Source organism: Acomys russatus, chromosome 25, assembly GCF_903995435.1.
Source record: "Acomys russatus chromosome 25, mAcoRus1.1, whole genome shotgun sequence".
Lineage (NCBI taxonomy): Eukaryota > Metazoa > Chordata > Mammalia > Rodentia > Muridae > Acomys > Acomys russatus.
Window position 1 is genome coordinate 25,453,761 of NC_067161.1, and position 143,253 is coordinate 25,597,013.

At 46.7% G+C, this 143,253-nt stretch overlaps 3 protein-coding genes and 1 non-coding gene across 4 annotated transcripts; 3 read left to right on the forward strand and 1 right to left on the reverse strand.

Annotated features, from left to right (window-relative positions):
- The first annotated feature begins 24,062 nt into the window (after positions 1-24,062).
- Positions 24,063-30,551, forward strand: C1qtnf2 (C1q and TNF related 2). Its single transcript, XM_051167511.1, has 2 exons — positions 24,063-24,337; positions 29,810-30,551. The coding sequence occupies exons 1-2, from the start codon at positions 24,094-24,096 to the stop codon at positions 30,421-30,423; spliced, it is 858 nt and encodes a 285-aa protein (XP_051023468.1). The 5' UTR covers positions 24,063-24,093; the 3' UTR covers positions 30,424-30,551.
- An 18,877-nt stretch (positions 30,552-49,428) lies between these two features.
- On the forward strand, positions 49,429-49,506 carry Trnak-cuu (transfer RNA lysine (anticodon CUU)). Its single transcript has one exon. It is a non-coding gene; the product is annotated as a tRNA-Lys (tRNA).
- A 13,300-nt stretch (positions 49,507-62,806) lies between these two features.
- Positions 62,807-118,542, forward strand: Ccnjl (cyclin J like). Its single transcript, XM_051167513.1, has 6 exons — positions 62,807-62,946; positions 63,327-63,431; positions 89,760-89,973; positions 113,133-113,435; positions 115,199-115,358; positions 117,646-118,542. Exons 2-6 carry the CDS (start codon positions 63,369-63,371, stop codon positions 118,070-118,072), a joined length of 1,167 nt encoding a protein of 388 aa, XP_051023470.1. The 5' UTR covers positions 62,807-62,946; positions 63,327-63,368; the 3' UTR covers positions 118,073-118,542.
- Positions 118,543-126,599: 8,057 nt separating this feature from the next.
- Positions 126,600-131,645, reverse strand: Fabp6 (fatty acid binding protein 6). Its single transcript, XM_051168132.1, has 4 exons — positions 131,579-131,645; positions 129,179-129,354; positions 127,931-128,020; positions 126,600-126,708 (listed from the first exon to the last, which is right to left on the reverse strand). The coding sequence occupies exons 1-4, from the start codon at positions 131,643-131,645 to the stop codon at positions 126,655-126,657; spliced, it is 387 nt and encodes a 128-aa protein (XP_051024089.1). The 3' UTR covers positions 126,600-126,654.
- Positions 131,646-143,253: the final 11,608 nt, after the last annotated feature.

The window sequence follows — 143,253 nt, forward strand, 5'->3', positions numbered from 1 at the left end:
CTGCAGCCCCGTCTAAGGGGCTGGGGTTGAGTTGGACTGTCATGCTGTCTTGACTTAATTTGAGCAGACATGTCACCAGATGTTTCTTGATGTGTACAGGATAGCTTGCAGTTACAGAGTAGCTTATAATGTGACTTCGTTTTAACTCGGGCTTATATTTTACTCCAAGGCACAATTCTGCGGTGTCTCTGGAACATTCCCTGAGAATTTTTGGGTGCCATGTCAAAGAAATGCAAATGGGATGATAACTGTTCCTCGTTGGTTCACCTGTACAATGGAGGTAGGTGGCACTAGGTGTCCACAGTGTGTGCTGTGCAACAATGACCTCCAGCCATCAGGCTGTTTCAACAGACAGCATGGTAGGGTTGCCAGGCATGAACTCAATAGCCCAAAGCCTATACTAGCACCATCTGGTCAGTTGAAAACAGATTCATGAGAGTACCTCACTGCAAGCACCATATCAGTTTCCATATTTATGTGCCAAGGAGAAGAATCCTCACACGCCATAGCTGAAAAAGTAGTCAAACCTTGTGCCCTCGAAATAGCACAAATGATTTTGGGCCCAGATACCCAGAAGAAGCTTCAGCAGACACCTTTGTGAGGCAGTGTGATCCATTCTAGAACTGATGAAATGAGCCAGGACATCTTATAGTAACTTCTAGAAGATCTCAAAGCCAGTCCTCTTATTTAGCTTGCTGAGGTGACTGATATGGATGGCTGCAGTCAGCTAATGGCATTTGTGGGATATTTAAATGGGAGAATAACCACAGAGGAGTTCCTGTTCTGCTAACGCTGGTGGTTATCTGTGAAAGAAATAAATAGTATAAAAATAAATAAATTACTTTAAAACAAAAAAACAAAATAAAAACAAACACCAGAACACTAGATAGGGTATGATAGGCTAGGAACTGAGCCAAGAAGAAAGGATCTCCCATCCTTAAGGACAAACTGACAACGACCTCTGTCTTCTCTATGGAGGTTCTTATTGGGAAGTTAATCAATTCCCAATAGCATCGTTGATTATGAAGCAATACAATAGAAGGAGGGATGCTGTACACAACACCTCCTTCTGGTTTTCCTCTTTGGAGTTAGTCTCTGTCTATTCCCTTCTCTCCCATCCTGTAAATACGACCAATATACTATATATACTGATAAATATCCTACACATTAGTCAGCCTGTGTTTTTATTTTTTTAATATTTATTTATTTATGTATTTATGTATTTATTTATATGTACAGTGATCTGCCTCATGTACCCCTGCAGGCCAACAGAGGACACCAGATCTCATCATAGATGGCTGTGAGCCACCATATGGTTGCTGGGAATTGAACTCAGGACCTTTGGAAGATCAGTCAGTGCTCTTAACCTCTGAGCCGTCTCTCCAGCCCCAGCCCGTGTTTTTAATCACTTCAGTGCTCCAAGTCAGCAAGCCTGCGGAGGTGAGGCACCTCACCATAGAAATTCTGATGACAGTTCTGTGGTGTCAGGCAGCTGTTACTGAAGAGTGCGCACTGACCCTGACCGCTTTCCCTGCAATTATTTCCTCACGTTGCTCCTTCCCTTACGTGTGTTTTTCTAAGACAGCTCGACTGCTTTAAGTGTCCAGAGTATAAATTATAAATAAGATGGCCTACATACATGTGACATTCACACATGCACGAAACACATACAAATGAAAGACAAACATTAAAAATCAATAACAGGGGCTGGAGAGATGGCTCAGTGGTTAAGAACACTGCCTGCTCTTCCAAAGGACCCGGGTTCAATTCCCAGCACCCACATGGCAGTTCACAACTGTCTGTAACTCCAAGATCTGACACCCTCACACCAATGCACATAAATAAAAATAAAAATAAATAAAAATCAGTGACAATGAGTTCAAGGTCAGTCTGGTCTACAAACTGAGTCCAGGATAGCCAAAACTACAAGAGAAACCCTGTCTTGAAGAAAAATAACAGCCGGGCATGGTGGTGCATGCCTTTAATCTCAGCACTCCGGAGGCAGAGGCAGGCGGATCGCTGTGAGTTCGAGGCCAGCCTGGTCTACAAAGTGAGTCCAGGATGGCCAAGGCTACACAGAGAAACCCTGTCTCGAAAAACCAAAAAAAAAAAAAAAGAAAAAAAAAAAAATAAGTGTCCCATAATAATATGCATGCTGGCACAGATCAATCTTATTATGTTTTCTTTTCTGATTGTTTTCCTTACACAAGTACTTCCGGCAGATGATGACAGTTTCTAACCAATAGGTGTCACTCTCTACAGGTCTGGGTGGAAGCAAATTTGTGCTAAGATACCAGGTATGTGACACTAAACATTTATAAAAAAGGCGTTAGGGGCTAAAGACGTGGCTCAGCACTTAAAGTGTGTATTGCTCTTATAGAGGACCCAAGTTCTGTTTCCAGCACCTGTAACTCCAGTTGCAGAGGAGCAAAGGTCTCCGACGTCTCTACTCAGGCACCTGGTCCTTATGTGTGTACACGCGTGCACACACCTACACAATTTAAAACCAATCATTTAAGAAAACAAAAAAACAAACAAACAAACTAATCATTTTTTTAAAAACAGAGGAATGTATTAACTCAAATTTATAATGCTCACCCTGGACTTATGATGTTTCAAAACTGCCAGGCAGAACTCTGGTGGAGCCAGATAGCTCTAGACCATGTAACCACTCAAGCAAAAGCCGGTGGGAATCAAAACCAGACATATAGTTCTAAAGTATAAACGTCATGATAATTGAAGTTAATTCAGTTAAGAGCACAGATTCTGGACACTTATACCATAGACTTGCTCACTAAGTTGTAGAAAAATAGCGTTAGGCTTGACTTTAACGCTTAGAAAGCAATTGGGAAGGTGAATTTGAAGCCTCCAACATCCATCTGAATATGAAGGCCGAAATAAAGCTGTCGTGTAACTCGCTGTTGTTTGTACTTTACTTTCTAATAGTAAAGATACCTAAGCCTACTTTCCTTTGTTCTACAGATCTTATTCTGATACAGAAAATGGACTCAATTCTTGGCTTAGTGGCTCACTTGCTGTATAAACATGTTAACAAAAAAAAAAAAAAAGAGAGAGAGGCTGAGGGGTGGAAGAGGGCAGGGGGATGGCTCAACAGGTCAAGGCCCTTGCTGTCATGCCCAAAGACCTGAGCTTGATCCCTAGGCTCTACAGGATGGAAGGAGAGACCTGAGTCCTGAAAACTGTCCCCTGACCTCTACATGCACACTGTAGCACATGTGTGTTCCCCAACTAAATAAATCAATTTAATTTTTAAAAAGATGCCTGGTGCTGGGTGGTGGCGGCACACACCTTTAATCCCAGCACTCAGGAGGCAGAGGCAGGCAGATCTCTGAGTTCGATAAATAAAGATGACTAGCCAATTGATGGTCTCATTTTGACCTGTTCAACATTCATTGGTTCACTTGCTGCTTTTCACATAGCACCCTTATTTTCCTTGAGACACTAGTCCTTCCTGCTTGTCAGTCCTTGTGGCCTGCTCTTGGCTAACTAGACCCAACCCCTGTGCTTTCCCCCAGAACAAGTGTGGAAGATGCTGTGCGTGCTAAATTTACCAGGATGTGTCTAAATCTTCCATTAATCCATTTTGCTACCTTAGGCAGAGAAGGGGCCAAGAAATGCAGCAGCCAACAGGCAAAGGAAAAGGATTTCCATTCCACTGCTGCAGCTGCTAAATGCAGCCATATGCTTTTTCCTCACTCCAGTGATTGAGGCCACACAGTCTCTGTGCTGGAGACTACTTCCCATCATGAACCGTGTGGAACACACTTCCTCCGTTGGCTTCCAGTATGATGAGTGAGTAATGGGAAAGTTTCAATTCCTGATTTGTTACGTGGTTTTGGGCAACTCTTCGTTGGTCTGGGCCTTAATTTACTCCTCTATAAAATCAAACACTTGGAAAGGTTTTCGCTACAGAACCTTTTCATTTCCCTCTGAAGGAAGTCATGTTTTATTTGCTTAATTGTGATGTTTTTGTGGCACTAGCAGTAGAAATACATTTTCCCAGCTATAATCAGAACTAGGCTTGTGGTACTTGAAGATTTTTTCTTTTCTGAGACAGGATTTCTCTGTGTCATCCTGGCTGTCCTGGAACTTATTCCATAGACCAAGCTGGCCTTGAGCTTAGAGACCCACCTGCCTTCTCCTGGCTGTCCTGGAACTCATCCCATAGACCAGGCTGCCTTTGAACTTAGAGATCAGCCTGTCTCGGTCTCCTGAGCACTAAGATCAAAGGCGTGCACCACTACCACCCTGCTTTCTGAGGATTCTTCGATAGAGCATAGGCCTGATTAGAACAATAACAAATCCATTTATTATGTCATTCTAGCAAAAGTCCTATCTGCATTTTCAGAACTTGATCTCCCACATTTTATTTTATATCTTTAAGCATCATTCGCTGTGGTGGTTTAAACAGGTCTAGCCCTCATAGACTCATGTGTTTGTGTGCTTGGCCCATGGGGAGTGACACTATCAGGAGGAGTAGGTATGGCCTTGTTGGAGGAAGTGTGTCGCTGTGGGGGTGGACTTTGAGGTCACCTATGTTCAAGCCAGCCCCACTGTGGCACACAGTCTCTCCCTGCTGCCTGTGGATCCATCTGTAGAACTCTCGGCTCCTTCTCTGGCATTGTCTGTCCACATGCTTCCATGCTTCCTGCCACGGTGATAATGGATTACACCTCGAAAACTGTATGCCAGCCCTGATGAAATGTTTTCCTTTGTAAGAGTTGCCATGGTCATGGTGTCTCTTCACAGCCTTAAAATCATACCTAAGACACTTGTTTACTGTTACTGTGTGCATATGTGATGTGTGAGTTTGTGCATACATATGTGGCATGGCACGTGTGTGGAGTCAGTTCCAACTTTAGTTGACTTCCTGGGATTGAACTCAGGTGGTAAGGCTTGCACAGCCAGTGGTTATACCTGCTGAGTCACCTCAACCCCCCGAGTGTTTTATTGTTAAAGACTTCAAATATATATACATACATATTTAATAAATACATTTGTTACATAATTATACAGTATACTGGATAATTATAAATAATTATATGCTCATTAAAATATACAAACATATCACATGTATTTTTGAAATCTTTAATAATAAAACACTAGGGATTAATGCTAAAATTTACATATACATATATGTATATGTATGGAATATGGAATATGGAAAACACTCACATCACTGTTTCCAGACTCAAAAATCATTAACATTTACCATAACTATCTCTGTTTAAATGCATAGATATCCATCAAGATCCAGTCAGGAAGCAGACACCTCACCTGTCTTTAAACAAGTAGAATCTAATGTGAGGAACCGGTAGCCAGCTAGTAGGGAACTGAGGAGAGCAAAGGGGATAATGAGGTGTTATGGAGACAGCAAATACAGGATGCAGCCAGCAAGCCAAGGGCTGGCTGCGTGAATAGGAGAGCTTGGATCACTGACTCATAGAGGAGGGAGTCCATTGGAATGAGACTCCTTGCCTTAAGAAGGATGCCCTCCTTGGCTGATGTTGATGACCTAGGAACTCAGAAGTCTGTAGAGCAGTTGCCAGCCTGCATGTGCTGCAGGCTCTGAGCACACGAAGGTGATACGGGGAGCATGAAAGACCTAGAAAGAAATCAGCTACCACTTGGAAGAAACTTGTTTTCAATGTGAAGACTCTGTAGCAATCAAAAGAGAAGGGAGCAAGTGTCCTGACCTTCCTCTAGATTTCTCCTACATCATGCACCTCTTACTTATAAAATAAAAGGTAAGGTGGGTGGTAAATAGATGCATTTTGCGGGGGCTCTAGCCCCTGCATCACAGAGTATAAAGTGAGCAAAGGGTAATTGATGCAGGATATTTGGTCACACTGTGAACCTGGAGATTGTGTACTGGAAAAACCTGTTTCTAGTCATGATATGGCTCAGCCAAAGCACACGCCTTTAATCCAAGAGCTTTCTGTAATCAGGATTAAATAAAGTCAACCGTAGGTCAAGAGGCAGAACAAGCACTCAGTTGACACAGAATGAACATAGGATAAAACCATAGAGAGTGAGAGGAAGGCCAGAGGACAGATAGACAGAAGCACAGGAAGTAGAAAGGAGGGGCACTGAGTTTGAGGGGGTTTTATTTTTTAATTTTTTATTATTAATTTATTCTTGTTACATCTCAATGGTTATCCCATCCCTTGTGTCCTCCCATTCTTCCCTCCCTCCCCTTTTCCCCTTATTCCCCTCCCCTATGACTGTTCCTGGGGGGGATTACCTCCCCCGGTATATGCTCATAGGGTATCAAGTCTCTTCTCGGTAACCTGCTGTCCTTCCTCTGAGTGCCACCAGGTCTCCCCTTCCAGGGGACGTGGTCAAATGTGAGGCACCAGAGTTGAGGGGGTTTTAAGACAGCATGGAAGGCCGGGCATGGTAGCATACAACTTCAATGCCAGCACTTGGAGGCAAAGGCAGCTGGATTGCTGTAAGTTCGAAGCCAGCCTGGTCTACAAAGTGAGTCCAGAACAGCCAAGGCTACACAGAGAGACCCTGTCTCAAAAAAACCAACAAAACAAAACAAACAAAAAGAAAACCCAAACCAAACCAAACCAACCAACCAAACCAAAAAAACAAAAAACAAAAACCAACAACAACAACAACAAAAAAAAAAAACAGCTTGGAGAAGGAGAAGAGTTTTTATTTTTTTCTCCTTCATCAGCAGAGTAGGAAGATCAGCTGGGTGCTTTCTCTATATCTCAGAGCTAGTAGGCTTTTACCCTAGCATTTGGTTCCTGATTGAATGTTAGGGATTTTATTTTAAAAACAACAACAACAACAACAACAGATAATTCTGCAAAGCATTACATTAATAGCTAGCACACTCTACTCCTTTGGATAGTCAACATTCATACCTTTTTACTCATATTGAAATTTCTACTCAGGGGCTGGAGAGATGGGTAATTACCACTAGGTACACAGCTTTGTGTTTTCTTAAGCTATAATTGCCCTTTCTATAAAGGTCATTTCTTCCCAGAATAAGAATGCAATAGGTCTCAATCCTCAAATTCACTAGCAGTAGCATTAACTATTTTCCCTAAACACTACATTCTTACATTAATCTTTACATTGATATAAAATAGTCAACCACTCCCAAAAGACTAATATGTCATAGTGTTGAGGGCACCTAGCCCCTCTAAAATCAGGATAGTTGGCAGAGCAAGTAACAGCCTAAGTCCAGGGTGTTGGGAGAGCTGCAGCTTCCCCCTGAGAAGAAAAGAAGAAGGAAGAAGAGGGGGTAGGAAGACAAAGAGAGTGGTGGAGAGAGGGGGGGGAAGGGGAGGGGGAGAGGGGTGGGGAGAAGAGGAGGAGGAGAGAGTGTCAGAGAAGTTGAACTGTTTATTATATAACACAAGTAAATCCATGCAGGCCATATCTTCATTCCTGTCTCCTCTGTCCCATTCCCTCTAATCCAATTTATGACCTAGAGACTCAAATAGCATCCAGTGTCATTGTAAAGGGCTCAGTTGTCACAAGACTTGGCAGCAGACCATGAGCTATTACTTCTCAGAGTGTGGACTTTCTCAAAAGCCCTGGAGGTCTTAATTCTTTTATTGGCATTTGCCACAGGCTTACCCCAGACTCTCAGCAATCCTTCTACCTCAGCTTGGAGGTGATGGGATTTCATGCTTGAGTCACCATGCCCAGGTTGTTGGTTTCTGAGCCATGGGTTTGAAAAGCCTTCTCAAGAGTTTTCTCTCCTCTCCTCTCCTCTCCTCTCCTCTTCTCTCATCTGCCATCCTCTCCTCTCCCATCCCCTCCCTTCCCCTCCCTTCCCCTCCCTCTCTCTCTCTTTCATTTTTTCATCTGATTCTAAAAATGAAGTTTCTCCAGCCATGGCCCTGTAAGTTACATCTGGGATCTGCTGGCCACTTTCTGTTGAAGAGACACAGTGTCTATTTTTGTCTAATTTCATTTCTGTCAGAGATCCAGCCCTTTTAGTTTCCTGAAACCATTCTGCTGGTGGAAACTCCCTCTGTTTCTTCTTTCTTTTCCTATGGAAACTACTCTATTTACACTCTGATAGAGGAATTTGTGGCCAGGACCAAAGGTTGAGTCACCTCAGCTCTCCTCTCACTAATGTAACCTTGGGGAAAGCCCCATCACCGTGCTCCACACCTTTTTTGTGGAAAGAACCACCTTTCATTTTCACTCTTTCCCTAAAGAAGGTGTGTCACTGTAGGGAGTTCACCATTAATTTTCTGAAGTCTCTGCCACATTCACAGATCCATCCCATCCATAATAGCAAAGGAAGACCCTCCAAGAACTGCCACACAATATTGTATTGTTTCTTCTTTATCAGAAAGCGGGGTGCTGATTTAGGAAAAAACACACCCCCATGGCTATCAAACACACATCATTCCAAGACACACAGTGGAAAATAAATGTGACTCTCTAGTTTTCCAGCTTCTCTCTCTAGGGAATACACTTCACTTCATGAGTTATTATTTTCTTAAATAGCATTTCACTTGGTAGCCCAGGCTGGGCTCAAAATCATATTCCTCCTGTTTCAACCTCCTGAATGCTGAAGCGAAGGCGCGCTCCACCACACTGAGATGAGATAGTTTGTGCCCCTTCTGGGTGTTACTTTTGTGATCTGTTGTTTTTATACAAGTATCTAATGATTTATTTAACCTGCTCCCTCGTTGTTTAAAGTTCTTTCTTTGTTGAAACAGACTGAAATATATAAGGCACACTTCCAGAGCAAATACCGGGAAACAGTACTGCTATGTCCAAAACAACACCAAAACAAAATTAATACGTAGGATAAGTCTACATACTTTCTTTTGGCCTGAATGACTGACTGTCTTGTTTCATCCTAAGTGACATAGTAGCCAGCGTCTGCTTCAACCTCATGGCTTTTCAACTTGATTCTTTCCGGCAGATGACATTACAACAGTGGGTACAATTCCCCAGGCCCACCATCTCAGAAGTCCACAGAATGGCAGCATGCCCACCTGACCAACAGCTGTCTCCCCAACCTTGCCTCATTACTGACACCCCATCTAGAGTGACCTCATCCTGGAGAACTTCACCAACACTAGGTCCTACACTGAAAATAAACATCTGAGTTCTTGGGTCTTGGCCACTAGCTTTTTGGAGTGATTCAATAATAATTTGTGGACACTTTTGTGCCAAGAGTGGAATAAGAGAAGGGTTCAAAAGGGCAGAGAGTAATCCATATTTTAGGCATGGGTGCAAGCCAGAAGATCTTGGGTTTCATTTTGGATCCACAATTGTCAAGCCACTAACAGTCTCTGGGCCTCCTGTCATTGTGCATGAAATGTGAACCTTGGGCAGGGCATGGTGGCCCAGGCCTTTAATCCCAGCACTCGGGAGGCAGAGGCAGGTGGATCGCTGTGAGTTCAAAACCAGCCTGGTCTACAAAATGAGTCCAGGACAGCCAAGGCTAACACAGCCTCTGTCTCAAAAAAAAAAAAAAGAAAAGAAAAAAGAAAAAGAAAGAAAGAAAGAAAGGGGGACCTTGTACATGAAACAGATTCTTTTGCAGGACCTTCCCTCCTCAGTGAGTGTAAAGGCTCAGATGCAGCCCAGACCAGGCAAATGCTTGCCTACCCAGTGTAAGCAAGAGGTACACAAATCAGGACATGGCTCTAGCCGGTGGGTGGGTGGAACAACTGAGAAGGGCTTTAGACAATCATGTTCCAGGCAAGCAGGCTGAGGGGCGGTTCATACTGTTTGCTGATTTCTATGGTGTGACTACTACCAACACAGACAGCAACAGCATTAGAGTTCAGGGGGGAAAAAAAAAAAGCACAGAGATGTTGTGGAGACCAGAATATCACCAGTTAAAAATTCAAAGAAAGCATTTTATTCACATCATTCCATGTTGAAGGAACATCATACAAAAGGAGAGGTTTGAACCAGGCATGGGAGGGCACCGCGGTGGGTCACCTTCTACAGTAATGGACAGGAGCTCATTGGCGCTAGTTTAAAGAGAGAGAAAGAATAAGAGAATAGGACTTTCATCACAACGATTACAAGTATCAGAACAAAGGCTTTAATAAAGTAGCCGCGGCACTCAGTATCTTCCAGTTCTTCTTATGTGGGGATGTCGCTCTCTCTTGTCATAAGCAGGCTTTTTTCCAAGTGTCAGGAAGCTATGGCTCAAGGCCAACTAGAACTATGTCTCTGAAGTTAAAACTTCAGAAGAAAATCGGTATCCTTTCATAAGATCATATGGGAGGGCGAACTGGTTCAACTGGACTCCTGCCTACCATCTAGGCATGGCCAATCTCTCTCTCTCTCTCTCTCTCTCTCTCTCTCACACACACACACACACACACGCATGCACACATAAAGAAATAAGTGTAATTTAATGTTTTCATTTGTTGAGTAAACATTGAGCCCACTAACATATCTTTGTATCATTACTTATTTTGCATTATATATTATCAATATCGAGTCTCTGATAGCTTTCTAAATGCCTTATGGGTGAGTGTCACAGGTAAAGGAAGAAAGACAGGAGCAGGTAAGGTCATTCTTCTTCTTCTCGCATCTTAGAAAGTGGGATACTGTCTGTACACTTCACTGACTTGTCTAGGGTGATGGAAGCAGCCATCAACTTTGAAGGCATTTCTGCATTAAAACCCTGACTGTAAAGTTCGCCTCTTATGACAGCTGTTAGCCAGATGCTCCTGCTGCCCAGTGGAATACTAGGAGCAGAAGAAGGAATGGAAAGAAGCTAACAATAGGCTTCCGGGTTTTCTTCGTCTAGTATCTGCTTGTTGCCTAACCAGGGTCTCTCTGCCTGTGTTGGGGACTGAGATCATGCAGTGGGTCCCATCTCTCTCTGGCTGAGTTGAGGAAGGCCTGAGAGTCAGTGGGATGAGGAAAGAACCTGTGTCTGCAGAGGAGAGGAGAAAGATGAGGACTGGGACACAGTCATCTGCTCCCATGTGTGTGGACACTGATATCCAGAGAAAACCCACACAAACATGTGTGCGTGCATGCGTACGTGCATGCGTGTGTGTGTGTGTGTGTGTGTGTGTGTGTGTGTGTGTGTGTACAGAAAAGGAGCCACTGAACACTCATCAATGCCACCTCACACAGATACCTAGCCACTAGCGGACACACCCAATTTCTAGTGCACACTCCAGTTACACACTCACCTCAGCCTTCACCATGTACCTGCACATGTGCATGCTGGGTTGTGACACATGTTTGGATGCATGACCTACATCACACACATACACACACACATACACACACACACTTCTAAACATGCATGTATAACTTGTGATCACCCCCTCGTACATACACATTCAGTGTGAATAACACTGTTCTCTCCTGACAGCCTCAGATGCACAAAGATACACATGGCCACGTGTACACTCAGATGGCTCTGCAGACCCTGGCAAATACACCAATAACAATGACTCGTGTACTAAATCTTCAAACGCTCTGACAACTTCTACACACATAAACGCATCGACACACCCAAGTTGCCCCTGCCGCTGCAAGTCTCTCTGAAATCCGAAGGGAAAAAGAGCGCCAGCTGCTGGCCAGCGCACGTGACCGGGAAGGAAGGCGCTCCCGCCCATGACGGGATGGGAAAACTATGCCTGGGGCCCGCATCTCTCCTTGCTGCAGGCAGGACCGAGCGCCGTCAGAGCAGCACAGCTGTCGGATGCCCCTAGACGTGGCTCCCGGCACAGAGGGTGAGTGTCGGGCCCCTCAGGGCAGAGAGTGGGGCGGACCGGGAGGAACCTTGGATGCTGTACGCGCCGCGAGAAGTAGTAGAGAGTTCGCCTTGGGATGGGGATGGGCAGCTCTCAACCCTTGCCTTGGGCATTACAGCCAGAACTCAAACATTTCCAAAGAACGTGTCATATGCCAGGCTCTGACCGGTGGCTCACGGGTTAAGAAGGAAAAGAGCCCTGTGGTTTAGTGAGTACCTATTTGGTGCCAAGCCCTCAGGCCCTGAACTTGTGTGCTTTCGTTTCCATGACAACGAGTTATCTATCTCTATCTTCAAAGAAGGAGTTGACTCAGTCACTTTAAGGACAGGCTCAGGGTTGTACAGATGGCAAAGGTACTTAACGCTTTATGTTAAATATCTTTGCATCCAAATCGGATATTTGGGTTCACAGAGCTAACATCTACTGAGCCCATTGTCACATGTTCTCTTCACATTTCTTTAAATACATTAAAATGGGTCTGTGTGTGTGGCGGGTGTGTGTGTGTGTGTGTGTGTGTGTGTGTGTGTGTGTGTGTGTGTGTGTGTGAACAGACTGCACTCAGAAAGATATAGTAAATGACAGTCAGAAATTATATCAAGTTATTCACAACTCCCTTCACTCCCCCTCCTTAAACTACTCATCCCTAAGCCTTGTCTTTTGTTTTTGTTAGAGACAGGACCTCCTGTAGCCCTCTCTAGCCTCAAACTCACAATGTAGCTGAGAATGATCTTTGGTCCCTGTTCCTCCTGCCTCTGCCTCCTGAACGCTGAGAGCGCAGCTGTGTGCCACGGCATCAGATTTAGTCAGTGCTGAGCATCAGAGCCAGGGTTTGGTGCATGCTGAGCCAGCGCTCTCCCAGCAGAGCCATTATCCCCAGCACCCACACCTTGTTTGTATGTATATATTGGCTCATGTTGTCTATTCCCACTGCTCTTTGCCCTTCACCAGGGACCTCAACACTCAACCAAACTATCACCGTGGGTGGGTGGCTGGTCGTGGTCTCTAGCCCAGTCCCTCCTGCAACACAAGAAGGCCTTTGTACATCTCAGTGTGCTGCTCCTCCGCTCTGACTGTAAAACTGGTTTTGCAACGTTTCAGAGGTCCTTCCCCGTAACCGAGCGTCTGCCAGAGACTGTCTATGCTAGACAAGCACCATTAATAATGATGATGGCATTTAGCATTATGAAAAAAAAACTTCTCTTCCTGCTGTTTTATTCTTCCTCTCCCATCTGCCTGGGATTATTTGTTATCTGGTTGCTACACGCACTACTCAGCTTTCCAGCAGCAGCACATCTCAGCCCCTCCGCGCATGTCTCTCTAGACATGACCTCTGCCCTTCTTTCTAATTCAACTAGTGTACCACACTCAAACGTGTGATGCCTTCCAGATCCTAGCACACGCATCACATTTGTTCCAGGAGTTTATCACTGCATGGGTGAGTTGGAGTTCTTTACAGAAGTTCAGAGCCATCTTTGAGGCTACTCTGTCTCCGTGAAGCAACCAAAAAGATTCCTCAAGAAATGTGTGTGTGTGTGTGTGTGTGTGTGTGTGTGTGTGTGTGTGTGTGTGTATTGGTGAGGACACACACAATTGAGTAATGTAGAGGTCAGAGGCCAATCTCAGGTGTTGTTCGTTAGGAGCTGTCCATGCCTACCCATTCCCAGTAAGGGTCTCTCATAGGCAAGGCTGGCTTGCCAGAGAGTCCCAGAAATCTGCCCTTCTCTGCTTCTCCAAGGATGAAATTATAACCACATTTACCATGTCAGGGTCTTTTTTATTTTTTTAATGTGGGCATCAAACTCAGGTCCCTGTACTTTGAGTATTTGTTCCCCAGCCCAGGAAGTCAGTTTTGTCTCTGCACTCTTTCCTGGCTAGCCCTGGCCCTGCAGACTGGGTATTTTCCAGCATAATCTGGTACTGATGCTTCCTGTCCCATCCCCCAGTGCTCACTAAGGGTGGTAGGCTGATACCTATGTTTCCTCAGCTTTTTCCCTGCCAGCCAGAGCCCTGCAGACGGCACTTGCCTCCATGAAGAGGAAGTCTGCACAAACCAAACTGCTCAGTTAAAGTCCTTCTATTCCAGGTCCAGTTTTGAAAGCAACTCTATGCCAAACCCTTTCTAAAGCCAACTATTCTCCCCGGATTTGTCCTCTTCAACTGGCTTACTTCTCTGCACATGCCCAGTCACGCTGGCATCGCTAACCCTAACCTCCCAGAGACTCTCTTGCTAGTAAGAGGGTTAAGATGAAGGGCCAAGAACTCCATACCTGGCATGAGCAAGCCTTCTTTCCCTGATATGCTTGACATGGGGAAATTATTTTCCATTTTTCTGGGCTCTGTTCTGTCTTCTGCAAAATAGAATTGCCAATATCAGCCTCTTGGGACTGTGAGGAGAAATATAAGACCTGCAGGATGCTAGGTCCCTCAGAAAAAAAAAAATGGTCCTTCCTCTCTTCCTTTCTCTCTGCGTGCTCATGTGTCTGAGTGTGGGCATGCCCATACGACAGTGTGCATGCAGAGGGCACAGAACAATTTCTGGCATTGGGCTTCACCTTGACTTTATTTGAGGCTTCTAGCTGTCCTGTGAATTTCCAAGGAGATCTGTGTCTCCACTTTCCATCCTCCTATAGGAGCACTGGAAGTACAGACACACATTCTTTTTTTTTTTTTTTTTTTTTTTCTGGTTTTCCCGAGACAGGGTCTCTCTGTGTCAGCCTTGGCCATCCCTGACTCACTTTGTAGACCAGGCTGGCCTCGAACTCACAGTGATCCCCCTGCCTCTGGGATTAAAGGCGTGCACCACCACGCCCAGCTCAGACTCACATTCTTGTCTCTGGCTCTACATGCGTTCTGGGGATTTGGACCCATGCCTTCTTCATCCATTCGTAGCAAGAGCTTCACACACTGAGTCATCTCCCCAGCCCTAGACATTTTTATTTGAACATAGAGATTACCTTAACATTAGAAAAAAATAAATAAATAAAAGTACAGTGCAAAGCCAACTCCTGTAATCCCTGCACTTGGGAGACAGAGGCTGAAACATCAGAAGTTCAAAACTTTTCCAGATATAGAGCGAGGTCTAGGCCAGCCAAAGATGCAGGAGACACACTGTCAAAAAATAAAAGTAGAGACGTGGGAGCTGGGCATGCCGGGAAGCAGATGTGGGAGGATTGCCAACAAGCTCCACGCCAGCCTGCTCTATCCACGGAGTCACTTCAGACCATCAGGGTTACACACACGGAGAACCTGTCTCAAAAAAAAAAAAAAAAAAAAAAAAAAAAAAAAAAAAAAGAAAGGAAAAGAGTGCAGTGCAGTCTGAGGTCCACATAAGGCAACTGATTAGCAAGCAGCAAGCTGATCCTTTTTGTATGTGTTTGTGTGGTATGTGTGTATGTGGTATATTTACATGTATGTGTGTCTATACACATTGGAAGGCAGAAGTCAACATTGAGTATCTGCCTCTATTGTGCCTGCTTTTTTGGGGGGGCAGGCGGAGGGGGACACAGACTCTTACTGACCCTGAAATTGACCTTTCAGCTAGACTGTCAGGCCATCAAGCTTCAAGTGTCAGGGAAACACCTGTCCCCACTCCTCCGCCCTCCAGCCCTCGGGTAACAGGTGCACACCATCACACCTGCCTTTACAATGCTGGGGATCCATCCTCTGGTATTCACGCGTGTGCAGTAAAGCAGTTTGCCCACCAAGCCCTGTCTCCTGAGCCTCTTTTGCTGAGGTGGAATTTCCTCAGGGACAGAGTTGATTTCCGTGACTTTTAAGCCTCTGTCATCCAGTTCTTACATGCTGTACTCTTAAAGGCATTATTATTATTATTATTATTATTATTATTATTATTATTATTATTATTATTATTATTATTATTATTATTATTATTATTATTATTATTTAGGACCTTTTTTAGTCTCTGGGTTTGTTCTGTTTGCCTGAATGTATTTATGTGCACCATTTGCATGCTGTGCCCATAGAGGCCAGAAGAGGGCGTTAGAGCCACTGAAATGGTAGCTGCAGAGGGCTGCTATGTCGGTGCTGCCAACCTGAGTTCAATTCTCAAAACCTTCATGGGAAAAGAAAAGAACATACTCCTGCAAGTTGTCCGCTAAACTCCACATGTCCTCTGTGATATGTGTGAAAACACACAGAGATACACAGACATATGCACAGGCAGTCAATCAGTCAATGTACATTGATAAATAATATTAAAAGTTGAGGTGCAACTGTGAAAAGTCTAATAAGGTTTCAAAGTTAGTATTACTTAGATATTGTAAAATGTGGGACTGGAGAGATGGCTCAGCAGTTCAGAGCATTGACTGCTCTTCCAGAGGACTCAGGTTCAATTCCCAGCACATACACTGGGGATCACACTTTCTGTATTCCGGTTCCAGTGTATCCATCTTCCTCTTCTGACATCCATAGGAACCAGACACACATGAGGTGCAAAGACATATATGCAAGCAAAACACCCATATGCATAAGATAAAAATAAATCTTAAAAGCATTTTTAAAAGACTGTAAAATGTCACACTAATGATTTTTATTTTGAGGATTACATGTTCAGATGAGATGATAACATTGACCTACATAGCACTGAAATTAGCTTACCTGCTTCTTCTTACTTTTTAACATGACTGTGAGATCATTTTAAATGACATATATGGCTCGTGTCCCCCACCATACCTATTGGTCTGCCATGCCAAGGCTGACCCTCTGGAGACATGGAGACAGGAGAACACCCTCGTGACTCTTCCCAAGCTCTTCACATCCCCTTCAGCAACCACAGCCTTCTCTTCACTGTGTTCCTTGGCCCTCCACACGGTGCAATAGCCACAGGCAGCGTGGATGGCCTCCCATTGCAATTGCCAGAAGCCTGGCCCCACCTGCTTGACACCTGTAGCCAGTTCTTTAGTGGAGGCTCAGACCTGGAGCAGCCTGGTCCAGAGGGCTAGCCTGCTCTGCCCACTATGTTGAATGTTATGCTTGTTGGCTTTGAATGAACTAGGGTATATACAGCAAAAACTCGAATCCTTTCATATTAATCCCAAGACTAACTTCCTGTGTGCCTTCAGAAATGCCTGCTGAGACAAGCCCAACCAGGCCCTAACTCCTGAGACCTCTCATCGGGTCTTACTTTGTCCTTAGACCTCTATTTCTAAGGCAGAGCCAAGAATACAGGAGGCAGAAAAATGAAGAAAAATTAAGTATTTCTCAGCAAGAGGACCCCATGCTTTTCAACTCTCTGTGTTTACCTTTTAATCCTGTCTCTTTCCTATGTGTACTGTAGAGTTTCCAAATGGGCCTCAGCTTGTGATTCCAGAAAGAAAGGATGCCTTGAAAGCTCTCTTGCTAGAGCCAGCCCCTCTCCTCAGGGCCACCTCAGCATTTAGAGAAACTGGGGAGGACTGCTTCTAATTTGCTTCCTGGAACTAGGGGATGGCAGAGTGTTTTCCATTAGAGCATTCACCCATCAAAGCAGAGTTTTCAGCTGTCTTCCTCCATCTGCAAGCAAGCTCTCTCCAGCCACCAGCCTTGTCCCTTTTCAATCTACACACAGGAAGAACTGCCCACTTAGATGCCATCTGGAGGTTCTCTTCAGTTGAGAATGATGCAACGCATCAACCCAGGGTCTCCTGGTGGAGGCGGGGACTGTAAGTCTCAACTGAGTAGCAGCTTGAGCCCTTGGGGCCCTCTACATCCTCAGCAGCCAAATGTGGCTTTGTCAACCCCACCAATGTATCAAACCCCTGTTGTTATTATTCATGGATTATGAGTGACCATTGCATCCAAGGTCACTTAATTTGTGTTGAGCATGTACTGTATGTGCCACTGTGGTAGGCTCTAGTATTACAGAGAGGGACAGGCAGGGCCCCCACCTCCCCAGAGAGACAGGGGTGAGTCTCGATCACATTTGGGTCATGTGCATTGACAGAAAGGACAGTATGAGCCAGGTACTGTGGGCAGTGTTCCCCAAGGAGATAAGACTAGACCTGAGGGTTCAAGGATGACGTGGGCAGCTGAGAGGGATTCTAGGGAGCAAGTTAGGATTGGGGGCAGGTGACCAACTGCAGTGTCTGGTGTGTCAGCCCCTGGCTAGGTGTTTGAAGGTATAATCTCATTCTTGACACAGACTCTGTGGGTTAAAAAATGCCATTGCATCCATGAAATAGTTAAGCAAATGAGTGACTGCATCCCCCAGAGCTCATAACCACTGAAAAAAGAATTGTTTATTTGGGATCTTTAGATCTTCGAGGGGAGATTGGGCAGCACCTGGGCCTCAAAGCCTCACTCAAGGCCCAGACAAGAGGTCCTGGCCTGGCGTTTGTACTTGCGGACCACATTCCAGAGAAATACAAGAAAGGCGAGTGTCCCCACCTCTGCCCCTTCCTGTGGCACAGACTTGGCAGAAAAAAAGCCAGCAGCTATGGCCTGTGAAGGGTGGAGGGAGAAAGCCCTTGCCCCATAGTGGACTCCAGGCTGCAGCCATGGGCTCACAGGGCTTTCTGGGACATGAATGTTCATGAGGCACTGGCTACTCTCCTGAGAGGCTAGAAGCCCAGGACTAGGCAGATTAAAACCAGACTTCAGAAGGCATCCAAGTTTAACACCTCAGGATTCCATTTCTGGGATTTAACTATCATTATTTTTCCCTTTAGCAAGAAGACTTGATGAAGTCTTTCTTCCCAACCCATACCCAGAAAGAACAATTTAGATGACAGTTTTGAAAAAGGTAAGGGAGTGGGGGGTGGGGGAGTGATGGTTAATTTTTTTTACCTGACCAATTAAACTTCTCTTTGTGGAAATTTGCTGTATGTGAGGTACTCTGCAAGCACAGCCCCAGGGGCAGGGGCAGAAAGCCAAAGAAAAGTTCTGTCTGGGCCAGGTAAGAAAAACTGAAGGAAGAGAGAGAAGTTGCTTGAATTAGTGGTTTCCATACCCTTCAGCATTTAGACCCCCCTTTCCCCTACAGACTTTCTGAGTCTAATTAGGCAGCTATTTCTCTTTTTTAAAGATTTGTGTGTATGCGCGCATGCACACACATGCATATGTGCACCCCTGCACAACATGTACATAAGCTAGCTTATAGTACACTCGTTGTATATGAAGATACCCTTGGATGTCAGATTCCCCGCAGTTACAGGTAGTTGTGAGCTGATATGCATATATATGCATATATATACATACATACATACATACATACATACATACATACATACATACATATATATATATATATATATATATATATATATATATATATATGCTGGGAATTGAACACAGGTCCTTTAGAAGCACAGAAATACTCTTAACCACTGAGCCATCTCTCCAGTCCCAAAGCAGCTAGTTCTTAAATGATCTTCTCTGCTTGAAAGTTCGTAAATAGGTGGCCAGCTGTAGTTCTTTGCTCATGGGATTTAGGAATGAAAGGGATGGTAAAGTAAACAAGAAAGAGTGGCCGCAAGAGCCAGGGACAGAGAGCTGCTCGAAGGAGGGGGTCAGGGAATTCTGGAAGGTTGAAAGCTAAGCCTGAGAGCACTGTGCTAAGTTAAAAGCAGAGGGGCTGGATCTTTGTCTGTAGCTGGCTTGCAAGCAAAAGAAGGGAGAAGGGAGAAGCGGAGGCCGGGGAGAGGCTGAGGCCAGTTCCTTTAGGGTCTTGTGGGCCCTGTTAGGGGTTCCTGTGTTTGTGGCCTACAGTAGCCAGAGGCTACGGCGGGACCAGCTTGAGGAGTGAGGGGGCTGATGGAAAGCTTGAAACTTTGCCTGGGGCATGTGAAGGAGGTTGGGAGTCTTGGAACAAGGACAGGAAGGGAGGGTGTTGGAAGTCCAGGCGAGGAATGAATGATGGGATGTAGTAGGCTTTGCAAATCTGGACCATGGTCTCATGGTTAGGACCCTAGCTGCTGAACCCTACTGCATGGACACTCTAGTGGGGTTTGTAGTGGGTAGTCAGGGCCCTGGAGGCTCCTGACTATTGAAGCAGAGACTTTTCAAAGAACAGGAAATAGTTGCTCTGTTCTCCTCTCTCTCTCTCTCTCTCTCTCTCTCTCTCTCTCTCTCTCTCTCTCTCTCTCTCTCTCTCTCTCGTCTCTAATGTGTGTGTGTGTGTGTGTGTGTGTGTGTGTGTGTGTGTGTGTGTGTGTGTGTGTGTGTGTGTGTGTATTCTGCCTGCATGGTATGTCTGTGTGAGGGTGTCAGATCCCCTGGAACTGGAGTTATAAATAGTTGTGAGCTGCCATGTGGGTGCTGGAAATTGAAATCGGGTCCTCTGGGAAAGCAGCCAGTGCTCTTAAATGCTGCTCCACCATTTTGTGTGTGTGTGTGTGTGTGTGTATGTGTGTGTGTGTGTGTGTGTGTGTGTGTGTGTGTTTGAGATGGGGTCCCTTGTAGCCAAGGCTGGTTTTGAACTTGCTATCTAGCTGAGGATTACTTTGAACTCCTGATTCTTCTGCGTCCACCTGAGTGCCGACATTACAGGTGTGCACCTGCACACCCCAGAGGACAAGTGTGTTTTCTCAAGTATCTGATTATCAAAGTATCCTGAGAAAGCATAACTATCACTTTCAAAGTCATGTAGATCACATGTGTATAAAGCTGTTAAAATAAAATACAACATCTCAAAGAATGCTGTGTGTGGCTTTGGCACAGGCTTCAAGGTCTCTTCTATAATCTGGGATGCTTGGAAGGAAAAACATCTAAGCAATGCTGACAACATGGAAAGCATTTGTACATCAGGGGCAGCCAACACCAAGTTCAAATATAACTTCTGCCACAACTAACTGTGTAAACACGAGCAAGTTGCCTCTCAGGGTGTGTGAGAGGAAGGCGCAGAAGGGAGAGGGTATTGTGGGGCAAGCGCAGTCACTCGCGTAGTTGGCCATGGGTAAACCCTACTCTTTTGATGGTGTGACAGTTGGTACACCACTTGGCCTCTTCAGAGCTTTGGTTTCTTTTTTGAAGACTTCCTTTTGCCTTTGTAGGGTTTATCGCACCTTTACAATAACAAAGTGCACTTAGAGAACTCCATGCAGACCATGCATCATTGAGGGTGCTTAATAATGTCCTTTTCTCTCAGCCTCAGCTGTCCTCCATGGAGTTGGATTTGACACCCTCCCTAGGTTGGCTCTATGTTATGTAAAAGCCTGTGGGAGATTTATCCCTTCTAGAAGGCTTGGGGGGTGGGGGTCTTGCTCCCATCTAAGCATGCTTGCCTCCTCTGCAGTTTCCTCACCATGGGTGGTGGTGTGAGTGTGCAGCTCGGTGGGGGGAGGGGGCTGCAGAGCTCCTCTGGAGTCTTGTTTTTCTTGGAGGTGCCTGGGAAGTAAGGAAACTCTCCTCTGCCTTGAGCTCTGGAAGCAAATCTAGTCGGCTGCCTTTCTTTCCAAAGCTGTTCCTGGCTCCAGCTGCAGGAATGCCTCTGGGGCTGTGAGGACCTTCAGGCTTCAGCTCCAGAAAATAAAAATAAAAATAAAAATAAATTATCTTCCTGTGTGTCCCGGAACAACCCGGACGTTAGGCCCTGGCGCCTGCTCCAGCCAGCTGGCACTGAGAGGCCACTGACCACCTCTCTGTCCAGAGACAATTGGGCTGGAAAGAACAAGGGTTCTCCCTCTGAGGGGTCTTGTGGCTGTACTTTGGAGTAGAATAGAGGGGACGATGTGACGAATATGCCCCTGTGCCCACATCCCTGTCTAGCTGTTTCTTTGCTCTGACTTTAGCTGCTCTCTGGGTTTATGTCTACTTGTTAAAGCCACTCCACCTTTTTCCTCCTTCCCTCCTTCTTCCCCTCTCTCCCTCCCTCCCATCCTCCCTTCTTCCCTCCCTCCCTCTCTTGCTAATCAGAAATGTTTATAGATCACCAATTCCCAGATCAGTTCAAAACTGCTTGGAAAATTAACTTGGATTCTATAGGATCCCCAGGTGTGCTTTAGTGCTTAAATGACATGGGGGTGGGAGGTGCTCTTCTTGAGACCTTCACTCCCTCCCCGACACCCTCTTTGCTTCCCACCTGTCTTTGGTCTTGATGCCAACAACTGCCCAGGCTTTGGGGGCTGCCTTTAGCTGTTCCTATGGGAACAAGCTGAGCCCTCCTCCTCAGCTGCTGGTCCATTTCAGGTCAGGACATCTCTTTTCAGACTAGAGGGTGAATCCAGGGCCTCACCATACCAGACAAGTGCTGGACCACCAAGCTGCATCCCCAGCTCTCTTCTTTCTTTTTCTTCTGAGACAGAGAAGGGGCTTACTGAGCTTCTCAGGCTAGCCTTGAGCTCTCTTCACTGCCTGATGTTTGTCTCTGAAGAAACAGGGGGATGCAAACATAGATGACCATCCTTTGTATTTCTTGTGTCATGCTTGCTCAGTGTAATCGATGCATATCAGTATTGCACCAATGACAGATGCTTCTGGAAAACTGGCCCAGACCCTCTGCAGGTCCCTTTCTCTTTCCTCTTGCTGCTCAATGAGATGAGAGTTGTGGGAGTACTTACACCATGTAGATAAAAAATACTGGGGCTCTAGCAATGTGCTCAGAGGCTGTGTGAGAGCCAGGAAGCCAGCCACTCCTCAAGTCCATAACAAGAAGGAAGACCAGAGATGGAAAGGCTCAGTGCTGGAACTGGATGGGTATCAAACTGAGACTCAGATGACCATCAGCCCAGCCACCCTTAGAGATTCACCATGACTTACCCACCCCACCCGAGCTACACATGCATAAATTTAGGGGTTGAGGCTCATCCATCTGCATGTTAACAATCCCCCCAAGCCCCAATCTGAGTGACAGACTCTCAGATTGAAAACTACTCTTCTCTTCTAGCCCTTTGCGGTTCGGGTAGGAAAACTGGGAGTCAAGCCTAAGGTCACAAAGCAAGGTACCACTAAAAGCCATCCCTAGGGCAGGAAGTCATGGCCGCCATGTTTGTTCTCCCTCCTAGCTTCCTCCTGGGGAGATAGCCTGTTGATGACCATGCACCAGAGATAGTTTGTCAACAGGCCCTTAAGCAAGACCCTGACCTCTGGTCTAAGCACCAGGTTGTGTATCTGCACCGTGTGGGTGGGGGAAGAGAGGATCTCCCAGTGTGCCCCACACTGGCACTTAGTGGGCTTATCCTATTGCTGCCACCAGCCTTAAGGACAGTCCAGGCTAGAGCAGGAAGGGGCAATCTTTGGAGCTGTGTGGGCTGGATCAAGTGTCAGCCTACCACCTGCTTGTTACATGCCTCAGCCAGTCCCATCACCTAGCATTTCTGAGCCTCTTCCCCCCCCCCCCCACTTGTGTCTATTATGTGAGACTGTCGTATTGTGAGATGGAGTGTGTCTTGACAGCTCTGAGCCCTGAGATTGGGCCTGGGCACCAGAAGCATTTAGAGAAGAGTTCTTTCCATGATCTTCCAGCACCGAGGCAGCCACCCTCAGTCACGGACTCTTCAGAGCCTCACACTTGCAACCCCAAGTCCCTGTGAGGAAGTAGCCTAGCTGCAAATCACTGCCTACAATCAAAGTGTGCCCACTCTGGTAACTTTTAATTTGCATATCTGACTGATGCCACTGGTGATTTCTCTCATCCACAGTTCCTCTCACTCATCAGTGAGTAGTCCTGTGGGGGTTGGGGTGTAAATTTGTCCCGCATTTCAGCCACTTGGGTCAATGACAGCCTAATGGTGAGTGGCTTGCTCTCAAGAACCCTGCAAAATGTATCTGAGCATAGGATCCAGCTATCCAAGTATGCCCTTAAGATATGGCGGCACTGTCTTCATCAGCGGTTCTCAACTTTCCTCATGCTGTGACCCTTTACTACTATTCCTCGTATTCTGGTGACCCTCCAACCATACAATTATCCTCACTTCTACTTCATAACTGTAATTTTGCTACTATTATGAATCATAACCTAAGTACTTGTGTTTTCCGATGGTCTTACGTGACCTCCATGAAAGGGTCATTCAAGTCCTAAAGGGGTCGCATCCCGTAGGTTGAGAACCACTGGTCAGATGGATGTCTGTGATAAAGGAATGAAAACCAGACTGAAGGAGGCTGGAGAGATGGCTCAGAGGTTAAGAGCACTGACTGCTCTTCCAGAGGTCCTGATTTCAATTCCCAGAAACCACATGGTGGCTCACAACTTGCAGCTTGTACATGCAAATAAAGCACTGTATACATAATAAATAAATCTTTTAAAAAAAAAGAAGAAGAAGAAGAAGAAAGAAAGAAAAAAGAAAACGAGACAGAAATGCAGCTACATCTGTGCCGCCTCCTCCCTCTGATGCCTTTGGACTGACCAGTAGTATGTCAGCACCATGTCCACTCTCACCTGCCACAGCTCTTTTGTCACCCCCAGGTGACCACCATGATCTCCTGGGTGTTCTTGGCCTGTGCCCTTCCATGTGCTGCTGACCCGATGCTTGGAGCCTTTGCTCGCAGAGACTTCCAGAAGGGTGGCCCTCAACTAGTCTGCAGCCTGCCTGGTCCCCAAGGCCCACCTGGCCCCCCAGGAGCACCAGGATCTTCAGGAATGGTGGGAAGAATGGGTTTTCCTGGCAAAGATGGCCAAGATGGCCAGGATGGAGACCGGGGGGACAATGGGGAAGAAGGTAAGAGACCTACACCTGCCCTCTTGTCATGGAAGATGCTTCAGAATTCCGAAAACTAGCACCCATCACCCCTTCTGTCCTATGTTCCTGCCTCTGCTAAGCATTTGAATGGTTAAGGGGTAAGTTGAGGTAAGGCTGTGAGCTGCTATTCAAAGCACTTGGTTTGCAAGTGACATCAACTCTGTTAATAGGCGCAACTGAGATTACTTATCTCATGAGACTGAAGACCAAGAGCTGCGCTTTGGAAATGGCTTGTCCCAGGGGTTTATTTCTTTTTGTCGGGGCTCTGCTTCTCCCTGTGTGTTGGTTTCATCCCCCTAAAAGCTGCATGTTCTGAAATGGCAGCTGAAGCATTCGGGTCTCCATTCCTACAGCTTCACACATACCCATTTTTTTCAGGGAGACGTAGTACCACCATTTGCCAAGGTTGGAGCATGTGCCACCCTTGAATGTTTCTGAGTGGTTAGCGGTAGCAGTTGCTGATTGCAGTCGACCATCCCACAGGGACCCACCAAGAATGGGGAAAGGTTGTTTTCCAAGTAGGAACTTGGATACTGTCTTTAGGTTCTTTCCACCTTGGCATTCCTTCTATCTATAACCTTTCACCCTTGCTCTTTATAATAACAGCATCCACAAAATGTACATCTGAAACAGGGAAATTATAGTAGTTTTCTGTTCTTCGTACCAGGGGCTAAACCTAGGACCTTGTGCAGGTTACATACATTCTCCACGCTGCCAACCCCAGGATAGCTTTTACTCACGTAGCGTTTTAATACTGACAAGGCATTTTGAGTAAGTCATTCATTGGCTCATCAATGCCCTTATTATTGCAAGTTTCAAGTGAAGAGATTAGGAGCCAAGGTGACAGGGTTAAGATGAGCAGCATAGCTGCAAGAACTTAAACTCTAAGAACAACCTTGGATATTAATTTTGACAAGTGTCTTCACCTTCCCTAACCTCGGCGTCCTCCTATCTACAACCATGATACCAACAGCGTATCACAATATCTTACCTGAGTATGTGAGGACAAACTGTGGGAAATGCTAGCCTTGATGCCAGCATTACAGTGTTATTCACCCCTAACCTGATTTGCTGAACTAAGACTCCAAACCCATGGTCTTTCCTATCACACAAAACCAACTCTTCCAAATGCACTTCTCACTAGCAGGGCTCTGACAATAATGGAAATGCTTGGATCCAAGAAGGTCCTCCAGGGGGGCCAGTCACTGGTTGTCACTACCCCCACATTCTTTGACCCAATGACGTATTCAGGTTAAGCAGAGCCTGCCCAAGCCTTCCTGAAGATTTTCCTTGGATTCTGTAGAAAGCAACCTCTCTCCTTCATCAGGAGCAAGGAGGGAGCAGGTCTGGGATTCTTTGAGTTGGCTCTCTTGACAGAGGCCAAGTGACGGCTAAAGAAGGCAGTGCTGAGAGGTAGAAATGGACCAGCCAGATTTGTGTAAGCCAACCATATCCGAGTCATCTTGGGACCAAAGCGGGATAACATCTAGCCACACCCCCAACCAACAAACATAAACCCATCTCTAGAAAGGTCTCACAGGCAGGGGTGGGCATCCCTGCCACGCTTCTCTGACCATGTTGCTGGGAAAGAATGCTGAGCCAAAGTGGTCGCTTCACTCTTCCCTTTCCCTCAGCCCCTTCTAGCTTTCGCTCATCTTCAGGTTTTTAAATTTCATTATTTCTCTCTCTCTCTCTCTCTCTCTCTCTCTCTCTCTCTCTCTCTCTCTCTCTCTCCCCGTGTGTGTGTTCATATGCATGTTAGTCCTCAAGGAGGCCAGATAAGGACACTGAAGCACTTTGTTACAGTTTTTTGTTTGTTTTTATATAAAACAGTGTTTCTCTTAGTTTATTTCTTAACCTGGCTATCGTGCAAGTAATTGAGACTCTTTTATATTTGTCTATAAGGCTTTACAACACAACCTTGAGCAATTTAAGTGTGTTCTTAACCCTCTATGCTACCCTGACTCCATCTTTGCCAAAAGCCTAAGTCAGTTGCTTTTTAATTCTTTCGTTGCTCCAGCTGAATCTTCTTCATCTCTCCTGCACCTTTGCCCGTGGCTGAATCCTCTACTTCCTCTTCCAGCTACTCCTCCCCTGGCAGGAAGTCCAGCCCTATTCTCTTCCCTGCTCGGCGACTGGCTATAAGCTGCTTTATTGGCATATCATTGGGACAGCTGGGGAGAAGAGTTTATACAACATTGAGACAGGAGAGTCTCAGAATAAGGACTGAAATTCAGATGAGGGGGGGCACTACAAAATCAGCATTGGAATTACACAATAACCTTAACGCTACATCATGTGGTACTGGAGGTACAGGAAGTCGTTAAGTTGGCCAGTGTAGGTACTAGGTACTGAACTCTGGTCCTCTGCAAGTGCTCTTGATGGCTAAACCATCTCTACAGTCCTTGAATTCCATCTTTATTAAGGACTTGCCTAGTTCTGTTTTCCTCCATTTTTTGTCATTTATCCCCTTTGGTGCTCAGCATGTGCTCTACCATTGACCTAAATATCCCACCCTCATTTTATTAATCAATTGTGTAAGTAAATACCTTTGTATGTTAATTATATAAGTAAATGCACCTTGTGGTTTTTGATACCTAGGGAAAAGTCAGGACAGCATGTACACCTGATTGATGTGATGAAAATGTGAGAGAAAAACAAAGAGTCATTAAGGAGGACTCCACATATATTTGTGCCTTGTCACCAGGACATTGTGTCTGTGTACTGCTTCTACACTTTAAAAATGGCTCCTGGCTAAAGACATGTCTCCGTGCTTAAGAACACTGGTTACGGGCTGGAGAGATGGCTCAGAGGTTAAGAGCACTAGCTGCTCTTCCAGAGTTCAATTCCCAGCAACCACATGGTGGCTCACAATCATCTGTAATGTGATCTGATGCCCTCTTCTGGCCTGCAGGTGTACATGTAGGCAGAGCACTGTGTACATAATAAATAAATATTAAAAAAAAAAAAAAAAAAAAAGAACACTGGTTGCTCTTCCAGAGGATTTGGGTTTAATTCCCAGCAACTATCTGTACCTCTAGTTCCAGGAGATTCAGTGCTCTTTTCTAGCCTTAGGGACCACATGGCCAACAGGCATACAGGTGATACGCAGGCATACATACAGAAAAACCACTCATAAACATAAAATAAAATTGTTTGAAAATGGCTCCTGAAAGCTGAGCATGGTGGCACATGCCTTTAATCCCAACACTCGGGAGGCAGAGGTAGGCGAGTTCAGGACAGCCAAGTAAGTCTACACAGAGAAACCCTGTCTCAGAAAAGAAAGAAAGAAAGAAAGAAAGAAGAAAGAAAATGGCTCCTGAAAATTGGATTTTCAATTAAAAATGCTATTTTAAAATCATTTTCCTGTTATTTAAAGTAGTAAATGTTTAAATAGATGACATTAAACTCAAGGCTAAAAATACACTGTGTGTTAAGACGCTCTAGGGGAACAGAACCAATAGTATGAGCATTTATTACTCTTAGTCACTGTTCTATAGATGTGAGGAGACACCATGACCAAATATGCTGGATGGTTTTATGTCTACATAACACAAGCTAAAGTCATCTAAGAGGAGGGAAACTCAAATAACAAAATGCCTCCATAAGATCAGGCTGCAGGCAAGCCTTTAGATCATTTTCTTGATAAGTGATTTATGGTGGAGGGCCAAATCCATTGTGGATGATGCCATCCCTGGGCTGGAGGTCCTGGGGTCTATCAGAAAGCAGGCTCAGCAAGCCTCAGGGAGCAAGCCAGTAAGCAGCACCCCTCCATGGCTTCTGCCTCAGCTCCTGCCTCCAGGTTCCTGCCCTGACTTCCTTCACAATGAACAGCACTTTGGAGATGTAAGCCAAACAAACTTTTTCCTCCCCGAGTTACCTTTATCATGGTGTTGTCACAGCAATAGAAACCCTAACTAAGGCACCAAGGCAAGAAAAGAAAACATTTAACCGGGGCCTTGCTTGCAGTGTTAGAGGTTTAGTCCATTATCAGCATGGCAGAGAGCATGGTGGCAGGCAGGTAGGGAGGATTATCTGAGAGCTCTGTATCCTGGTCTACAAGTGAAGACAGGGAGAGACAGAGACAGAGACAGAGAGGGAGACAGAGACAGAGACAGAGAGGGAGACAGAGACAGAGAGAGACTGTGTCTGGAATGGGCTGTTGAAACCTCAAAGCCCATCCCTAATGACACACCTCCTCCAACAAGGCCACGCCTCCTCCAACAAGGCCACGCTTCCTAATCCTTCCGGAGACTAAATATGAAAATACAAGAGTCTATGGGGGCCATTCTTATTCAAACCACCACATTCCACTCTCTGGCCCCCATAGGCTTGTAGCTGTATCATCATGCAAAAATGCATTTGGTCCAACTTCAAAAGTCCCCATAGTCTACCAGTCTTAAGACTGCTTGGAAGTCCCAAGTCTCTTGTGAGACTCAAGGCCGTCTCTTCATTGTAACCCCTGTGAAATCAAAATCACAAAGCGGCCCACATTCTTCCAATGTACAGGGACACACAGGGTATACATTACTGTTCCAAAAGGGAGGATAGTGAGGGAACACTGGACCAAAATTCTGCATCTCCATGTCTGATGTCAAAGCATTCTTCAGAACCCTGACTCCTTCCAGCATGGTTGCCTGCAACAATTACAAACGGGGTCTTTTAGACAGGCTTACATGATATGGGTTGGGTAGTCCAAAATGACCATTTACATGGTGGGAAGGGCCACAAGACTGTTGTGTTAAATGATCACAAATACAAATGTTTCCTATGTAATCATTAGCACAAAAATGCTATGTGTAGGGAAATGTATATTTTATGAAATATCAGTATTAAAAAAAAAAAAAAACAAGCAGTGTTCTGAGAGCAAACATCTAAGGATGCTTTGCAGGATTTATCAACTGATGTTGTAAATTTAGATGGTGTTTGCCAGGTACTGTCCGCTGCGTTCAGAAAACACAGGGATCAGTAGAGTTGTTGTTTTCCTGTCACCTGGATGTTTCTGCCACCTGCTGCTGCTTCCCCCTCAGTGGATTTCATGGATTTCTTTATGCAGCCTGTAAATCCACCTTCTTTTTGTTTTCCTGAGACAGTCTCACTTAGCCCAGACTGGCCTCAAATTCGCTATGTAGCCAAGGTGATTTTGAACCTCTGATACTCCCACACAGGATTGCATCGCCATATCCAGTTTTATGCAGTGTTGGAGCATTAATAACTAAGCAGTCCCTCTACCAACTGAGCCATATCCCCAGCCCAGTGAACTATTCTTCTACCCTGACTTCCAGTGTTTCTGGAAGGCATCACAACCCTGGTTTTCCCCAAACCAGCCAAGAGAAGTATCCCTCGGCCATCAGCCTTTGTCCCCTCCTGTGTGCCCCACAGCCATCTCATTCTCTGCAGCCTTGGGCTCTGCAGGAGTCTCTTATAAAACCAGCTACTCTTGTCTTTCAGGTCTACCTGGCCGGACAGGCAACCGTGGGAAACAAGGACCAAAGGGCAAAGCTGGGGCCATTGGGCGAGCTGGCCCTCGAGGACCCAAGGGCGTTAGCGGTCCCCCCGGCAAGCATGGGACACCGGGCAAGAAGGGACCTAAGGGCAAGAAAGGGGAACCTGGCCTCCCAGGGCCCTGCAACTGCGGCAGTAGCCGTGCCAAGTCAGCCTTTTCCGTGGCGGTGACCAAGAGCTACCCGCGGGAGCGACTGCCCATCAAGTTTGACAAGATTCTGATGAATGAGGGTGGCCACTACAATGCCTCCAGCGGCAAGTTCATCTGCAGCGTGCCGGGGATCTACTACTTCACCTACGACATTACGCTGGCCAACAAACACCTGGCCATCGGCCTGGTGCACAACGGCCAGTACCGCATTCGGACTTTTGATGCCAACACCGGCAACCATGACGTGGCCTCGGGCTCCACCATCCTGGCTCTCAAAGAGGGTGACGAAGTCTGGCTTCAGATCTTCTACTCAGAGCAGAACGGACTCTTCTACGACCCTTACTGGACTGACAGCCTCTTCACGGGTTTCCTCATCTACGCTGACCAAGGAGACCCCAATGAGGTATAGACAAGCTGCAGTTGCCTCCAGGCAGGGACTGAGATTCTGGGCGGGTGCTGGTGGACAATGACCCCTGGCATTCGGCTGGGGGCTGGCAGTCTCAGGAGCTTTTATTCCCAGGCAAGCCTCCTCTATTGCTACTTAAAAATAAATAAATAAATCATTAAATCCAAGCTTTTGATTCATCTTTATCTGCCCAGTCACTAATTATCTTAGTATCTGTTGAGTAGCAGGCACTGGCCTGTACTCTGGGAGTTACATACACCAGTGGCAAGACCAAGTGTGTATCCTCGTGGGAAATACAATTCACAAACAGGAAATAATATAATTATTCTGCCACAAGGAAACATGTTGATGAATATTAATAATTAATATCATCCATATTATCAATAAAGTTTAGTTACTCCTTAATCTACCATTTCCCCCAAATAACCACACATAAAGACTATGATTTAATCAAAAGCTAAGTACAGAACTGAGCATAAAATCTAATCTACTACCCTGCTATCAATTTCTCTTCCACCCATCCAAAGACCCCAAGACTCGCAGTTAATATCTTCTCTGGAATCCGTCCTTTCTCCTCCCTCCTGCATTTCTCTCCTCATGGTCTCTCCCTCGACAACAACACCCCCCAAAAAAAAAACAAACCACACCTTCACTCCTCCTCTCTCTCCCTGTTCAGCCCAGAGTCAGCAATTTTATTACCCAATCAGGGATGGCTTGGGAGGCAAGAGTTACAAACATCCTTTGGGGTACATGAGTGTCTGCTTGTAAAAGACAGCAAGCAGACCTCAGAGAGCAAAATAATTACCATTAGAATACATAGCACTAGACCAGAGACTACATAGGAAAACCCTGCCTCTGAGGTGTGGGGGCAGGGGAAGTATACATAGGACCAGACCAATCCCAACAGAAACAGGCTTAGGGAAGTGGCTGGAATATTTATTTTTATTTAGAGTTCAACTCGTAGGTCTACTTACACACAGGCATGCATTTTATAGGTCAAGAACAGTTACCACTCCCCTCTACCCCCACCCTCACCCCCCCCCCCCCCCCCGCCAGGTCACCAGGTCCCATAGCTCTCTGGGACTGGGACTCCTTCAAGCCGGAACAGCTGCTCTTCTGCTCCCCATTTGGGTTATGGTAAGACTGAAATGTTGCTTACTTAGAGATCCATTCAACAGTGAGCTTCAGGGCCTGGCCACACAGCACATGGAAGAGTAGTCGTTCAGCCTGATGGGTTGCCCTCTGCAGTCCTTTAGCCTGATGGGTTGCCCACTGGCCCGGCCCAGCTTTGCAAAGCCAATGTCCTACATATGGACAGTGAGAGGAAAGATCCAAATGTGAGTTAGTTTTGCACCACCATAAATTCGAAATGTCACCACAGGTCAGAGTATTGTAAACCAGAAACTGTGTGCGTGAGAGAGAGAGAGAGAGAGAGAGAGAGAGAGAGAGAGAGAGAGAGAGAGAGGGAGGAGAGAGAGAGAGAGAGAGAGAGAGAGAGAGAGAGAGAGAGAGAGAGAGCGCATTTTTAGTGGATAAAATGACCTGCTTTCAGGTACAACGCCCCCCCCCCACTCCACCCAGGATGGTAGCTTATGCCTGTAACTCCAGCATGCAGTTGGCCAAGGCAGGAGGATTGCACTGAGTTCAAAGCCAGTCTAGGCTAAGGGTGGAACTATCTAAACAAACAAAAATTATGACTGGGCATGGTGGCACATGTCTTTAGTCACTGCACTGAGGAGGCAGAGGCAGGCGGATTGCTGTGAGTTCAAGCCCAGCCTGGTCTGCAAAGGGAGTCTAGGACAGCCAAGACTACACAGAGAAACCCTGTCTCAAAAAAAAAAAATTACCATTGTGTGGAGGGAGTGTGACATGGAGCTAATCTTGAACCTTCTCAAAGCATGTGCACAGTCCATCGAGGACCCAGGCCAGTGGTGTGGAGCAGGATGTCCCTGGGTGCCTGAGGCCAGGAATGGATAGCACTGAGGTAAGTCTACCCCACTTCAGGTGTTTTCAGAGCACAGGACTAAAATAAGCCTGCCACACAAGAGGCTGGTGCTGTGAGCCCAAGACCAATTCCAAGAGAAATTCCTGATAGTCACAACTCTCAAGCAGCTTGTGCTCACTGCCCCCTGGTGGACACACACGGGATAGCAAGCAATGCATGGGCTGGTCCTGGAAACAGTGAGGTTTATTTAGTCGTCCTCACTGAGTCACAAATGGAATGGGATAGGGAGGGTGTCTAGAAACAGGACAGGACTCTGTAAGCCGAACAGATAAATATGTGGGCAGGGGTCCTGTCCAGGGCCCTCGTAGAAAGGCCAGCCTCTGAAATGGAGTGGTACTTCCATTTGTAAACAGCTTTTTTCCTTTCCTTTCTTAAAACAACAAATAAATACATAAATGCATAAATAAATAAAATTGTTTTTACCAGACATGATGGTGAGCACTTTTAATCCCAGCAGTATGAGGCAGAATCAGGTGGATCTCTGTGTGTTAGGGGCCAGCCTGATCAACATAACAAATTCCAGGCTAGCCAGAGCTACATGGTGAGACTGTAGTCCCTCATCCTGTCTCTGGCTGCTTCTTGAGGGCCTTGGGCACCTGGGCCTATCTTTGGGTCCTCCCATTATGTAGGCACTGAAGAAAACACAGAACCTGGTGTACCGTTAGTCCAAAGGTCTTCTCTCATTCAGTACACTCTTTAAAGGCAGCTGCCCGCTTCTCAAGAAGCTTGGAGATCAGTTCTGCTCACTAGAGTGCAAACAGCTTCCAGCCCATACTGCGAGACAAACCTTAGGTCTCTCCTGAGGAGCGCATGTTGTACTCAGTGTACCTAGGTGCTCTTTCTCTGCAGGCTTATGATCAAAATTACAGCAGGAGAGAATGAGATATTCACCTCATACACAAAATGTAAAAGACTCAATATTCAATACAGATAATAGTTTAATACAGAATGTTAATAAAGCAAAATTCAAATTTCAAATTTCAGTAAAGATGGGATCTGATGGGGGAGCGAGGGAGGGAGGGAGGGAGGGAGGGAGGGAGGGAGAGAGAGAGAGAGAGAGAGAGAGAGAGAGAGAGAGAGAGAGAGAGAGAGAGAGAGAGAGAGAGAGAGAGAGAGAGAGAGAGAGAGAGAGAGAGAGAGAGCTACAAATATAGACTGCATCAGAGCTGCATTGGAGCCTTGACAGCCCAGCCCAGCCCCCAATCCCACCCCACCCTCCACCCCCACCATAATAGGAAGAAGCCTATTCTGTGTTGCATGCCATGCTCACTTACGCCACTAGGAGGAGTACATCCACCACACAAATATCCCATAAGCCACAGGCAGCTAGAAAAAGCAGCAGGCAGTGCGGCAGGCAGTTTCTTAGACTCAGTGGCCAAGACAAAAGGTGGAGTCTCAAGCCAGGGTTCTAGGGTGGCCATCATCTTGTCCTGGAAAAAAGAAAAGAAAAAGAAAGAAGAGATAAAATCAGCCCTACCTTTTCCTAACATTCGCAGTCGGGGCAGAGTTTCAAGCATCCCATATAAGGCAGAGATAGCCTGAAACAATGAAGGAACATCAGTTGTTGGGAAGCAAGGATGAGGCCCAGTACTGGGTGTCTTTGCGTCCCTTGTGTGGTGTGGGTCACTAACATTGGTGGCTTCAGCAAAATGAAGGGTTGGACCAGATGATCTTGAACCAATTTGGGCATCAAATGTTAATTTCTCTCTCCAAAGCAGAGTTGGGAAAGGAGATTCCTAAAACACACAGGAGCACTGCTGCAGGAATCAGGCGGCATGTTGAATCTCTACACTGGGGCTTCAGCTTCCACTGAAGACTTCCGTGTGTGTGTGTGTGTGTGTGTGTGTGTGTGTGTGTGTGTGTGTGTGTAACATGCGCATAACATGCGTGCCCTGAAGCCAGAGAAGGATGTCTCTCACTGAACTTGGATCTAGGCCGATGGCTAGCAAGCCCTAGCAATTCTCTGATCTATGTCCCCAATAGTGCTGGGGTGACAGACTTGTGCTCAAATATGCTGGGCTAATATGTGTGTTCATGGGGGGGGGGGAATCTGTATTTAAGTCCTTGTGCTTTTCTGGCCAGTTCTCTTGCTCCCTGAATCATCTTCCCACCCCTCAGTGTAGGCTTTTATTAAACAATCATTGTCAAGTTTCCTGAGCTACAACATAACTGGGGAAAACATTCACTGAAGTATACAGCCCTTGGTGTGTGTGGCCTCCTCCACAGCTCACACTGTTGTGAGCAGGTTCCAAGAACACCAGTCTCGCTTTTCAGACACAGTGAAGCGGCAGGGACCACAGCTGGTGGGCCTTAGCAGTGACCCCCTTTCTATTTTATGCTTCCCCGACACAGGCCTCCTGTGTCTACTTCACATGGCATGTTCCAGCTGAGGCTGACAACACTCCAACATGGTTTCCTAGTGTGCTCCATTTAATATACAAGCATAACTACACACAGAGGTCTCAGGGGTCAAAGGCTATCTAAGGCATTCACCCCAGATGGCGGGTCATCTTCCCAGCTGCCCCACCATCCCTTGACTCAGCTGTATGGGCAAATGGCTTTCACAGCTCCCTGCACTGTCCAATGCTGAGTCCTGTTTAACCTGAACCCATCCAGGGACTCAAGAAAAGCTTGTCTGTCATAAGAAAGAAAAACCAGAGTCCTGTGAATGTCCTGAACCCACACCAGGGTGGTCTTAGGGTAGAAGGCAACAGTTGCTCTGAGGGGCTCCAGAGCTTAGCTCCTAAGCAGCTGCTAGATCTTGCCAAGTCTGTGTATTCAACAGCTACTTATTGAATTGCAACTATGTGTCCAAGCTTTACCTTAGGTACTAGGGACCTGGTGACAAGCTTAGGATCTAACACAGGTGACAGACATTGGCTAAATGTCCACACAGATAAAAGCTAACTGTCCGCTAGAACGACAAGGTGTAGGGTAGTGCTTTATTGGTAGAATGGCAACAGAGCTGAAGGGAAAGTGGGGGTTAGGCAGGGGAGCCAGGTTGGGGATTAGGGTGTTTGCATGCACAAGCCCTGAGGGAGACAGAGTGCGCCAGGTGGAAGGAATCAAAGGGGACTCCCTCTCTCATGGGGGTGGAGCAAGATGAGAAGCAGGAGGCAGCTGAGCTCAGACTTCAAAGGCTGGGGTGGCATAAACCTTGACTCTGAGAACAGAAAAAAAAAAAAAAAATGACCTTAAGTGGTCAGATCGTGTATGCCAAGGTGGGTTTTGAGGTCACTCCTGCAGCTCTGAGAACACCACAACCTAACCTTAGGTAGGGCTGTTACTGGAAAGAGCCATAACAATTAAAGCCGATCCTTATTGGAGTTCTCCATAGCTCGGTGTTGCCCGTGAGCTCTCAGAGATGAAAACACTTGACCTTGGAATGACATATAAGGTAGGTGCATTCCCATGATGTGCTTTTGGCAGATGAAGACACAGAGGTTCAGGGAGTTGGTAGAGGTCATCCTGTAGGGAAGCCACAGAACAGCAGGGCTGGTCCAAGTTGGTCTAACCCCACAGGCCTGGTGAGTCATGAATGCAGAGCCCTTGTCAGGGAGCTGTGGAAGCCTTAGCCCTGGTCCTCACAATGCAACTTTGGCTTTGGGAATTCCTGGTGACCCCCAAGGAGAGTCTAGGAACACCCTCAGCTTTCTACCCACCCCAGCATATAGCACAGCATAGGAGTGACAAAGCCACCTCCAAAGCTGGACCTAAATGACGCCATGTTTATATCCAGCTCAGATATTCTGTGATTTTTGTGGTTCACCAGTTCTGTTCCCACAAACAACTCCTGCAAGGGGACTGGATTTCTAGAACGGATAAGGACAAGGGGACCTCAGTGGCACGCTGTCAGGTCAAATGCCAGGACAGGTGGAACCAAGGCTTAAAGGCTGCGTCTCTGAGCCCAAACCAGTGTTTTCCTTCTGTCCCAGCATCTGGCACAGTCTAGCTGAGTGAGAGAGGAGCATGATGGGGCAGGCACAGAGCTTGAGCAGCCATTGCCACAGATGGGGGCTGCTGCTGGCTGTTCTTTGAGAAGGCTGGGACTGAGGAGGTGGAGGCCATCTTCAGGGTGACCTCAAGGGGACTATGTCTAATGGGTGTACAGTGAAAAGGCAGACGAGCATTACTGACATACCACTTATGGTTCTGTGGCTGCTGTCACTGCTTTTTTTTTTTTTAAACACATTATTTGCTTTGAAGGAGAGGGGCATGTTCATCGCACCACACATGTGGAAGTCGAAGAACAACTTTCAGGACAAGTGTGGGTTCCCTGGGATGTCAGGCTTGACAGTGGTCACCTTTATCAACTGAGCTGTCTCTGGCACAAGGCTCTGTGGCTTCTTGAAGTTTCTGCTGCTGCGGACATTGCTCCTCCCCCTCTCCCTTTTCCCCATCACCAGTCTGCCAAGTCTGCCACTGAACACTGCGTGCTCCTACCTCTTCTAGGCTACAGTGTCAGCCAGTTCCTTGCCTTGCAATGCTATTTGCTTGCTTCCTTCCCTTCCTTCCGCCTCTCCCAGGTCCTACTCCAAGGCCACTTCCTCAAGCAACCTTCTCTGGCCTCCTGGGCCCAGCTTTGCTTGCCTCACTCCTGAGCACATAGCCCATATAACCGGTTCACTTTACACATAGCCTGTTTTACTTGCTTTTACATTTTTTTTACACGTGTGTGTGTGTGTGAGACGGGGCGGGGGGGGGGGAGGGAGAGAGAGACAGAGAGAGAGACTCTATCTCAAAACTAACTTAGGAGTCATGGGTTTAAATGCAGGCTCCATACATATGCACTGTAGGATATGAGCTAACTTACCCAAATGCTCAGTTTTATAATTTTCCAACTGGTAAAATGGAAGCAGAAGAGATACCCATGATAGAGCAAACTCACATACACTCACAAACACACACACACACACACTCACACACACATACAGACTCACACATATACCACACATACATACAATACATACACTCACACGTACACACACACATAGTCACACATACACTCATACACACATACACACACCACACACACACACATACATACACACATATATATACACACACTCCAATTAACCACCTCATGCTTTTTTTACTCATAGCAGACAAAAAAAAGTGTCTATTTTTAGTTTTACTTGTCATCATGACAATTTCCAATAACAATAATAACAGTTCTAGAAAATAGATAAACAAAAGCCACCAGAAATAAATCCACCTCCATTTCCTGGCTCCAAGAAAAATCAGCAAGAGGCATTCTCTCTCTCCCTCCCTCTCTCTCTCTCTCTCTCTCTCTCTCTCTCTCTCTCTCTCTCTCTCCCTCCCTACGTCTCTCTCTTTCATGAGTGCACGCGTGTGTGTGTGTGTGTGTGTGTGAGTGTGTGAGTGTGTGTGAGTGTGTGTGTGTGTGTGAGTGTGTGTGTGAGTGTGTGTGTGTGTGTGTGTGTGTGTGTGTGTGTGTGTGTGTGTGTGTGCATGTTTCCTTTTTTTATTCTTCCTGTAAACCAGCTTGAGTCAGCTCCTGGCTGTTGAACACAGCCATTATTAAAAATCACCTTTGTTTTTGTTCTGGATTTCTTTGTTTGTTTTTTGCTTGCTTGCTTGCTTGCTTGTTTGTTCATTCGGTCCTACGGATAAACTCAGGGCCTCACACGTTGTAGAGAAAGCGCCCCACCACTGAGCTACACCCAGCTCTGGGCTGTCTTTTCAAACGTGCTCCTGTAGTATTTGTCTCCAGAAAAGAGCAGGCTTCCTTATTATACAGAATAATAAAAATAGGGGTGGCAGATGGCTCAGTGGGGAGGACAAGAATTTAGATCTGCTGCAGTCACACAAAAGCCAGGCGGGCATGGCCGCTGTCTGTAATCCCAGCACTCTGAGAGACAGAGAGCGATCCCCAAGCAAACTGGCTCTATGTTATAACAAACACAATGAGCTCTGAGGTCAGAGTCCTAGCTTCAGTAAAATAGAGTGGACAGTGACCAAGGAAAACACACCGTTATCAACCTCTGGCCACATGCACAATATACACATATATGGCACATATCTACCTCTGTAGAAGTATTAAAAAGGCAACTTACAGGCCTGCAGAGATATTTCATTGGTGAAGAAAGCTCATGCTTGTCCAGAGGACCTGAGCTCAATTCCCCACACTCACATCAGGTGGTTCAAATCTGCCTGTAACACCAGCTCCAGGGCATCCAATGCCTTCTTCCAACTTTAAGGACATACACACACATATGAAAATAAGTCTTAAGAAATGTAACTTCCTATAAAAGATTCAGGTCCCTAAACTCTGGCCTCTCCTCTACATTCTCTCACTGTGTGGGCACATATCATCTTTGAATGTGTGCACATCTTCCTTCAAGTCTGTATCCACTGCTGTCATGTTAGTAAAACCAGCTTATGGCAGTTGTACTTACACTTGCAGTTATATTTATAGAGTAGAAATGTGTCCCTGTCCCCAAGAAGTGGGTTACTTTTTACCATTTTGCTACTGTTCAATCATAAGTCCCTCCCAGTACTTTTCATACCCTGATACCCTCAAAGGGTTTGTCAAAATAAAGGTTTCAAATTAGATGTCCATAAGCAGAAACGTTTTTAGCTTAACCTCACACCTTGTTAAAAAAACGACCTCAGAATGGATCACAGATGTAACTATCATCCACTAAGCTAGAAAACAGTGTAACAAGTCTAAGACCTGCCTAGGCAAAGACTTCTGGACCCCAAAGCACAGCCAATCAAAGGAAAATTGGTAAATTGGAGTTCATTAAAATTTATAAAAACATTTACTTTGTGAATGCCCCTTAAAAGGAGGAGAAGAGGCACTGGGGTGCAGATCAATGGTTAAGCACCAGTCTAGCATGTGCCAGGCCTCGAGTTCAGTGCCCAATACCACACACATATACATACACAGGGAGGGGGAAATCTCATCTGGTAAGGACTCCTTCCAAGAGAGAGAACATATTTCCAAACCATAAATATGACAAAGGACTAGTCGTAAGAAAACAAACAGTCCAATGAGACTATGAAGAAAAGACACAGAGACGTGGCACTGATTGTCTTAGTCACTGTTCCATCACTGTAAAGAGACACCATGACCAAGGCAGCTCTTATAAAAGAGATCATTTAACTGAGGCCTTGCTTACAGTTTTAGAAGGTTAGCCTGGGGTCATTTCACCGGGAAGCAGGGGGACATGGCACTGAAGCAGGAGCAGAGCTTTCCACAGGCAGCAGGCAGGGAGATGGAGAGAGAGAGCGGGGAGGGGATCTGGGCCTGGGGTGGCCTTTTGAAACTTCAAAGCCCACCCCAAGTGACACACTTCATCCAATAAGGACACACTTCATAATCCTTCTCAAAACAGTCAGCCTGCAAATATACCAGCCTATGGGGGGGGGGCATTCTCACTCAAGCCATGTCACTGAAGAACATACACAGAAGAAGAAATACTATAAATACATGCATTAAAAATTGTCCATGATCCTTCATATCAGAGGGATGAAAAATAGAAGCTCAACATTACTGAGTACCCAACAAAATATCTTAAATTTTTAAAACAGGTGTTGAAGAGATGCCTCAGCAGATGAGACCTCTTGGCTGTTCTTGCAGCTCTCTAGGAGAGCTGGCACCCATGTCTCGCCTCAATGAACACCAGGAACACACAGAGTGTAAACATCTAACTAGGCAAAACATACCTACACATACATTTTTATTTTATTTTATTTTATTTATTATTATGGGGGGTGTGGGCAGAGTGTCAAGATAGGGTTTCTTTGTGTAGTCTTAGCTGTCCTGGAGCTAGTTCTGTAGACCAGGTTGGCCTCAAATTCACAGAGATCTGCCTGCCTCCTAAATCTTTTTTTTTTTTTTTTTTTTTTAGTAACAACAAAATCTGGTGAGATAGCTCAGTAGGTTAAAGGTGCCTGCTGCCAAGCCTGATGTACTGAGTTCCATCTGGGAACCTTCGTGGTGGAAGAAGAAGAAAACAAACAAACCAATCAAAACCAAAACAACAACAACAACAGCAAAGCCTCATGCAAGCCATCCCTTGACTTTGGCTGGCAAGGGTGTAAAACAAACCGGCACATTTATGCACTGCTGGTGAAGGTGCAAAAATGCCACATCCTCTGGTAAACACTTTGATTTCTGGTGAAACATAGCTACTGGTCAACCAACAATTACTCACTTGAATTTCTGTCTTGTAGAAAGAAGAGTGTGCTCACCCCAGTGACGGCCAGTAACAGCTTTATTCCTGGTCTTAGTCACTCCAAACCGGAAATGGCCTGTCAGATGGGTCTCAGTGAGCAGATCACGTAGGGAGCCACCCGTCTAACACTCACCTTGGGAATGTTTTGACCTAGGGCTTTAAATAACTAACTCGGAATAAACAGAAAATAAGCAATAGCTCCAGACCCCCTTGCAGAGATGCCAATTGGAGGGACCAGAATTATGACCTTGCACTGAAATGGGTTTCATTAAGGACTAAGAAAAAAGGAAATGGGCAGGAAACAGCTCAATGGACAGGCACACCACTGAACCTGGTTTCAACAAACTGTAGATAAGAGGTAATCCCAAAAGCCAGGCTGGCGGTGTGGCTCCTTTATCAGCTGTGCTCTGATAGGTGGCAAGGGACTCTCAGCGGCTTGTGCTGGCAGTGGGACAGCCTGAAGCAGCAGCTCTGCCCACCTCCGCACCTCGCCACAGGGTCAGTCTCTCTCCCAAATGCTTTTCAAGCAACATCTCATCTTGCAGTGACTTTGCTTTTCTGGCAGGGTCTCTTGCAGCCCCTGTTGGCCTCAAACTGAATGTGGAGTAAAGACGACCTTGAACTTCTGATCCTCCTAAGCGCTGGGATAGCAGTCCAGTTTTATGTGGTGCTGGGGACTAACCCCAGGGCTCTGGGCATGTCAGACAAGCACTCTGCCCTCTGAGTCACATCACCAGCCTTCAGACAACCTCTTGTTTAAATAAATACAATCCATACAACAGTCATAGGATCTAGGCCCTAGCTATTTGGTTACAATAAGTCAATTCCATATATAAAAGACACCTTCAACTTTAGAATTTTTCCCTTTAAAAGATAATCTGTACCTCTTCAAGCAGATTAAATTTCCACACACGTTCTCATGAGCAGAAATGTCAAAAATGAATGATAGAGCTGAGGAAATACAGAGTGACCACATCTATTTCCTGGATAATGCAGTCCAGGCTCCTATGATTAGAAGCAAACAATGAGAGTTAGAGAGCTGCCTTAGCAGTGCATGCTGCTTTTGCAGAAGACCTACCCTTGGTTCCAAGCACCCACATCAGGTAGCTCACAAATACCTATAAACTCCAGCTTTGAGGGATCCCACACTTTCTTCTGCCTTCCAGGAATACTTGCACTTACATACCCCCCCCCATACACACAAGCACATACACATAATTTAAAATAAAAAATTTAACAAAGAAGAAGCAACGAGAAAAGGACTTGAACCCATCACCATTTCTGCCAGCAGCTACCTCCATTTAGTGACTCATGGCTCCATCCATGCAGAGCTCGGTGCAGAAACACAGCAACCATCCTCTCTACCACAGAGGGTTTGTCTCAATCCTGTATCAGCGTGACCTGCGACCAGCAGGTGGAAGCATCTCTCTGTTGACCCCTTTCTCGATCGCTCTGCTCCTGAATCTTGATGCTACATTTCACTCTTTAGAACCAATGAGATTGTGACATTCTACACACTCACGTCTCTGCAGCATAAGCAACGACAGAATGCTTTCCTCAGCCAAATCTGTGAATAATACTGAATCGTGAGGAAGCTGGGCCATGGCCTTGCATGTGGAACACAATGATAAAGCCCTCTATTTTGTCTTGTGTTTCCAATTAGCTGGCCGCAGCTTGGGACTTGGCAGCTGCGGGTCACAGATGAGGAAGGCTATCTGCATAAATGTGTGTCTGAAGCCAAGTCAGGGGAGATTTGCAAAGTGAGGTACACATTTCTGAGAAAACCACAACATGATCAGGCTGCAATGTTCCAAAGAGATGTCTTTACGTACTGAAATCAAACACCACATTACTGATAAATTCTTGATCCGAAAAGCAATCGTGACTTTTTTTTTCTTGGTGGTGGTGGAGGTCCAAATTACAAGTTTTCGTTATTTCCACCTAAAGTATGCAAATACTTCTTCAATGGTTTCCTCATTGTGGAAATATATTTCTTTAGCTTCAAAGCCATCTCTCCATCCTAGAGACGGGGGTGTAACTAAAGGTGCTAGGCCAGAGTGTAGTACTGAAGATAATTTAGTTAAGTACTCTGCCCAGACACAGAATGGATGCTTGTGGTTATAGCAGCTCATGTTCCTTATATCTTTATAATATGCCAGGCCCTGTGTTAAGTGTTTGCTGTGTGTTGTCTAACTTAAATGTCCTCCTTCGCTGCTGCAGTCTCCTGGTCCAACATTCATAAACATCCCCTCTACACAAAAGGCTTTGATGTCCTTGCTCCTCCAAGCTCATCATTCTCGCTCAGAAAAATATTAGTGTGGCTAAGCGAACCTTCCTTTTCTCCAAATCACACATTCTCAACAGTATGGAAAGAGAACCCAAAACTGTTTTTGACAAGTCTCACTTTAAATTCCCAACAGCCAAGCACTCACTCCCAATAGCCTGAGTATACACTCAGGAGACCGGAGTCGAAGGATCTGAATTGAAGGCCCATGCTTACAAAGGAAGTTTAAGAACGGCTGGGGAGCTGGAGAGATGGCTCACTGCCTCAGTGACTACTCTTCCTGAGGACCTGGGTTTGAGTCCCAGCATCCACATGGTGGCTCACGATCATCCACAAGCCCTCTTCTGGCTTCCATGGACACCAGGAGCACACGCAGACAAAAATACCCATACATGTAAAATAAAGCATGTTGCCTACCAAGTGACTTCGAGGAAAGCCTGGGCTACAGAATAAGTTCAGAGAGAGGCTGGGATACACAACAAGAGCCCTGTCTCCTCTCCCACCACAATGCTGGGGAGATAGCTCAGTTGGGAAAGTCCTTGGCATAAAAGCATGAGGCCTGCCAGGCGGTGGTGGCACACGCCTTTAATCTCAGCACTCAGGAGGCAGAGGCAGGTGGATTCCTGTGAGTTTGAGGCCAGCCTGGTCTACAATGCGAGTCCAGGACAGCCAAATACACAGGTACACAGAGAAACCCTGTCTCGAAAGCAAAATAAAACAACAACAAAAAACCTGAGGCCCTGAGCTCAGATTCCCATCACCCATGTGTGGAGTCACTTGCCTGTAACCCCGACATCAAGGAGCAGAGACAGAAAGATCCTGGAGTTTGCTCTCCAGTCTGTCTAGATGAACCAGTGAGCCCCAAGTTCAGAGAGACACCCACCATGTGGAGAGCGGAGAAATCTCGGAGTGAATGAAGTCCCAGATAAATGTGGATTGTTGACACAAGCTGGCCCCAGAGTTAAAAACCCCAGAGCCTCAGGCACATGAAAAGATGGCAAAGTCTTCCCCTTAGAGTCAGGTTCAGGGGCTAAGCAAAGCTTTCCCCAGGGGACAAAGTGCAAGGGTGTAAAGTATGTGCAGAATATGTCTGCCAGAGCCTTCTGTCATCTTGGAGGCTTATGGCCTGAAGACTGCTCTAATACAGAGACTGCTCCTGTCTCCTTGACTCAAGTGTACCATAAGCCTGGCCTCCTTGTTTACCTACATTCAATAAACCCACCTCTCTGTCCACATCTATCCAAAAGATACACTGAGCTTTCAGGGTGCTGTGGTTTCTCCAGGGAATAGCCCAGACCACCAGGTCCCAGATTTTCACCTGTGTCTCTGTCAGCATTTGTCTTTTCTTCATACCTTTGCCACACCCACTCAGGTCCAAGTTCCTGGGACCGTGCATGGATGTGGCAACCCTGTCTTTAAAAACAAAAACAAAAACAAAAAGATGGAGAACATTCCAGAAAGACAATTGATGTCAACATCTGCTCTACACACACACACACACACACACACACACACACACACACACACACTCACTCACACAGACACATGTCTACCTCATCCTCACACACACTCACACATCCATGAACACACACACATACACACACAGTCTACAAATCTCAAGTGGCACAAAATGCTCTCTGGCAATGCTACTCAATCAGAAATCACTTTGGTTAGTTTGGTATTTGAGTGATAGAAGTGAAAAAGACATCACAGAGGTTCCGAGCACCAGGTCATGAAGGCCCTTCTAGGATGCTACCTGCCTCTTGGGCTGAGTGACATGGCAACCACTGGAGAGTTCTGGGTAGAACAGAGCTGCAGTGTGACTTAGATTATAGACCAGAAGGGACAAGAACAATAGAAATGATATAGAAAATCATTGTCACAATCCAAACAAGAGACGGTGATGCCTGGAGCCAGGTGATCACAGGGAGGGAGGGGAGAAGTGGTTTGATTTGGACTGTGGCTTTGATAAATTTATATATTAGGTCCAGTTGCTGTCTGTGGATTCCTTGGGTTGTTCTATATATCGGAAAAGATTTAAAAACAGTGCTGACAGTTTCACAGCAATGTGACTGTAATTAATGACCCCTAACTACATATTTAAGCATTTAAAAAGGGTGTGTGTGTGTGTGTGTGTGTGTGTGTGTGTGTGTGTGTGTGTGTGTGTGTGTTGAAACAGAATATCATACATCCCAAGCTGGCCTAGAACTTGCTATGGAGCTAGGGATGACCTGGAATCCCTGATCCTCCTGCCTCTACCTCTCAAGCGCTGGCATTACAGAACATGGCACCATTGCAGCTTGAAAATGGTGATGCTCTTAACAATATAGTAGTTGTGAGAACTAAACAGCTGGCCATATTTAATGGACATGGACATTGTTGAAGAAGACAATGGTGGGATTTGGCCTGGGTATCCTGGATAGCCAGTGCATATTTTTGTGCTGGAGAGGTCTTTAAAACACCTAAAAATCATTTAAACCGGACACATTAACAGGTGCTATGTACTGCCTGATAAAAAAAAATATATGTTATAATGTTCTAACAATGTTAAAAATATCTATATCCTCAAACATTATCATTCTTTTTTATTTTTAGTTTTTTTTTTTTCAAGACAAGGTTTCTCTGTGTAGCCTTGGCTGTCCTGGACTCACTTTGTAGATCAGGCTTGCTTCGTATTCACAACGATCCACCTACCTCTGCCTCCCAAACTGCTGGGATTATAGGCCCGAGACACCACACCAGGCTTATTATTCTTTTATTGAGAAGCTCAGTTGTGGTGATTCATACCTGAAATAGTAATGCTGTAGAAGGCTGAGCAGAAGGCTCATTGAGGGTATAAGACCAGCCTGGGCTACATAGTGGGTACTGACAAGGTCAGCAAAGGCTACATAGCAAGACCCTGTTTCCAGAAGAAGAAGGAGGAGGAGGAAAAGGAGGAGGAGGAGGATAGGAGGGAGGGAGGGAAAGAGGGCAAGGAAAAAAGCTAAGCCAGCCCAAGGTTGGCACACATCTGTAATAGGATTAGGAATTTAAGGCTATCCTCAGCTACACAGTGAGTTTGAGGTCAGCCTTGACTACTTCAGACCACATCTCAAAACAAAACAAAACAAAAACAAAAAACAAAACAAAACAACAAAAAACAAAAACAAACAACAACAACAAAACACCCTCTAAAAATGTTGTAATGAAATGTACAGCATATTATTGTCCTGTACAGTCACCCTGCTGTGCAATAGCACCCCACAGCTTCCTCTTCCTGCTTGACAGAGTGATTGGGGAAGAATCCAGGGCCTCAAGGATTGGTGTCTGGGCTTGAGAGGAAGGGAATTGGGGAATGGTGGGAAATGGAGCCCAGCTAGTGATTCAAAGTTGAGATTTGTGGGTAGGATGACACCTGAGCCAGAAGTGGTGGTGGTGGTGGTGGGGGGTAATTGCAGGAAAGGGCATAGTTTTTGGGGTACACCTATAGGACTAGATATTGAAAACACCAAGTACCAAAGCAGTTAGGTGCTCTGCTTGAGAGTGACAGCAAGCCAGGCACCAACATCTTCAAGTAATCTGGGGTGACAGTGATTATAAGGAAGAAAAAAGCTGGGAGGTGTGCTCTGACGGCATGAAGTTCATGGCCGAGAGATTTCACAGCAACAGCGACAGAGAAAAACGCTTCGATAGCGAGAGGACCAAGGAGGGACCCGCTGTGCAGAGGTGACGGGGTGTGGGGGGGGGTTGCCTTGCCCACCTCCAACGTAGCTGCTAGGGAACCAAATCTGGCAGGAACCATCAGGGTCCGTCTGTCAGTCTGTGGTTCTTCACTGGCCCCTAAATTAAACACCTGGGAAACTTAAAGTGCATAATTGGTCTGGCAAGGAGCCCAGGCTTTTTGCTGTTTTTAAGCCCCTCAGGAAATTTGCATGTACAGCTCAGGGAAAGAGCTAAGAAGCTGAAAGTCTCACTGAGAGGACTGGCTTAGTGGGGTTTCTCCAAAGACAGCGTCAGAATAAGGAAGAGTGAACCTTGGGGAACTGAGTGTGAATGAACAAGGGCAGACCTGGGAGGGTTGAGCTTCTCATGGTTGCCAGGACCCAGTACTGGATGGAAGAAGCAATGGAGGAGGGGCGGGGGCGGGGGCCGGGGAGCGCTCACCAGGAATACAGAGAGGGAGGTCTTGCCCTAATATCACAGAGGTGGTGTAAAGGCTGGGGAGAGGGTGGTCCTAATAGCAATGTCAGAGGAAAAACTGCAAACCAAGTGAACATCCCAAGGTCTGATAGGCTCTTTATTAGTGGCTCATCAATTAGATAACATCTTTCTTCTTTTAAGATTTATTTATTTATGTATTTTATGTACATGAGAAGAGGGCATCAGATCCCATTACAGATGGTTGTGAGCCACCATGTGGTTGCTGGGAATTGAACTCAGGACCTCTGAAGGAGCGATAGTGCTCTTAACCACTGAGCCATCCCTCCAGCTCAGGAAAACATCTGAAGAAACTGGAAACAGAAAACAAAAGCCGTGGTGGTTTGAATGGGATGTCTCTCAGGCACTGGAATACTTGGTCCCCAGCTGGTGGCTGTTTGGGAGGGATTAGGAGGTGTGGCCTTGCTGGAGGAAGTATGTCACTGGGGGCAGGCTTTATGGAGGTTTTTGTTGTTGTTGTTTTTGTTTGGTTTGGTTAGTTGGTTTTTGGTTTTTTGAGACAGGGTCTCTCTGTGTTAGCCTTGGCTGTCCTGGAGTCGCTTTGTAGACCAGGCTGGCCTCAAACTCACAGAAAATCTGCCTGCCTCTGCCTCTGCCTTTGCCTCTGCCTCCTGAGTGCTGGGATTAAAGGCATGCGTCACCATACCCGGCGGCTTTATGGTTTTAAAACTCATTTGTTATGAGTTGTCTCTTTCTGCCTTCTGCTTGTGGTTTGAGATGTGAGCTCTCGGCTGCTGCTCTAGCTGCCTCCTGCCTGCCCTCTGCCATCTAAGCTTCTGGAACTGTAAACCCAAAACAACCTTTTTTTTTTTTTTTTTTTCTATAAGTTACCTTGGCTGTTTCTTGCTTGTTTGTATATTTGGCTTTGGTTTTGGTTTTGTTTGTTTGTTTTTCACAGCAATAGGAAAGTAACTAAGACAAAAGGCAAGACTAGTTTGGTTTGGTTTGTTTTTTGGTTTGGTTTTTGGAGATGAGGTTTCCTCTGTACAGTGCCAGCTGTCCTGGAACTTGCTCTGTAGACCAGGCTGGCCTGAAACTCATGGAGATCTTCCTGCCTCTACCTCTCAAGGACTGGAACTAAAGATGGGTGCCACCATTGCCCAATTGTTTTAAAGTTTTTCTTTGTTTGGTTTGGTTTGATTTTGTTGTTGTTGTGGTGGTGGTGGTGGTGGTGGTGTCTGTTGCTGTTTTGAGACAGGACTTCATGTTGTAGGTCAGGTTGGCCTAGAATTCATGACCTTCCCCCTTCCCCCTCCCAAGCACCTGGAATGCAAGCATGCACTTCAGCTGTGTTCATCACAGAGCTGGGGCAGAGGGACTTCCCCATTGAGCCGCCTTGGATTAATCAAACGCCCTTAGGCTGGTTGCTGTGAGTCACCTGGTTTTACAATCTGAGCTGTTTCTAAATTCAGTTTACTATGAGGCATTGATGCATAAATGCGAGTGCGCTGGTTGGGTCTAGTCTGTTAGTTTAGTACTGATACTTATACGCAAATAACCACCCATAAATGTAATTTTCCCCAGGAACTCCAGGGTTTCAGTTTAGCTCCTTGCTTCTTTGTGCCCTCATTCTCCTTTCTAATCCCTGAAAAAGAAGATGGCCTCTGACGGGCTGGAGAACTTCACAGGTTAGAACACAGAGGATGAACGCTTGACTAGCATGCACGAAGCCGTGGTACTTAAACACACACATGTGCACACATACATGCACACATGCGCAGGTGCAGACACACACACTTTGGAATTGTAGCTCATAGACTGTAAGTATGGAGACTATGGTAATCAAAGTGGTTCAAATCTTTAGGCGGTCTTCGTGCCTGGACATCACCATCTGTAAAAATGAGCTAAGAATGGTGTCCATCTTTGGGGAATCCTGTGGGCATCAAATGGTTATCTCTTGTCTAGACGGAGACATGTCATTCTCATGTTGTCTGCATGTTGTCACAGAAACATATCCCAAACCTACCTATCCCCATCTTTGTTTGCACAGCACCAGGCCAAGCCACTAACAGTGGGGCCAGAAGTTTTACAGTGTTCTCCTTAGCAGGCACCTGTTGCCTGCCCACAACAGAAACTGTTGTCATGCCAAGGCCACAGAGATAACCTAAAAGTACATTGCAAGCCTGGTCACTCTTTGGCTTAAAAACAATCTATTGATTCCTTATGTGTGGCATTTAGAATAATATCCTGAGTCATTGTACGTGAATTGCAGCTAAGTCCCTCACGACGGACGTGGCCTTCATCTCCACCTCACTTCTTCACCAATGGCACAGCTGCCCTTTCCTTTCTTTGCTATACCAAACACATCACTGCTTTGAGCCTTTGCAGGCTAGCTCAGTCGGTAGAGCATGAAACTCTTAATCTCAGGGTCGTGGGTTCAAGCCCCATGTTGGGCGCCACTTGACCCAATCTGCAGGGTTCGACTAAAACTTGAGAGGAAAGTCATCTGTTGAGAATGCAAGACACAAAAAAGGAGAGCAAGTCTGATTGATCAAACTCTCAAACTTTATTAGTCAGGCAGCAGCTTTTATAATTCAGAAGGCAGGGAAGCATATTGCTATAGCAACTCAGCTGCAGGCTTTTCTCAAAACACAGGGAATTCCAGGCAGGGTCATAATGTCCTGCCACACAGGGTATCTTGCTTTGTCTTCATCTAGCTTTAGTCTAACTGTTGACTCACAACAGGGTTGCTCCATCCCTATCTGTCTTTAGCTGCTGACTCACAACAGGGTCAGCTAGTTTCTGGCGAAAGGTAAGCTCTGGGAAAGACAGAGACTTAAAGGTGCAGACTTGGACAAGATGGCTGAACATTGGCCATATGGCCTATTGTCCCCGACACCCTGTCTGGATAGTTTCCCCCCTAATTAACCACCTGGTAGCTACAGTCCTGTCACTCAAGAACCCTAGTGAGCATTTCTTTTGTTCACTCCTGTTTTTATTCTCTGTATGGTTCTTACTAGTCTCTCTCCTCTTCCTCCTCCTCCTCCTCCTCCTCCTCCTCCTTCTTATCTGCTTGTTTGTGATTGTTTTATTTTGGATTTTCCCCAAAGCAGACACTAAGATAAAGATTTGTGTGTGAAGAGAGTGTGCTGGGAAGATCCTGCCAGAAAGCAGAGACTATGAGACAGGAAGGTGTTGAGTCAGTGGATGGGAGTTACTAGCCACACTTCTCCAGGACCTGGATCTCATGAGGATCTCCAAGAAGCACATGGAATGTTACTGAGAAAAATGGGACACTGAGATTCATCAATCTCTAACCCCCACCCCTGCACACTCCTGTAACTCCCTTGACTCCCAGGGGGGATGCTTGCCTAATGTCCAGGGGCTTCTCTGCACTGGGAAATGTTCTGACAAACATAAAGGGACCGGGACATTTCCCACTATGGTGGCTGAATTTAGATGCACAGTGCCTGCAAGTTCACATGTAGAAACATTGTTGGTAGTGTTTACTACCATGTTCCAAGAGCTTAATGCCCGGCACAGTAAGTATCAACAAATGGACGTCCATAAAGAGTTATTGCTGTTGTCCTTGACCTCAGAAGAGGCCATGCTTTCCTGCAGCCATGCAGATCACTGAGGTGACACAGGTGGATGATGGGAATTCTGCTTTCAACTATAGGATTCAACCCTTATGGTAGCTGTGGTTACTGAGGGACAGCGTTAAATATTCCCGAGGAATACTAGAAAATTTGGTCATCAAGGATTGTACTGGAAAGATAATGCTTCTGGGTGATGTTTAGAAACTTGCTGAGGATGGACTTAAAATTTTGCCTCAGTCTCCAGCATGTTAAGATCATGGCTTACACCACCACATTCTTCTACATGGCTCCATTTAAAGAGCCCTTCAGTGTGCTCCACAGTGGTGTAGGAGTCAGGAAAGCTGTCGTGTAAGGTGCTACATAGTCAGTAGGCTTTCCACACCATCCAGTTCCTCTCTCAGCTCCTTATCGCTGCCACCATAGTAGGGAAGCAGCAAGTGAGAATACATAAAGAAACAACAGGGCTCTGTTTCACTAAAACTATTTGTAAACTAAGAAGCCAGATCAAATGGGCCTGTGGGATATAGCTTTCTCACTTTTAGTAACATAGACACAGCCATCCTGGTGATACAGGACTCAGATCCCAGCTATTAGAGATGCTGAGGCGGGAGCATCATCAGTTCAAGGTCTGTCTGGACAACTTGGTATGACCCTGTCTCAACATTTTTTTTTTTAAGTAAAAAGAGATCTGGGGCTGTAGGTCAGTGTGTAAGAACCTTGGTTCAATGCCTAGGACCTAAAAAATGAATATGTGATAATCCTCTGATCTTTCAAGAGAAAATGGAAATAAATACATTTAAATAAGATTTCCCCAAATAAGACATAAATATCAACAACTGTAATGTGCATGACATGTGAAAAATAATACAGTTCAAAAGAAGAGGGGAAATGTCTAGGTACCAGAAAAACATTTCTAAACACTTCAGAAAAGATGGCACTAGCTGAGGTTTCTCCAGTGACAGAAGGGTGTGGGAACATTCCCAGCAAAGGCAATGGTCTGAGCCACAATATTCCTTTTAATAAGGAGCAATAGCTGAGAAGGGGGAACAGCAGGAGAAAACCCAGGATGGTACCGATAAGTTGGACTTTCCTATAGAGACCCTGAACAGTAGGCTCAGAACTACTCTTTTTTGGTTTGTTTGTTTGTTTGATTGATTGATTGTTTTTGGAGACCGGGTTTCTCTGTGTCACCCTGGCTATCCTGGACTCACTTTGTAGATCAGGCTGGCCTTGAACTCACAGCAACCCACCTGCCTCTGCCTCCTGAGTGCTGGAGTGGGATAAAAGGCGTGTGCCACCACACCCGGCCTCAGAACTACGCTTTAGGAAGACTGGAGACAGCAGGGATGGTTGAAGACTGTGGAAGGGAGCAGTCAAAAGGAGGAAGGCACTGAAGAGACTGTTGTAACAGGTTCTGCCAATAAGCCCCAGCACCATGGCGTTCCAGCTGTAAACCAGAATCACAGAATGCCAGAACGGAGTGGAAGCTCCAGAGGTCAAGCCAACTCCATCCCTGATAACAGAAGGGAGAGCTACATCTAAGGAGAGGTCAGATGCTAGGCCACACAGCAAGAGAGGGCAGAGGCAAGCCTGGCACCTGTGTTCCCATAAGCATGCATGTCAGTGTGCTTTGGAAACAAATACTCTCACAAAAAAAAGGTCAGAGGTTTGGCTGCATATGTCTGGAGGTCAGAGCAATTCAACGTAAAGTTTGAAGACAGCAGGAAAAGCACACACAATGAATTCAATAAAACAAGGCTTACCTGTTTTAATATAGAACTATTTTTTTTCCTTAGCAAGACTCTAGTATGTCAAAGATGAATGAAGGAGTTTCTAGGCTCTGGAGAGAGGGCTCAGTGTTTCAAAGTATTTGTTACTCTTGCAGAGAACCAGGGTTCAATTCCCAGCACCCACACAGTAGTTTATAACCATCCAAGTATCTCCAGTTCCAGGGAATTCAGCGCCTTCTTCTGGCCTATGAGGGTATGAAACATGCATATGGTACACATACATACATGCAGGCAAAACACATAGAATAAAGTAAATAAATATAATTTTTAAAAATTTTAAGGAAAGTTTCTAAAAGAAAAAATAGAAATGAGAGGTACCTATATACTTTCACATTTTTATTTTGTTTTTATTTCTGTTCATGTGTGTATATGCATGCTTGTGATTCTATGTGTAAATGTGGATATGGGTTTCCAAAGGGGCCATAAGAGGGTCTTGGATCCCCTGGAATTGGAGTTACAGACAATTCTGAGCTGTCCAATATACATAGATAGATGATGGATGCATAGATATATAAACAAACAGCTCTGATATTAAAATATTATAAAGTCATTAAAATGTTTTTGGGAAGCCAGAAAGATGGCTCATCAGGTACCAGTATCTCATGACCTTAGGCTTAGATTTTTCAAAACTACTTTATTTAGGGTTCTTAAACACATCAACCTTACTTCTAGTCCATCAACCAGAGGAAGGGGAGAAAGAATGTTAATAGGAAAAAGGGACTGTGGACCTGTTTAGACATAGTTCCTTGGGCCAATTCCATTTTGTGGTGTCAGGACATCAGCAGTCCAATCCAACAGTCAACACCGAATAGCAGTGAATCCGTAATGGTGGCAAGATCCAGCAGAAACAGCAAGGCTCCGACGAATCCCCATGAGTCTGCAGAAGTGGCCAGAACCAGCCAGAGTACCATGAGAAGTTCTCTGGAATGCTTCTCTGCAAAGTGAAGACCAGTGAAGACCAACAAAGACCAGTGAAGACCAGCAAAGACCAGCAAAGCACTGCACAGCACAGCGAGGCAAAAGTCATCTGTCTGTGGGGTTCTATTTATATTTTTTCTAAACATCACCCGCCCCCTCACGTGTCTGTTTTCAGCAAAACGTCACATGACACAACTGAGTTTTTAAAGAAATCAGAAACTTCCACTTCACATGACCTTAGTTCAATCCCTGAGACCCACACAGTGGAAGCCAAGAGCCAAGTCCCATAAATTGTATCTTGGTCTCCACACATGAACCCTCATTTATACTCACACATGCTTACACACACACACACACACACACACACACACACACACACACACACACTAAAAAATTAAATCAGAAATTTAAAATATTTCTAAAGCTTTTTAAAAGAGCCGTTATAAAAGTCCACATGAGGTAATTTGGGGCTTAAAAATAGCAAGACATTAAATTACGTATACATCTGGCAATAGCTTATGATTCCATAGTAACTTTTGGCTCATGTTTATCTGGTAGCCCTCTAGATAGATACTATGATCATGCGCCCTTCATATAACCCTATAAAGTGAGTACTATTATCAGTACCATTTGCAAATAAGGAATCTGGAAAAAACAAACTTCTCAGCAATCATCAATGGGACAGAATGGAAGCCAAATGTGACATCTGAGGTGATCTCACTCAGAGCCTTAGCTCTCCCTTCTGAGCTGGTGGGAAGCTAGCTGAGTGACGTTCCAGGGGCGGAGTCTGCGTGCCCGAAGAGCACGGTGGGATGAGCTTGCTGGAGGATACCGAAGCACAAGCCATCCATCTAACTGTCCTGACAGGTGAGGCTAACTTCATTCACTCTACAGGTACTCAGCCCTAAAACTTGGAGCCACCCTGACTACTCCCCCTTTCCCTCACGCTCCACAGTAGTCCGCCTGACAATCCTACCAGCCCACGTTTTCAACTCTACTCGCAGCCTGTGCCCTCCTTACCACTGTCCATTTCTTCCACTTTGTCAAATAACTTTCCTTTACAGGTGTGGCCTGTGTACCCAACCTTTTTTTCTTTTCTTTTTTTTTTTCAGAAATGACACCCTTCTGTGCTGTGGCCTCTGCTGAGAAGGCCGCTCCTCACATCTTCGGCTCATTTCTCGTCTGGCCCCTGCACACCTGGAACCTTTGGATTCCTGGTGGCCTGAGGGAATTAGCGCCCTGCGGCTGGCCGGCAGAGAGTCTCCTGAGCTTGAGGGTGGCTTGTCTGGTCACTATTTACTGTCCAGTCTCAGCCTTCTTCCTGTCCATTGTCTGTCTGTCAGGAAAGGGAGGCCTGGAGGGTTCCCTTGGGGTCTTTGAAGTTAATGGCTCCTTTTATTTCCTCCTGCGGCAGTCAGATTCCCCACAGAAGCCTTGGTGGGCTAGCAGGGCTCCTGTCACACACCTTGTCCAGGGCTCCCAGGCTCAGGCTGGGGCTGTGTGTGGCCCACACAGAGTTAAAAAGAAAAACTAGATCTTTGAATCAGGGGCTATAGATATGACTCAGATGCCACAGGGATCTGACACAGAACTCGCCTGAGGGAATGAGAAGCAGTGCCCAGAGCCTTCGTAAAAATAACAAAATCGGCTTATTTACTTGCCTCAGTCATTTTTAATGTATTTGTTAATAAGTGGGAGAGGTATTGTTTGTGGAGTGGCTTGTCATTTTGATCAAGGACAAGGTAACGCTTGGCTGCGGTGGCAGTTTCCCTTCACGGCTGCTTTAAGGAAGGGTTTGTTCCTTTTACTAAATATGATCAAGAAGGTTCACAGGGCAGAAGTAGCTTAGCCAAGATGACCTAAGTTTCCCAGTCTCACTTGGGAAGTAGGGACAGTAATTGTGCACGAGGTGGTTCCTTCAGCCCTCTGACCCCTGTGGTCTGCTATCCTTGTGACCACCGCTCACCACCTCAGGAGGCCTGTACTGACACCTCCTTCACCATACCCATGTGCTGTGTGCTGATACAAATGGGAAAGAAACACATGCGTTTATTGCCTTCAGGCATCCTGAGGACAGTGAACAGAGATGGGTGGGGAGAACCACAGGAGGAGGGGTGGACCACTGTTTAAAAGCTAGGGACAGCTTGAGATGTGGCACGGTGCCTGGCATATGCACTCCACAAATGCCACCCCTCTCTCATACTTACTGGCACCCACATTAAGAATTACCATAGCAATTAAATAATAATTTCTAAAAAGAGGACATTTTGCTCAAATGATTTTCCCCACAAGGGTAATGGAGAGTTCCGGTTAAGAGCAGTGCAACATGGGAGAGCTTTAGAAGGAAATATAAATGGGTTTCCTCCAGGGGTAAAATTCAGAAGGGACAAGATGGGAACCTCAGTATGTAATTTGTGGAAGGTGGTGCAAAGTGAGTGCACTGAAATACTGAAAACTGAAAACTACAGGGCCTTTGCTCAAAAAGTAGGAAGAGGTGGAGCTGAAGGGCAGAAATCAGGGTTTTCTCTTTCCCTTTCATTCTATCTGCCTCAATTTGACTTGATTTTTTTTTTTTTTTTTTTTTTTTTTTTTTTTTTTTAGCAATCCCTTTTTTAAAATGACATTTATTTACCTTATGTGTTTGGGTATTTTGTCTGCCTGTATGTCTGTGAACCATATGCATGCCCGGTGCCCTTGGAGGCCAGAAGAAGATGCTGGATCCTCTGGGGCTGGAGTTAAAGACAGATTGCAGTCACCATATGGGTACTGGGAATTGATCCTAGGTCCTTGAGAAGAGTAGCCAGTGCTCTTAGCCAATGAGCCAGTCTTGATGGCCTTAACAAACATGCTTGTAGAGAAAAGTTTAACCTGTCACTGTGAGTTTTTATTATTTATCTTTATATTGTAAAGTTCCCATGTAAAATACAAATATGGGGCTAGAGATCTCAGTGGATAGAGATGTTTGCTGCCAAGCCCTTATGACTCGAGTTCACCTTCCAGTACCCACATGGTGGAAGGAGAGCATGGATTCGTGCCTGCTGCCTCATAAAATAAGTAAGTGCAAAAAAAAAAAAAAAAAAATGTGCAAATACAGCTTTAACTTAAACTCAGAATCACTGGACTGTGCCTGTTTTGTAGTGGTTCCTGCCTGGGTATTTTAATTCTTACCACAATGGTGGAAATACTACACAAAACAAATGTGCTTTTGTTTGACTTCTTGATACATGAACTTCCAGTCAACACTCCCTGCCTCTGGCTTACTGATGAGTTAAGCAGAGCTGGAAGAAGAGGAAGTATGGGGGGTCCCATTATATCCTTTTCCCATAAGAAACCCTACGGGGGGCGGTTCTTAAAATGCTATTTCCTCTAGGGAAGAACTATTTCCCCAAACGATGTGCTGAAGTCATTGGCTAAAATGAGGACATCCTTGGAGCTGGGAAGGGGATTCCATGGTTAAGGCACACAAACAGGGGATTCCTTAGAGAAAGCTTACAAGCAAGAATAGCCGTATCAGGGAGTTCTGAGTTTGATTGAGAGGGCCTGCCTCAAGGGATAAGGAAGAGTGGTCAAGAATGATCCTTGACATAAGCCTCAAGCGCCCATATGCATGTGTACCCAGGTGCACATGTACCCCCCGAGTCCCCACATGCTCAAATATGTACACATACACACGTGAAAATGGAAAAGGAAAAAAAAAGTCCATACTGGGGTAGCGTGGCCCCACAGTGCGCTATGATTGATGTATGACCTTTGGAAGTCCCAGTGAAGACAGGAGGAAAACCATGACATTGTGGTGTCCTGTGAACACACACCAAGGCAACCAAGAAAAGCGAGAAAGGCAATAAATGTTCTTTAGTGTCTTCAGAGGCAGCGTGACCCTGCTGATGACTGACTTCAGACTTCTGGCATCCAGGACTGAGAGAACACTTTCTCTGATGTTAAGACACCTGGTGAGGTACCATGTCACAGAGGCCTAAGAGCACACAACGCCTTCTTTCTGTGTCCAAACCAAGTTTCTGGTTCTAACAGAATGCATGGCCTCTCCAGGTGGCCATTGGTCCCCATTGGTACCTACTTGTAGGTTTAACCCACCTGCCTTTAACTCCCCTGGAATCTCATGCATCATAGATTTGGAGGAATTCTTGTACTCCCAAGGCACAGGGGATGTAATATCCTAGTGAACTACGAAAACAGAAAACACTTATTGCACACATCTGCTGGCTTCACCCACACATTCAACTATTCTGGAAGATGTCATTACAGAACACAGGATCAAAGAGAGTCTTAGAGTGTCAACAGACTAGGGATGTAGTTTAGTGGCCGAGTGGCCTATCATGCTAGCCCGGGTCAGGTCCTAGATTTGATCCCCAGAATTGCCAACTAAAAGCCCAAATGTATTATATAGATGATAATATACTTAAATAATGCATACATGTATATACTTAGTGTGTGTGTGTGGGTTGTGAGACAGCCCCTGTAGCAGTGTGCCACGCAACTACAGAGGACACACACCTATGTGTGACGCTCACTCTGAAAGAGATAGGTTTTCATTTTGTATCTTATTGGTTTTACTCCAACCCCACCCCCAACTAAAATGGGAATGCAAACCAGCTTTGCAACTGTCTTAGACTCTGTGCTTTGAAGCAAAGTGCTACTTTTTTTTTTTATTCTTCCTGTTTGATTATTGAGCTTAATTTAGAGAAGTGTTATTTGGGCCAGGATCTTAGAGGATTTGGCAGATAGTCTTTTGATTCCTCAGAACACATGGCTAGAAACAGTTTGAAAGGGTTTCTTGATTTTGGTCAAAGACCCAAGTGTAATAAGGCAAGTGTCCTCCTTCTGTCACTGTTAGTGCCGCCAGCCTTCACACATTGGGGTCTAAATACTACAGCGTGAACTTCTAAGACCTAGAGGAAACACTACTCAGAGTGGTAGGTTTCACCTTGCAGTAAGAAGCTATATTGAAGGAGTTGTATGGCTGTACTACCAGCCCAGTGTGCCTATGGCTGCGAAAAGCTGCAAACAGTCTCAGTGTCCAGAAAAAAAAAAAAAAAAAAAAAAAAAAAAAAAAAAAATGCCCATCGTGATGGAGCCACATGAGAAAACGCTAGGGTACCATGCAGCTCTGTGGACATGAGCATGAAAGAATAAGTGCAGAAGGATATTCACAGCGTGATCCAGTAAAGGGATAATGTCTATGTTGGTAAACACAGGTCATTTCGTGTGTGTGTGTGTGTGTGTGTGTGTGTGTGTGTGTGTGTGTGTATGTTTGGAGAATAGATGAAGGTATAATAAGATCTCGACATATATCCCTTGGTAGCCTCACACTTGCTATCTAGATAGCTCAGGCTGTTCTCAAACTCACAACAATCCTCCTCCCTCAGTCTGCAGAGTAATGAGATGACAGGGGTGTACCCCCTGCCCATGTCACTGGTTACTTTTGAGGGGAAGGAAGCACATTCTAGCTGAGGCTGGTCTTGAACTCACTATGCAACTGATCATCTGATTCTCCTGCCTCTACCTCCTGAGTGCTGGGGTTACAGGTGTGCACCTCCATGCCTGGCTTGTGTGGTTCTGGGGGTCTAACACAAGGTTTTTGGGCAAATGAGGAAAACAGCTCTTTATTAGCCGTGTTAGAAGATTTCTTATTTTTCTTTATTTGTTTCTGTGTGCATGTGCAATTATGTGCAAGTGCCCAAGGAACGCAGAAGAGAGCATCACAGGGGTATTGGGTCCCCTGGAGCTAGAGTTGCAGGAAGTTGAACACTGCCTCACATGGGTGCTGAGATTTGAACTCCAGTCCTCTGCAAGAACAGCAAGTTCTCTCAACCACCAAGCCATCTCTCCAGCCTCCCATCCCCATAAGACACTTTTTAAGGAAACAAGCTAATTAATGGCTATCCTTAGCAACAGAGTGGGCCTGGAACCAGGAAGAGCTTGGATCACATGAAAGGGGCAGATGGGAGGAAGGAGAGGAAAGGTTTATTGTAGAGTTAACAGTTAACAACAACTTGGAGAAAATACTAGACTCACTGTCTCTAAGTAGATCGCAATGGGCAGGGATATTTTTTTCTTTATACATGGGAAATTTGAAGGTAACTATGTTTTTGCTTCAAACCTTTGATTCCTTAACTGTTAGCTTTTGAGATGGGCGGTGGGGTGGGGTGGAGGAGTGGCCACTAATCCATAATAAACACTTAATCAGAGTTTAGTTTTTGAATGATTGAAAACTTTTAGCCTGTTTGGGGAAAAAGAAACCCCCGGTTACATTGTTTCCCAGCAGCCAGGACAGGAAATCGCCTCTCCTAAGGGCACCTGTGACCAGCGACCAACCTCTAAAAGCATCAGTTTATTGGTGCAATGTGTTTTTATTCTTCAGAGATAGTGAGAAAATGAGGGAGTCCTGAGAATACACAAAGGAGGCCTGGATGAGCACGCTTAGATTCCTCTTAAAACAACCCTAGAGGAAAGCCCAAAGTGTGTGTTTCTCCTTCCGTCAGCAGGTCCCTCGATAAACCCATGGCTAATGTTCAGGAAAGGAAGACGATAAACTAGTAAAAAATCAAGATCTCTCTTCTTTCCATATACCCAGAATAGGGAGATTATTGAAGAAGAAAGAATGTGTGTGTGTGTGTGTGTGTGTGTGTGTGTGTGTGTGTGTGTGTGTGTGTGTTTTAAGTGAGCAAAGCACAACACTGTAAGCTGTTCAGGGGAGGCCTCCTCTGCAAATATAGCATATGACTATTGAGAATAACATTCACTCTTTTTTTTTTTTTTTTCTAGTCATGAAATCAATATATGTTTCTTGTAGGAGATTTAGAAAACACAGATCTACTGGTGGGGGGTAAATTAAGGGTTTCCAGGGCTGAAGAAGAAGCTCAGAGGTAGAGTGATTGCTCAGGCTGTGCAGGGAGGTTCGATAGCTGGCACAAATTCCTCTCCCCTTCCTGCCCCTTCCCTGCCTTTTCTTCCCCACTGTAATTATCACTCTGATTATAGTTGATATTTTTATGGATATTTTTCAATTTCCTTTATGTGCAAATAAATATGTATGAACGTAGTACAACCATATTCTAGCCTCCTGTTTACTTACTATATTATGAATTTAACCCATCCTAATTTATTCCATATTCATCCTTTTGCAAAAATACCTTTATAAGAAGACCATTCTCAGCTAGCTCCTTGTTCTAAGAGTTCACAGTAGTGTTTGTTTGTGTGTATGTCTCTGTGTGTGTGTGTGTGTGAGCGCGCGTGCTTTGGTTTCTGATATGAGGTCTCACTCTGTACCTTTGGCTGGCTTAGAGTTCACTATGTTGACACCAAGCTAGCCTCAAACTCTTGGATGTGAAATAATGGCATCAAATGATACTTTTTAATTTATGTTGTTTTTCAGAAAGAAGGCATTTGCATTCCCGAGAACATTGTATATTTATCCACCTTAGGAGTCATGTACTAAAAATAAACCCTTGAAGGTGGGGGAGGGTAACGACTCAGAACAAAGTATAACGACACATAGGTGAGAAATGCCACAATAGAACTCTTTGTATGGTCACCTAAAAAAAATAACAAACCCCAAAACACCCTTGCTAAAGATATTCTCCAGTTCTTAAAAAGTGTGCTACTGAATATGGGCATGCAACTGTCCCCGGTGAATTTTTTTTCCTTTGATGGCACTTTCTGCCTGAAAGTGTTAGGGTTTTACACATTGATCTAAAGACATGCCTGCATATATATCACATTTGCTTAAACCTGGGTATTTTTGTATTTTCATGAGGACTCATAAATGCCAACACTGCATTTCAGTCCAAGTTTATCAAAGCTTTAGAAAAAAAAAAAGTTCACATAGCCTAGACAGGGTTCAAACTTCTGTGTAACCCAGGCTGGCCTTGAACTCCTGGCCCTTAAGCTGCAGCTTCGGAGTGCTAATGTCACAGGTATGTACCACTGTGGTATGCTTTCAAAACGGAATATTTTTAACCCATAAATTTTTACTTGTTGCTGGGCGGTGGTGGTACATGCCTTTGGTCCCAGAACTCAGGAGGTAGAGGCAGGCAGATATCCAAGTCTGAGGCAAGCCTGGTCTACAGAGTGAGTTCCAAAGCAGCCTGGGCTACACAGAAAAACCCTGCAACAAAAAAACAAAACGCACACACACATCTTGTAGAAAACTAGGCAGAAACTAAAGTCTTCTTTGTACTAATTATTTGTTGCTGATGACTTTCTCTTCTTCTTCTTCTTCTTCTTCTTCTTCTTCTTCTTCTTCTTCTTCTTCTTCTTCTTCTTCTTCTTCTTCTTCTTCTTCTTCTTCTTCTTCTTCTTCCTTTCCAAGACAGGGTTTCTCTGTCTAGCTTTGGCTGTCCTAAACTCACTTTGTAGGCCAAGCCGGCCTCGAACTCACAGCGATCCGCTGCCTCTCTTTCCAAGACAGGGTTCTCTGTCTAGCTTTGGCTGTCCTAAACTCACTTTGTAGGCCAAGCCGGCCTCGAACTCACAGCGATCCGCCTGCCTCTGCCTCCCAAGTGCTGGGATTAAAGGCGTGTGCCACCATGCCCGGCTGTTTGCTGGTGACTTTCTAACCAGCCTAGTGGTTATCCCCTTTCGTGTACTTTCTCATTTAATCATGATGTGTCCTTCCTTAGTAGAATGCTGCAGTTTGTATCCCCTAATACCTAAAGCCAAGCTCTAAGTGGATAAGGAACTGGGCAAAATCACCCAGATAGTTTGTGAAATTTGATTCCAAGTTACTGAAATCACCGAAGGGTTCACAAAAATCAGCACAGTGGGATGTTATGCCATTATATCGCGGATTCCAGAAAATGCCTTTATAAAAACAAGTGAATTAAAAGGGCTTTCTATCCTGCAGCCCTCCATAATTATAAGGACTGTTTCCCTGCCATGCTCGGCATGGATGCATACTTAAGAGCACAATAAAATACTCACTGAGCCCCCTTTATAAAGAGGAACTCGTGCGTACCGAAGGGTGGTTTTCCGGGGCTCCTGTGGGAATTGTTTGGAAATCTACCCTCCCCATCGCAGGAAAGGCTGAAAAAGAAAGACAGGTGGAAGCGCTGGCAGGTTGGCAGGAGCAGTGCATGCGGAAGTCAGAACTTTCTGGGGGCGTCCGGACGGTTGGGTCCACGCGCTGCATGCGCAGGTGGCGCCTCGCCCTACGCCCCAGGATCAAGCTGGCGGGTGACTGAGGACCCCCGCGAGTCCCAGGGAAGGTGAAGCTTAGCTTTCCGCCTAGGAGAGGGAGGAGGGTGGGCAGGAAATGCAGCCCAGCGCCGGGGAAAGAAAGACAGCCATTCCCAGCCCCCCGCCCCTCGGGGCGCCGGGTGCCAGCAGCGCATGCGCGAGGCCGAGCCCCCAATTCCCTGAGCGAGAGAGGGAGGCCCCCGGCGACCCGAACTGCGAGCCGCGGCGGGACCGAGCGCACGCAGGGGCGCGCCGGTGGCCGGGCTGGACAGGCTGCGGAGGCGGGGGTCGCTAGCACGGGAGGCCGGGAGCCGGCCGGCTACGGCAGGGCACAACGTGCCTGGTGCAGGAAGGGACCCGCCACCCGCGACCCCCCATGCGGGGATAGCGATGCGTGAGTCTCGCCCCGGCTCGAGGGCAGGGTGTGCGAGCAGGACAAAGGCTGGGAGGCGGGGGAGGAGTTGGGGACTCAGAGCTGGTGACCCAGCCAGCCCCGGGCGAGCTACCACAGTCGTCAACTTTGCAACTTTAGCAGAAAGGGACGCTGGAAATTCTGCAAGTTGTTGCACACAGTTCCTGGTCGCTCAGGTTGGGCGGGCGGAGAGAGGGGAGGGGGACACTGCTGGCTCTTCAGGACAGTGGGCGACCGCCAGCTCCAGCGAGGCAGGAGGGGGCGCCCGTCCGGTACAGGACAGGGACCAGCGAGGATCAGGGCCACCGAGGGCGGAGTGGAGGAAGTGTCTCCGACTGCTGAAGCTTCCCGTGTCCTCGCAGGGTGCGCCCGGAGATCTCGGTAGCCTCGGATCTGCGGCGGTGATGGATGAGCCGTGGTGGGAAGGGCGCGTCGCTTCGGACGTCCACTGCACCCTGCGCGAGAAGGTCAGTCCTTCCCAACCCTTGTCACTTGCAAGAATCGCGTACTTAGAATCACTTTTGCTCTCGTGTAGGTGTCTTCAGGACGCCCGCGTGGGAACTCAGAACTCTTGGTGCCTTTCTGTTTGTGCGCCTGCCCTTTTACCTTCAAGAGGAGTGTGGTCTTCCTCCAGAGAGAAGACCCTGAAGTCGGTTTTTCAGGAGTGCAGAGTTCCATGTAACTAAATGAAGAGTAGTTAGTATCCCGTTGGGTTACCTCCTAAGATCATTTTAAATGGTACAAGATCGGACTTAAAAAAAAAATACTGCATATCCATTTCCGAGAGTGTAATTTCAAGATACATAACACAGCAGGTTCTGCATAGTATAAATGATGCTGATTTTTCCCTTTATTGTAATGATGATGCGGCAATTGATTTTAAAATAAAATTATTAGGCAGTCGAAGAGCAGATGCCTAAAAACACTTATGTAAACGTAGTAAAGTTACAGTTCGTTGTAAAGAAATATTAGGTAGATGGTCGGAATGTGTTAAGGCAGGAACTGAATGACTGATTTAAAAGTCTGGCCCTGAGGTAATCCCGGCACTGTGGAGCCAGCAGGCGGATCCCCACAAGTTCAAGGCCGGCTCAATCGGCACGGTGAGTTCCAGGAAGGACAGGGCTACATATGGACACCTTGTCTCAAAACAAAAGAAAGAAACATGTATCTAACTGAAAGAGGCTGCAAACTAGAAAGCTAAGGGAGAAAATACAAATTCCCCTGCCTGTTGGCCTCCTGTGGTAGAAGGTGGGGGATGGGTGGGGGTGGGGGGTTGGGGGGTGGCTGAAATGTGATCCCCTCTCACTTCACCTCCCCAGGCTGCTGCTGGTGGCCAATGGGAAGCTGGGAAAACCCAGCGGAGTCCGGGCTTCTCCGTTTCTTGCTTTCTGTACTTGGGCTGGGAAGGGTCTTTGGAGAGTGGGTGTCAAGTATGGAAGTGGAGCTACTGTCACAAAGTCCTAGAGGCTGGAAGACATCCTGCAGCAAAAGTGTATTCTCCGATGTTCGAAGGGTCCAGAAGATGATCTTTTCCATTTGTTTTTGAGACAGGGTCTTGTTCTGGATCCCAGGCTAGCTGTATACTTACTGTATAGTCCAAGCAGTCCCCAAATTCATACTCCAGTTTCTGAGTGGTCTTAGCTTCCTAATATCTGCCTCTGTGTCATCTCATATGGTCTGTCTGGGGGTCTCTGCCTGTCTTCCCGTAGGAGCCCATCCTAACCTGAAAGGACACAGTGGTACCTTAACTGGTACATCCGAAAGGATATGACTTTCAAGTAAGGTCACATTCTCAGGTTCCAGATGGACATGAATTTAGAGAAGAGGTTTTTTCAACTGGTTGGTCAGGCCAATGTAGGACTGAAGTTGTCTTACTGGGCCATGTGGGTCCCCGCAGATTTGCCCCCCCCCCATCAGCACATATGTACTTAGTGTCTGTGGCAGTCCTGCTTAAAGAGTCCTCAACTTCTCCAGGGAGAGGGGTTCCTCACCGGAGGGTGAATGTCTCTAGTCATTCTAATGCTTTATTTTATTTTTTCCTCTTTTTCTCTACCTGCTAACCTGTCTCTCTCTGGCATAGCTTCCCCATGTTATTTTGTTGTTTCCAGAACAGAATGTTCCAGTCTGGGGGATCTGGAGACAAAATTGGGTTCAAGTGGTTCTTATCAAAAAGCAGGGCATTGGTACTGAACACCTTTAAGCGCTCAGAGGCTGGAGTGTCAGAAGTTTAAGTCCAGAAAGCAGGGCCAGAGCAGGTAGGGTTGCACATGAAACAGTATGTTCTTACTCCTTTTCTAGAAGTATTGGCTGAATACAGGTAGTGAGGGCCACTGGGGAGCCTGCCTTTCTGATTCAACATAACTCAAACGCATGCCATTTCTGCTCTTGGGGTGTGATGGGAAGAGAAGGCTTTGTGGAAACAATGTAACTTGCCTGCTACTCTCCAGGCCTGAGGCTGACCTTAGGGTCAAAACTCACGTCCTTTTAGTTACAATGTCCCACTTCCTCCAAATACTGCTGACTGTATTCTTACTGTATTTCTTCTCCCTCTAAAGATATTTCAGAATGTTTGGCTTCCTGGAGTTTTGAGTGAAAATGCCATGGTTAAGGGACTGGTATCCCTGCTGATCTTCTGTCTTTGAGGAACAAGGGCTGGCCTTTTGTCTTTCCTAGACAGGGTAATTTCTTAAAATTAAACACCAACTCTAATAATATGTTCTTAATATTGTAGAGCAATTTTACAAGTGCCTGGCACATGCTGGACACACACCCTTTGTCGAATGTTGCCAGACACAAAGCATGATAGCATACAGGCTGTGCAATTGTTTTTGTGGAGTCATCTTCTCTCTCCTGGTGCCTGCAGAATGCACGTCTGCCATCTCCAGGACAGTAGAAGCCCCCACTTTGTCAGATGGGAGAGTCTGGTGTAGCATCATACAGCAATGGGGAAATTTTAACACCATATAAACAAGTCTAGGTGCTGTATATATCAATTGGTAACGGTGGCGTCTCCCGAGCTGACTAACTTACCTCCTCTCAGCCCAGGAGGACGCGGTTCATTCTTCCCTTATAACCGGAATTCCATTGTGTCACTTTTCTTGCTTCAAGACTTGTTGCCCTTCACATAAAAGTCCCAGGGGACTGGAGAGATGGCTCCGTGATTAAGAGCACTGGTGCCTGTTGTAGAAGACCCAGGCTCAAATCCCAGTCCCCACATGGCTGCTCTCAGCAATCTGTACCTCCAGTTCTAAGGTATTCGACTCCCTGTCTTCTGGTTTCTGTGGGCACTGTGTGCACAGGGTGTACAGACATACGTGTAGGTAAAATACCCATATACATGTTCAATAAAATTCCAGGCCCACACTGTTCTCTGGAGTTCCTGACATAGCCTCCCTGGCCTACTCTCTTATCTTGTCTCCTTCTCCCTCCCTCCCTTGGAGCCACACAGACTTCCTTTCTGTCTGTTGAACAGGTCAGGCTCCTTCATGCCTCCAGGCCTTTGTACTGGCTGCTCCTTTGCAGTCTGTGTTTCTCAGTCTGTCTCATAGTGGCCTCCCACTAATATCTTAACCCTCCCCCCATTTCCCAGATCACTCTGTTTTATTCTCTTTATAGCATTTACTAGTATATGAATTTGTCTACTGTTAAGGTGATATCTTTTTTTTTAAAGATTTATTTATTATTTATACAGTATTCTGCCCACATATGTATCTGCCTACCACAAGAAGGCACCAGATCTCATTACAGGTGGTTGCAAACAACCATGTGGTTGCTGGGAATTGAACTCAGGACCTTCGGAAAGGCAGACAGTGATCTTAACCTCTGAGCCATCTCTCCAGCCCTTAATTTGCTATCTTTTCCCTGATTCTAAAAATATGTGTTTCACAGGAGTCTGCCTAAGTCAGTTGCAGGCAGTTCTGGAGCCTGCATGTCTACAATGGGGCCTTCCCTGGATGTTCAAATGGTGAAAATGATTTCCATCAATATTTTCTCCTATAAAATGGGGAGATGTATTTTATAGGAGTGTAAGGATCCAGGGAGACAATCTAAGAACATGAGCTAAGTGGGAGGTATGTGGCTGGTATCCTGGCTTCCCCCTTAGGATTGCTGTGTGGGAGGCCAGTGGACCCGGTCATATAATGTGTGCTCGGCTAAGGCTTCGGTTTGCTTCTTTGGGTTCCCTAAATGTGACAGTGATCCTATAAGAAAGGCCTCAGGGGATAGATAAAGTGCTTACCATACAAGTATGAGGACCAGAGTTCAAATCCCCAGCATGCACACAGAAGCCAGGCAGGCATGGTAGCCACCTGTAAGGCTCAAAGTGAAAGGGACATGGCAGTTTGCTAAAAAGCCATGTGTCCAGTGAGAGCAGGCCCCAGGAATGAAATGGCTCATCCAGAGGCCTTCCACCCAGCCTGGATAGGTACCAGGAACTCGTGGGAGGGACAGGGTTGCTTTTAAATGTCTCTCACTTCTACCTTCCGGGCCACCTCTATCCCAGTAAGCCCTTAAGTTCCTCTTTTGGTCCTCCTCAATCCTGGGGCTTCTCTGGAAGACCCCTAATCCTAAAACACAGTGCCCCTTATCCCTGCCCCCTTCCAACCTACATGCTGTAGGTTGAACGCTAGCTGTACGTAGCTCCTCCAAGAGAGTTGGGTTTCTCCCCTGTGTACTGAACATGGGAGAGGGGCATATCATGGCCACCTGAGAGATGTGGAGGGTGGCGGTAGTGATTTTTTTAGTGGTCCAGACCCTCTTGAGTGTCAGATTAAAACCTAGAGCTATCTTTTTTGCTCCCCATAAAATGCAATCTGCTACATTTAAAGTGAATACACTCCTCAGATTTCTGCCTAGTAAGCTTGCGTACGTTTGGGATGTGCATAGAAATAGGGCACAGACAGCACCTACACGGAGGCTCACCTTCCTCATCCTGCAAGCTTTGTCCTCCCCGCTGTGTGTCCCAGCCCCACTAATCTTGCACTTAATTTTTTGGTGATCTCTTTCACCCATGCAGGCTGTGAGCAGCTTGTGGGCATGAGGTACACATCATGCCTCAACATTCCCAGCCCAGTATCTGGTGCATAGAGTACTCAGGGGCCGCTGCCTTCTTACCTGATATAAGCACATCATACTGAGGGGCTAGAGAAAGAAACCCGGTGGACTTCGCTGGGATGTGTTAAATACCTATACAGAAGTGTTTTTCTGGGATCCTATATACCTGATCTCTGACATTGGACTGGGAGCGGTTGCGGCTCCTGTCTCAGCTGGCTGTGGGGTCAGACACAGGACCAAAGAGAAAGCACCATCTAAACTCCCTAGACATCTGGGTACTGTGTTCTCGGATAATAAGAAAATAATGAGCCACAGAGCCAGGTGTCCTGGTCTGGCCCAAAGTGTGCTGTAAAGTAGCTTGGGAAAATGACTACATATTAAGCTTAAATAACAGGAATAATGTCTCCCAGACCTCAGCCAGGGGCATCCATTTTCCTTCCTGAATGTTATCCCCAAATGAACATCAAGTATAGACAAGTCTTGCTCTCATCGCCTTTGGATTTATGATCACTTTGTAGCCCTTACTCTCCAACTGGGGGGAGGGGGGGAGGGGGCGGGGTTATGAACAAGCAAGAAAATGATTGAGGACTCTTCCTTGTGGTTGTGATTTAGTGCTGGGTTGCAGGAAGCCCCGACTTTAGAGGTTTTAGGAGTAGATTCTTCCCTCCCAAAGCCACAAGGCTGTTCCCCCATCTTGACGTGACATAGTAGATGTGGCTTTCTGGGCTCTAAGGAGCCTAAAGCCTAGAAGCTTTTTCTACCAGATTCCCCCTGTCTCCTAGAATGGAACCCATAGGATTCCTTAGGGTCTACTTCTCCTGCCCCAGATTGAGATCTTGTTCAGCGCCTTGTCACCAGATACATTTCTCCTCCTTCCTGAAATGATTCCATTGCACCCTGAGACGCCTTGGCCTATATGAGACTATGTTTTCCACTGCTTGGATTTTGTTTGCTATGGCTAGGGAGCAGCCCCAGGGCCTGTGATTGGTAAGTAAATACTCTCCCACTAAGCTGTGTCCCCCAGCTCTGCAAAGCCATGTCTGTCGAACCTGCATTAGTACAGGACATTTTTAGTAGGTTTTGGTTTTGCATTCATTAGTTATCTTCCAAAATGGCGACAACAGAGATTTGGTTTGGCAGCTGTACTCACTATGAACTTTACACCCTTGCTAGCATCTGCCCACTTATATCTTGCTTACTCCCATGTTGGTTCCAGTGCTGGGATTCGTCCTATCTTGCAATGGGGACCTGCAAGTCACAGAGTGACTAACTGCTTAAAGTAATTTTTTTTGTTTTAGCAAAGAGTAGAAACACCAGCTGAGCCCGAAGGGAACTTAAGCTCTGTCAGTGTTCAAGACGCTGTCGTCTGTTTTGTTGTGCTGTGGTCTCAAGGAACTGTGCTTTTCCTAAGCCATGCCCAGAAGATAGCAGCTGCAGGTGCTGGCCTCCACCCTGCCCCATCCAGAAAGACTGTTGTCAAGTACGGCCTCTTTGATCTTGGCCACGTGTGCTATGGCACCTGTGTAAGAAACCTCTTGCCTTGAAGAAGCTTGGCCTCTGCCAGCACTTGCTGCTCATGGACAGACAGACGAGGCTGTTGTCACTTGTGACAACTTTTTTTCTCTTGAATTCCTTTAATTTCCTTACACTAGGCCGGGTCTCTGTCTCCTAAAAGAAAAGTGGGACCCAAGTCCATGTTCAAAAATCTGACTAGGAGCCAGGCCTGATGGTTCGGGTCTTCAAACCCCACTACTCAGGAAGCTGAGACAGGAGGATTGAAAGTTCAAGGGCCAGCCTGAGACAACTTACTGATATTCTGTCTGAAAAGCTAACTATCAGAAGGGTGGAGGAAAGCCGGGTACGGTGGCTCATTTCCGTAATCCCAAACACTCAGAAGGCTTGGTCAGGAAGACTGACGAGTTTAAGGCCAGCCTGCATTACATAGAGAGCTCCAGGCCAGCCTGGGCTACAGGATAACACCTTGCCTCAAAAATCACAAAATAAGTAAATAAGAAATAATGATATAAAGGTAGAGAATATAGCTCAGTGAAAGAGTGCTTGACTAACATGCCTGAGACCCTGAGTTGAATTCCTAAAAACAAAATAAACTGGCCGATAAACAAAGCAATTCAGCTTGGTTACTGTCCATTTGGTTTCCCAATCCCTTTCCTCTTTTGGGTTCCAAACTCCTTTGTATACAAAGGGTCATTTTCCATGTGTTTGAGGCATACCCACTTCTTCCAATAAAAAGATGTCCTTGGGGTGGGGCTGGGGGTGGGGGAGAAGACCTCCTGGCTACTGTTGATGGTTGAGTCTGCCCAGTGACAACCTAAGAGTGCTGGTCTTGACAAGTGCTAGCCTGTTTATAGCAGCAGGCCTATCTCATGGCTGTGGTCTCCAGTGTCACTCTAAGCAGCTGTCCTTGGTGGCTCCTTCCTGGAAGTAACTAAAACTTAAGATTATAATACAGAGAGAGTTTTCCTGCTGTCTAAACTGCAAAGCTGACTTGAGCTGCCCAGGAGGAAGATACAGATAGGATGGAAGACCACCCAGGAAGGATGGAGAGCTGCTGGAAGGCTAAATGGCATTCCTTCAGCTGTCCAACTATGCAGCCCCTGACCCCAATGTATCACATGTGTATATTCGGGGTGTGTATGTGTGTGTGTGTGTTACTGGGAATTAAACTGAGGACCTCATACATGCTAGGTGAGTGCTCTACCACCGAGCTACAACTCCAGCCCTGTTTTCTTTTTTTTTTTTTTTTTTTACATTTTGTTTTAAGGCAAGGTCTTACTGAGTTGCGCAGACTATCCTGAATTTTGGTCCTCCTGCCCCAGCCTACAAAGTAGCTGGAGTGACAGGCCTGTACCATGAGGCCCAACTCCTCCTAAGAGGATGGCACAAAATCTGAATAAAGACTCTGCGTGTTTACCTGGGTCCTCAGGCCTTAGGGTACCAAAGTGCTTGGTGTGAACACAGCACCCAGGAGAGACTTTGTCTCAGTGCCTCTTGGTCGGAGGAAGCCTGATGCTTTTGATTTCTGGGCCACACACTGACCCTGGGAGAAGACAAGGACATGTGCTGTAAGTGACCCTCCAGCCTCTGAAGCATGGGATGTAAAGACAGGCCTGACACCCTGAGCTTTTGTCCTTGTCTTCGTCTTAGTCTTGGTCTCCTTATGTCTTTCAGCCCCTTAGGCAAAAGGAATGCAGCTAGAGGTTTTTCTAAAATGTGACCACCTGACAAAATGAGGTGACACTGAGCTACATACACACACACACACAGAGCAAGAAAGAGAGAGAATTTGTTTAGATAACTGCAAAAATAAACACAAGAGGAGTTGGAGGAATGGCTCAGTGGTTAAGAGCACTGGCTGCTCTGCTCCTCCAGAAGACTGGGTTCGATTCCCATCACCCACATGGTAGCTGACAATCTGCTATAACTCCACTTCCAGGGGATCCAACACCCTTTCTTGGGTCTCCTTGGGTACTGCATTCATGTGGAGCACAAGCATACATACAGGCAAAGCTCCCATACACATTTAAGAAAAAAATAAATGGGGGCAAAATGTGAACCTGTGCCCCTCCTGTTTTAGCCTCGAGTTCCAAAATTAACATGCTGCTTTGTCTAGCCCATGTCTTTTAAGTTTTCATTGCCAGCATCATGCACAATGCTTTACCTTATGGTTGTACCATGATTTGATTTTCCTTTTTGCTGTAGGATTAAGTTCCGATGCTTACTTGCTTTTATCAAGCGTGTCGGACTTACTGACATATAGTATGCTGCACAGGTCTGAAGTGTGCATACAGTTTACGGTGTATTGTGAGTTTTCAGGGACATGTATAACCATGCAAACTAGAATGATCAAGACAAAGAATGTTATGTGAAGCCTGCCACCAACCTCAGACCATCCCTCATCTACTCCTTCCTCTTACGGCTTATAGTTGGTCTCTTCTAGAGTTTTATGTGCATATAAATGGAGTCACACATGCCCTCTTTCTGCTTCTCAGCTTAACATGATGCTTTTGTGATTCATCTGTGCCATTCTGCCTTTCAGGGGTCTGTTGTAACAGTCTGATCGGCCATTCTTCCCCTGACTGTCTGTTGGGTTGTTTCAAGTGAATCACTTAATTGTCTATAGCACTGTGGTGATAAATGAGCCTTATCTCTCTGTGTGTCTAGGGATAGATTCCTAAAATGGAGTTGTGTGCGCTAAGATACCATCGTAAGAACCTTGCATGTTTACCAAATGTACCTACCCTATTGCTGATGAGCCTGCCTGCTTCCCAGTAACTCTGCTGGCCCAGACAGAATCCCCTTTAAGGAGTAGTGCCCTTGGATTAGCTAAAAATGATATCTCATTGGCTGTGTTTAAAAAGCTCAGGACTCTGGAGTGAGAAGGCTCCCCACCCCCCAAATAGAAAGGCATGGGAAAGGGTCTCTCAGAGGCCCATGAACTCTTGATTGTAGCAGGGAACGGGCCCAAGGCCCTATGAGGAGCTGAGTGGAGGCTCTTGGGAGTCTCGGCTGGAAACTCTTGCCCCCTCTTAACCCTGGCACTGCAGTGTGTACTGCAAGTGGCAGCTACTCCATAATTGGATGCTCTGGAAGCAGAGTTTCAATTATCCTGAGGCTCGGGGTCCCTTGCAGGTCACTGGAGCAGATGGTGCCAGAGTCTGGAGTCATTAGAGTGGACCTCATAGATAGCCTTATCTTTTCCAATGTGAATACTTTTGGTCACAAGAAAAAAAAATCCAATCAGTTTAGAGCGCTTCTGACTCTGAAGCTAACCATTATGACTTTGTTGTGTGTATTGGGGTTTTGCCTTGATTTTTTTTTTTTACCCATTAAAAATTTTTAGACAAATCTATTTTGCACTCCCCTTCTCTGTCTCTGTCAGTCCCACCCCGTGTGTGTGTGTGTGTGTGTGTGTGTGTGTGTGTGTGTGTGTGTGTGTGAGAGAGAGAGAGAGAGAGAGAGAGAGGGAGAGGGAGAGAGGGGCAGGGGAGTGGGAAGTGGAGCTCTCTCTATGCAGCTTTGTCTGGCCTAGAACTCTTTATGTAGAGCAGGCTGGCCTTGAACTCAGAGATCTGCCTACCTGTCTCCTAAATGTCAGGATTAAAGGTGTGTACCACTCTGCCCTGCCACTTTATATTTTGAGACAAGATTTATCCAGCTCGCCTGTTCCATACACTGATGGTTCCTGCCTCCCTTCCATATGGTTAGCTCCTGAAGGTGAGGATTGAAGCTCCTTGTCCTAAGCAGAAGGGGCTGTTCCACAGGGCTCCTTGTAATTGTGTGCTCACCACAGACACTTTATACAACCAAGGACTGGGCATTACAGCCCATAGTCCCTCCCTAGAGGTCCGTGTTACCACAGTCTGGAAAAACAGGTAGCCCGGATACTAGTAATACTATCAGACTTGTAAAAAAACAGCCTCAAGACTTTAAATGTATGTATGCCCAAGGTACCCAGTAAGCAGGAAGGTTAGATTTGTGAAGCCTTACCACCTGCAATCCCTGGAGTTCCACCTCAGCCAGGACTTAGCTTTGTTGGTGTCATTGTCACTGCGTATCCCTGGCTGGCTAGATCTCTTAGAAGTCAACATAGTCAGACTAGTCTCTAACTCACAGAGATCTACCTGTTTCTGCCTTCCCAAGTGCTGGGATTAAAGGCTTGTGTCACCACCCCTGACTCAAGACTTACTTTTTTTTTTTTTTTTTTTTTTTTTTGGTTTTTGGTATTTGATTTTTCGAGACAGGGTTTCTCTGTGTAGCCTTGGCTGTCCTGGACTCATTTTGTAGACCAGCTGGTCTTGAACTCACAGAGAGATCCACCTGCCTCTGCCTCCCAGAGTGCTGGGATTACAGGCGTGCACCACCATGCCTGGCTTCAAGACTTGCCTTTAAGTCTTATCTTTAAGTTGATATCTGTAGTATGCAAAGAAGGGTTGCAGTTGGGAGACGGTACAACAGGGACTTGCCCTGAAACAGATGACAGCTGGGCCATCATGGAGCTGGGTGAGAAGGTGGATGTTAGTTGTACAAAGCTTTTGACTTGGTGTTAAAATCGGTCTCCTTTCCCGCTAACTTTGGTTCTGACAGAGCTGCAAACTAAGACGCAGTTTTGTGAACATTTCAGCACTTCTGCCTTCTCTACTTAAATTTCCTGAACCTAGCCACAAAGACAATTCTCTTTCACCCTTAATATTAGTTCTCATGGTTCTAGGTATTTGTAGACAGAATCACTATAGACCCCCAGCTCACCTCAAACTTGCCATCCTCCCACTTAGCCTTCTGAGATTGTAATCTTGTAAAATTTTGCCCAGCTCTTTAAAAACTAGTTGCAAAGCAGCTTCTGGAAAATCTTGTCAGATCAATGGAGGACACCTTGCCAGGGATGGGGCCACCCAGGAGATAACATTTCTCTCAGGGAAGGAAGGTTCTAGTCAGGAGGGAAGAAATCAAACCATCCACCATTGGGCTTTGGTGCCTCTGAGCCAGGGAGTGGGGTGGGGGAACAAACTTTGGATATCTCTTTGGACCGTCTTATCTTTATTTGCACTCAGTGTGGCCCACTGTGGAGCCTCTTTGTCTGCAGCATTTAACGAGCTCTGTATATAACCCTCCATCCTGATGCTTTGCCAAGAGAAGCCATATCCCAAAATCCTCCCCGAGAACCTTAGCATACCTGAGGGCATTCATATAAACCCACTTTACAGCCATGTGTTAATGGCCATAGGAGCCAGTAATGACAGTATACCTCGAACAGGTGCTTACAGTTGATGGCTGCGGCCACCATTTAATGAGTGCTCAACTGTCTACTAAGAGATAAATTTCCTTTCTGTTCCTATGCTCTCATGCAACCCTCTCTAGTGAGGCCCATGACTTTACAGATGGGACGTGGTGAGTTTAGAGAACTGAATAACTTACCTGAGTCCGCAAAGCTAGTAGGTTGAAAGTTTAGTATGACTCCGAAAAGTCCACCCCTCCGGCCCCCACTCCCCCCACACACAGGTGAGAGGCTTTGCCTGGGGTCCGCTGCAAAGCTATAGAGGATGTTTGAAAGAGGAGGGCAGGCAGAGACAGGTAAGAACGGGTTGTTGTAGCATGGCCCAGGGTGGTAGCATGTGACAGCCTCGCAAATCATGAGCCCCACAGGGACTGGTTTGGTGACTTGGAGGAAGATAGGGTGATGGACCAGGAGTGTTGACTTTGGGGGTGCTGGTCTCCCTAGAAGTTCACCCCTTATCCCCAATGCACATGGAAGAGCTCTGAGAGGAATGTACCGCAGGTATGCTGGCTCGCAGGTATCTCAGGCCCTGGCTATCAGGGGTGTTGTGTAGCCATCCACAGGAGGGAGTGGTGTGGGAACCAGCGCAGAAAGGCTGCACGCCTTTAGGTTTAGGCACTAGAGTCAAGAGAACCAGTGGGGAGAAGCAAAAGGCTGCGTGCAGCTCCCCGCTTGGAATACAGGAGCTCCGGAGCTGGCAATGTCCAGTGCTTTCACAGCAAGCATCATTCTTGGGGAGCCCCAGAAGGGTAACGCCGTCTACTGATGCTGAAGGGCTAAAGGAAGCAACTTCCTTCCACTAAAGGAAGCCGCTGCTGTTTACTGGACACCTACAGGGTGCCCGCCAGAGGCTGCCAAATGCCTTGTACACGTAATTTTATCTGGTTATGGAAGTTGCTTCAGAGAAGCTGAGAATGTAGCCTAGTTGGCTGAGTGCCTGCTTAGCATGCACAAAACGTTGGATTTTTTTTTTTTTTTTAAATCTCCAGCATCATATAAAATGGCATGGTGGCACATACCTATAATTCTAGCTCTCAGGAAGCGGAGGCAGGAGGATCAGAAGTTCAAAGTCATCTTTGGACACATAGCGAGTTGGAAGACAGCCTAGGATATATGAGGTTCCTGTCTGAAGAAGGGAGGAAGAAAAGAGGGGAGCGAGGAGGAAGGAATAATTGCCCAAACTTCCCCAGCAGCCCTTTTATGTGGTGTTTTTTGTTGTTGTTTTTCGCCCCCTTGGCTGACTGCACACCACGCACCGGGAGCCGCTGTGATTTGAATGTAGAGCCCTTTACTCTTGTTAAGCTGGCTTGCAAAGTTCAAGGAAGAGCTAGAGCTGACCCCTTGATTCCCCCCCAACGGGGAGCTTGGGAGATGAATGTAATTGGTAGGGCTGCTGTAATAAAGAAGGAGCCGCAGGATCTAAAACAGCAGAAATGTACTCTCCTGGTTCTGAGGTACAAGTTTATAATCACGGTGTCAGCCCTCAGAAGGGGATCGGGTCCCGCCTCTCCCAGTCTCTGGTGGCTGATGGCAGTCTGCACCATGACTTGGCTTCCAGTTGCACCGCTCCTATTCCTGCTGTCTTAACAAGATTTTCATGCCATTTCTCTTTACCTTATCTTCTTTCTGCTAGCATTTTTTTTTCTTTCAGTTAAGAAAAATTTAAGATTTATCTTATGTGTATGAGTGGTTTGCCCGTATGTATGTCTGTATACTACTTGGGTGCCTGATGCTCCAGGAGGCCGGAAGAGGGCGTTGGATCCCATGGACCTCATCTTATGATAGTTGTGAGCCATAGTATGGGTTCTGGGAACTGAGCCCCATCCTAGGAAGAAACAAGCGCTCTTAACTAGTAAACTACTGCTCTAGCCCTGTCCCCCCCCCCCATCATCATCATCATCATTATTATTATTAGTTTTTTGAGACAGGGTTTCTCTGTGTAGGCCTGGTTGTTCTGGTCTCGCTTTGTAGACCAGGCTGGCCTCGAACTCACAGCGATCTGCCTGCCTCTGCCTCCTGAGTGCTGGGATTAAAGGTGTGTGCTACCACGTCTGGCTCCTGTTCTCTTTTCTTTAAAGGAACTATCCCAATACATTGTGACTCCATTCTAACTGAATTCCACCTGAGAAAATTCTCTGTCTACATAAGGTTACGTTCTGAAGTTCTAGGTAGACATGAATTTGAAGGAGACACTGTTGAACCCGGCATGGGGCGGAGCCTCTATTTGTAAGCCAGTCTTCCGGAGTGACTGGTGCATGTGGCCAGCTGTCCAGCATTTGAAAGACCCAGGACTGAGTGGGCAGGAGAGTGGAGCCCAGCTCAGAAGTAATGGTGGACATTAATTTCCCATTGACCCATGGCAGCCTTCACATTAAGGTGCCTAGGAGAAGAAGCCATAAAAGGAATCTGAAAATGAGTGACAGGAGCTTGGAGTATCAGTGAGGCTCTTTAGAGTCCTCCACAGAAGAAAGTCAATGATGCCTGCCATCCTAGAGCACTTGCGTAGCATGTGCAGGCCTCCTTGGTTCACTCCCCAGTGGTGGTGTGGGGGGGGGGCGGCAAAGGGGGAGAGAAGAGAGAAGGAGGTGGGGGTTGGCTGTGAAAGAGAAAGGGGGGATGGGAGGGAAAGAGGAAGAGAAGGAAGAGGTGATGGAGGAGGGACCCAGAGAAGAGAGTTGTGCAGACTAGATCAGTTACAGGGACGCCAATGGAGCAGGGTTACACTGGTCTGACCCTAGATAAGAGGTTGTAGGAGGATTCTCGTCCAGGAGGTGTGAGGGATGTGGTCATATCAGGAAGCTGGCTGACGTGAAGACCTTGGGGGTGGGGGAAGGGGGGACGGGGGAGGAGGTGATGAAAGAGACCCTGCATGTAATCGTGTGGTTGTGCGGAGGCCTCTGGCGAATGAGTGGGATGGCAGACCAGTGAGGGGTGAACAGACATGTCATTCACTGTCTGTGACAGTCTGGCTGCAGCTGAGCCTGGTACTGAGTAGTGCTTAAGAGGGGCAGTGACTGTGGCTCTCAGGAATGTGGGGATGTGAGGAACTCACCCATCAGCCAGTCGCAGATGTCGCAGGCGTAACTTCCTACCTCGCTGGAAGGAAGATGGGCCCAACTTCCGCAGAAGGATATGTTACCGGCACTATTGGCTTTTAGGGAGTGTTGAAACAGTGTCTGCAAAGGAGAAAAAATGCCTCCTCCGGCTAAAGCAGCAGGCTGAGAGAAGGAGGAGAGGCTGGGGCCTGGCTTAAAGGCCTTTGAAGAGCCCCACCCCGTCTCCTTGCATTTTCTCTTGAGATTTGCAAGTCCCCCACTTCCTGTCGGTCACTTTAGTTGCACATGATGTTTCCTCACCTCTTGCTTTACGATAAATATGTAGGTTCCCGGATGATGTATTTTAAGTCTGTCTGTATGGATGTCAGGTTAAACTCTATTTATCAGAAGGCACGCAAAACTGTTTTATCAGACTGAGAAATTCCAAACACGCATGAAGTCCTGGGAGAGCTGTAGCAGCTTGGGGGTGCAGGATTTCAGGGAGTAAATAGGAAGACCTGTCCTTCCTTGCCTCAAGGTGGCATGCTCCTCAGTCTAGCTAGCAGTAGCACAGGGCTTCCATGGAGGAAGCAGGTCAGTGTTTACAGAGGCCTGGAAGCCACTAGCATATTCTGAGGTATAACGTAGTATGAGATGGCGGGGTACAGGTGTGTAGTTAAAAGATTAAATACCTACAGGTACTTAGTACAAGTACCCTAGTCCTCATACCTTGGGTGGGCACCCAACCCTTGGCTGCCTGGGGGCTTCTTCATACCAGCTTCCCCAGCCTGTCAGCGCTCTCTCTGAGGCTGCTAATATCATGGCCACAGGGAAATTCTTACCGAGGCAGCTTGGCAGGTGGAAGCTGCAGTTCTTAATCTCCGCAAGCTTTGCATAAATCTCTGGGTTTTAGAGGAATCATCAGATTACAGAGCACTGCGCTGGGGATTTTCACCTGAGCCTCTCCTTGCAGAGGCTCTGGGCTTTTCCCTGCACATGCTAATCAGCCAGCCCTTAAAGGTGCTGTTTCAGTCCCCGCTTTGTGGGATGCTGTTATTCCGCCCTCCCAAAAGGAGATGATCATGGCAGTGTTCTGTGGCAAAGTAAGTTTAATGTGCAGTTCCCCCAAATTGTATAAATAATTCTTCACCAAACAAAAGTTCCAGGGACTGTGTTGATCTGTGCTTTTGGAGTGAGCAGTGTGGTATGTCACGGGACTGCCTTGTCTTGGAACACACTTTGGGAAACATTGCTTTTCAAGTGTCGGATTTGTAGATAGATAATTTATCATCCTTTTAAAATATTTCTTGTTACATACAAAATAGTGGGGTTTTGGTTTGGGGGGTTGTTTTGTTTTGTTTTCAAGACAGAGTATCTCTGTGTAGCCTTGGCTGTCCTGGACTCGATTTCTAGACCAGGCCAGCCTTGAACTCATAGAGATCTGCCTGCCTCTGCCTCCCTGAGTGCTGGGATCACAGACATGAGCCGCTACTCCCAGCTTATTATGGTATTTTCATGCATCCACATCATGGCTCTTTGCCCATGCTTATAAATCTTCTCAAGGCTTACACTCTTCTGTGACAGCACCTTTCGTATCTAGACTTAGGCAAGAACAATGCTTCCTCTTTTTCCTGGACTTTGGTTCACCCATTTCTCAGACCTCCCTTGTGGACAATGTCCTGAGTTTTTCAATTGCGCACTGCGATTAGCACACCTCTTGCATGTGAGCATACCCATGTAGTCCTACTAGTGTATGGCGTTCTCAGAAATAGGAGCTGACAAATGGTGAGCATCTCTTTTATATCATGTATTGGGGTCACAAATTGAATGACATGAGCCTTAAGTCCCCACTCCCATGGTGTTCACTGTTGGTCAAGGAAGGGCAGGGCAGTAAGAGTGAGTGAGCTGGTGGGCTGAGATGCTTATGGAGGGATTGACAGGAACTTAGCAGGGAAAGGACTTTTAAGCCAGTCAATGTCTGAAGAGAATAATAATGCAGCCCAGGACTCCGAGGCTGAAAAATGGGGGTGCCGCTTCCACCCCGATAGAAGAAGCCAGTGGCGACTGGATGAACATCACAGTGCACTGATCTTTAGACGCCAAGAATGTCAAGGTGTCGTGTCGGCAACCTCCATGGCTGAGCAGCTACCTCCATAGCTGTCTCTCAGCTCCTGCGCCTGGGGCTGGCCCTGAACACCAGCACTGCCCGCATTTCTAAGTCCCACACAGACATCAAAGAGTTTGCTTCTCTACCAAGGCCAGTGCTGCTGAGCAGGAGTGGTGACAGGAGGGATGGGGCACATATCTAGGATCTCTGCAGACCTGGCCAGGCATCCCCACTGCCTGTGTATGTGGGGACCTTGAGCAGGCTGTGATTCATGTACCCTTATGTGTCTCCCTGAACCCTCCCTCTGGAGTAACCTCCTTTCTACTGGAGAGACCCCAGGCAAAACCCAGGAGCAGCAGAAACAGTGGCTTCTTTAAGTGTATATTCCATTTATTTTTCCACTTGTTTTGTGTATGTGTGTGTGTGTGCACGCGCACACACAGATGTGTGCATCACGTGTGGAAGTCAGAGAACAACTTGCAGCACTTGGTTCTCATCTTTCACAGTGTGAATCCCCACGACCAGCAGGCACAGCGGCAAGCATCTTTCTGAGCTAGCTATCTCTCTGGCCCCAGGAGCAGTGGTTCTAAAGGAATCAAGCCTGCTGTGACATCACCCTTACTCCCTTTGAATGAGCCCTTATGGCTCAGATGTGTGTGTATGGGGGGGGGGTGGTGTCACCACAGGGGGGATTCCTTCTGTGGGCAGTGACACCACCGAAGCATTGGTTATCCAGAGAATATCCAAGGGAGCCTGAGGGGAAGGGAGAGCATAAAAGGCCAAAGGCATAGGGAGGCTTTCGCCCAACATTCCATTCATTTATTCACACATGCCTTCACTGATTCAATAGGTACTCATTAGCCTTTACTGTGTGGTAAGTGTATGGGTTCATTTCATGAAATGAGGGCACTTCAATGAATAACACTTTGTTTGAAATACCTGGTGGTTGTGAGAAAATCCTGAGGCACTGTCATATGTGCCAGAGGTTGGGGAAGGCCTCTCTAAAGAGCAGTGGGAGAACAGAGGGCCCAAGGAAGAGAAGCAGTCCACGTTTCTGAAACTTAGTGTTTCCAGCACATTGCCATGAAATACTATGCAGCCATTGAAAATGTCCAAGAACCTCTCTGGGGGTTGAAGCAGGATGCTGTTGTGTGATCCTGGGTTCTGAGGGAATTCACTGCCCTTTATGCTGAATGCCTCTGCATTCATTTGGGTATTTCAGTGAAAAACCAGAGATGACTCAGTGGTTAAGAACACTTGAAGAAGACCCAGGTTCAATGTCCAGCATTCACTTTGGTTGGCTTTCAGCTGTCTGTACAACTCTAATTCCAGGGCATCTGATGCCCTCTTCCGGCCTCCAAGGGCACTGCACACAAATGATGTGCATAAACTCACAGAGGCACACACCCGCATTCACATAAATACAAATAAACTTTGAAATTCATCAGAGAACATAAAACTTAAGTCTCAGCAGTTGGAAACTACTGAGGAAGACATTGGCATGCTGTGTAAGAGGTGCATTGGGATGTTCACTAAGCCTGGCAGCTTCACAATTAAAGAACTGATTAAAGGGGGAGGAGAGAACCTTTGAATTTGGCCTCAATTCAGGAGTGACTTAGTCCTCTCCATACTTTTCCTTTGAGCTGGAAATCTAGTAATTGAATTATAAAATTATATATTGATTTTTTTGTTGTTTTTAATTCAGACAGTGTTAAAAAGCTTGAAAGCAAAAAAAAAAAGCAACATTTTGGCCCATTTTATCTCCTGCCTAGATAACCACTGGGGACACTTTGGTGTGTATCTTACAAAAAAAATTGTTTTGTTTTGTTTTAGTTAATGATAATTATTTAAAAAACAAACAGAAAACTGCTATGCTAACAAGAGCAGGTTTTTGTAAGGTACATTTCCCTGAATTCTGATGACCCTGGCCATCTGTCCCTGGCCTCCATCTGCCGATTGCTACATGCACCTGGGACAGAAGGTGCTCCTGCCTGGCTCAGGTGATAAGGCACCAACATCTGGGGTGTGGGTATTGTCAACCATTCCCTTCTAGCCCCTCTGTCCCTGTCTCCTCCCTCCTGCAACCTTGCTACTGGCTGAGTGGAAGGTCACCCTGCCTGGCCATGGTCCTGCAGCCCACCCTGCCAAGCCAGCTGGTTTGCAGATGCCTGCCAAGGGCCCTGCCTGATCTTGAGACAGCTTTTTTGCAAGCCGCCCAGGGCAGGCTGCTCCTTTGTCCCTGAAATCCAGGCCATTCGCCAGCGAGGCCTGTTTCCTGTAGTCAAGCTGCTACAGCCCTAGAAGGCTTAGGTCAAGAGTGCTTGGGGAAGGAAGAATGCAGATCCTTAGGGCAAAGCCGAGTAATGAGTGCCTCTCTCCTGCTAATTGGGTTAGCGACATAATCAGCTGGACTTTTAAACTTAAACAGGGCAAGCATGCTGTAAACCCTGCACTGCCGTTTCTATGACAAAGTAGCACACTTCTCTGGGGTGGGGGTGGGGGTCACAGGAAGAAGCCCAGGCTCAGTGTGACTAATTCCATTTGGTTTGGGAGCCCTGCAGAGCAGGCTAATAGACAGCTGTCCTTTTCACCAGAGACCTCCATGGCCCCAGCTGTCCATACAACCCAAGGTAGAAAACTTTGTTCCATGTTATGCAAAACAAGTTCTTTTGAGGGCTCTCTAGCCTTCCACTAGGCTCTGGGCCTCAGATAAACCCTACTTATCTGGAGTTTGATTACCCAGCTCAGCCAGGGAAGGGCCATTCTCCATTCTCGCTGGTGTGTGCCAAATACATTATATTTACAGCAACATGACCCGTATTTCTCAGACAAGGTCTCTGAAAGTCAGAATTCCGTCCTCAAGGTTAGTAAATAGTAGAACTGAGCTGCCCAGCCAGAGCTTGGGCGGAGCTGCTGCCCCACATTGTGGCGCAAGCAAGGACGACCCGACCTTTTCTTTTTCACTCCGCATACAGTTTTCCCACACCTGCTCGTGTGTCAGCCATTAAATTGGGCGTGGAGCAAACTGTAGCACCTGGCCCTGGCTCTCTGGAGTCTGTTGTTCAGGGGAAAGACACTAAGTAAGCAGAATTTTGGCCATGAAAAACAAACACTGGGAATGTAGGTCAGTGAGTGCCTAGCATCACACAAACCAGTTGTGGTTACACGCACTTGTGATCTGTCATCCCTGCACTTGGAAGGGAGAAGCAGGAGGATTAGAAAGTCAAGGTCACCTCTGGCCACTTAGTGGGTTTGAGGCCAGTATGAGCTTCATAAAACCACCTCTCCACAAAGGCGGAGGGTGGGTGGGTGGCGGGGTGGGATTGGCGTACGTATCGTAAAAAGAATAAACAGCATGGGAGGAGAGATAGAAAGGGGAACCCCACTTGGAACAAGAGAAGTCAGGAGGGCCTCTCGGGAAATGATGTGTAAGTATTTGAGGTGAACTAGGAAAAATGTCTCCGAGAGGCAGTTGTGATTGTCACCCTTAAGGAAGCCTTGCTCTTCTCCCCTGTGCCTTGGAGTGCACTGCTGCATATTACCTTTTTACGTGCCTTTCTTTATCCTTCCTCTTCCAGAAGCTGCTCAAAGTAAAGGAGCCTTCCTGTAAGGAAGCACCACAGGGTGCTCCGTGGAAGAGGGAGGGAGGGAGGGATCTAGAAGGCACTCAGCTTGGCTGTGTTGAGCTCCAAGGGACAGAAGCCAGGAACTCGCACATCTGACTTGTGCTCTGTGGCTGAGCTGCCCTGATGAGGGTAGCATGGCCTGGGCAAAGGTCATTTGGCAAAGGCTAATACGGCAGCTGCAGCCTGCCAGACACCGATGGCCTGAATTTAGAGCCCTGAGCTTACAGGAAATACCCAGGCAGCCTGCAGGGTTGTGAGGGCTGCTGGAAGGGTGGGAGCTATGCTGAGGAAGCTGCAACCCCACTGCTACTGCCTGCCTGGCTTGAGCCCAGGACTGGGCTGGTACAGACTTCTCAAAAGGCTTCTTAGGTAAATCCCCTACTCCAAACCTTTCAATGGCTAGTCATTTTCCTCAGAGCAGGACAGATTTCTTAGATCATACAAAGCTGGGGCCTTACCCACTTTCCCAGTCTGCTTTGTCTAGATGCCGCCTGCCTGGCTCTTTGTTTTGTTTTGGAGGACAGGTGTTGGGACAAGGTTTCTCTGTGTAGCCCTAGCTGACCTAGAACTCACTCTATTGGCCAGGCTGGCCTTGAACTCACAGAAATCCGACTGCCTCTGCCTCCCGAGTGCTGGCATTAACAACATACCTGGCTCTTCTAACCACTTGGTGTTCTGTGCTTTGCTGCATCATTAAAGGCAAATTGTTTGTTTGTTTGTTTGTTTGTGTTGTTTTGGGTTTTGTTTTTTGTTGGTTGGGTTTTTTTGTTTGTTTTTGTTTTTTGTTTTTTTGTTTTTTGTTTTGGTTTTTGGAGACAGGGTTTCTCTGTGTAGCCTTGGCTGTCCTAGACTCACTTTGTAGACCAGGCTGGCCTCGAACTCACAGCGATCTACCAGCCTCTGCCTCCCGAGTTGCTGGGATTAAAGGTGTGCACCACCACTGTCCAGCTAGAGGCAAAATCTCACGCTTCTTCCAACACTCTCTAGCGGGGCACACTTCAGTAATCCTGGCACTCAGGAGGTAGAGACAGAAGGAGCTAACATTCAAGGCCGGGACTTAGCTACATAGTGAGTTCCAGACTAGCAAAAACCAAGGGAAAAAAATATGTCTTTGTTTCCTATCTGATGTGCCTGGCATCTACCAGAGCTGTATCTTGAATACATTTTTCTTCCTCCATTCCTCAGCAGTTAGTTCATGAGCATCCAGCTGTCGTACTCACACTGAGATGCTGGGGTTCAGAACCTGCACCGACGGAGTTTGAACTCCTGGAATTGGCCACACAAGTCCACCAGACCATGTAGAGAAAAAAGGCAACAACATTGGCAGTCCGTTTGTCTTGCTTTAAGCTGGGAATAAAATATATGCCGGGCTTCAAAAATAAAATGTTGCTCTGCTCCTGGCGACTCACACTTGTGATCCCAGAAGCTGCTGGGATTAAGGTGGATGTTTAAAGTCAGCCTGGGCCAACTTAGCAAGTCTGAGGCCAGCCTGGACTACATTGTAAGAGACTGCCTCAAAATACTAAAAATAAAAATAAATAAAGCCAAGCATAGTGACTCACACCTGCAATTCCTGTACCTAGGAGGTGGGGGTGGTGTGATCAGGAGTTCAGGGTCATCCTGGGATACACAGTGAATTGGAAGCCATCTTGGGCCATATGAGACCTTGCTTGGGTGACATGGAGCTATCAGAATCACAAACTCCCAGCAGTTGCCAATGCCCGCACTGGGTCTTTACAAGAATGGGCCTGTCAGCAGTCAGGCATGGATGGAGGAGGGGCTCAGAGCACTCCTTATTCCTCACTCCTGAATTTGCTGCTGTTGGTAAAACTCCTTCCCAGGGAAGAAATTGGTCTATCCTTTCTCCTGAGGTCTCAACTACCATCATTACTCAGGCAGAGTCCACCCTGGAGGAACCAGCGAGTCTATTTGGCTTCCTTACAGGGTATAGCAAAGAGTGACTTAAATGGGTGTGAATACTCCCTCTCCTCCCCCCCCTCCCCCCGTGAAAAAGCTACAACCAGAGTGCCTTGCCCCAGCAGGAAGAGTGGCTTCCCATAGCTTGGCAGATGGAGCCTCCTTCCCAGAGGCTCCCCAGGCCTATATATTCAAGCCCCTCCTCCCAGAAGCCATGTGCGTTTCAGGCAGGATGCATGCGCCAAGTGATAGAGACTGGCTAGATACTTGGGTGACCATAAATAGGTATAAACAGGCTACAAGCCCAGTTAGGATAATTCTTTTTTAATAAGAGGGTATAGCTGAATGGCCCAAGAGTGTAGGTGCTTGGCTCGGAGAACAGTTATTCACGATAGCTGCTGATAAATTGGAGGAGAGAGAAAGTCACTGCCCTCACTTGTGGACCCACTGGTGACACTGGTGACCCCCGCCAGGCTCTGACAGATAGCTCCAATCTAGTGCTCACAGAGATGGCTGTGGTTAAACTAAATGAAACATACACACACACACACACACACACACACACACACAGAGAGAGAGAGAGAGGAGAGAGAGAGAGAGCGGAGAGGAGAGAGGAGTGGAGAAGGAGAGGAGGAGCGAGGTATGAGAGAGAGAGAGAGAGAGAGAGAGAGAGAGAGAAAGAGCAATGTACAATGATACACATATGTGAAAAAGTCAGAATGAAACCCACTATTTTGAAAGTTTTTTGGCCTCTAGTTCCCTTGCTAATTCAGCAAGGCCTTGGGGTTAAGGGACTTTTTCCAACTATGTTTCTTCATGCGTGAACCTAAGAGATAGGAAGGAATTTATCCAGGCTCTGTGCGTCTTCTATGAGCAAAGTTCCAGGGCTGCAGAAATAGCTAGCTGATCCTGACCTGTTGACCTCTGAGGACAAGCCAGAAGAGAAGAAATGGTTCAGAGATCTGAACCTGAGCTTCACCCAGGCCGGCCTCCCTCCCCTTAGGGAAGATGGGCTATCATAATCTGCTACTTTGATTGTAGCGCAGCCATGTTTTCGTTTCTCTTAGGTTTGTACCAGTACTGGAATTGCTGGCTTATGTGGTGACAGAGTGTAATGGGAAGTTTGCCATGCTGATTCCCACAGTAGTTGCTCTATTTGCCTTCCCCAATACCTATATATGACAGTTCCAATATGCCCTTGTCCTTACCGACAGTTATTTATTTTAAACTTGTGTTTTGGGGGTCCTGTGGTTTGATTTTGTTTCTCTAACAATTAGCAATACTGGCCATTTTTAATCTTCTTTACTGGCCATTTTTAATCTTCTTTATAGACATACTGTTTTGACCCTTTGCCCATTTTTATTTGTTTTTATTTTTTATTTGTGTTTATATGTGTATGTGTGCAGATGCCTACAGAGGCCAGGCATCTAGGGTATCAAATCCCCTAGAGCTGGGGTTACATGGCTGGCTGTGGGCTGTGTGATGGGAATCGAACTCAGGTTCTCTGGAAGAACAGCAAGCCCTCTTAACCACGTAGCCCTCTCTCCAGCATGAAAGTTTAATTTAAAAATCCAGCTTATTCTTCTTTCTGCTGCTTCTGCTTTTTGGAATAATATTTTAGAAAACGTTGCTGTGTTCCAAGTCATATGTATTTGCTCCTGTTTTCCTTTAAGAGTTTTACAGTTTCAAACCCTACATTTAGGCCTGAGTCTGCCTTACTGAAGTTGTATCCCCAGGCCTAAACTCCTGCCTCTTGTGATACTGAGGGAAATGAATGGATTCATATCTCTAGTGAATGAATGAACAGACATTTCTTTCTAGTCCTAGTCTGCAGCTGCTTGTGTTAACGGTTAGAGAGGCATCATGCTAGGTACAGTAGTAGGGCCTCAGCTTAGCATGTGCATGGCTCTGGGTTCGATCCTCAACACCATTTGATGGGTGTGCTGACAAACAATGGGGGTACCAATTTGCTTAATGTCACTAGTAAGTGCTCATAATTCCTTGTCTGCTAACTTTCCTGATGTTTTCCTTCAGTTTTGTTTCTCTTTTGATTCCGTTTGACAGAGTGTCGCTACCATGTGCCTGTGTGAGAGAGAGAGAGATAGAAAAGTACACATGCTACTTTCAGCCACTCGTGAGAACTGAACTAGCCCAGAATGCCACAGGTCCTGGCAGGAGGACCATCAGGGACTGTTTGGGTGCGAGCGACGCAGTCTCAGAGGTGGTTTCAGCAATCAGGTGGTAGCGGTGTTCCAAATGCAGTGAGACACATTATCGGCAGCCCAGAAGCATGTGCCAGGCTCCAGCCTCCAACCTTAGTTCAGTGCCTGCAGCCTGCATGGGTGCACACACCAGTGTACATCCTGGTCTTTGCTCATCTCTTGGCTTTAACCTGCCCATTCACTTCTCCCTCCGCTTTGCTTTCCTGATGTGGGAGTTTCTACAAGGAAAATAGCACTATGGCCAAAAGCACTGAGATTACTTCCTACACAAATAGTATCTAACCTACCTTGATTAAAAGGCAAATATTGCCAGTGGTGGTAGCGCACACCTTTAATCCCAGCACTCGGGAGGTAGAGGCAGGCAGTTCTTGGTGAGTTCAAGGCCAGCCTGATCTACAGAGTAAGTTCCAGGATAGCCAAGGCTACACAGAGAAACCTTGTCTTGGGGGAAAAAAAGGCAAATATCTGAGGTATATAGGAAAAAATACTGTAAAAATCTTTGTTGGGAGGCCAGGCGTGGTGGCGCACACCTTTAATCCCAGCACTCGGGAGGCAGAGGCAGGTGGATCGCTGTGAGTTTGAAGCCAGCCTGGTCTACAAAGTGAATCCAGGACAGCCAAGGCTACACAGAGAAACCCTGTCTTGGAAAAAAAAATCTTTGTTGGGGTAGGGTGTGGTGGTACACACCTGTAATCACAGAACTTGGGAGGCTGAGATGGGAAGATGGCTTGTTCTAGGCCAGCCTGGGGTACATACATAGTACTATCTTTTAAGGTGGGGATGAGGAGTAAATGAAGTTGAGGGCAGGCGCTAAAGAGATGGCTCAGCAGTTAAGAGCACTTTCTGCTCTTGCAGAGAACCCAGATTCAGTTCCCAGTAGCTCACAGTATTTGCTCCAGGGGATCTGATGCCCTCTTCTGGCCTTCTAGAATATCAGGAATGTATGCACATGCGCATGTACACACACGCGCGTGTGCGCGCGCGCATACATACGTGCAAGCAATACTCACACATAAAATAAAATAAATATCACAAAAGAAAAAAATTGACGGCTTACATCTGCAGTCCCAATCCTAGCAGCTGGGAAGGGGAGATGACAGGCATTACTTGACTTCAAGAACCAGTCACAGGTGCATAGTAGGTACTGGCTAATCTGAGCTATCGAGGAAGACCCTGTCTCAAAAATGAATAAGCACACTGTTGGTTTAATGTCTCTTTCTCGTGTTTTCCATGTGTTCCGCAGATAAGTTGAGAAATCATAGCATTGTAGAAGTTACACAGTAGGAGCTCTCTTCTTGGAGAGAGGACAGTGCTGGTGGGAAACTGTGGGTGAAGGCAGAGACAGGGGCAGAATGTCAACCACTGGTGACCACAGTGGACAATGCTTGCCGGTTCCTTGAGCTATTCTTTCAAGTCTGTTCGTTTTTACTGAGGAATGTCCTTGCTATGTTGCCTTGGCTGTCTAGAATTCAGAGTGTTAGAATACTCTGGCCTCAAATTTTCAATCAGCTTTCTGCCTCTGGCCCCTGAGTTACTGGGATTACAGCTATGTCCAGCAACACTCTTTAGTTTACTTTTGTTTTGTTTTCCCCGTAGCGTATGGGATGGGGTGGGGGTGGGGGCCTGGGGTGGGGTGGGGGTCTGGGGTAGGGTGGGGGGAGGTGATCACTCACAATCCTGTGCACAGAGGAGATTAGCAGAGAACCCTGAGAGGTTCCTGTGTGCTACTGAAGAAGAAAGGAAGAAAAAAAGTGGCTCAGCTGTACAATAAAAGCGGAATTTGGATGTGGGTCTCTCTGCCTCTAGGCCACCGTTCTTTCATTGCCTTTCTCAGGGAAATGCCTGCCTTTCTCTATCATCGTGATGGTCCTCACGGGCCTGTGCTTAGGGAGGGCAGATGGGAACTGGTCCAGACCTTTTTAGAACAGAGGCTTCACTGTCTGAGACTTGAAACAAATGCATGAGGGCGTAGAGGGAATCGCTGCCTGCCCCACCAGTCCTCAGGCAGGCCCTTGACCCTCTCCTCTGTTCACCTTCCTTCAGGAACTGAAGCTGCCCACCTTCCGTGCCCGCTCCCCGCTCCTGAAGAGCCGTCGGTTCTTTGTAGACATCCTGACCCTGCTGAGCAGACACTGCCACCTGTGCCCCTCAGCCCGGCACCTGGCCATCTACCTGCTGGACCACTTCATGGACCAGTACAACATCGCCACCTCCAAGCAGCTGTACACTGTGGCTGTCTCCTGCCTCCTGCTGGCAAGTAAGTAGAAACTTCCGCGGCCCGCTGAGTTGAAGCTACACTGTTATTTATGTCCGGGAGCTTTCCACAGCCTCTGTGTTTATCCTTTGCTGGGTTGCACTGTCTTAATAACTGCCGTTATGTTTTTATATGCCACTATTTTCTTATACCTATAATATACCAGAGACACTAATAAGGATAGTCATGGCTAGATCTGAATGAATCTACACAGTGGGTCTAGAAGATAGTCGTGGTACTCCATGTTATCAAGGCTCAGAGATGCTTAGAAAGTAGCTTTGGTTTGCCCAGCTAGTATATGACAGGCAGCATTTGAGACTGTAGCTGCTTGATGCCAGGCCTTGGCCTTGTGTCCCCTACTTCATTCCATGAGGGCTCTGAACAGGTCCCAGCACTCACTGTTTTTAGATGGAGCGGCTTGATTTGGGCCTAAGCTGGATCCATGATGTTGTCCCCTGTCCTGAGCATATTCCTTATGGGGTCATCATTTTCCCAAGAGGCCTCACCGGAGGCAGCTGATCATTGGCCATCTGTCCTTCTGGGTGAGGCTTACTGTATCACTGTACTGTAGCTTGGATGATATCCTGACTACACAGGTCAGCTATGTCACCTTGCCACTTAAAACAGCTCTGTGATGGGCCAAGAGCCTCAGTGTGGCCGCCAGCCCTCAAGTTCTTTTACTTTTGGATTCATGCTTTTCTCCTCATCTCTCTCTGGAAGGCAGTCAACACTGGTGAAAGCTCTGTTGCGTCACAGACCTTTGTATATGGTGCTTCCTCTGCCTTCATTACTTCTTACTGCACTTGTAGACTAGAGCTACCCGCCCCTGTTGGAAACCGACCCCCTCTATCTGCACAACTGAGGGCACAGATACAGACACACAGCATAATGTCCTTGGAAATAGCACCCCTTAGGAACGGAGAGATGGCCCAGTGGGGAAAGTACTTGCTGGGAATCTGAATCTCCAGCACCCACATAAATGTCAGGTGAATGTGGCAACCCACCTGTAGTCCAGGCACTCTGGAGGCTGAGACAGGGAGTCTGCAAGGCAAGCTGACTAGTTAGGCTAGCTGTGGGTTCAAGGGAGAGACTCTGCGTCGGTAGAGAACAATCTAGGAAGACACTGAATGTTGTCAATCGCTAGCCTTCATACACATGTGCACAAACATGCACCTATACAGATGCAAGCGCACATGCATAGCACACACAGAGAGCTGCAGAGATGGAAGAGCCTGGCGCATGATGAATCCTCATAAGAGCATTTGTGGGAACAGCAAAACAGGTGAAGCTCGGTGATTCCCTCAAACTGGGCCTCCACCTCTCTGTGCTGTCCTTAGCACAGGGGAGTGAAATGTTCCTGAAGTCTTGGGCTCAAACTAGACAGCTGTCATTATGGGCATTACCCTGGCATCTAATGTTAGTATTTTACATTTAACTTGCAAGCAGGTTTTACATTCTCCTTCATTCTGTGTTACTGTGCTGTGTTGGTGAATATTTCCTAGCTGATGTTATAGGAGGGTGGCACCCACTTTCTGCTGTGGTTTTGTCTGATCCTGGCATATTGCTCTAAGCCCCATGGTCACCATCATTCATTGAAGATCATCACACACATACACACACACACACACACACACACATGTATGTATGTATGTATGTATGCATGTATGGACAGATGGATGGATACCACACAGCTCTTTTGAAGCTTATTTGGTTAGTTGGTTTGCTGCATGTTTGATGGGTGGGTGGTTTGTGGTTTGCTTGGTTGAGTTTTAAGACAGGGTCTTACTGTGTAGCCCTAGTGAGTCTGGAAGTCTCTGTGGATTCTGCTGCCCTCAGACTTTGTGATCCTCCACAGTGTTGGGGTTACAGGCATACTCAGCAGTGCCTGGCAGGAGAGTGGCTTTCAAGTTACCCAAACCCTGTCTTATTTTCACCCAGGACTTCCACCCTATTGTAAGTTGTCTCTAGTGCAGGCCAGCTAGAATTTGCTATCAGTGGGAGTTAATTTTTGCTCGGAGCCCAGACTTTTGTAACATCTTATCATCTCAGGAAGAGAGGCAGAGGCCTGTGCGATGTCTCCATCAGAGAAGGGCAGAGCAGGCATTATGTTTCGGGCACGCCATGGCCTTTGGCCTGCTGCTTCTGTGATCTGTGAGCTGCAACGAATCCTGCTAGGGGCAGGGGACTTATATTTCCTTGGGACCGTGGAGTTCTCCCAGAGCGTCTGTCTGGGGAGCCGGGATGCAAGGCTCACACTGGAGACTCCATTGTGTTGCTGTTGCCATGGTGGAGGAAGAGGGCCTTTCCAGATGGAGAGGCAGACGCCCCCACCCACATGTGGATGGGCTCAGCTAGCCTGGGGAGGCAGGAATGGAGTTTTCAGAACACCTGCCATATGCTCCAGGGCCCAAGGAAAGAAAAGTTTCTGTGACCAACTGAAATCCTATTCACCTCTCCTCCCCCTGGGCTCACTGTCAGTCACAGGGATAGGTGGGGGTGGGTCTCCTTGCCTGGGGAAACTTGGAGTTCTGATCATTTGGTCCCAAGCTACTCTGAGATAAGAAAACCTGGCATCCTTGTCCCCACCTGGGAGGTTTTTGTTGTTTTAAGATGTGTGTGTGTGTGTGTGTGTGTGTGTGTGTGTGTGTGTGTGCATGAGCCCAGGTATCCAGAGGATCCAATCTCCCTGGAGCCAGAGTTACAGGTGATTGTGAGCCACCTAATATGAATGATGGGAACCAAACAGAAGTCCTTGCAAGAGCAAACATTTTCTTAAACCGTTGAGCCGTCTTTTCAGCCCCAAGTTCTCAGGCTTTTATATGTAAGTGTATAAATATGTGCGTGTGTGTGCACCTGTGTATGGAGGCCGAGGTCTCTCTAGTTGTCTTCTTCAGTAGGCTCTCTAGTTTTTTGTCTGTTTGTTTTTGTTTTGAGATATTATTGAGTGTGTTCAGGTGTCTTCTTCACTTGCTCTCTGGTTTAGTTTTTGAGATAGGGGTCTCTCGCCAAACCGGGAGCTTGCCAATTTGGCTAGGCTGGCTGGCCAGTAAGCCCCAGAGATCTTCCTGTCCCCACCTCCCCAGCTCTGGGATTACAGGAACACGCAGCTACTTGCAGTTTTGTGCAAGGGTGCAGGGGGCCCAACCTTGGTACTCTTCACTGGTAGAGTCATCTTTCCTAACTCCACATTAGGAGGTTTATAAAGCTGTTTGCAGATATGGGACTTTGGACAGATGGAACTTCTCTCCCGCCTAAGGTCCCTTTGCCCTCATAAAATGAGCAAAGGCCCAGGCCTGCAGGAAGAGACCGAACAGCAAGAACCATAGGTAATCACACAGCCACCATGCTGTAAAGTGGCCTGCTTAGACTCTATGACTGAATTAATTGTGTCTCCTATCTCAGCATAGTATAGGCTCATAATGTAACTATTATACAGGCCAGGGGTAGAACTTACCTAGCATGTGCGAAGCCCTGAGCTCCACTGCACGCCCCCTACCACCACACCCCCCACCAAAAACCAAAAAACAAAAAAACAGTAAAAACCAAGGTAGTACACATCTTTAATCCCAGCACTGAGAAGGCAGATGCAGAGGCAGGCAGATCTCTGTGAGTCCACGGGCAGCTTGATCCCAAGGTGAGTTCTAAGCCAGCCAGGGCTACACAGTGAGACCCTGACTCAATAACAAGAACAAGACAATAAACGCACTGTAGTCTGGAGCCATCCTCCTCCTTATCTTTCATCTGACCCATCCTCCATCACGGAAACTCCCAAACTTCAGGTGTGTTGCTTCAGCAGCGGCCTCTTGTTTCCCTCTGTCCTGGCCCCTTTCCACAGGCCCCCCTCACAGTCCGTCCAACCAACATGGGTGGGCATGCTGCCATATGCTCCGTGATTTTTAGGTTCAGAGAGGCTGTGTAACTTACCCTAAAGTCACACAGCTTGGTTTTGTTTGTTTGTTTGTTTGTTTACGTTTATTTGGTTTTGGTTTGTTTTATACTTAAGATAAAATTGAAGCTGTAATATAAATTCCACCAAAATAAATATTATTTATTTATTTATTTTGATTTGGACACAGGATTCTTTGTGTAGCCTTGACTGTCCTGAATTCACTTTGTAGACCAGGCTGCTTGAACTCATAGAGATCTGCCTGCCTCTGCCTCCCTGAGTCAGTTTAACAATTTAAAGTCTACGCTTCAATAGCATTTAGCGCATCTGTTCCACCAGATGTGCAGCTGTCATTCTGTCTAGTTTTAGAACATTTCTTTTCCCTTTAAGAGTAATCCTTGTGAGGATGGCAGCTCAGACTTGTAACCCTAAGTATTCTGGAGGCTTAGGCAGATTCAAGGCTGGCCTGCGCAACTAGTGGGTTCAAGGCTAGCCTGGTAAAACCCTGTCTCAAAAAAAAAAAGGGGGGGGGGAAGAGGAGGTTGTTTTTAGTTTTTGGATTTGGGTTTTGGTTTTTTTCAAGACAGGGTTTCTTTGTGTGTAGCCTTAGCTGCCCTGGACTCGCAGCAATCTGCCTGCCCCTGTCTGCCCCTGCCTCCCAAGTGCTGGAATTAAAGTTCTGCGCCACCACACCCAGCTGATTTTAAGAAATCGTTTTTAAAAACCTACAGGGCTGCTGAGAGGCTCAGTGGGTAAAGGTGCTTGCAGCTAGAGTCCGATGACCTGAGTTCATGAGCCTCAGACATTAATGTAGATAAACTGCTCCATAAAGTTGTCCTCTGACCTTTACATATACACAGTGGCTTGCACACTTACATGTAAACATCATGAACACACATGTGTATGCATACACAATAATATTTTTAAATTATGTATACGCTACAGAAGTACCAACTATAAAATGTTAATTTTTCCCTGTATTCACAGTCCACATATTGGTTTTTATTCTTCCTCACCTAGGGGAACTTGGTGTGTCTTCATAGTGGGAGGGAAGAGAGACTCATTTCCTGTCAGGAAGACAAGCCATAGATTACCGTAGCCTCATAAACAGCCAGTAAACACAGTGCCAGGCGCTCTCTCACTGTCCTTCTCAGATCTTCCCCTTCCATCTAAATCCCACCGGCGTGGTCTACACAGACTTCTGCTGCCTTTGGTGGTCACTTCCAGACCCTACATTCTTCCTGGGAAAATGGTGCTCACTGCTGAGTGGGGTCTATCCGACCCCTGGCTGACCAGTCAGGTCTGGAAAGCCATGGAGGGTGTGGACAGTGGGATGGGGGTTCCTCTGTCTCTTAGAGGTCAAGTTTTGATGAGAGAGAGAGAGAGAGAGAGAGAGAGAGAGAGAGAGAGAGAGAGAGAGAGAGAGAGAGAGAGAGACTGTGCGCGCACACGCACGCACTTGCGTGCATTCACTCATGTCCCCATTCTATACTGTGCATGTGGAGGTCAGAGGACAATTTATAAAAGGATCAGTTTTCTCCTTCCACCGTGAGTCCCAGGGATCAAACTCAGGTCATCGTGCTTGGCAGCAAGTGCCTTTACTCTCTGAGCCATTGCGTCAGCCCTTGACCTTAGCTTTTAATAGGCGAGACTGAGTTCTTCACTAGCTGTTGTGTCAGCCCCTTCCCTCTCCCCCCTCTCCCGCAAGCCCCCTCCCCTCCCCCACCCCCACCCCCGTGCCCTCCCCTGAAGAGAAAAGAGTGAGAGGTGGTCATGCCATCTGTCTGACAGGAAAGGACCCCTGGCTGGAAAGGTCCTTTCTTAGGCAGGGTTCTTTAGCACAGAGTGAGCTTGTCACTTGCAGTTTACCTGCACAGAGGCCCATCTCCTCAGTACAGGTCTTCAAACGTAGAAACGCTTTATCAGTTAGAAAAGGGATCAAAGCTGGGCGGTGGTGGTGCATGCCTTTAATCCCCCGCACTCGGGGAAGCAGAGACAAGTGGATCCCTGTGAGTTCGAGGCCAGCCTGGTGTACAAAGCGAGTCCAGGACAGCCAAGGCTACACAGAGAAACCCTGTCTCAAAAAACAAAAACAAAAAGAAAGAAAGAAAGAAAAGGGAGCAAAAGAAATTAAATAAAATCAATTTCCACCCTACTAGACAGAGGAAACCTGTGTTTCCGTGTATTCCTATAAACTGACCTAGTATATTTTTGTGGAAGTGGCTGTGTGGGCGTACGGTCAGCTGATCCTCATTATTTGTTGATTCTGCACTTACGCATTTGCCTTTTGGTGCTGGGGAATTGCACACAAGGCCTTGCGTGTGCTAGGAAAACAGGCTAGTGACAGCTACACTGCCAGCCCTCATTAAAAAAAAAAAAAAAAAAAGCAAAAAGCATTGCTGATGTTTTCACACATGCACGTGGGCAGGGCAGTTGGACCTGTTAATTGCCCTTTCTGTGTGTTCCCAGCAGAGATGGAAGGGGGCGGGGCTCTGCCTTTGTTTCATCTTTCCCATGGTAAACAAATATTCTTCTGTGTTCTCTCACACTAGTGAGTTTTATTGATGGCTCTGCTCTTTCAGATGCTCCCCAACCCTCCACCCCCCCCCCCACCCCTTGTCTCACTAGGGCTACTGTCCTGTTTCCTGTGCTCAGGAAAGCCATCCATGCATATTACCTCTTCAGGCATTCGTCTTGCTTTTTACCTGGAGTTCAGTGTAAATGAATCATCAACGCAGCATGTTAAATGGAAATAAGTAATTCAAAGTCATGTGAGTCATGGATTGACTGATGAAATGTGGTTGTCAGAGCTTCACCAGACCTCACCCCATCTCTTTCCCCGAAGGTCCAAGGTTCAGTGTTCAAGGTGACTTTATAGAAAGAATGTGACCATCTCGAAGAGCAAAACTCACTAGGATAAATACACCTTACTGGGGCCTGCCGGCAAAAGCACTTTGTGAAAGCCCCGTGGCCTGGAGCTTGGTTCCCAGGACCCTTACAAGAGTAGAAGACAAGCACCAATTTCACAGAGTTGTCTTCTGACCTACACATGGGCATGCGGTGCATGTGCCACACACGCAGATAGTAGATAGATAGATAGATAGATAGATAGATAGATAGATAGATAGATAATAAACAAACACATAAGTAAATATGCCTGAGTGGGTTCTTACACGTGGTGTTTTCTTCAGTCTGTCTGTAGTCCTTAGTTTTTTTCTAAAGATTTATTTATTTATTATTATGTATGCAGTGCTCTACCTGCATGTATACCCGCAGGCCAGAAGAGGGCATCAGATCACATTACAGATGGTTGTGAGCCACCATGTGTTTGCTGGCAATTGAACTCAGGACCTCTGGAAGAGCAAGCAGTCCTCTTAACCTCTGAGCCATCTCTCCAGCCCAGCCCTCAGTTTTTATTAGCAGCATTTATTTAATGACATCTCTATTGATGGAACTTCAGCCTGGCGTCCACTTTTTTCCCTGCTGTTTATAGCGAGATAGCCACTGTCTTGTTTCCCATATCATCCCATGCTTATATGAGTCTGTCCGTAAGAGGAAGTCTTGTCCCACAAATAATGTTTTGGCCATAGAGCAAGTGAGAGACTGGAGACACACAGCTTGGTGGTAGAGTATTTGCCTACTATGTATGAAGTCCCAGGTTCAATTCCCAACACACACACACACAAACACACACACACACACACACACACACACACACACACACACACACGGTACACTTACATATATATAGGCAAATACTCTGTACTCATAAAATAAAAATAAAAATTCTTTTAAAATATGTTCAAGAGTTTGAACTGAACTGAGAGCTAGGTCAAGGTGATCCTTTTGCTTGCTTGCTTGCTTGCTTGCTTGCTTGTTTTGAGGAATTCTTTTTTTCTCTGTTGAAAAGGCTAGCTTGGAATTTGCTATATAGCCCAGACTAGCTTCAAGTCCCATCCCCCTTCTTCATCCTCCTAAGTGCTAGGGTTGTAAGCAAGGACCACCCCCATCAATAAATTCTCCACCTAAGCAATAAATTGTCAAAACTGAGTGGTATGTCTGGCTGCCTCTGATTCTCACCAGGGTGCTCTGGTGGCTGGCTCTCCCTCTGTGGTGTTTTCATTTTGCACTGGTCTGTCCCGTGCCCTGTCTAGGAGGCTCAGAGAAGGCATAGAAACATAGTAGTTGCTTTTAGGGCTCTTTAAAGCAGAAATCAATAGTCTTGTCTCTTCGGGCAGAAACCAGTAAAGGCAGATGCCTGCTGGGCTCCTGCCTAAGGGTCTCAGAAGATTATAGGAAAAGCCTGGCTTTCCCTCAGGAAATCACCTTCGCACAACCCCAGTGTCTCCTTCACGCGTGCACCCCACCCCTGCTTTGATCATTCAGTAACTGTTGCCTCTGCCGAGCTGCTGCTGTGGCAACAGAGTGGGAGGGGGCCACCCTTTGGAGATCTTGCTGAAGATTTCAGAAACTTGAAAGCAGTCTTAATCCCCTGTGGTAGGCTGGGAAGAACTAATCCTGGCAGGAGAAGGAGGTGGGGGGCACTAAGCATAAGCTCCTCCCTCTCCCTCCCCCCCCCCCCAGCTAAGAATGCTTGAAATGCCTCCAAGGCTCTCATTGTAGCAGCCGTTCTCAACTTGTGGGTTTCAGCCCCTTTTGGGGGAGGAGGTCAAATGATCTTTTCACGGGGGGTCGCATATCAGACATCCTGTTATGAGATTATTTATATTACAATTCATAACACTGGCAAAATTAGGAAGTAACAATGAAAATAATTTTATGGTTGGAGGTTACCACACGTGAGGAATTGTATTAAAGAATCACAGCATTAGGGAGGTTGAGAACCGCTGCATTCTAGGCACCAGAATGCAAATGGGTGATTTTATTTTCTTTTATTTTTTAAATTTTTAAATTTTATTTTTAATTTTTTGGCTTTTCAAGACAGGGTTTCTCTGTGTAGCCCTGGCTGTCCTGGCCTGGACTCCCTTTGTAGACCAGGCTGGCCTCTAACACACAGTGATCCGCCTGCCTCTGCCTTCTGAGTGCTAGGTTTAAAAGCACGCGCCACCACGCCCGGCAAAGGGGTGATTTTTATGGGGGACTTTTTTTTTTCAAGTGTTTCTGTTAAGACGTGAGAGTTCTTGCCAGAGTCAAACCAGAAGTCTGCAAGGAAACAGACCCTGGAAATACAGGCAACAACTTAATACTTTCCTCATAGCTCGTGGAAAAGTGACTGGGAGGAAATACTTCACTCCTTTGTCCTGCCATGGGGAACATCTGTAAAACGTTCAGCACTTTAGGGGTTGGGTCACAAGGCGCGGGCGTGGGGGGGCTTATATTTTGTCCTTCACCCCTTCCCCTCCACATTCACCCAGTGCCACCCAAAAGTTGCTCTAGTATTTGGGTGGTGGCCATGCAGCCTGGGGGCGGCGGTGGGTTGCTCACTCTGCTGAGAGCCCAGCACCAGCTGAAATAAGACAGCCCAGCGAGCAGGGGACATGGCAACTTTCCATTTCCTATTCCCATCTCTGCCCCTGGCAGCCTCGGAGCCATATCAGGGGAGGGACTGTGTGTGTGTGAGCTGCCTGTCAGACAGCTGACTGAGCCAGAAGCTCTTAAATTGTACAAAATGCCTTAGCAGGTCAGAGCCCAGACTTGTCTGTCCGGGAACTGAGAATCTGAATATTTGTAGCCCCCCCCCCCCCCCCCCCCCACCTCCACCAGACAAGTTTAAAGATTTCAACTGCTTGAACTGACTGAATATGCAGTGTTCAGTAGCTGCCACCTCACACAGATGTTAGGACACACACACACACACACACACACACACACACACACACACACAAATTCTATAGGGGACGCTGTGGACTCTAAAGAGGTGATAATGAACAACGGCAGTGATGCCCAAGGCACCCGTGGATGTAGACCACTTACCATGCACCCTGCTTGACAGGGAGTGGGCCTGTGCCAGGCAATGGGCTGAGAGTGGGCCAGAAAACAAACCGAGCCTCATCCTCAGGTTGCTCATCGTCTGGAAAACTTTCCTAAAGATGCGTGCTTAGGCCCGCATTACTAACAGACCATGTGCTAAGAGTAAGCCCGCCTAAGAGGACAAGGCATCCTTGCTTGAGGGAATAAGTACCTTGCATCCACCATGAGCAGGGAAAGTACCAGAATACTGGTTTCAGGCTCTCCCTCTGTGGAAAATATGCATCTTTTTAAAAGTTGTTGTTGTTGTTGTTGTTGTTTTGTTTTGTTTTTTTACGTGTATGGGCTTTTTGCCTGCTTGTATTTCTGTGTGTCATGTATGGCTGTACAGGCTCAGGGAGGCTAAGACAGGGCCTCAGGGGCGCTGGAGAGATGGCTCCATGGTTAAAAGCCCTCATTCTTGTAGGGGATCCAGGTTTGGCTCCCAGCACCCACATGGTGGCTCACAAACATCTGTAACTCCTGTTCTAGGGGCTCTGACACCCCCTTCTGACATCCTCAGGCACCAGGCACATACAGGATGCACATACGTACATGCAGGTAAAACACTCATAAAATAAATAAATGTTTTTTTTTTTTGTTTTGTTTTGTTTTTAATGTAAAGAATGTTTCAGATAGCCTAGAACTAGAGCTACCGACAGTGGTGGGCTGTTGGGAATTGAACCCAGTGCTCTGGAAGGGCAGTTAGTGCTCTTGGCACTTTTCCAGTCCCAAACACTGGCATGTTCACCACATTGTGCGCCTTACTAACGCCAAGACTGCCTTCTGCCTATTCTTTTGTTTTGAGGGCTTGGGATCAAACCCAGGACCTCCAGATGCTAAACATTCAACATATCGCTAAGCCACTCCCTCCCCCACCGCCCCACTCTCCCATTTCCTGCTGATATCTTGAAAGAATAGCCTAAAGCCCTTGTTTATTAAACCTGTGCTCTCCAGGAAGCCCACGTTGAGAGTGTTCCTGGACTTGCCTTCCTGGGATTCTCAGCTTCTTGGGGCAGAGGTCTCCTTAGCCTCAAGGGTGAGCCTCGGTCCCAGGAGCTTCCCTTTCCCCAGCCCCCATCATAAACCTAAACAGTGTGCTTGGTTGGTCTGTATTAACAGTATTAACAACCATTTTATACTCAAAGAAAACATGATGGCCTGGTGGTGAGATGGGAGCTCGCTGCTGTTCTCGTTGTGTTAGCATAGAGTTTTAAGACTGACTTTAGGAACTGTATGTTGCCCCTCCCGTTTCATGTCTTAATTTTAATTACAAGCATTTTGATGTCTAGACAGGAAAAGTCTCCTCTTTGTCACCGGCATGGTGGGGTTTCTGGGACTCTTCTAGGAAAATCTGACGTCTCCCAACTTGTGGGCACTTGTAAAAGCACATTCCTGCCAGGATATTCCTGGACTCGGCAGACTCAGATTCTGGAATCTTCTCTGATGGTTTCACCCTGCCAATTCTGGAGTCTAGGTTCCCTTCAGTGGTGCCTTGCCTTCTGAGGAGTTGAAGATGCGTTTCCTCTGTGGGAGGGTGGAAATTTGGAAAACAAAAAAAAAATTTTAAACAAAAGTGTCTTCACGATATTTTCCCCATAATCAGAATGTGGCAGCAGATGGAAAACACTCTGTGATAAGTGGAATCACCAGTGTTTATTGAGAGTTTATATATTACATGAAATTTTTATTTTTTTTATACATTTTTACTCATTTAATTCCCAAAACAAACCCTAAGGTGGTAAGTGTTAGTTCCCTACTAAACAGAGGTGGAAACTAAGGCCCAAGAAATAAGTAACTTTTCTAAAAAAGGAAATACCTAGGAAGAGAGGATGGAGACTAAGGAATTGCATTGGGATGGCTGAGTAGTGTGTAGGTCTCAGCCTACACCCTTTGCCTTTCACCCCATCACCTCTGTGCTTGGTGGTACCAGGAAGACACAAGTCAGCAGACAGGTTGTGCAAGCTCTTGAGTCCTCAGACCACACTGAGTGGAGAATTGCATCAGCCCTCAGGACTGTCCCTGTGTCTGAAAGTGGTTCTTTACCTAACCACCCAGTGGCCATGTTGCCCATCTTGTTTCTTCTTTCTGCTCCCAGCACATGCTGAAACAAAGGATCCAGGGCCTCTGGTTCCTGCACTTTTGGCCCCGCAACTTGGCTTGCTGTTCCTTAGCAACAGCTCCATCTGACCTAGTCCAGAGGTAGGCCCCCGCAAATGGGAATGGGCTTTTTACTCAGCAATCATTAAAAGAGCTTCATTTGTGCTGGGACTCTGTTCTTCCGCACAGAGCACTTACTCCATCCTCGCCAGCCATGCACGTGACACATAGCTCCTGTCCCACAATCCTAGATTTCAGTCAGTAGAGTTATTTGGGTCACTCACAGAGTGAGACACAATGGAACCAGGCATTGGCCGAAGCCACCCTGTGAAGTCATCACTTCTATTTCTGCACCCTGAGGCAGCGGACGGTCCTCGCAGTGAGAAGGGAAGCCTGTGTGTGACCCAGCTGGCTGGATGCCACCACCAGCCCTGGGAGGTATTTCCACAATTTCCTCTAGAAGAAAACAGCCAGTCACAGCCTCACTTTCAGCTCTGCTCCAAACTGGACTCAGGAATTGATTCAGGCCATCGGAAACATGCTTGCTCGCAGTCCTCCGCCCATCCGTCCCTGGGTCCATTCATGCATTATTTACCCAGCCTGCTGTGTGCACATGCATGCAGGAGACAGCCATCGACAGAATGGCTTTGCTTTTAAGAGACCTGGGGGAGAGGAAGGGAGTTTTCTCTCTCTTTCTGAGGGAGGAGGCAACCCAGCCAGCCAGGGGTCCCAAATCCACTTTCATGCCAGATACGCCGCCCAGGGCTCCAAAGCCCAAGGATTGCTGATAGTGAGGTTGGTTCCTCCAGGACATCCCTAACCTCAGCATCTTTATAAACACCAGAGATCTTGTGCCCAGCTGCAGCAGGCCCATTGGAGCATGGGGTTGGGTGCTGCCTGGGTCCCCACGCCTGTAGTTGTCACAGCCTCCTGTCTTTCCTACAGACCATTAAACTGGTGTAGAGCGGGGGTTCTCTCTGTCTTTCTCTGTCCATTTTGCCAAGGTCCATCCAGAACCCCGTCCCTGTATCTGTAACTGAAGATGGGATTCATTCGGGATGAAGCGGGGTCTAGAAAGGGCACCATTCTGAGCTCACTAACCCACCATGCCACCCCAACTCAACCTGTTATTCCCATGTCACAGGCCAGGAAGCGTAGACCCAGGAAGTTGAGATTCAACCCAGATTATATGCCCGTAAGTGACGTGGTTGAGCCTCTGAGATCTAGTCATGGCTGTCCTCAGCGCATTCTGACCTCTGTGCCGTGCTAAGTGGTCAGCAATCTCGTCAGAGGATGATGTCCTCGGGTGGCTTCCGGGCTACTGTCTGATCAGCTTCTTGGCCATAGTGTTCCATCTGTGTCCCAGTTCCTGGAAGACACTTCTTGTGCCCTGCCCCCTTGAGGAAGAGTAGGAAGTACCCTTCCTACTACAAAAAGCCTAAAAGGCTGGGGTTGTTTGCCTGCGTGTTTTTTAGGAGAGCTGAAGGATGCCTTCACACCAGAAGGCATCTTGGTAGTGCGTCACCCTTTTGATTTAAATTCTATTGTTCATAGAAAGAGCAGCATCATATAGTCTTCCCTAGAGAGGCTCTGGAATCCAGTAGCTCACTTAGAATAAATGAAATTGAAGAGGAAAATGTTTGTGGAGCAACAGGGTAGGCTAGACAGGAAGAGTCTGCCGCTGGCCTCATGCCCACAGGGTCATCCTCAACAACTGGGGGTTGCCCTGGGACCGTGTGCAGGAGGTCCATGCTTGTGGTATAGGAAGTTCTAAACTTTGGAGCCATTTGCTCATTTATGAAAGAAAACTAGAGCTATCTGATGAGTTTTATCCTTAGCCCAGAACCTGTGTTCTGGTGTTTTTCATGGTGGACGTGTGCCCTGGGCCTCATGCAGCAAGCAGCCAGTGTTAATCCTGCTTGGTTGCAGGCCAGCCAGGTGTGGTGCGGGGATCTCATATTGCTCCTGCCCCACAGTCTAGGGTGCAGCTGAGAACCAAGTGCCCACCTCCCATAGCTCATAGCTTAGTGGGCAGATTCTCTGTCTCTTCCTCTAACCAGCTGGGAGAAATCCCATCCCTGAGGAGACATGGTATCTGGGGAAAGATTCTAACACTACACTGCCCTTTATCTCACTTCTACCCTCTTCGGATTGTAACCAGCTGGCTGAGTTCAAGATGCCATACCTGAGGGAGGAGGTTGGGCATTGGAGTGTCCACTCTCCACACTCAGCACAGCTTGTGCAGTGGGATGGAGTTGAAGCTCTCTTTGGTTGGGATGATTTCCACCCCTTTTCAGAACCTTCAAGAAAATATCTTCTGACATTAGCACCATGCCAACAGCTCATCTGTGCCCAACTGACAGGACTCTTAAAGTTGCTGGGTTTATGAAAAATAAAAAGAAGGAAAGAAAAAAGAATATCATATATTCTGTAAATAATACAGCAGCAGCTGCTACCACTTATGGGCACTTCCCATGTGCCAGGCGTTCCTTTATCTGCTATGTTCTCTGGGATGTCCCTTGAGCCCTCTCTCCTGCCCTGTGAGGCATCAGCTCAATTGTTCAAATTCGCACAAAGATAACTGAGCGGGGACAGGAAACTTGAGCCTCAAGGGAAGGTCTCCTTGAGAATCATAGTCCTCCCTGGCCACTGGTTCCACTGCTGTAAATAAAGCTGGCTGAATTGTAACCCCCTCCTGGGGGCCACGTCTCTCCTCTTTGTGGAGGGTGGAATCTGAGAGAAAGAAAAAAAAGAATTGATACCTCAGAGATCTCTTGTGAGCCTGCCATGCTTGGCCTGGGATCCTGCCCTCGCTCTCCCTGGCAAGGGCTACGACCTGGAAGAAAACTTTCCACCCAAGTCCCCTGCAAGAGTAGCAAGTGCTCTTTCCACGCATGGTACCTGCCTCTTCTACCTGGCGTTTCCCACATTTACCTGGGAAGATGGCAGGATCCACGTGGGCATGAGACAAAGCCAGGATGACAGTGGAGCAGCTTTTTGTCCTCTGACCCAGCTCCTTATTGCCCTCAGCCAACACCAAGTCGGGTGGGAGGCAACTGGCTGCTACCATGGCCACAGAGTCTCAACTCTTGATCTAGGGATGGTTCTTGTTTTCAGATGAGTGGAGAAAGTTTTTTGTTTTTGTTTGTTTGTTTGTTTGTTTTGGTTTTTTAAAAATTAACAGCATTCCTTTTTTTTTTTTTTTTAAGATTTATTTATTTACATTGTATACAGTACTCTGCCTCCATGTTCACCTGCAGGCCAGAAGAGTGTGTATAATAGATCTCATTATAGATGGTTGTGAGCCACCATGTGGTGGCCGGGAATTGAACTCAGAACCTCTAGGAAGAACAGCTCTTACCCACTGAGGCATCTCTCCAGCCCATGAACAGCATTCCTAATGGCAAGCGGTTTTGTGTTCAGAGGTGTTGCCAGGTGTTAATGCTTTAAAACCCGATTCTTTTTAGCCAAGAAACTTTGGCCTACTCTTAGCCTAGGCTTTGCACCTGAATGGGCAGCAGGAACCTTGAGGGAGCCTGACATCCTGCCAACCATTAAAAAAAAAAAACAAACCCACAGCAGCACTAAACAGATGCTGAAACTCACAACCAAACATTGGGCAATATACAGGGAGTTGTGTAAAAGTGGGGGGAAGGCTAAAAGGACCTAGAGATGCTCTCTCTCTTCCCTCCTGTGTCTTCAGAGACTGTCTCTGTATTCCCCTAATAAACCTCTTCAGTGGGGAAAAAAAAATGGGGACCAAGAGGTGACAAGAGCTCCACAAGAAGACCAACAGAGCCAACTCACCAGGGCTCAGAGGGGCTTGTGGAGACTGAAGCACCAATCGAGGACTGTGCATGGATGGGACCTAGGCTCCCTACACATACGTAGCCGATGGGTCCTTTAGTAAGGCGAGCAGAGCTGTCTCTGACATGGACTCTGTTGCCTGTTTTTTGATCACTTCCCCCAGTGGGACTGCTTTGCTGGGTCACAGGGGGAAGATTCAGAGTCCTGACGTGAGCTGATGAGCTGGGGTGGGGGTGGGCTCCCTTTTCTGAGGAATAGGGGCAGGGCATAAGGGAAGAGGCAGGCATAGTGGAGCTGGGAGCAGAGGAGGGATGGGGCTATGGTCGGGATGTAAAGTGAATAAATAAATAAATTAAGTAACTAATTGGAAAAGAATGCTGGGGCTTAACTGCCTATGTCCTGAGCACTTGAGGAAGGGACAGGGCTGGAGCCTGGGCATAGAGATAGGCCAGTCTCTGAAGCTTCTTAGACCCTCAGTCTAGGTTTGTGTTTTGTGAATTTGGGGAGGTAGGAGCCAGAGAGATGGCTCAGGGGTTAAGAGCATTGGCTGCTCTTCCAGAGGACCCAGGCTCAATTCCCAGCACCCACATGATAGCTCACTACTGTCTGTAACTCAGATTCCAGTGGATCCAACTCCCTCATGTAGACCCAAACACCAAAATGTAAAATTAAAAAAAAAAATTGGTTGGGGGTCGAGGCTGGAGAGACGAGATGGCTCCTTTTGTACAGGACCTGGGTTCAGTTCCCTGCACCTACATGGTGACTCCTATTCCAGGAGATCCTATGCCATCTTCTGATCTGTAATGCACATACATACCTACAGGCAAAGTATTCATACATGTAAAGTAAAATAAAACTTAAAAATGTCTCTTTTAGAGGCAATGTAGATAGCATGATATTGGAGCTAAGTAATGCATTCACAGGGGTTATCGCAATGCTGTCTTTCCTTCCTGTTTTTGTTCCTATATCATAATTTTGGGGGTGTGGGGGAGTTTCAAGACAGGGTTTCTCTGTATCCCTGGTTGTCCTGGACTCATTTTGTAGACCAGGCTGGCCTCGAACTCACAGAGATCCACCTGCCTCTGCCTCCCAAGTGCTGGTATTAAAGGAGTGCGCCATCACTCCTGGCTCATACTTTTTTTTTTAAGGGTAAGGAGGCAGGTTACTTTTTGAGCAGCAGTTTACAATGTTACTTCTCTTGTCTCTAATTCAGACCAGAATCTCTGGTCGGCCTTGTTGCTCAATTGCCAGGACAAGTAGGTAGGAACAGACTAGCCAGTCTTCAGGGAAGCCCCACTCATACAGACAGAAAGAATGGTCATTGCCAGGCCTGAGGTGGGCAGAAATTGGGAGTTAGTGTTTCATGAGGGCAGAGTTTCATATTTGCAAGATGCTAGGTTCAGGAGATGTGTGTGGTGGGGATGGCTACAGCCATTGTCAAGTACATACTGTCACTAAACAGTAAGTACATTTTAAAATGGTAAATTTCCTGTTGTGTGGTTTTTAGTTTGTAACCACAGTCTTTTTTTTTTTTTTTTTTTTTACCCTCTCTGAAAGGAAAAGCTAGTGGTAGAGAGATGGCTCAATGTGTAAAGGCTCTGGGCCTCTACAAGCATTTGTGAAACACACACACACACACACACACACACACACACACACACACACACACACACACACAAAGGAAGGAAGAGTGTGAAGGAGAGAGAGATCCCCCCAACTCCATAAGCACAGGATTCAGGAGACTGATGCCTGAGAACTGCTGAGAGCTCGAGGCTTGGGCTGTGTACCAAGACCCTGCCTCACACCAGCCCCCATGGGAGGGACCCTGCCTCACACCAGCCCCCCAGGTTACACCAGCACCCCAGGGGAGGGACCTTGTCTCACACCAGCACCCTAGGGGAGGGACCTTGTCTCACATCAGCCCCCCCAGGAAAGGGACTCTGCCTCACACCAGCCCCCCAGCAGAGGGACCTTGTCTCACACTAGCCCCCCAGGGGAGGAGGGAGGGTAGGAAAGCCAAAGTAGCCTCAAGCTGGATCTATAATGTTTCACCACAGAGGCCTATAGTGTTCAGAGTCAGTGGAGCTGGAGAGATAGCTCTGTACTTAAGAGCACTGTTGCTCTTGCCGAGGACCTAGGTTTGGTTCCCAGCACCCACATGGTGGCTAGCAACCATCTGTAATTCCAGTTCCAGAGTATCTAATGCCTTCTTCTGATTTGCAAGGGTACCAGGCATGTACATTCATATGTACAAGTTAAATGACTTTAAAATGAGTTTAAGCAAATCCAGGTGTAATGATTCACATTTACAATCCCAACACTTGGGAGGCTGAGACAGGGGAATTGCCATGAATATGAAGCTTGGGATATACAATGAGCTCCAGGCTAGTTTAGGTTAAGAGACTCTGTCTTAGAAGAAGTAAATACTTTTTTAGTGGAGTAGGAGGTTTAGATGGGTTAGTCCACTAGTGTGACCTACTCTTTGTACACAAGACTTGGGGTTGCCACTTAAGTAGCCAGGTATACAAATGGGATATACAAGGTACCTGGCCTCTGGGAGCCATTGTGAGTCCTTCTATAAGTTCATGGTTGTTTTTAATATTAGAAAAGTGTCAGCCAGTCGGTGGTGGCACACATTCAGTCCTAGGAGAGGCAGACAAATCTCTGAGTTTGAGGCCAGCCTGGATTATAAAGTGAGTTCCAGGATAGCCAGGACTGCACAGAGGGGGAGGAAGGCAAAACAAACAAACCAACAAACAAAAAAAGGTGTTAAGAGGACTCGGCCATCAAAATTGGAGAAAATTAAAAAGAAAAATGTCTATACAGTGACAGCATTTGCAAACTATCTTTTTTTGCTTCAGTGTAACCGTTTATTGAGGGAAACATCCTCCACGGATGACAAGCCAGTGAGAAGGTGTTGTTGGGAAGCAGGACATTCTGTCACCTTCGCTTTACAGGTCACTTGGACAGCCTGACCTCTCTGGTACTGAGATACATCGACTGTAAACCTCAGCATGATCCAGCACGGAGGACTGGGCATCAGCTCTGTGCTTTTCCTGCACACTGTTCAAACTGTGTCTAACCGCAAGGAAACAATCCAGCCTGTCAAGAAGAGGGAACATTTCAAAAGCTAGCTGGACTTTGGGTGTTCCCAAAACACTAAGAAATAAGACTGAAAAGATTCTAGGCTCCTTGTGTTTGGCTCTGGGATCCAAAACCAAGCAGGAAAGTAAATGTGTTTTCAGAACCCCGGAACAAGTCAAATATCGACTGAACATTAGCCCATTCTTGCACACAGGCTGGTAATCCCAGCACTTGGGAAGCAGAGGCAAGAGGACCCGAATTCAAGGGCAGCCTCAATGACATAGTGAGTTTGACGCCATCCTGGGCTGCAGGAGACTCTGTCTCAAAAACAAAAAACAGGTTATTGCATTGGTGGTGGTAAATCACAGCTATTAATCTCTTACTATTTGTAGAAAGATGTTTTTAGAAGTGGGTGCGAATATAGAGGTGGTGGCATATCCCATCTGAAACCTGCAAAGACAATATTTATGTGTAACACACAGCCTAAGTATGAGCCATGTGTCTGCAGCTGGGGACTGTGGATGGCAAGTCAGGTGTGTTCCTCACTCTCTGATTTCTATTGACTAAAAGACTTTCAAAATTAAAAGTGCACCAGGGAAGTTGGGGAGAGACTGGCCTTTGTCTGACTCCCTTTTGTGTCCCAGCATCCCTCTGGGAGCAGCCCTGAAGACTTACAGCCAACGGTTTTCCGTTCATTTTGCCCATAAAGAGGAAGCAGCTAAGTATAATGGTGCTTGGTGGAAGCACTGGGGACAAAGGGCTAGACCACTTAAGACTGTGGGAGGAGGGGAGGGAATGTCTGCTGGACACGTGTGACTTTAGGAAACTCATAAAACCATTCCTGGCTGCCGGGGTGTGTGTGTGTGTGTGTGTGTGTGTGTGTGTGTGTGTAAACAATGTGTAAGCTGAAGTCATTGTGGGCAACAAAGAGGAGTGGGGAGGACAGAGACCACATCTCTCACAGGCTTGTTTTGGGGGTACTTAGGGTTCCTTTGAGGACTCAGCCTGGAGTGCATTCTGTGTACTGGGTGCCACAGAAGCGCTTTCCGTCTACAGGATCTTTCTCTTTCCACATGGGGTGTATTCCTCACTATAAACAAAAGAACAGCCTGGAGAGTTTCGTGCTGCCTGCACCTAGCAAACTCATTGAGGATTCCGGCCCAGCCCTGCCTGGCTGCAGCCTGCAGTGTGGAGGGTCCCCAAGAGGCCTCCCCTGCAAGTATGTGGAGCAGAGGGAGCCAGGAAAGTGAGATCCTTTCTCAGTAGGCTGTGACCCCTCCTTTGGGGGTTAATTCTCCCGAGGTTCTGAAAGGTTTGAAAAGCTGGGAGGAAAAAAAAGAAAATAAAAAAAATAAAAAAATAAAAAATAAAAAATAAAAAATAAAAAAAAAAAAGAAAAGCTGGGAGGGGCAGAGGAGACTAATCTCATTGAACATCAACTGGTTCCTCTAGATAGATGGCTGGCGGCCAGGGATGCTGCTCCAGGGTCTCAGGGCCACCCTCAGTACAGTGTACAATCCTGCCTGGGCTAGGAACCTCCTCCTGCCTCCTTAAAAAAAAAAAACAAAACAAAAAACAAAAAACAAAACCTCAATGGGGACCAGGGTGTAGCTTAGTGGTAGAGCACTTTCCTTCTTTTGGGGAAGAGGAAAATTCAGTCACCAGCACCAAATTGGGGGTGGGGGAGTTTTCATATCTATTTAGGGTATGTGAAAAAGAGTAGCTCAATTTTGTATAAGGTCAGGAAAAGCTGGGCAATTTGGGAGAAAAAAATGGTACCTTTTAATGATTATTTAAAATATATGATCTTAGCTGGGCGTGGCGGCACATGCCTTTAATCCCAGCACTTGGGAGGCAGAGACAGGTGGATCACTGTGAGTTCCAGGCCAGCCTGGTCTACAAAATGAGTACAGGACAGCCAAGGCTACTCAGACAAACTCTGTCTCAAAAAAACAAAAAATAAGTTAATTAATTAATTAATTAATTAATTAAAATATATGATCTTACCTACTGCACTGTTGTAATTACTGAGTAGACTTGTCTTAAAAGGGAGTCAGGCACTGGAAAGATGGCTCAGTACTTAAAAGCATGAGATGTTCTTGTCAGATGACTGGTTTCCAGAACCCACAACCACCTTTTAACAGCTCAGGGGATCTGATACGCTTTGGCCCCTGAGAGCATTTGCAGTCATGTTCACACACATACACTTAAAATTACTAAAAAGCAGAGTATGATGGTGTACACCTTTAATCCCTGCACCTGGGCAGCAGAGGTAGGTGGATGTCTGTGAGTTCCAGGCCAGCCAGAGCTCTACATAATAAGACTCTGTCTTAAAACAGTACAAACAAACAAACAACAACAACAACAAAAAACAACTAATCAAACTTCTCTAAAAGAATCTTAAATTCATTAAAGTTTCTTATTTTCTTTAAAAGAAAATTTAAAAAACTTAAAAAGTTAAGTAAATATATGGTCATTGGAGGAAAACATAGGAGATTTAAACTCCCCAGAGAAACTACAAATAGTATAAAATTCCAGTGGCTAGAGAGCAGAACCACCCATCTACTCATTTTTCCAGGAGGTCTTAGAACCAAGTGGCAGCCATGTTAACATGGCTTTTCAACTAAGCGTTGAAGGACTTAGGATAAGTGAGAGCATTAAAGAGCACTCCACAGAGAAGGATCATCGGTCGCCCCCCCCCCCCGCCCCCCCGGTCTGGCCCCCAGAGCTACAACCTGCTGGCGAGGGGAAGGGCCTGGATCTGAAGCTGCAAACACCTGTAGGGCCCAGATACCAGCCATAAAAGAAGAACTCTTCCCCTTGGACAGTTTGTCCTTGTGCTTAGCTGTCCTTGTGCTTAGCTGTCCCCGCTCTCCATGGAGGCCGCACACTCTGCAGGCAGCACCATGGCAGCACAAGCTGAGCATTGGAAGGAGATTGCCCCTCCCCAGAGAGGTCTTTGCTTTCGCCCTGCTCCTGAGTCCGTCTTTCCCCTCTTTAAGGGCTGCCTCCCTAATGAGACAGACCCTAGGCTTCCCAGAGCTTCATTTCACTTTGCCATTGGCAAATCCTTGCATTTAGAATGCATGTGTCTGCCGAGCAGCCACGGGTGGGCACTTCCTACCTTTCTGGAGAGACGGAAAAGCTGGTGACTGGTTGGGTCAGAGAGTCAGTTGCCACAGCCGTGAGCAGGTATGCAAGGGCACCTGTGCCTTTCCCAACACGTTTGTTCAGCAGCTGCTCCACACCCTATGAGGCTGTTTGGAGCCAGGCTGGCCCTCAAGGGGCTCAATTGGGGAAGGCTTACCCGAGGCAGTAACTTGGAAGTGAAGGATGCATCAGCCTTGGCTGAGGGGAGAGGGAGAAGGCCATTCGGGCTCCAAAGCTGTGCAGACAAGGCCCGGACATGGTGCTTTCAAAGAACTGCCAGTGATGGGGTCCACTGCCAGATGTGAAGAGGGATCCCCAGAAAGGAGTGCTAGGTCTAGAGGTCTCCATTCTGCAGAGCCTCATAAAGTAGACCTGTCATGTCCCCCAATAGCTTCCAGCTTTGACCCTCAGCACAGGAGAAGCCCTTGTTTCTGGCTGTTGAGGGTGTAAGCCAAGGCCTAAAGCCTGCATTTTTAACCACTTGTCAGAATCCCTTGGTCTGTGGGCAGGCATGTTGTCCACAGCAGCACCTTCTAATGATTTTGGGGGGAAGCGGAAGGAGGATGCTGTCTTCCTTTCCCTCTTTCCTTCCCCAATTTACCAGTCTCTTCTGAATTCACCTTCAAGCAACCCAGTTTCCAAGGCAACCCAAACTAAAACTAACATGGCTATAATATGAGGTCCATACAGGACAACGGAGAGCTGTGGACAAGGCCTGCCACACCCAGACAGATGGCGTCAGATGTACAAGGCCTGGATTGGTTCTGCCTGCATTGGTGAGGGCCAGACAGAGTATGGGACCCTCTTCTCCAGAACCCAAAGGCAGCTCCTGACTCCTCTCCAGCATCTTTATGATGCTGCTCTAAGCATCTGTCTGAGCTTTAGTGTGCATTTTCTTGTGGACTCAAGCAAAAGCCTTATTAAGCCATCAGATCCCCCTTGGAGTTGGGGCTACAGAGGGACTGAGGCCCCTGATCCATAATCACACAGCAGGAAGTGATGATGGCCTGGGGATTTGAGATCCAAATGTGTCCTTTTGTTCCCAAGGAGCCCCTCCTACCTGTTGCTTTCTGTCCATTCTGCCAACACCACCCAGGTCTAGGGAAGAATCTTCTGCCTCACTAAGGTTCAGTTGCCTCCAGTAAATCCTGCCTCTGTCCTGTCGTAGGTAAGTTTGAGGACCGGGAAGACCGCGTGCCCAAGTTGGACCAGATAAACAGTACGAGGATCCTGAGCAGCCAGAACTTTTCCCTCACCAAGAAGGAGCTGCTGACTACAGAACTTCTGCTCCTGGAGGCTTTCGGCTGGGACCTCTGCCTGCCCACGCCCGCCCACTTTCTGGACTACTACCTCTTGGCCTCTGTCAGCCAGAAGGACCACCACTGCCACACCTGGCCCACCACCTGCCTCCGAAAGACCAAAGAGTGCCTCAAGGAGTATGCCCACTACTTCCTGGAAGTTACCCTACAAGGTGAGGACACAGAGGCAGTGGGGGTGAGGGAGGCGCACAGGGCTGGGGATCAGGTGGGTCGATGGGTTTCATTCAGAGAGGGCCTTCCTTTATGCCTAGGACCCCCCACAGCAATACCACTCCCACCTTGCCAGAGGTGTTATACCTAGTGTCATAGGACAACACAGAAACAAAATGGCAGCTTACCCAAAAGCCACCAGGACCAAGAGACCGGCAACTCACCTGGGCAGTTTTTTTTGGGAATCTGGAGCCTTTCAGGTGATTTAAGTCACACAAACTCACAAGTAGCTCATTCCCAAAGAACTGTCATCACACAGATTAACTAGGGTCAGGGTTGGTGACAGTATTCACATCCACATGAGTTGGCTTGTATGGGGAGTTGGGAAGATAGCACAGTTAAGAATGTGTTTGCTGTGAAAGCATAAGGAATTCTAAGTTCAGGCATCAGAACCCCCATAGAAAGCCAGACGCAGTGACGTACGCACCTGCCATCCCAGAGATAGGAAGGCAAAGACAGGAGAATCTTAGGTGCTTGCTAGCTAGCCAGCAGCGTAAGCACTGAGCCCCAGGTCCCAGTGTGAGACCCTATCTCAAAGAGTAAGGTAGATGGTTCCCAAGGAACAAGACCTGAGGTTGACCTCATATATACCTGTAAACATGCACCCACACATACAAAAAAACACATGCTACCCATGTACAGAAGCTGAAAGAGGGCAACAGGCCCAGCATTCTCTCTACCTATTCCTCTAAGACGATCTCCTGAACCTGAGATATGCTCTGAGCTAGGCTAGAAACCAGCAAACCACAGTGTTCTTCCTGTTCCTGCCCTCATCAGAGTTGGAGTTGAAGGAAATGGCAGGATGCCCAACTTGTTATGTGGGTACTGGGATTGTGGAGTAAAGGCTCTTTAAAGCTGAGCCATTTCTGCTGACCCACTCCCCCCTCCCAAAACAGATTCCTAGATCTACGTGTTGGGTAGGATGTTGGTCAAAAAAACTATTCAGACACCTGAACAGTGTGACACACCATAAGACAAAATAGCCCAGAGTGAGGATATCAGTGATTTTTGGACTATTAGGCATCAGTTGAGCCCTTGCTGCATACCTTGCTATAAATTTTGGTGTACATTAATGCATTTGAACTTCACGGTGACCCTGTGCTGGCTAGTTTTATGTCAACTCGACACAAGCTAAAGTCGTCTGAGAGAAGGGAACCACAATTGAGAAAACACCTCCGTAAGATGGGGCTGTAGGCAAGCCTGTAGAGAATTTTCTTAATTAGAGATTAATACTGGCGGGCCCAGCCTCTTGTGGGTAGTGCCATCCCTGGGCTGGTGTTCCTAGGTTCTGTGAGAAAGCAGGCTGAGCAAGCCAGTCAGCAGCACCCCTCCGTGGCCTCTGCATCAGCTCCTGCTTCCAGGTTCCTGCCCTGTTTGAGTTCCTGTCTTGACATCCTTAAGTGGACTGTGAGTGAGGACGTGTAAGCCAAACTTTTCCGTGCCCAAGTTGCTTTGATCCTGGTGTTTCACCACAGAAATAGTAATCGTAACTAAGACAGAGCCCTTTCAAAGTCACTTCAGTCACCCCCATTTTACAAACGAGGAAAGTTATACTCAAGAAGTGAAATCACTTCATCATTTGTAAAAAGCCGGCGCTGCAAAGCCCTTGAACCGATGGTTCATTTGCCTGGTCTTTGGCAGGCTAAAGCAGGAGACCCCATGGGGAGACTTTCCATGGCTAACATCCTCTGCAATTCTCTTTCAGATCATATATTTTACAAATTCCAGCCTTCTGTGGTCGCTGCAGCCTGTGTTGGGGCCTCCAGGATCTGCCTGCAACTCTCTCCCTACTGGACCAGAGACCTGCAGAGGGTCTCAAGCTACTCCCTGGAGCATCTCAGCACATGTATCGAAATCCTGCTGGTGTAAGTCCTCTTCTGGTTAGCGAAGTTTCTCAATTATTGACCTTCTATTTGGCCTTGGGGCCCCACTCAGGTCAGGGAGGATTTCCCAAGTCTAGGACAGATGGTTGTTCCTCTCCTCCGACCCCCATCCCCACCGCCACCCCCATAAAGTGTTGTGTGTAAAATGAGCAGAGTGGCTCCTGACACAGTGATATTTGGAAAATGGGGTATGGTGATTTGAACTGTAATCTTGGGAAGCTGTACGCTTGGGAAACTGAAGAAAGAGAGTCGAAAGCTGGAGGCCAGCCTAAGATAAACAGTGAGACTCTGTGGCTGAGAGAGTTGGCTGTTTTGAATTTTTAAGTTTGGAGAATGAGAGAAAAGAGGAGTGAGGCTAGGGGCACCTGCTCCTATATGTCTGGACTTACGTTATTGTTGTATTTTGTTATTGAGACAGGGTGTCATGTAGCCCAGGCTAACCTCAATCTCCCTCTGTGGTCAGTCTTCCTGCCTCTGGCTCCTAGTGCTGGTGTTGTAGGTATGTGCCACCATGCCCAGTTGATTTAGCAGTAGGGGTCAAACTCGGCTTTATGCCTGCTAGGCAAGTACTCCATCAATGGAACTCCATCCTGTCTGGGCTAATTGGCCTAAGACCCAGTGTGATTTTGTGAGTGATCATGAATTCATTCTCTCATGAGCTCCTCTCCTCAGGCAAGCCACAAAGTTGAACACTTAGCCAACTAAATCTAGAGTGGCTTCATCTAAGAGGTCACAGACTCTTTTAAAGGGCCAAGAGTCATCTTAGATCTAACACTGTGAAATAGAGATCAGCAGCCAAAGAGGTCTATAATGGCTGCCAGGAGGAGGTCAGACTGCACAGAACATCCCTTGAATAGCTACCTCTAGTCAACTCCTTCTTCTGCCAGCAGGTAGTGACAACCCCTGTGTGCTGGTCTGACTGACCAGCGTCTGGGTGGCAGAAGTCCTTCAGTCCCCAAAGAGCCACCTCTCAGTGTCCCAATGCCAGCAGTTTTGCTGGGCTATGGTTCCACACTCTGAAACATCAGCCCTGCTCCCCAGTCCGTGCCCTGAATCATATGCTTTTAGAAGTCCCCAAGTCAAGCCAGGTAGTGGTGGCACACACCTTTAATCCCAGCAGAGGCAAGTGGATCTTTGAGTTCGAGGCCAGCCTGGTCTATAGAGAGAGTTCCAGGACAGCAAGATCTTGTCTCAAAAAATCCAAAATAGAGCCGGGCATGGTGGTGCACACCTTTACTCCTAGCACTCGGGAGGCAGAGGCAGGTAGATCACTGTGAGTTTGAGGCCAGCCTGGTGTACAAAGTGAGTCTAGGACAGCCAAGGCTACCCAGTGAAACCCTGTCTTGAAAAACAAAACAAAACAAAACCCCAAAATAATAATAAAACAAACAAACAAACAAAAAGGTCCCAGAGTCAGAACACAGCCTGTTTTGAGTATTGATGGCTACTCTAGTACCATCCACCAGGCCAACCCTGCTACTCTTTTCTGGCTGTCTCCCTGGGAAATCCTCATTAGAATAATAATAATAATAATAATAATATGTTGCAGACTCCATAGGCTTCTTTCTTACAAATACCTCTAATTGCTTTGACTTTCTCAAAAGCTTTGTTTGTTTGAGATGGGGGAAAATAAACAAACAAGTACCCACTGTGTGTCCGCTTTTCAAATGAAGTGTTTCCAGGGGGCTGGAGAGATGGCTCAGAGTTTAAAAGCACTGTCTGCTCTTTCAGAGGTCTTGAGTTCAATTCCCAGCAACCACATGGTGGCTCATGGTCATCTATAATGAGATCTGGTGCCCTCTTCTGGTGGGCAGAACATTGTATACATAATAAATAAATAAAACATTTTTTTTTTTTAAATGAAGTCTTTCAGACCCACAATTTTCTCAGTCTCTGTTTGCTGAAGATTCAGCCAGCTGGGGAAAGAGCTGGACTGGAAGGACTTAGGAAGGAACAATGGTTTTGGGGTACAAGAGTGAACAGAGCAGGTGGGACCCAAATTAGCTTTACCAGCCAGGATGTGTGGGTACCAGGGCTGCATGGACAAGTTTGGCTGATGTTGCACAGGATCAGAGGGGTTTTGTGACAGAAGCAGCTCCAAGCTGAGACCTGGGGCCTGAGTCTAGTTGGTGAATAGCCGAGGCTGTGTTGTAGCTAGCCCTCAAAGATGGCACTGTGGACGGCTCTCCCAGTTCTCCTTACTGAGGCTGGTAAGCAGGTGTCTAGTGACCTTTGACCAACAAGACTTACTTGAGCCTTTTCCTTTCAGAGCATATGACAATGTCCTCAAGGATGCCGTTGCAGTCAAGAGCCAGGCGCTGGCCGTGGTGCCTGGCTCATCATCATCAGCTCCCACCCAAGTGCTGTTCCAACCACCCGCCTACCCGACTCTCAGCCAGCCACCGCCAACAACGCTAGCCCAATTCCAGAGTCCAGCGCAGGACTTGTGCTTGGCCTATCGGGACTCATTGCAGGCCCACCGCTCAGGGACTCTGTTCTCAGGAGACACTGGTCCATCCCTCCACACCCCATACCCAGCCCTCCAGCCCTTGGATATGTGTCCTGTGCCTGTCCCTGCATCCCTGAGCATGCAGATGGCCATTGCGGGTGAACCCAGGCACTGCCTTACTGCCACCTACGGAAGCAGCTACTTCAGCGGGAGCCATATGTTCCCCACAGGTTGTTTTGACAGCTAGGCCACTTTTGGACCACACGGAGGATCCTGGAAGACCCAGACCGAGGATGTGTGGACGTGACACGCCTAAGAGCAGAGCTCAGCCAGGTGAGGCAAAGAACCTAGTACCCTTCAAGAGAGAGCGTCTGTGCTCTTTTTAAAAACAAGCAAACAAAGCAATGCAACCCAGACCCAAACATCCAGGGACATACCTCATCCAACAGCGTCTCTCTGGGAAATCTCTTCCAAGCATGCCTGGAGGACAAAGACATGGCTCTGTGGCCATCCCCTAGAGCTGGGGGAGCCAATAGAGTACACATCAGACTTGGTAAGAGACTTGGACGTTTAAGGACTGTACACATCAGTAGCCCATCCAGGCTTTACAAAGACTACTTTTCATAGCTATGCTACTGAAAAGGAAGACCTGGCACCGCCTCTATGTCCCTAGAAGATCTATCCTGAGTGTTTTTCTCTCACACCAAGGGCCTCATGGCCTATGTTTATGCCTGAGCCGTGGGCCCATGCAGCACAGTGAGTGGCCATCTTGCCCTGTTTTTGAACCCAAATTTTTTTTTTTTTTTTATCCTTCTAGATGTTTCACATGCTGCTGCTTCCTGGGACAATCTAGCTTTCTATCATGCAAAAACATCTTGTTTACATACTGTGTCAGGGATTTTGTGATACTTGAAAATTCCTTAGGAGAAAAAAAAGTTTGGATTGCCACACTGTCTGTCTCACATGACGCTGTATCTTTTATTAACCCAACGTGGGGCAGACTGGTGGATAACAACAATGGGGGCGGGGGGGGGGGGGGGGGGGGGGGGGGGGGGGGGGGGGGGGGGGGGGGGGGGGGGGGGGGGGGGGGGGGAGGGGGGGGGGGGGGCCACCTCCCAGGCGCTCAGCTCTGGAAGAGTTAACCCTTGCAATGCTAGTGTTCACCTGTTGAGCTTGGATCACTGCCCCCTGGTGGGGAAATGCCACTGAGAGGAAGACAAAGGTTTAAACCTGTCTATACTTTCCTCTACCACATGCTTACAGTGCTAAGGTTAAACTGACCACAGCCTTGAGTTTGGCCAGTAGTAAAAGGTAATAATACTGTGGAATATGAGAGAAGTGGGGTGGGGGGGGACGAACATGGTCTATGACACCAGCAGTGACCGGCAAAAGATTGCTGGAGTAAGAGCCAATGTCTGGGGTCTGCAGTTGCGAGCGCTCAGGAAGACTGTCACCATGTGCAATATGTTATAACTATGACTCATAGCCTGGGCTTACGATGTTCTTGTGGTTGGTTTTTGTTTTGGTTTTTTTGTTGTTGTTGTTGTTTGCTTTTGGTTTTTGTCAGGAAACAGGCTGTTCACCCACCAGCATTGGGAGGGAGGTGCAAAGGTTTTTTGAAGCAATTTTGTTCTTTTTATTTGTTTTGGTTTGTTTCTCTTTTTTTCGAGGGAGGGTGACTTTTTTATTTTTTTTAGACAGGCCTAATGTAGCTAAGGCTTGCCTTACACTTAGTCCATAGCCAAGGCTAGCCTTGAATTCCTGATCCTCCTGCTTCAGCCTCCCCTATATGTCACCACACGTTGCCTCCCATCTTGGTTCTCTTTGGCTCATTTGCCAATCCAAGAGACCATAGCAGGGACTGCCAAAAAGGGGGCCACATGCCCCTGAGACAGATTTGATGGTAATGGGGCTTTTCTGAGGAGATGAATGTCTCCTGGAAACAGAATATAAGAAGAGAGCTGGATCTGGATGAGGTGCTGCCATTTTGTCACTTAGCCTAGGAGCCTGCACATTCGTTTGTTATTTCTCGTGGATCCCACCCCTCCATTAGCAGCCTCTTTGTTTGTATTTATATGCAACTGGTTTGGAGTCCAAGTTATTGTACCTGTCTGCTCTGGCCTGGGGCTTGTGAGAAGCATCCTTACTGGAGTCCCAGCTCTAGCCTGAGTCCCAGAACCAGGTGTCCTGCAAATAAACACATTACCTGCTCTCAGTCTCTTTCTTCTTTGCCTGGAAATTTCTTTGCAGGCTATCCCTTCTTGACCTCTCTTAGTCTACCTCAGTGGAGGTCTCCTGGAAAGAGGCAAAAGAGATCAAAGGGTTTATAAGCTTTCTCATTGCTGTGATACAACAACCCAGTAGAGCAACCATAAGGGGAAAAATGGTTATTTCCACTCCTGGGTTGAGTATGCAGTTCACTGTGGCAGGGAAGCCATGGCAGGCAAGAATAGCTTGTGACAGCTCTGGCAGGAGTATGAGGCTACTTGTTCACACCTCCATGGATCAGGAGCAGAGATGGGATGGGAAATAGAGTCAGGCTATCACCCAGCAAGGCTGGGTCCCTAGAGATCTACTCCCTCCACCTAGTCCCAACTTCAAAGGGTTCCACAACCTCCCAAGGCAAGGCCAGCAGCTGAGACTCAAGTGTCCAGATACATGATCCTATGAGGGACTGTTACAATATTGGAGCTGTCAGTGTTGAAGGTTGCCCTCTGACTTCCACACAGAAACACATACATCACACACAAAAAGGTTTTAAAAGGTAAAAACAAGCCATCCCTGCTGGTCTGTGCCAGCAGTCCTGTCACTCAATGGGCTCTGGCAGGAAGAGTGTGACTTTGAGGCTAGCCTGAGCTATACTGAGACTAGTTTAAAACTGCAATGTAGGTGGTAGGGCCTATGGATGACAGCTTCCACTGAGGTGGAGAATACCACAGTTCACTCTTCCTAAGCCCTCTGTCCTGCAGGAAAACCATAATGAGAGCTGCTGTCATGTGGGGTTAAGGGGTATATGCCAGCACAGATAACTTCCTGGGTGACATTCTAAGGCATGAAGATTAAGACCAGACTAAGAGGACATTGGGGCCCATGTCTGTTGGTAAAGAGATGGAACAATGCTCATACATACTGTAGTCAACGCCTACTGAGGCAGGGTGCTCTAGGTTTGGGGGACGTGGATAAAATGGATTGAGTTTACAAACAGCAATGAATTCTCTTTGGACACATACTTTCCTGGGGCTCTATTCCCCCCCCCCCATCTGTTACCATGGAGACCAATGAACTTTTGGCCTGGTATGAGCTCTAGGCAAAGCTGAGCATCATAGTCATGGCGCCAGCTTTTAAACAGAGAGATCACACTGATTTCTTCCAGACATGGGTACTCTGTGTAAGATACTGCCACAACAGAGCATGGCTAGAAAAGGTTAAAAAGCAGAGATGGTTAGTCATGAGGTCTCTGTCTGTCTGTCTGTTTCTCTCTCTCTCTCTCTCTCTCTCTCTCTCTCTCTCTCTCTCTCTCTCTCTCTCTCTCTCTCTCTCTCTCTCTCTCTCTCTCTCTCACCTACCTTTAATTCCAGCAGGCAGGCTGATCTTTGGATCTGAAGCCAGCCTAATCTACATAGTGCCAAGGCTACAGAAGGCGACACTGTAAACCAAAAAAAAAAAAAAAAAAAGGCACAGAGCCAGCCTTGAGGCTCTCCTGGGGTGTTGTCTGGCTGCATGCAACAGACCAAACCTGAGCAAGGTGCAGAATGAGCCGAAGCCTTCTCTAAGAGGGATGGATGGGCCCAGAATCTGCACGTTAGCCTCAGAATACAGGTGTGAGAAATGTTCAGACTTTCAAGGAAAGAGTAAATGTGCAAGGCCTGGCTCCCTTCCTCAGGGGAGAATCCACACCCGGACCCCGTGAGTTCTCAGCTTCTCTGTTGTACAGCTAGGGATGGTGGTACACACCTGCAATCCTAGCCTTTGGGAGACTGGTGAGTGGAGATCTCAAAAAACAAACCAAAAAACCTCACCTGGGTCGTATACAGTATTTCACTGAGCCGAGCTGTGTAAAGGGTTGAGTCATCCAGACTCTTTTTCCAAGGAGACCCTGCTTCCTTCTACATTCATACTATCATGATATATGGGATGCCATATGGCGTGCTATATGCCTGGACTCTGACTGCAAAGCTCTTTGACCTCTCTCATCTCAACTGTTCTCACTTCATCCCTATGCAATGGCTTCTTGCCCATTTTGCCATCAAATTCTTGCCAGGATCACCCTGGGAACCCAGGGAATATTTGGTGATATCTGAAAATACAATATGTTGATGTAACTGGAGGTATCCGCTCTTGGTACCTAGTAGGTAGAGTTTGGGGGTGCTGCTGAACATACTACATGCAGAGTACATCCCCCATGGCAAAGGATGAACATGCTACATGCAGAGAGCACATGCACGCGCGCACACACCATGGCAATGGATGAACATGCTACATGCAGAGAGCGCATGCACGCGCACACACACCATGGCAATGGATGAACATGCTACATGCAGAGAGCACATGCACACACACCATGGCAAAGGATGAACATGCTACATGCAGAGAGCACATGCACGCGCACACACACCATGGCAATGGATGAACATGCTACATGCAGAGAGCGCATGCACGCGCGCACACACCATGGCAAAGGATGAACATGCTACATGCAGAGAGCACATGCACGCGCGCACACACCATGGCAATGGATGAACATGCTACATGCAGAGAGCGCATGCACGCGCGCACACACCATGGCAATGGATGAACATGCTACATGCAGAGAGCGCATGCACACGCACACACACCATGGCAATGGATGAACATGCTACATGCAGAGAGCGCATGCACGCGCACACAACCATGGCAATGGATGAACATGCTACATGCAGAGAGCGCATGCACGCGCACACACACCATGGCAATGGATGAACATGCTACATGCAGAGAGCGCATGCACGCGCACACACACCATGGCAATGGATGAACATGCTACATGCAGAGAGCGCATGCACGCGCACACACACCATGGCAATGGATGAACTGGCTGTAAATGGCCGTATTCTGGGTTGTCTGACGTTGAAAATGGACTCTGCAGTAGCCTTGGACTCTCATTATTCCTGTGTTTGCTTCAAACCACCTAAGATGCACTTGCTTATTGTCTCCCTGGTGTATCAGTGATGTCCTAAGCCAGGACTTTTGACACTTTCCCACTTTCTGCTCACAAGCCCTTTGCACCCAAGACATTTTTAATATGACCCCAATATATAGTGACATATAATAAACATACAAATCAAACATTTACTGATATTAAAGAAGTCAAATTTGCATATTGGTGAGATAGAATTTTTACATAAAGAGTTAAAATTTTGGCTGAATATTTCATCTTAAGAATATACTGGCATCTTTGATAGCAATATAGTGAGTTTGAGACAAGCCTGGTCTACATAACTTGTCACAATCAACCAATAAGCAAATATAATGTTTTAAAAATTAAACATTCTGCCAGGTGTAGTAGCGCACACCTTTAATCCCAGCATTCAGGAAGCAGAGGCTGTGAATTCAAGGCCAGCCTGGTCTGCAGAGTGAGTTCCAGGACTGTTACACAGAGAAACCTTGTCTCCAAAGACAAAAGCAAACAAAAAATGTAAGATTCTAACATGGGGCAACGGTGAAGAATGGAGGTAGGGGAATACTACATGCTTTTGCTTGCCGTAACTGAACCATTCCGTTTGTGTACAGTAAGAGACCCTGTAAGTACGGGACAAACACTGCAATCCAGAAACTAGTCTGGAACTGGGGCTGAGATGTTTCGGGTAGATTTAGTGGTGGTACTGGCATGCCAGCGTGCACAGTGACAGGTGGGGATACTCACTACTATACTAACCAGGACGATGACCAGCATGCACAGCATAAAGTGTTCATGTCGGATGTTCAGAACCCAGGCTGCAGAGAAGTTTCCCAAACCTCAGATTCATTATCTATTTCATTTTTAATTCATTGTGGATTGTACCTTCAGAAACCTCTTAACTGTTGTCTTTTCATCTACCACATAAGGTCACAGCCCACAGTGAAACAAGCTGACACTTCAGCCATGTCCTCTCAGTGGAACTGGGGACGGAGGCAGGAGTCATAGCAACTGGTACCAGCGGAGCATTTACTCTTCTCTAGGCCCTGGCTAATAGTGCTCATAATCATCCTAGAAACCCGACAAAGAAGATGTTGCAGCCGGGTGTGGTGGCGCACGCCTTTAATCCCAGCACTCTGGATACAGAGGCAGGCGGATTGCTGTGAGTTCAAGGCCAGCCTGGTCTGCTAAGCAAGTCCAGGACAGCCAAGGCTACACAGAGAAACTCTGTCTCGAAAAACCAAAAAAAAAAAAAAAAAAAAAAAAAAGAAGGAGATGTTGCTGGGCGAGGTGGTGTGGTGCACACATCTTTAATCCCAGTACTGGCAGAGGCAGGTGATCTCTGTGAGTTCAAGGCCAGCCAAGATTACATAATGAGACCCTGTCTCAATAATAATAATAATAATAATAATAATAATAATAATAATAAATCAAGGCACATAAAAATTTGCTGGAGTGAAGCATAAAGGAAAGAGCCACAATTCAAACCTAGTGTGCCCTGAACCTAACTGGCTAAGCAAGGGGAGGCCTTGCTAACCCCCTGACACAGGGACTAGATGGGTCAAGATGAGACTCAGCAATGTCCAGTGACGCCCCTACATGACTTACAAGCTGGTGGTAGAGGCACTCCTGACCCTCGGTAACACTGACTTGAGAGTGGTGGCTGTGACAATGGAAGTGCTGGTGGTGGCAACTCTATTAGGGTAAGTTCACTATTAGCCCCACTTACGGGTGGAGAAACAGGTTCAGAAAAGGGATGGATTTGAGAAAGGTGGCACAGCTACTACATGACAAAAGAGGGACTCAAACCCTGGCGGTGAAGGAGAAGGACTTGACTTCCAGAATGAAAATTGTTAACCACTTTTCCTGCTTGTAGGTCAGCAGGTTGACACTTTGCCCTTGGTCCCTCACTCCATATACCTGCAAAACTGTGGTCTCCATCAGGGGATGAGGCTCAGCCACACATACTCTCAGATTCACCTTCTTTCCTGCTGTATATAGCCTTGAGTGGATCTCTACCCCTCTCTAAACCTACTTCTATATCTGTGAAATATATTTTAGTCAAGAGCTGAGGTTCTTTTTAAAACATAATTATTATTTATTTTTATCTTATGCATATTGGTGCTCTGCCTCCGTGTGTGTGTGTGTGTGTGTGTGTGTGTGTGTGTGTGTGTGTGTGTGTGTTAGATACCCTGAAACTGGAATTACAGACAGTTATGAGCTGCCATGTTGTGCTGGAAGTTGAACCCAGGTCCATTTGGAAGAGCAGCCAGCGCTCTTAACTGCTGAGCCATCTCTCCAGCCCAAGAGCTGAGGTTCTTTGATTACATATTCGCTGAGTCTTGAAGAGTCACAGTGCAGATCTAATCTGATACAGAGACTTCCTCTCTGTCAACTATTTGAATTTATCTTATTTTGCCATACATGTGTGTATGTGTGTGGTATTTGTGTGTGGAGTATGTATTTGGTAGTATGGCTGTATGCAACTGAACCTTACATGTGGAGACCAGGGTTCAACAGCAGGTATCTTTGCCTTTTTTTTTTTTTTAATGTGCATTGGTGTGAGGGTGTCAGATCTTGGAGTTACAGACAGTTGTGAGCTGCCATGTGGTTGCTGGGAATTGAACCCAGGTCCTTTGGAAAAGCAGGGAGTGTTCTTAACCACTGAGCCATCTCTCCAGCCCCCTATCTTTGCTTTTTCTTTTCTTTTTTTTTTTTTCTTTATTATTTTTAAAAACCCACTGGAAATAAATAAAGACATCACACATCAAAATTATTCAAAGTTGAGTGCCAATTCTAACTATATACATTCATTACATTGTACGTCTTTTGGTATGGTTAATTTCTTTTTGAGGTAGAGTCTTTCTGTGAACCAAAGGTCACTGACTCATCTAAGTTAGCTTAACCCCTGAGTTTCAGGGATCCACTTATCTCTACCCTCCCAGCACCAGGATTACTGGCCACCCAGTGGCCAGTATCCGGATGCCACCATCCCTAGCTTTTGGGAGTTTTGGGGGATTTGAACTCAGGTCCTCACACTTTCAGGATAGCCACTTTACCAACCGTGCCATGTCTCTAACCCTGGAGTTTATCTTTGAATCACTTATGGGCGTGAATTCTTCCCTACCTTCCTTTCTTCTGTCTCCTGCCCTCTGTCTCTCCTCCTTCCTCCCTTCCCTTCCTTCCTCTCCCTCTTACAATTTTCAGCCTAATTGTGGGTGACTCTGTTATTCAGTGACTTACTACCCAAGTTCGCTATGAGTAATTATTCAGTCTGGAGGGGAAATAGCGATGTCGTGCCTTTAATTTAATGCTTACCTAGTTCACTTAATTAGCAATAAGTCTTGGCAAAATGATGGAGTTCATGGGATCCTGGCTGCTGGCTTGGTGGATGAGACTCTGCACGATGTTCTTGAAAAGATGGGCAGAGTCTTAGTAGAGCAAGGAAAGAGGCAGGGCAGGCTGCCAGCAAACTGTGCAGAACCTGTGTCCAAGCCAAGGAAGCTTTGTGAGCAGAAGATGAGATTGTATCTTTTTTCTTAAGGACCACTTGGTAAGCACCTGTGCCCTAAGACTCTAGTAAATCAAAACAAAGAAGTTCTGGAGCCAGCAGTGGTGATTCATGGAGCACTTTTATTGGTGGGTTGTAGCCCCTCAGAGCCCATCCTCGTGGCTCAAGCCAGCCTCCTGCTTACACGCTCATAGGTCACATCCCCGATGGTGGAGATCTGAAAGAAGCAACCAGAACAAAGTGAGTCAGTGTGCTCCCCTCCCCCCCAAGGCAGTGACCCTGAGGTGATCATGAGGTGCAGCTGAAGGAAGGCCAAGCACCATTGGATGCAAGGCAGGTGCACTGCTTTCTAGCCCTTAGGTTCCCTGTCAGTCACAGGAGTCACTGCAGAGAATATGTGGTAAATGCTGAACAGGGGCGAGAGAGATGGGCTGCAGGCATGTTAGCCCCTATTCTATTACTTCTCCTCTTGACTATTGCATGCCAGGCACCCTTTTCACATTATTCCATCTATAATTCCCAAGAGCCCCAGGTGGTTGGTTGGGTGGTCCCATTATACAGAGGAGCAAACTGAGGGTGGATTCAGTGTGTGAAGATTAAGTCTTGTGGACACAAACCTACTCCATGTCTCCTGTCTTCAGCTCTCTCTGTACACCTCAGGCCTGGGAACTTTGCTTTGGAAGTCAGGACCCACTGACTGACTTTCTCATCAAATCTTCCAGTGGGCCAGTTTTCACCCAGAGCAGAAGATAAGAACTTTTATTATTTTCACGTGTGTGGGTGGAAAACAGTATGCGTGTAGGGGTCAGAAGACAATTTGCAGGAGTTAGTTCTTTCCTTATATCATGGGGGCCCTGGAATTGAACTCAGTTCCTCAGGCTTGGGAGCAAGCACCTTCATCCATTGGCTCACCTTTGTTCTTTTTCTTTTTTCTTTTCAAACTACTTCATCTATTTTCCAATTCTTATTTGATTTTGGCAGTACTAAGGGTTGAACCAAGGACCTCACACAGGTAAGTAAGCAATTTCCGTTAAAATATATCCTCTGGCCTGCCCCGCCCCCTCTGTGTGTTTGAGAGAGAAATAGTTGGGGGGATGGGGGTTGTCAGTGTCTCATTCTAGTGCAGGCTGACCTGGAGCTCAAGAGCCTCCTATTTTGACTCCCAGAATGTTGGGACTACGGGCATTTGCAGCCATGATCAGATATATTTTAATCCTACAAGAAAAAACATGGCAGGTAGCAGAGCCCTGCTGATCTTTGAGAGGCTGAGAAATTTCCTCTAGAAATCAGGTGAGACTCTCTGTCTCCACAGTATACTAGCTGTGTGACCATAGGCAAGCCACATACTGTCTCTGAGCCTCATGAAGCACCTCTTTAAAACAGAAATAATAGAAGAAAAAAAACAACCAGAAATAATAGGAACCTCTCTGCACACTCACCTCCACCAACTTGTCACCCACTATCTCCGAAGTCTGGTGATAGTTGGGGAAGTCTGCCACCACCTTCCCGCCTTCCATCTTCACAGTAGCCTGCGAGGGAGAGAGAGAGAGAGAGAGACAAAGGACTGAATGTGAAGCCTCTATTCACTGCCTAATGATTCTTTCTTGGCACCATTTAGGTCATTTTAGAAATAACATATGTAGGCCTGGCTCAGTTGGCAGGTTCAGTTGCCTGCCATGCCCAAAGGTCTCAAAAGCAAGAGGAAGGGAGGAGACAGCTGGGGAGATTGCGCAGTGGGGAAAGTGACTGGAGTTCGGATCCCCCAGCACTCACATTAGAGGGGGGAAAAAGGCCGTCGTCATGGCAGTGTATGCCTATAACCCTAACCCCATACCACACCACCCTCACTGGGGGACAGCGACAGGCAGATCCCACAGGCCCACTGGCTAGCTAGTCTAGCCGAACAGAAAGTGCCAGGTTCAGTAAGAGCTCCTGCCTCAAAAAGTAAGGTGGAGAGTGATAAAAGAAGGTAGAACCCTGATATCAACCTTTGGTTTCCATATACATCTGCATAGGTAAGTGTATATACACATGTGCACACACGATAGATAGATAGATAGATAGATAGATAGATAGATAGATAGATGATAGAGTAATTATTCAGTAAGTGTTTGAGGTGAATTGTGTTAAATGTTCAGCAAATATTAGCTGTTTTTGTTTCTGTTTGTTTGCTTTTGGTTTCTTAAGACACTGTTTCTCAGCCAGGTGTGGTGGCGCACACCTTTAATCCCAGCACTCAGGAAGCAGAGGCAGGCAGATCGCTGTGAGTTCAAGGTCAGCCTGGTGTACAAAGCAAGTCCAGGACAGCCAAGGCTACACAGGGAAACTGCCTCGAAAAACCAAAACCAAAACCAAAACCAAAACCAAAACAAAAAAAACCAAAGACACAGTTTCTCTGTGTTGCCCTGGCTGTCCTAGGGCTGGCCTAGAACTCACAGAGATCCACCCACCTCTGCCACACGGCATCCTAAATCCTGGGATTAATGGCATGCAGCAGCTATTTGTATCTGTCTCAGCATTGGGTTTCTCGCTGTTGGCAGCCATTATCCAGCAGAAACTTTAAGCTACCAAGTAACAAAGCTTTCTGCATTGAAGGTTCAGCCTGGCGAGCAGAGGGATCATATCTGAAATAGAGCAGCTGGCCTGTGGCCTGGGGAGACAGGGCAGGGCACCCAGGGGCCTCTTACCTTGAACTTCTTGCCCCCCATGGTCTGCATTTCACTTTCTTTGCCAATGGTGAACTTGTTGCTCATAATGTTGCCCCCAGCGTAAGACTGGGACCAGGTGAAGTCCTGTCCGTCTTGCTTTACCTCTGTGATGATCTTGAAGTTACGCCCCTTTTCAATCACATCTCCAGGAAGACCTGGGCCCAGTGACAACCAGAGGGAGAACCTTAGGATCTACTTATAGAAATGTGATTTCCTCCCCAGAGGTGAGCTCACCTGCAGGTCTGAACACAGTGTCTGAGACTTAGCTAGCCATCTCACTGTGTTTTCATTCACAAAACGCTGACAGTAAGGTCCAACTCTTAGAGCTGTTGTGAAGATTGAATTCAATGGGCTCTAGCTCTCACAGCTCCTCACAACTACTTGGTGCTCTTCAATAATAGCAACTCGAGGGGGCCAGGGAGATGGCTCAGCAGTTAAAAGCACTTATTCCTACAGAAGACCTGGGTTCAATTCCCAGCACCCAGCTCCTCACAGCTAGCTATTTGTAACATTGGTACGCAGATACACATAGGAGCAAAACACTCGTGTAACTAAAACAATCTTAGTTAAAAAATAAATAAATAAATAACAGGGCTGGAGAGTTGGCTCAGAGGTTAAGAGCTCTGGATGTTCTTCCAGAGGTCCTGAGTTCAATTCCCGCAATCATCTACAATATGATCTAGTGCCTTCTTCTGGTGTGCAGTCATACATGCAGGCAGAATACTGTATACATAATAAGTAAGTCATTAAAAATAATAACAGCATTTCTCCCTACAGATATTGCTATATCAATATAGAAAAAATCTGGCAGCCCAGAAAGTTTTGGAATAGATACAACCTTTAAGATGAAAGTCTTCTAACACTTCTTCTATTCTATAAATGAGAAAAATAAGATGGGCGCTGGAGAGCTAAGAACACCCACTGCTCTTGCAGAGCACCAGGGTTCAGTTCCCAGCACCCACGTGGTAATTTACAACCATTTGTAACCCCAGTTGCAATATATCAGGGGCCCTCTTCTGGCTTCTGAGGACACCAGGCAGTTACATACATACAAGCAAACCTCTAACACACATAAAATGAAAATAAACAAATTTTATAAAACACATACACTCAGAAGAAAAAGAATCCTGTCCACAGGACTTGAGGGAACAGGGAGACAGGGTTGTGCTCTCAGGGCCACTCTTACACAACAGATGTGGCCGCAAGAAGAGGGCCCACAGCTGTCCTTCCTTTTTTTTTTTTTTTTTTTCTGACAGTCTTGAGCTGAGGATGACCTTGAACTTCTGACCTTCCTTCCTCTGTCTCCTGAGTGCTGGGATTATAGGCAATCACTACAATGCCTGGGTTATACAGTGCTGGGGATGGAACCAGAGCCTCACTTACGCTAGGCCAACTGAGCACCATCTGATCCTTCACAAGGCTAGTGCACTAAGAATTACTAGGACTGTCAAATCTACTTTCTCTTTAACACTTTGCAACTGACCAGTGTCAAAGGTCAACTCACACAGACCATTGTCAAAGGGCAAGCAGTACAATAATGACAACAACAACAACAACAACTGGTCTCTCTACCTGAAATAGCACAATAAAAGAAGAAAGTTTATTGATTTGAGTATGTGGATTATCTGGTTTTGATATTAACTCCTTGGTCATCTCTCCCTGGCAGGATAAAGTGACATCACTCATGACAGGGTCCTGGGTGTTAATGACTTCTGTCACTGACTTAGGTAAATCATCAAGACTATTGGGTCAGTGGGCTGGAGAGATGGCTCAACCAATTAAAGGCTAGGCTCATGACCAACTATTGGGACAGCCTTTGTATGTAGCAGATGTTCAATAAATTCGAGTAGGGCTAGCCATGTGTGCATGAAGCCCCAGGGTTGGTCTTCAGCACTACATAAAACAAGGTGTGCACACACCTGTCATCCCAGCACTCAGAAAGAGAGGCAAAGGGATCAGAATTTCAAAGGCATCCTCAGCTACATAGTGATTTTTGAGGCCAGCTTAGGCTACATGAGACCCTGCTTCTAACAACAACAACAACAACAGTAAGCATTTGAATAAATAAACATCAAATCTCCACTTCCCCAATTACTACTATTTGGCCTTGGAATGTTGATGCAACCTGTTTGAGCCTCACACTTCCCATACGTGAAGTAGGGATACTAAAATTCGATTAAGTCTTTTAAAAATCAAAGGGTGTCTTACAGCTTTGATTATCTTTAAGACAGAACAGAGTGCTTACTCGTCAAAAGTGTGAGTGGATGGATGAATGGATGGATGGATGGATGGAGTCTGTCCTATTCTCCCCCTAGAAACTGGGTTTCTATCCCAGAGCTGGTGCAGCCCCAGGGAAAGGACACAAAGAAGCTCACTCACCTAGGCGCTTCATGAACTCGTCATAATTCTTCTCACTCTCAAATTCAAATTTGCCACTGAAAGCCATAATGCCAGGAGAGAGCTGGAAGCAGTGAGCAGCAAACAGCGAGCCGAGGAAGAAGGTCGGTGCTGAGGACTCTGGAGTCCCAGCTTATAAACACTCCCAACTGCCAAGACTCAGCCCCAAAGTCACCCCACTTCTCAGTCCTGCCCCTAACCGGGAGGGGCTCGATGTTTTATGATGCGGGCAGGAGCCCCAAGGTTATTCACCCCAAGAAATCCATGCACAATCCCACCACCAGTCCCAGCAAGGCCAGGGCCAGGTTCACCTCTGTGCTCCTCCAGCCCTCCATTCACCCCTGCCCCGCCCTTTTCTCATTCACCCAGCACAGTGCATTGAACTGTATCTGACCATGCAGAAGAATGAGGCATGGGCCTTTCCTAGGGTTCTCCCAGGACATGCCTGACCCAAAACACCCATGTGCAGTGTGTTAGCTACATGTGATGATATGTGCCACTTTACACAGGGGGCTTCAGCTTTCCTGCGGGGAGGAAGCTCCTGGACCACACCAAAGTAGCAATGCAGAGTATCTACAGAGGCCCTCAGGAGCATCTTCATCACCGTTATTGTTAATTACAAAGTTTCGGCTGGGCACTCACTGTGGCTCACACCTATGGCTTCAGTACTTTGAGAGGCTGAGGCAGGAGGATTGCCATAAGGCCAAGAACAGGATGGGCTACAGAGCAAGGCCCTGTCTCAGGAAAACAAACAAAGGGAAACAAACAAAACCTCTCCTTTCCTGGGGTTTCCTCTCTATGAACTCGCATCATTTCCATTCAAAACAGAATTCCCCACAGTTGCTCACTCCCAGACCTGGGGGCTAAGTGGGTTCTCTTTCTTTCTGTCTGTCTATGTCTGCCTCTGTCTCTCTGTCTCTCTGTCCCCCCTTCTCTCTCTCACGTATGCTCACACATGTTCCATGGTGTGTGGGGGAGAGGAGGCTCAGAAAGTAAGTTTCATAAATTTAGGTCAAGCCTGGGCAGCAAGTACCTTTCTCCACTAAGCCATCTTACTTCCTAAACCAATGAAAAGTCAGCTTTGCCACACAGTTTACCATTCTTCATTCAGTCTCTAATCCTAGAATCTCTTAGCCCAACCAGGAGCCTTTTCTTTTTCTTTTTTCTTTTCTTTTTTCTTTCTTTTCTTTTGAGACAGTTTCAGGTAGCCCAGACAGGCCTCAGATTCTCTAAGAAGTCTAGGATGACCTTAATTTCCTGATCCTCCTGCCTTAGCCTCCCTAAAGGTGGGACTTTAGGCCAAGCCAACACATTTGGTGCTTATATCATTCTAAATGGCTCAGTGGTAAAGAGCTTGCCTAGCATGGGCATGGTCTTAGGTTCTAGTCCCAGCACCACAGTCAATCAATCAATCAATCAATCAATCAATCATCACATCCTATTCTATGTTTAGCTTACTCTCTATCTGGATCTTTGAGTTGTTTCCAAGCCTTTTCTATCATAATTATTGATCATACCTCTGGGTATGTATACGTCAGATGATTAGCTGGAATAGCTGCTAAGGATTGATTCCTTGGCAAGAAAGGGGCCCATGTGACTGGGGGTGGGGGGAGTTCCCAAGGGGGAGGGTAGAGAAGACAACAGAACAAGACAGAAGGGGCAAATACTGGGAGTAAAGGGTACAGCGGGAAAGAGGTCGAAAGGGATGAGGAGAGGGTGAAGAAGAAAGTGGAAAGAACCAACCAAACTGGGATACATATGAAAGCTTGATGTGTAGTACAAAGCCCCTACTGCTCTGTACAACAAATTTAAAAAAAAAATAAAGGGATGGATTACTAAGTATAATTCCTGGGACAAATGGATCTGAAAGTCTTACTGTGTAGACCAGGCTGGTCTTGAATTCATGAAATCTGCCTATCTCTGACTCCCAGGTCTGGAATTAAAGGTGTATGTCACTACACCACACAGAAGGAGTCTTATATTTAAATATTAATATCTAGAATGGCATTGTGGTATATGCCTGTAATCTTAGAATTTGGGAGACTGAGGCAGGAGGATTATCCACAATTCCAGGACAGCTGGTGCTATAAAGTGAAACAATGTCTTTAAAAATAATAATTGGCTAGTTTAAGAAATAATAAAATAGGGTCAGAAAGATGGCTCATAGGGGCAAGACACTTGCCACCAGCCTTGATGGCCTGAGTTCAATCCTCAGGACCCACATGATATAAAGAGAGAGCTGACTCTAGCACATGTGCTGTGGCATCTGTGCACGCACACTCACACACTCAAAATAAGTACAAGGAGGTAATAACTTAAAAAAAATAATAAAATGTGTGTATCTATCACTGCCATTCAGAAAGGCAAGAGGGGTTAACATTCCCTCCCATAGCCATGTGAGAATATCCCTACAGAATAATAATAGTGATGAAATAATAATGACAGTAATAGTTTACAGGTGTTGGGCATTTGTGGCTGATCTCATTGACTCTTCAAAACAAGTGTGTGAAGTAGCAAACAGAACTTCGAAACAGTGGGCCTGTGGCCTCTCTAACTCCCTCTTAGTTCCCTGCCCACCAACTTCTCCCACATTGGAAGAACTAGCTTCTCCCAAGCTGCTGCTCCGCCATCAAGGACAGGAAGGGAGTGGTGAGATGTGGGCAGGACAACACACTGGCACCTGGGTGCCTGACTCAGCTGCACCTCTTCCCTTGGTGCATCGAGCTGACACCCTCCATCCAACCACACCCATATCTATCCTCTTATTCTGGGGTTCATCTGTTTGAACATTCAGCCTCCAAGGAAGGGTAAATGAACTCCAACTGCAGGTTTTATGGGGCCATTGAACCAGTGGTGCAAATATACCCCCATGGAGATAAGAGTGATCCCAAGGCTACTCCTTTTGGGCACCCCAACTTACAAACCTGGACTTTAGATATGCCTCAAACAGGCACCACCATCCTGAAAAGAATATGACATAGGACCTGGGTGCTTGGGTGCTTGGGTGCCTGGGTGCCTGCTCAGAGGGGGACCCTCGACTTTCTTTCACCCTACCTATCCAGGCCCTCACATGGACACATGAGCTGCATTTGTCAATTAACTCACTCAGTTTTCTGAGGCCTGGGTTATGTATGAGGGAAGAAGAGTGACAGAGCAGATGGAGTGTCTGGCCTGGCAGCTTATCCCCTCCCCGCCATCTCCCACTTCAGCCCCTAACCTCTAGCTTACTTCCTTCCCAGTCCAGCCCTTGGACATACCACTTCCTCCCCCTAGATTCTCTTTTTTTCTTTCAGGAAGGAAGTTGGGGTGGGGGAGGAGAACTCAAGTAGTCTAGCTAGCCGCAACCTCATTATGTAGCTGAAGATAATCTAGAGTGTCTGCTTCTGCCTCCACCTCCCTGGTACTGGAGTTATAAGCATGAGCCCCAATACTGGCTGCCACTGGGGATCGAACCCAGGGATTCCTGCACACAGGGTAACAGGCATTCTACCAGCAGAACTGCATCCCCAGCCCAAGAAGCTCAGGAGGGCTTTGAGGAGCTCAGCTGCCCTCTCTTTCAGCACTGAGTTGACCCCACTGTCAAAACAGTGGATCTGGAGTAAACTGCATCTTCCTACCAACCCTCCAAACACATTCCCATCAGCTGAGGCCACCCAGATCCAATCATCCAGAGGCTTAGTCCTAGGCCCAGGATAGCCTGGGACTTATTATACAGCCTAGTATCATGATTTGAGTCTCCTATGTTCCCCACAGACTCACTTTTTTTTTTTTTTTTTTTTTTTTTTTTTTTGAGACAGGGTTTCCCTGTGTAGCCTTGGCTGTCCTAGACTTGCTTTGTGGACCAGGCTGGCCTCGAACTCACAGTGATCCACCTGCCTCTGCCTCCCGAGTGCTGGGATTAAAGGCAAGTGCCACCATGCCTGGCCAGACTCACTTTTAAAAAACATATTTTTATTTATTCTTTGAGAATTGCATACAATATATTTTGGTTGTATTCTTTTCTCTCTCCCAACTCCTCCCATATCATCCCCTATACCCCTGCTCACCCAAAATCATGTTCTTTCTGTCTCTTAAAGCAAAATAAACACATACCCAAAATAACAATAAAGTCATGGAGTCCAGTTTGTGTTGCTAACTGCTCCTTGGGCATGGGGCCTGTCCTGGAGTGGAGTTGATATACTCAGGTTCACTCTACTGAAGAAAACAGATTTTCCCTCTCCTAGAAGCAATCAATTAGAAATAGATTCCTGGTTAAGAATGGGACTTTGTGCCCACTTCCCCACCTCCACACTGGGATTTTGTCTGGCTTGAGTTTACAAAGGTTATTCTGTCATGGTCTCTGTGACCATCTGTCATATGTGCCCCAGGCCTGCTGTGTATGGAAAAAGTATTTCCCTGAAGACCTCCACCACCCTGGCTCTAACCATCTTTGCACAGGCTCTATGGTATAGATCTCTGACAAGCTTACACTTCGAATGCCCAGTCCCCATCCCAGCTTGTGACATGATTTCGAAGGCTTTCAAATCTTTTTTTTTTTTGGTTTTTCGAGACAAGATTTCTCTGTGTAGCCTTGGCCATCCTGGACTCACTTTGTAGACCAGGCTGGCCTCGAACTCACAGCGATCCGCCTGCTCTGCCTCCCGAGTGCTGGGATTAAAGGTATGCGCCACCACCCCGGCTAGGCTTTCAAATCTTAAGTGCATGAAATCAGGATGGACGAAGTAAGAAGGCCCCCGAGGAAAGGCCCTTAAAGGTTATGCTCACTACTGTGTCGGCCTTTCTCGTGTCCTGGTCTGCTCCCTGTGAGCAGCTGTGGTCACAAAGTCCTGTCACAGCAGAATGAGCCATTCCCTTCTCCATACTCTTTCCACTACGATGGACTGAGCACCCCTGAAACCATGAGACAAAATAGCTCTATTCTAAGTTATTTCTCTTATGAATTTTGTCACATTGGTGGAGTAGATGAAATGAGGGGGGTAAGAGTCAGAAACTTATATTATTCATTCGAGGGAAGACTATATCAGGTGTGCCAATTATAAGCGGTACTAACCAGTTTCCAAAACCCCCAATTATTATGGGTATTACTATAAAGAAGATTATAACGAATGCATGGGCAGTTACGATTACGTTGTAAATTTGATCATCGCCTAGTAGGGCTCCTGGTTGGCCTAGTTCAGCTCGGATAAGGATGCTAAGGGTTGTTCCAACTATTCCCGCTCAGGCCCCAAAGATGAGATATAGAGCGCCAATGTCTTTGTGGTTTGTTGAAAAGAGTCAACGGTTGATGAACATAGGTAAGGTGGCCAAGTAGGTATTAGACTGTAAATCTAAAGACAGAGGTTTACCCCCTCTTCTTACCAAGCCTTAGAGTGAGTATTCACGTCGAATTGCAAATTCGGAGGAGTAGGATATTTTCCCTACTGAGGCTTCTCCCGCCTTCTCTTTTTTTAGGCGGGAGAAGTAGGTTGAAGCCAGTATTAGGGTGTTTAGCTGTTAACTAAGATTTTGCAGGTTGAAGTCCTGCCAACCTAGTTGAGGATTTAGCTTAATTGAAGTAAATGATTTGCATTCATTTGATGTAGGGAGTAGTCCTACAATCCTTATCAGAAGTTAAACTTGGCGTTTTCTTAGGGCTTTGAAGGCTCTTGGACTAGATTATCCTAAACTTCTTAGATGGTGAGTAGTGGTGTTATGGGGATGGCTATAGTGCTTAGGATTGCTAGAGGGGGTAGTAGAGGTGAGAGGCTGGATTCAAATTTATGATCCTCCTGCCTCAACCCTCCCAGTGCTGGAATGACAGACATGTGTCTACCACACTTGGTGCTTATTGTTGCTGTGCTTTATTGTGAGCTAGGATCCCACTGTATAGTCCAGGCTGGCTTTGAACTCAAAACCCTCTTGTTGCCTCAGCATCATGGGTACTGGGATTACAGGAACACACCATCACATCAAGCTCCAGACACTGTCTTCAGTAGTTACATTGTTATCCACTGTGTAGATACATCACAGTTTATTCAACCAGAGTCCTAGTATTGGGCAGTTAGGTTAGGAAAAGTGCATGGATAGATAAGAATAAAATTGTTAGTGAGGACAGGGAACTGACATGAACAGTATTATTTGAGGTATGTGAGGTGGGGCTGAACTTCCACTGGGTGTTCAGGTCATAAGCTAACAGAGGCTAGTGACTTTTGTGTGGCACATCACTAGCCCAGAAAAAGATCAAAATTCAAATGTGGGGCTAGATGTGTATAGATCAGGAATAGGACATAAGGATGCTTGGCAGGACAGCACCCCTGTGTCTGAATCCTTAGCATTATACCCCAAAAAATGTATGGTTTCTACTGAGTTCACATCACATCTGTCCCAAAGGTGTAAGTTAAGCCGTGATAGCCAGTGATAGTCTAACTTAATAAATATTAGCTAATAAGAAAATATGGGCTGGGAGTGGCAGCCCACACCTTTAATCCCAGCACTCAGAAAGCAGAAGCAGGTGGATCTCTTTGAGTTGGAGACCAGTCCGGTCTATGTATTGAGTTACAGGACACCAAGAGCTACATAGTGTGAGCCTGTTTAAAAATGAAAAATAGAATAAAGAAAAGAAAAAGAAAATACTAGAGAGAGGGTAGAGAGGCAGCTCAGTTGGCAAGCAGCTTGCCTAGCACGCACAGAGCCTTGGATTTGACTAGACATGGTAGCCCATGCCTGTGATCCCAGCACTCTGGAGGGAGACACAGGAAGATCAGAAATTCAAGTTCCTCTTTGGCTACATAGCAGCTAGGGGTCAGTCTAGGCTACCCTGTCTCAAAAATATGCCAAGAGAGAAAGTGCAGTTGGCCTAGTTAGAGACGTAGGGGTTGGGGTGGGGGAGCCTTGATTGCTAGTTCCATGGAAATTCACTGGCTGCAGGGTGTTCAAAGGTTAGCTCTTTGAGGAGCACAGTAGGATTGGGTTTGAAGAGAGCTGACTGATACTAGGCAGGCCAGAAGATTGAAGCCTACTGTCACTTCCCAGCTCATCAGTGCTGTGGGGTATTCACCAGAGTAAACTGCTCAGACACAGGTTTAAGCCAATAGAAAGTGTCATTAGCTGGCCAGCCAATACACTGGTGTTCAGGATCCCAGTATTGCCCCAAGCCCTTTTCTGGGTGAGCTGTTGTTGTTGTTGTTTTTTTAATGTATTTTACTTATATTCAATTTTATGTACATTGGTGTTGTGCATGCATGTGTGTCTATGTGAGGGTGTTGGATCTCCTGGAACTGGAGTTTCAGAAAGTTATGAGTTGCCATCTGAGAGCTGAGAATTGAACCCGGGTCCTCTGGAAGAGCAAACAATGGTCTTAACCACTGAGCCATCTCTCCCGGCCCTCAGGGTGAGCTTTTAAGTACAGAAACCATATCTTGAGTTGACATACTTCAGTTAACAAGAGCACTTAGCCAGAAGCGGAACTACAAAAGCCAGAAGGCAAGGGTAGTACACTGAGATCCTTTCCCAGAGCTATGATGGATTGTTTTCGTTTTGGCTGGTGGTATTGTCTGCATGCTGAGTTTTATGGCCCGGATGGCACTTCCATCATGGAGTCAGCTGTGTTAGGTTTGTCTTTTATAATCAGGACTGAAGGAGAAGGCGGCCTAACTATGTGTCTGCAGATCCCATCCTAAGTGAGGCTAAATCTGGGAGGGAGAAGGAACAGTGAAGGCAGGTCCAAGAGCATCCAAGTAACCTCACCTCCATACTAACACCTGAAACAATCTATGACTCTTGAAAACTACTGCTTCGGGCCAAAGTCAGATGCCAAAAGATCTTCCCACTCTGCATGCAATTATCCATCACCCACTTTCCTGCCGCTGGCTAACCATGATTAATTCCTGGGGCAGCCACAGGAATCATGCCTAATGAATTTCTAATGAACTCATTTGGTGTTAATGCAGTGTGTAATTCTGCAGGACACTCATTATGACTTCGCCCTATTAAGCCTCAAGTTATTGGGAACTACTCTTGCTCTAAGCTCAGAAGCAAAGAAAAGCAATTATTTAGAACAGGCAACTAAGTTATGAGGAGGATCAAACATATGGATAATGCCAAGGTATGGCCTGGCCACCCCTATTTTCTCTTTGGGGTACCTGAAGGTCAAACTGCTTTAGAGTCATTCCAAGGGCCCTGTCTTCAGAAGATACACCCCCCTCATGCCCCCCCCAACTTCCCTGTCTGTTGCTTGGGCCTGCATCTCTAACACAGGGAGGGCTTTTGGACTTGAAATGCTGTTCCAGGCTGAAAGATCCACAGAGCAGTCAGTGATAGCTTATCTCATCTGACCATCAGAACATATCATTTGCTATCTATCATTAAACCCATTTGACAGATAAGGAGGTTGAGGTTCACAGAGGGGAGGCAGCTGTGTCCCAGAACTTATACTCACCAGATTCTCCTTCCAGTTTTCTTCTCATTTCTTGCCAACTATGATTTTTATGTGTGTATGACCCATACAGCCACATTAGAGTTTAGAGCTCTTTCTAATAGTTTATCCATGTTTTTTTTTTCCTTACCTTGTGTATTATTTCATTTTTCTATTGCTATAACAAAATACCAGAGGCCAGGTTACTTAAAAAGAAAGGAAATCTATTTTGCTCATAATTTTGGATATTGAAGCTTCAAGTGGTCTACCAAGTTTTGCAAGGGCTCCCTGACTACATCCTGTTATGGCTACTAGCCTGGAAGTACTTATGTGTGAGAGAGAGAGAGAGCTCAGAAGGTACGGGATAGTCCAGATACAGGCATGGTAGTGTATGCCTGTGATCCCAGTACTTGGAAAGCTAAGACAGGAGGATTGCCAAGAGTTTCAAGCTGCTATAGACTCCCTAATAATACCTATTTCTGAGGGCTGGTGCTTGATAGCCTGCTTAATAGAGTGCTTGCCTGGCATATAATAAAGCCCTGGATGCATGGGATACATTGCTAAAATATGAGCACTGGAGAGGCTCAGCAGGAGCATCATGAGTTCTAGGTCATCCTTGACTACCAAAGGCCAGGCTGGACCATATGACACATGTTTCAAAAACAAACAAGCAAATAAAAGAGGCGTAAGACAGCATTTCAAAAAATCATTTCCTGCCGGGCGTGGTGGCGCATGCCTTGAATCCCAGCACTGGGGAGGCAGAGGCAGGAGGATCACTGTGAGTTGGAGGCCAGCCTGATCTGCAAAGTGAGTTGGACAGCCAAGGCTACACAGAGAAACCCTGTCTTGAAAAAAAAAATCATTTCCCACCTGTGATTTGATCATTGGCCCTTGGTGAGGCAGGCTTGCAGGCACACAGAGAGAGGAAGGGGATGGAGGCTACCCCCCCACGAGACCTGATAGACTGTGATCAGGGGGTGGGCGAGGAGCATCCCCTCCCGTCAGAGGTCTAGGGCATGGGAATAGGGTGGAAGAGGGAGGGAGGGTGAGGTCTGGAAGATAAGAGCAAGAGGATAACGATCGGGATATAATGTGAATAAATTAAAATAAATAAAATTTTAAAAATCATGTCCCATGATTCTGTAGGCCAAAAATTTGGTAAGGGTGTAGCTGAATCGTCAAGTGCACCTCATGGGTTTGATGACTAGCACCTGGGCTGGCTTTACTCCAGTGTCCAGCATACACGCTCCTCAAGATGGCTCCCCTCTCTATGTGACTAGCTTGGGCTTCCTCCCAACAGGCTAGCCAGACTCATTCGTAGATGGCTCCCTCCCAGTCTTCCTCAAGCACAGGTGCAGAAGTGTAAGAGCATTATTTCAACCATAAGTACTCAAGAAGAGGAGAGTAGATTTTTCTCCTTGACAGGTGATGGGGAAGATGATACAAGACTCGCTGGCAGCCACCTTTGGAAACTGCCACTGTGAGAATTTGTACTGAGCCTCAGGTCTGCTGTCTGGGTACAGGGTGTGTGTCTGTAGTGTGCACTGCCGAGTGGGAGGGGTATATGTGGGTATGTTGAGTGTGCACCTGTTGATTTAGCCGGCAGGCCTGTCTGCATGAGTGAAGCATTGTGTCTGCTTATATATTTAAGGAGAGGCGCACACACAGCTCTCTCTCTGTTGTCCTGAGCTAAAGGCTGTACCATGAGGAAAAAGGAAATGTGTGCAAGCTTAGTAGGGAAAGTTCATAGCGCTGACCTTCATTAGCAGAGCCTTTCTTGGCTAGGATCCCTGAGTGGAGCCATAGATGATGTAACAAACTAATCATTACTGGGATCTTGTCCTTCACTGGAAGGCCTTGGGTCCTCAGCCAAGCGGAAGACCCTGCCCTTCTCACACCCATCAAAACCACCACGCCAGCAGTAAAGAAGGAGACATCTATATCTCTTTAATTCCCTAAAAAACTTCCAGGCCTAACAGGCCCTGTGAAAGTTTTGCCACTGTCACCCCCTTCCTGCCCCACCCTTCCCCACCCATGGCGCTGTAAAGATCCTGAATGCTTTCTGCTTCTCACAGAGCAGAAAGCCAGAGCTCAAGGCTGCTCGTAGGGTGAGGCCTCCTGCCTGGGGAAGGCTTCTCCTTCATTCACCACAGAGTGTTCTAGAATATGGAAATATGGTTGGTCGTACCAGCTGTGATCCTGAGGGCCAGGAATCCAGGAGGCTGAGGAGAGGATCATAGGTGTGAAGCCAGCTTGGTCTACAGAAGGAGACCCTGTCTAAAGTTGGGAAGGAGAGGCCAAAAAGACAATGCCTGGGCAGGTAAAAGCACTTACTACCAAGCCTGTTGACCTGAGTTCAAGACCCAGGACTGACATGGCGGAAGGAGAAAACAGACTTCCACAACGTGTCCTCTGACCTCATGTGCGCGCACATGCACACTCATACACACACACACACACACACACACACACACACACTTTTTTGTTTTTGTTGTTTTGTTTTTGTTTGTTTGTTTGTTTTTCGAGACAGGGTTTCTCTGTGTACCCTTGGCTGTCTGAGACTCACTTTGTAGACCAGGCTGGTCTCTGCCTGGCTTGTTTGTTTGTTTGTTTTTTGAGACAGGGTTTCTCGGTGTAAAACCTCTAGTTGTTCTGGAACTCACATATAGACCAGGCTGGCTTCAAACTCACAGAATTCTGCCTCTGCTGGCAACTAAAGGCCATCACACCCAGCTCACATACAAATTTTAAAAAAAAAATCTTTTTTAATTAAAAAACAATTAAGAGAGAGAAAGAGAGATGGTTCAGAAGTTAAGAGCATTTGTTCTTGCAGAGGACTCAGGTTTGATTCCCAACACCCACCTGGTGGCTCACGAACGACCGTAACTCCAGTTTCAGGTGCTTCAGTGCCCTCTTCTGACCTTCTTGGGCACCAAGTACACATGTGATGCACACGCCTACAAAAGAGGCGAAACATTCACACATAAAATTAAAATGAATAAATTTAAATTTTTTAACATGTGAATTAAAAGAGAAGGAGAAAGAGAAAGGAGAGAATGAGAGAGGAGACAGGGAAAGAAAGAAAAAGAAAGCCAGGCATGGGTATGGTGGCGCATGCTTGTAATCATAGCACTTGGGAGGCTGTAGCTGGAAGATCACCCTAAGTTCAAGGCCATCCCCAGCTACATAATGAGTTCTTATATTTAAAAACAAAACAAAACCTGAATAAACAGAGGAAAGAGAGATACAATGGCTACTGGGGCAG

Excerpts from the sequence above, each read along its gene's own strand:
- Ccnjl (XM_051167513.1), top strand. The coding sequence starts at position 63,369 with ATGGATGAGCCGTGGTGGGAAGGGCGCGTCGCTTCGGACGTCCACTGC. Across the intron at positions 89,974-113,132 it reads CTCCTGCCTCCTGCTGGCAA|GTAAGTTTGAGGACCGGGAA; the intron begins GTAAGTAGAAAC and ends GTCCTGTCGTAG. Across the intron at positions 113,436-115,198 it reads CCTGGAAGTTACCCTACAAG|ATCATATATTTTACAAATTC; the intron begins GTGAGGACACAG and ends ATTCTCTTTCAG.
- C1qtnf2 (XM_051167511.1), top strand. The coding sequence starts at position 24,094 with ATGATCTCCTGGGTGTTCTTGGCCTGTGCCCTTCCATGTGCTGCTGAC. Across the intron at positions 24,338-29,809 it reads GGGGGACAATGGGGAAGAAG|GTCTACCTGGCCGGACAGGC; the intron begins GTAAGAGACCTA and ends CTTGTCTTTCAG.
- Fabp6 (XM_051168132.1), bottom strand. The coding sequence starts at position 131,645 with ATGGCTTTCAGTGGCAAATTTGAATTTGAGAGTGAGAAGAATTATGAC. Across the intron at positions 129,355-131,578 it reads CGAGTTCATGAAGCGCCTAG|GTCTTCCTGGAGATGTGATT; the intron begins GTGAGTGAGCTT and ends CACTGGGCCCAG. Across the intron at positions 126,709-127,930 it reads TGGGTGACAAGTTGGTGGAG|ATCTCCACCATCGGGGATGT; the intron begins GTGAGTGTGCAG and ends TGCTTCTTTCAG.